Source organism: Humulus lupulus, chromosome 6 (assembly GCF_963169125.1).
Source record: "Humulus lupulus chromosome 6, drHumLupu1.1, whole genome shotgun sequence".
Taxonomy (NCBI): domain Eukaryota; kingdom Viridiplantae; phylum Streptophyta; class Magnoliopsida; order Rosales; family Cannabaceae; genus Humulus; species Humulus lupulus.
Genome location: NC_084798.1, coordinates 107,917,670 through 108,061,848, shown reverse-complemented (window position 1 = coordinate 108,061,848; position 144,179 = coordinate 107,917,670). Strand labels below are relative to the sequence as shown.

Here is a 144,179-nt window from a genome sequence, read left to right as displayed (position 1 = left end):
AGGAATTTTGCAATTTTAGGCTTTTTCTCCGGGGGTTCGAGGGATGCTTCCGATGTATTGTTTTAGGAATTTGGGGATTCCGAGAGTGTGGGATTGGTCCCGGGAAGTGGTTTTGGATTGGTTAGTATTAAATGATTTTTTATATGTGTTGTGACTAGGTCTTCGGAGAGGCTCGAGATAGAGGACCGTGCTTGAGGCTTTGGTGCATTGTGAAGCTCGGGATACAGGTAAGAAAATTGTAACACCCGTGGATCAGGGCATGGGCCCATAGCGTTGTTGCAGGGCACGGCCCTAGATTACATTACTGTTAGGATGTAGTTTTGTTTGAGTTATTATATGCCTGAATGTTGTTTAAGTATGCTATATGTGTGGATATAGTAGCGTGAACGACGAAGGATCCGAGAACGGCGAGGGGCCGAGAACGGCGAAGGCCGAGAACGGCAGTGGGGCCGGGAATATCACTTAGCACGTGGAGTGCTTATGGTTAGGGTGAGACCCCAGTGGGTACATGGGATATCCTTACGGTGTGGACCGAGAACCCAGGCTTCGGTAACGCTTCTGGGATGGCATGGCCGTATATGTGTTTAAATCTTATGATTATCTGATTAACTGTGAGTTGTCTGCTATAGTGATTGTATGACATGCATATGTTATATGTTGTATGAGTTTTCTTGCTGGGCTTCGGCTCACGGGTGCTCTGTGTTGCAGGTAAGGGCAAAGAGAAAGTCAACCAGCCATGAGTACGGAGAGCGTAGGGGCGGCGCGTACATGTTTGGCCTGGCCGACTGCTTTGGTTGGGGGCATTTTGAGAAATGGCTATATTAAACTATGTTTTTTATAATTAGTCATCTGTAAACCTATTTTGAATTGTAAATATTTTGCAAACCTCATTTTGGGATCCCGAATGTTAAACTTTTAAACTTTTAACGAGTTAGAGTACTTTTAAAGATTACAGCCTATATTCCTATTTAGTCACACTTTTATTATTAAAACCTCGTCAGAGTGAGCTATTTGCACATTTTAAACTCACTTAGTAACGGCTCTAAGGTAGTAGGGCGTTACCGCCGGTCTAAAATTGTGAAAATGTCCAAAAAAAAGGTCCAATAATTAAAGCTAAATAAAGTGCATATCGTCTGTAACGGCCCAAAATCACGTTAAAAGTCTTGTGATCAGGTTGTCTGAAATTTTAAGCTAGGTTTCTGTTGGAATATGTTGCTAGAATCATGTTAAAAGTCTTGTGATCAATGGGTTTTGGAATTAGGGTGGTTTTGAGCAAGGTTAGGATGTTAGGAATGGTGGATTTTCTGGGCACGAAGGGCTGGGCCGCGGCTCTGTTCTAGAGTGTCGCGGCCCTGCGAAGCAAGGAAGAGCCAAGGAGGCTTTGCAGTGGGGAAGCGCCACGGCGCCACAGGGCAAGGTCGCAGTGTGTGTCTATCTTCAGAGAGGCCTAGCCTTTGTTTCAAGGGCGGGCCGCGGCTGGGTTTCAAGGGCCGCAACCTTTTAGGGTATTTTTGATCTTTTGGAGGTTTAAAGCACAGGAACCTAACCTAGGGTGCTTGGGATCGAATCCACCACCGTGTTTGGTGGAATTCGATGTCCCGGAAGCTAGAATTCCATCCGAAAATATTAACGCGATTATTAATGGTACTCCCCATCTTGGTTGTGACTAGGTATTAAGCTAGGGCTCGGGAAGCAGATCGTGCTCGAGAGGCGTCGCTCGTAATCAGTAAACTTGGGAATTAAAGGTAAGAAAACTGCACCCGGTTGTGGATTTATAATGGGACTAAGGGTTCCCTATATTGTATGCCTTGTAAAGGATGGCACTATGCCATGTAAACAACAAACCAATGGCCTAAGAGTGCCAAAGTTTACACTAGTGCATAGGGCGTGACTCGGCCACTGGTAGCTGAGGACAGCTTATTATGCACTGAGCTCGGTTTAAGCGGGCCAGAGTCAGTGGGGTAAAGAGAGGGTGTGACCTAAGGTGTCGACCCTGATTATTATGTGATTTGCTTGTTAATATTGATTGGTGGATTGTTGTGCTATTTAGCTGGGTGATGATTAGTTGAGTTTTTGGTTGAATCTTCATGCTTTGTGATTATTGTGGTATGTTGGGTGTATGAACATGCTTAAAGGGTTATCCAAATGTTATTATTGCTTGTTATGTAATATGATATGTTTTCTTGCTGGGCCTTGGCTCATGGGTGCTTCGTGGTGTAGGTAAAGACAAGGGCAAGTTTGATCATCCCTGATTTGGAGAGCTTTGAGAGCAGAATGTACATGATCAACTGCTCAGCCACCACGGTTGAGGGGAGACAGGGACAGGAAAACCATAAACTTCTGTTTTGCCTTTAGAAAGGCTGGTGGTTGTCTGTACACTGGAAATTTTGTAAACAGGCTTTTAAACGCTATTTCTTTTGGGATCCCATGTGTAAAATGTTTAATTATATGGAAAGTATCTTTTGAGACCAAAACCTTTTAACCCTAGCACATTAATGACTTTAGCAATCACGTTTGCAACTGATTGGCTTGATTAGCAAGTCTTGCACCTTTATAAATACACAGTGTAGCGGTCTTGGCTATCCAGGGCGTTGCATCGTCATTATTGGATTATAATTAATATTTTTCAAATAAAATTTTGTTTACCAACCATCACTTGATGATTAAAAGATTGAGTGGTGGATATCCTAGTAAAACTACTAGGGAAGGTCATGATATAATTTCAACCTTCCAAAGTAGTAGGTTTGACTCTTTTTGGATTATTTTGAAGCATCGAAATCACATATATACAAAATAATATTGCATTGAATCGTAGAGCATTAGATGAAAAATACAAATCTCTACTTTGGGACATTCATTGCATAATTTGCATTAATTTTAGAATACATGTGCACTTATGTGCACTTAACCAGGGAAAGAAATGTTTTTCAGTAATGAAATTGGATATAAGTAAGACATATGACCGAGTTGAATGGTCTTTCTTAGAGATGGTCATGGTCAAACTTGTTTTTGCCACACCATGGGTTAATTTGTTGATGAGTTGTGTTCGTTTTGTTCCCTATTCATTTAATATTAATGGCGAGGTCAAGCATGTGTGCTTTCATCTTCAACTCTTTCTTATCTACAAAATATTAACTAACACAAAAAAACGTCTTCAACAATACTTGTTGTATTTCAGCTTGGTGTACTACTAACATGACTTGTTTTATTACAATGATCATCATGGCATACATGAGGAAGTGGACCATGGTTTTCTTCAACAGTGTGAGGTGCAAAACTAGAATCAGGAACATTACATATGTATGCACTATCAAAGTAATCATTAAAAGTTCTATTTTCATGACATGGGACATTCAAATATACCTCAACAAGACCTTCATAAATATTGTTTCTTTCCCCCTCTTCAACATCACCGTATTTGTCATCATCTTCATCATCATCTAAACCAACATCACTTGTATTTGAGCTTGGTGTACTACTAACATGACTTGTTTCATTACAATGATCATCATGGCATTCATGAGGAAGTGGACCATGGTTTTCTTCAACGGTGTGAGGTGCAGAACTAGAATCAGGAACATTACATATGTATGCACCATCAAAGTAATCATCAAAAGTTCTATTTTCATGACATCAGACATTCAAATTTACCTCAACAAGACCAACATCAATATTGTTTCTTTCCCCCTCTTCAACATCACCGTATTTGTCATCATCATCATCATCATCATCTAAACCAACATCGTTATCATCGTTTAAACCAGCATCATCAAAATTATCATCACTAGAAAGGTCTGCAATAGAATCAACATTTTCAATAGAATCAATATTAGTAACAAGTTTATCCTTAGTGAGTGCATTTTTCTTTATCAAACTCACACATAATGGATTCAGATCAAGCTCTTTCCATGTCAAGAAACTAACAATGTCTCCACTATTCTTTATTGCAATCAGTTCAATTTCCACCATCTTTGTTGCCTTGTTAGTTAATTATATATCGAAGAGGTTGCGATCGATTTCTATAACTTCATAAATATGTTCAACTAAGTCTTCAAAAGTGAGGTTAGTTTGTACAAAACTTTATCTTGATCTTGAGCCATTTGAAATCCATTTTGTTGACGCGGTTCTTCGGCAACAGATAATTAAGAGAAGAAGAGAAAGAGATTAGTACTTAAAAGTAGAACCGTCACAGATATGAAATCTTTGTGAAAAGAACTAGGTGACTCCAGACACGTTTTTAAGTGGTTCGAAGGTTAAAATCCTTCTACTCCACTAGTCAATATTATTGATATTCTCTGGGTAATTGGCTTACAAAGTATATAGTTCTTAAAAGACTATTTTTCCAACCCCTATCAACTCCCAGGGTCTCCATATTTATAGGAGAAGGCACCTGGAAGTTGGTAGGGAGGTCATCCCGTGACCATACCATTTGTCATATCAAATCTGTGATATTCATGATTAATTCCTAAACCTGACACACAAGTGTGGTCTAATCAGTATGGAAGGAGATAATGGGCCGCACGGCCCAACTCGTCCGTGGGTGTCTGAATACGCACGTTCCTGCTGCGTGTCCGAGAAGTCAGGGGGATATCGGACACGTGATGGCAGGACTATGCACGTTTATCTTGCGTGTTGACTTCCCATAGGGTCAGAGCTTCCTGAGAAGCTCGCAACTGGGGCAATTCATAACCCGAGTTCATCCGTCCGTGGTCGCCGGATGTTATTCCCAACTCCTGGTGCAACAAGTACGAGCTAGAAAGGGCCCGTCCTGGAAATAGAGCCTCTGGCCTGTGGGAGCCTCGGACTAAATCATGTTTAGTCCGAAGCTCGTCCTGCTAAACAGCCCGTGGGAAAACCAGGGCGTACATCTGCCCCCCAAGCTCCTGCTCGTGGTCCATGACGTCAGATATGGGAGACCACAGTAGGGGCTTTTAGACTTCTCCCACAACCCTTCGCATTCCATGCTTTTCGCAGGCGTCTGATACGTGGAATGCCGTGGGTGGCGACGGTACACTCTACGAGAACCGCATTAAATGGCCTAGCCTACTGTCCAGCCGTCGTTTCATATTTCGAGTGGAGGGTCTCCCAAGGGCCTTTTACACGTGATCCTTCCCGTGTATAAAAAGGGGTGGTCATCCCACGCACGGGCCATCTTACCATTCAAAACCTCTCAAATTTCCTTCTTTTCTCTGACCTTCCGAAGAAAAAAACCCTCATTTCCATTGCTTTCATCTTCTTCGTTCACGAAGCTTAAGCGTACGAGTTCCTTCAAAACCTTGGAGACCACTGTGCCAACGAAGCTCCTACCAGCGCAGCAACCTCGCTCACCATCTAACCATATACTGTAAGTCTTCTGTCCCTGTTTATTTTTTAAAGCATGCCATTGTAGCTTAGGTAAAAAAATTTACTGTAGCCACATGCAGAGGTTTTCTGCGTCGCGCGGATATGGAGGGTGACAGCCCTTCTTAGATTAGGGCACACTTGCCATGGGACATCGTCTTAGAATATGGGTTCCATGGTTCTTCCTTAGGAACAATTTCTGGGTAGGATCCTTAGGAATTTTGGGTGCAAAAACCGGGTAGCTCAGGGAATACGCCTTAAAAGCGGTTTTGCCATGCCTTGCCTGTTGAAACTTTCCCCCCAAGGAAATTTTTTACTCTGAATCCTCTGACACACGAATTCCGAGTAATCTGGGATCTGTTGAGGGCATAGGCGCGTGTTCCTTGGAACGCGTGGCACCACTCTCCACGGGCTGGGCTTACCCCAGCTCGTGTACATAATACTTGCTTCACTCTCCTGCTTGGGTCGCCTTTTCTAAAGTGTTTTCTTTTGTTCGATAGGCGACCAGATGGCTCCAAAGAGAAATCTGCCACAGAAGAATGTGGGAAGTTCGTCCTCCCAGCAGGATAAAGGAAAGGCGGTGGCGACCAGCTCGCCAATTCCTCACTTTGGGCCGGCGGTGGAGAAGCAAGCCGAGGTGGCCCCTGATGCGTTTTTCGAGGCGGAGAGAATCGTCTCGAAGATAACCAGCCAGGCAAAGATCACCAAAATCTTCCTCAACCACAACATTTCTCTGGGGATGACCTCCGTGATCGCCCGACCTGCTGCGGATGGGGAGCGGAGCTGCACGCCGCTCGACGAGTCGTTCGCGGCCTGGAGCGGTGAACACTTCAAGGCAGGGGCCTTCCTCCCCCTGGATCAGTATTTTGCTGATTTTCTGAACTATGTGGGGTTGGCCCCATTTCAGCTCCCCCCCAACTCATACCGTCTGTTGGCGGGATTGAGGTATTTGTTCCAAAAGCATGAGTGGGAGGTCCCCACTCCTGCTGATATTCTATATTTCTTTTGCCTGAAAGCCAGCTCGGACCAGCGGGGGCGAGGCGACGGGTTCTATTACTTAACCCGCTTCCCTAACACAGCAGCAGTGATCGAGCTGCCGAGCCATCCAAACGACTTCAAAGACCAGTTTTTTATGTCAACTGGGTTCCGAAACTGTGATCATCACTATTTCAACCGTCCTCGTAAGTGATCCTTGATTTAGCTCGCCTTTTAACGGTTATCTTATTTTAGCTCGTCCCTTATTCCACTTCTGATTTCAACAAACCTTGCAGCCATCTACACGAGGACCAAAAATTCTGTGACCCTCGGGGGTCAATACGATACACTGGCGAACTTGCCCCCCAATGAGAAAGACTACCGCGCGCTCGTAACGGACGAGACGATGGTATTCTGCAAGCTGATTTTCCCAAATCAGACTTTGAATTTGAAAAGGCCCCGGGGGCCTCCCCCAGCTCGCGACAACAGACCGATCGTCGCGAAGGAGGTCGCAGACGACGAAGGCGAGGAAGAAGGTGAGGAAGTTCCTCTGGTGATGAACAGGAAGAGGACCTTGGAGGTCGCCCAGGGGATGAGCGAGGAGAGGGCCCAATCCGGAGCAGCCGCGGGTCCTTCCGGTCAAGGTAACTCTTACTTATTTAAGAACGTAGATAGGGCCACTGCAGACCCCCGGCTGGTTAGGTTCAACCCTAGGCAGCTCGTCCATCGTCACTCAAGGAATCCGGACCTGGACACGCTCTTGCTCCATTGCGTTGACCAGCTCGTGCTGGACAACCAAGAGAGTCGGCCTAAGGGTACCGTAGTAGTAGATAATACCCTAGCCTTTAGGTCGGTCATTTTTTAGGAGTACGGGACCAACTTACGCACGTGGCCTGCGCTCCAGAGGGGCATCTATGCTCCGGGGATTAGGCAGTACGTAGAAGAGTCCAGCCCCGAGTCAGAACCGGACCTAGAACCTTCGCCAGTTCGCGAGATAATCGTCCTAGGCTCTTCCAGCTCGGGGGGTAGGGCTCCCTTAGTATTTGCTTTCTTATTGCCTTTGGACCTTTTGTCTTTATTTCTGCATGATTGCTACCTTGTAATAACCATGTTTTTTGTTCTTGGCAGAAGAGATGTCTCAGCCCGGGAATAGTCTGCGGGGCGTTGTGTTCGGTGGGAATCCCCTAGCAGGGCCGAGGTTAAAGAGGCTTCGCGAGTCCAAGAGCTTGGCTGGGGCCTCCACCAAATCCCCGGCTAAGGAGAAGGAGAAAGCCCCGCCATCCCAGGTCGCGGGGGCGAACCTCCCTGTCGCCAGGACAGGGCTCATGCACCCGCCACCCCAACGATCTCCACTAGCCGCCCAGGACTGGGTAATGGAGGTCGGGAATCTGGCCGCGGCAGCCCCGAACGTGCGTATCCCGGTCGACCCCCGGGCTCTGGAGAAGATGCCTGAAGCATTCCGGGGTACGGTGTATGAGTCGGCTAGCTACGCCGTCAGCCATTTCTACAATATCAGGGAGAAGGAGCTCCGGGCCATCGAAACAACGAGCCCAGTCCGAGTTATAGAGTCTGCGATGGACATGACCTTAACGGTAAAGTGCCCCCTTCTTTTAAGGCTTTAACACTCACACGCCGCCTTTTTCCTTCCAGTTTGTTAATTTATCATTCTTTTCTTGCAGGGCATTGCTGCCGCCTACAGAGGCATTGTTAGGACCAAGGCCCAGCTCGAGGGTTTGGAAGCTGATCGCCAGACCGCCCTCCAGGAGTCTCAGGAGGCGAGAGACGCTCTGGCGGCCTCTAAAGCCGAGCTAGAGAAGATCCGCTCCGAGAACCAAGAGCTTAAAAACTCGCTGGCCGCATCCGAGCTAGAGAAGATCCGCTCCGAGAACCAAGAGCTTAAAAACTCCCTGGCCGCCTCGTGGACAGATCTTGAGGCGGCGAAGGCCGAAGCCCAGGCCGCCCTGAAAGACGAGCGGGTCGTATCGGAGCAGTCCTTACAAGACCTATTCTATCACTACTGGTCCCACAATCCGGACGCGGACTTTTCTTTCATGCCGCCGGACCTCTGGGCATTCTTGTTGCCGCAGCTTCAATCCCGCCTGAATAAGGAGGTTCCTCCATCGGAGACTGGAGAGGCCTCTGCCGCGGCGGAGCAGGATGAGACCGCGACCTCCAAAGGGCCAACTGATGGGGCTTAGGACACTTCTCGTTTAAGTATTTTGAACTCTTTCTATTGTAATTCTCTTTTTTATGTGAGGCGTTTCCGCCTCGAGACAATTTGCTCAGCCAGTTTTACATATATATTTTTATGCATTTGGTCACAATTCATCTCTTTATTTTTATGAACTTAGTTCGAGTTAACTTTATCCGTATCCCGGGCTCTTTAAAGAAGATCCGCGTTCAACAAATTTTAGTTCACTTCTAAGTTTTGTGACCTGGTTAAGACCAGGAACTTATTTTGAAAAAACTTAGTTCGCGTCAACTTTTATCCGTATCCCGGGCTCTTTAAAGAAGAACCACGGTCAACAAATTTTAGTTAACTTCTAAGTTTTCTGACCTGGTTAAGACCAGGAACTTATTTTGAAAAAACTTAGTTCGCGTCAACTTTTATCCGTATCCCGGGCTCTTTAAAGAAGAACCACGGTCAACAAATTTTAGTTAACTTCTAAGTTTTGTGACCTGGTTGAGACCAGGAACTTATTTTGAAAAAACTTAGTTCGCGTCAACTTTTATCCGTATCCCGGACTCTTTAAAGAAGAACCACGGTCAACAAATTTTAGTTAACTTCTAAGTTTTCTGACCTGGTTAAGACCAGGAACTTATTTTGAAAAAACTTAGTTCGCGTCAACTTTTATCCGTATCTCGGGCTCTTTAAAGAAGAACCACGGTCAACAAATTTTAGTTAACTTCTAAGTTTTCTGACCTGGTTAAGACCAGGAACTTATTTTGAAAAAACTTAGTTCGCGTCAACTTTTATCCGTATCCCGGGCTCTTTAAAGAAGAACCACGGTCAACAAATTTTAGTTAACTTCTAAGTTTTGTGACCTGGTTGAGACCAGGAACTTATTTTGAAAAAACTTAGTTCGCGTCAACTTTTATCCGTATCCCGGGCTCTTTAAAGAAGAAGCACGGTCAAAAAATTTTAGTTAACTTCTAAGTTTTCTGACCTGGTTAAGACCAGGATAGGACTTAGTTTGTGATAACTCTTATCCGTAGATAAAAATTAACACCTAAGTCGTTAAGGAGACCTGGATATATCCAGGTACCATATGCCCCCCATGTAACTGGGAAAGGGTCTTTCGTTGTTACTTTAAAATTACACTTGCAAATAACGAGAAACATTTGATTTTTATTTATACATGGAAGGTGACCTTCTAGGCCTTACAAATGGCTCATTGATAATATTTCTTTAGGTGGATAGCATTCCAAGTCCGCGGGACCGCCCCTCCACCAAGTCGAGCTAACTTATAAGTTCCCTCTTTGATGACTTCGATGACCTGGTATGGTCCTTCCCAGCTTGGTCCCAAAACCCCCTCTTTGGGATCTTTCCCGGCCAGGAAAACTCTCCTCAAGACCAAATCACCGACGCTAAAGGCACGTCTTTTGACCTTAGGGTTGAAGTAGCGAGTGATTTTCTGTTGATAACAGGCGAGCTGGAGTTGTGAATCCTCTCACCTTTCATCCACTAAGTCTAAGGAGTGGCATAGGAGCTCGTGGTTCCCGTCTTGGTCGAAGGACCGGACCCTGTGCGACAGGACCTTCACCTCCACGGGGAGGACTGCTTCACTTCCAAAGGTTAGGGAGAAAGGAGTGTGACCCGTGGGAGTCCGATGTGAGGTCCTATAGGCCCACAGAACTTGGGGGAGCTGTTCTGGCCAGATCCCCTTTGCCTCATCTAGCCTCTTCTTGAGGCTTGCCTTCAGAGTTTTATTGACAGCCTCGACCTGGCCGTTCGCCTGGGGATAGGCCACGGACGAGAAGCTTTTCACAATTCCGTGCCTTTCGCAAAATTCGGTGAACAGGTCGCTGTCAAATTGAGTGCCATTGTCGGAGACGATCTTTTTGGGTAGGCCAAATCGACATATGATGCTTTTAACCACGAAGTCTAGCACCTTTTTCGATGTTATTGTCGCCAACGACTCTGCTTCGGCCCACTTGGTGAAGTAGTCAATGGCTACCACGGCGTAACGGACCCCGCCTTTTCCGGTGGGCAGGGCGCCTATTAGATCTATCCCCCAAATGGCGAAGGGCCAGGGAGACGAAATCATTTTTAGCTCGGTCGGAGGAGCTCATGCAACCACGGCGAACCGCTGACACTTGTCGCACTTTTTTACATATGAGATCGAGTCTTTGGACAGAGTCGGCCAGTAATAACCCTGCCGAAGGATCTTCAAGGCCAGGCTTTGCCCCCCAGTGTGATCTCCGCAGAATCCGTCATGAACTTCTTGCAGGATGGCCTTCGCTTCACTTGGAAGAACGCACCGGAGGAGAGGTAAGGAATGCCCACGTCGGTACAACACCCCCTCGACTAGCGTATACCTCGGAGCTTGATAAAGGACTCGTCGTGCGTCGTTGCGCCCTTCGGGTAACTTGCCCTCGACGAGGTACTCAATAATGGGAGTCATCCAGGTCGGCCTGATGTCAATCATTTCAATATCTGCTCGATCTCCGTCTATGCTGGGTTTCTCCAAGAACTCAACTGGCACCAACCCCAGGGTTTCTATCTCTCCCGAGGTGGCGAGCTTGGCGAGAGCATCTGTGTTGGCGTTCTGCTCCCGAGGTATCTGTTCGATCGACCCTTTCCCAAACGTAGACAGTTCAGATTTTACCTTAGCCAAATAGGAGGCCATCTTGGGACCCCGCGCCTGATACTCGCCTAGAACCTGATTCACCACGAGCTGGGAGTCGCTGAAGCATTGGACAGAGCTTGCCTTTAGCTCGCTAGCTATCCTAAGTCCAGCTAACAAGGCCTCGTACTCTGCCTCGTTGTTAGACGCCTTGAACCCGAACCTCAGCGCCGAGTGGAATCTATGCCCCTCTGGGGATATCAGAATGATTCCGGCCCCGGAGCCGTTCTCGTTAGATGAGCCATCAACGAAGATCTTCCACGATGAACTTGAGGAGGCGACCTGAGGTGAGTCTTCTGATGGGATCTCATGGAATCCCGCGCATTCTGCCACGAAGTCGGCCAAGGCTTGACTTTTTATGGTAGTACGGGGAGTATAGAAAATCTCGAACTGACTGAGTTCGACCGCCCACTTTAGCAAGCGTCCCGAGGCTTCAGGCTTTTGCAAAACCTGCCTTAGAGGCTGATCGGTCATGACGTGTACAGAGTGGGACTGGAAGTATGGCCTGAGTTTTCGCGAGGCCGTGATTAGCCAGAACGCCAGTTTTTCCATCAATGGGTACCTTGACTCAGCTCCGAGGAGTCTCTTGCTGATGTAATAAACCGGTTTCTGAGCCTGGTCCTCTTCTCGCACCAGAACAGCACTAGCTGCGTCCTCAGTGACGGCCATGTAGAGGAAAAGAGGTTCTCCTACCTTGGGCTTTGACAGCACAGGTGGCTCAGCCAGGTGCATTTTTAGGTCGAGGAATGCGCTTTCACACTCTACTGTCCATTCGAACTTCTTGTTTCCCTGGAGCAGGTTGTAGAAGGGTAAACACTTGTCGGTCGATTTGGAAATGAACCGGTTCAGTGCTGCCACCCTTCCTGTGAGGCCTTGGACATCTTTCCGCGACCTGGGGGAAGGAAGCTCGAGCAGTGACCTGATCTTGTCGGGGTTTGCCTCGATTCCTCGGGTATTGACTATGAAACCCAAGAATTTCCCCGATGCGACACCGAAAGTGCACTTCTGAGGATTGAGCCTCATGCCATATTCTCGCAGTATGTTAAAGCATTCTTCCAGATCGGTGACGTGGTTGCTGGCAATCTTTGACTTGACAAGCATATCATCGACGTACACTTCCATGTTTTTCCCGATCTGATCCGCGAACATTCTATTTACCAGCCTTTGGTAGGTAGCCCCGACATTCTTAAGACCGAACGGCATGACCTTATAGCAATAGACATTAGTCGGGGTCATGAAGCTGGTATGATCCTGGTCTGCTGGATTCATCGCGATCTGATTGTAGCCCGAGTACGCGTCCATGAAAGACATGAGCTCGTGCCCCGCCGTGGCATCCACCAGTTGATCGATCCTTGGCAATGGAAAGCAATCCTTGGGGCAGGCTTTATTCAGGTCGGAAAAGTCGATACAGGTCCGCCACTTCCCATTGGGCTTTGGAACTAACACGGGATTGGCAACCCAAATGGGAAATCTGGCTTCGCGGATAAAACCACATTTTTTGAGCCGGGCCACTTCTTCTTCAAGGGCTTCGGCTCGGGTTGTCCCTAAACGCCTCTGCTTTTGAGACTTGGCAGGGACGCTTTTGTCTAGGTGGAGCGTGTGCATGATTACGCTCGGACTGATCCCTATCATGTCCTCGTGCGACCATGCGAATACGTCCAGGTTCTTTTTCAGAAACGCAGTCAGTTCCGCCTTTCTTCTATCGCAGAGGTTCTTTCCGAGCTTAACCGTCCGTGATGGGTTTTGTTCATCGATGCCTACCTCCTCGAGATCTTCAATAGCTTGGAGCTCGGACCTGTCCTCGCCTACTCGGGGGTCAATGTCCTCGCTTAGGGCGAGCTTTTCGTCTTCGGAAATCTGAGGTTTTTCAATCTCAGGAGCCGCCTTGGGTCCCTGTGATTCCTCTTCATCCTGAATGGCCATCGTCACCTGCCCGGGTTTAGATTTTCCCTTCATGGAAATGCTGTAGCATTCCCTGGCAGCGAGCTGATCGCCCTTGATAGTGTAGACCCCTGTTGAAGTAGGGAACTTCATGGCGAGGTGCCGGACGGACGTGATAGCTTCGAAAGCAACAAGCGTAGGTCGGCCCAAAATTGCATTGTAGGCAGCGGAGCAGTCAATGACTACGAATTCGAGTAGTTTGGACACTGTTCGGGACTCGTCTCCTAGGGTGATCACCAGCTCAATCGTTCCTATCGCTGCTAACCCTTCTCCTGAAAAACCATATAGCATCATCGAGGTTGCCTTCAGCTCGGAGACGGTCAGACCCATTTTTTCTAAGGTGGAACGGAATAGGAGGTTCACCGAGCTCCCATTGTCCACTAACACTCTCCTTACTCTCCGGTTGGCGAGCTGGACTGCTACGACCAAGGGATCGTTATGAAGGAATTGGACATGGCTCGCGTTTTCCTCCGTGAAAGTGATCGGTTGTTTCTCTAATCTTTGTTGTTTTGATTGACGCGGTTCCGGGACGAACTCCACTCCATTGTGGGCCTTCAACTCATTCACATACCTCTTCTGGGCGCCTTTGCTCGTGCCAGCCATGTGTGGTCCTCCAGAGATGGTGGAAATCTCTCCCTCGACCACGGGGGGTAGGACGTCCTGATCTACCCGAGGTCCAGGTTGACTGGCTGGGATCTCCGGAGCGGGTCGACTTGTCGGGACCCTGTTCCGCGAGTATTGCGCCAACGGACCTGTTCGGATGAGAGTCTCGATTTCATCTTTGAGGTGCCTGCAGTCGTCGGTATTGTGCCCGACGTCGTTATGAAAACGGCAGAATTTGGAAGCGTCTCTCTTTCCCTTAGGGTGCTTTATTGGCTCCGGTCTTTTCCAGGGGACTCGCGTAGCGTTGGCCAGGAAAATATTCTCTCTGGTTTGGGTGAGCTCGGTATACGTTGTGAACACGGGCTTGAATATATCCACGGACTTATTCTTCTTTTGACCGTGCTGGCTGTTTTCACCATTCCCTTTTCTTTTGCCGCCACCGGGCTGGTTACTCTGCGTGACGTCGGGATTCGCTACTACGATCTCTGTTCCCATCCCAGCGGGCTTCTCGAGGACCTGGCTGGTCCCCGCGGCTGAAGCTTCAGCTTCTTCCAAGTTTATCCACTCTTGGGCTCTGTTAAGGAATTCACTAACTGAGCTGACCCCCCTCCTTTGAATATCCTTCCACAGATCTCCGCCTACTAGGATCCCGGTCCTCATAGCCATGAGTTTGGAGCTGTCGTCGGCGTCTCTGGCTCGAGCAGCGATATTTGCAAATCTGCTCAAGTAGGCTTTTAGCGTCTCTCCAGGTTGCTGTCTCACGTTAGCTAGGGAGTCGGCCTGGACCTTGGCGGCCTGAGAGGCGCGGAATGCCCTCTTGAAGTCAGCCGAAAAGGTCTTCCAGGAGCTAATTGACTGCCTTTTACTTTGTTTGAACCACTGCCTGGCAGGTCCAGTTAGGGTGGAAGGAAAGATCAAGCAACGAAGCTCTGGCCCGATGTTATGAGCCATCATTAGGGTGTTGAACATCCCTAAGTGGTCAGATGGGTCTCCATCCCCGTTGAACTTTGACAAGTGAGGCATACGAAAGCCAGAAGGGTATGCCGTTGCTGCTATGTTGGGGGCGAAGAGTTCCATCTCATCCCCTGAATCATATTCGTCTTTTTCTTTCTCCGACAGGAGCTTCTTCATCAGCTCCTCCATTTGAGTTAAGCGCTCTAGGGTTTTGTCCTGAGATCCTGGGTTATTCCGGGGCTGTTCAACAGCTCCGGACCCGTTGTACATATTAGGCGGGTTGTTGCCCCTCCTATCTTGAGATAGGTCATTTGGGGCATTCCCGCCATTACGTACTTCGGATCGGACCCCAACTGAGCGGCCCTGGCTACCATCCCTAACTCGATCCTCTCTGTGAGAGTTGAGGCGATCTCGAAGGTCGCCTCCCTGGGTAGTATGGTGACTTTGTGCTGAACTTAGTCGTTGTCGCAGGTCTCCTCCCGAAAGATCACTCCGTGCAATACCGGTCCAGTGACTCCTGCTGGACAGGCTCGAGGTGCGTCTTCGGCGGCTCCGACCTGATCCTTCCCCCGGCACCCTGCTGCGCCGGGAAGGCCCGGCCGATGGCGGGTCTCTCCTACTATTTCCGTAGGTCGGGATGTCTCGGACGGGCTGAGGAGACGGGTATCTGATGGGAGAAGGAGGATGCCTGACCGACGAGGCGATCCTAGTGCCGTCCGGACGGACTAAATTTGGTGGGGGCCTCACGGCCCTGCCAGCTTGCTGGTTTCGCGCTGGGCGAGCTGGACGAGGAACTGGACGTTCTTCGGGGACGGGCTGACGTCTCCGGATCCCCTCGGCCCTCCTTTGGGAACTTCCTCGATCTCTTCTGGGCGTCCTTGAGGAAGGCTGAGAGCTAGGGGTTGACGTCCTAACCGAACGGCTGTACTGCTGCTGTTCGGTCTGAGGCATTTCCCTGAAGTTCGCCTCTTGATGGTGCGGTGAAGGGGTGGAGTTGGCTGCAGGGAGTCTACCCGAACGGCTATGCCTGGATCGATTACTCCGGCGAGACTTAGGAGCCTCGCCTTGCCTCTCTCCAACGTTACCGTTGGTTGTGAGAGGGGGTAGTCGACTCAGAATATCCTGGATTTGCTGAGCAGCTGCTGCTAGCTGGCTCCTCAGCTGAGCATTCTCCATCTCCACCGCAGTGTAATAACATGGATTCGGATTAGGCGGTCGGGGCGCCGAACTACCAGTGTCGTCTTGGCCGGCCGGCTGCTTTCCTGGCCTCTGCTGGACTTCAGGAACTTGCTCATCAGGGAGGGCAACATGGCGGGCCTCCTGCCCATCATGCTGTTCTGTCTCGTTGCCATGTTTGGATCGAGTGGTCACCATAGTTGTATGTTTGTGGTGGTACTAATCGGACTTGCTCTCAATGAAAGCACCAAACTGTTGACGCGGTTCTTCGGCAACAGATAATTAAGAGAAGAAGAGAAAGAGATTAGTACTTAAAAGTAGAACCGTCACAGATATGAAATCTTTGTGAAAAGAACTAGGTGACTCCAGACACGTTTTTAAGTGGTTCGAAGGTTAAAATCCTTCTACTCCACTAGTCAATATTATTGATATTCTCTGGGTAATTGGTTTACAAAGTATATAGTTCTTAAAAGACTATTTTTCCAACCCCTATCAACTCCCAGGGTCTCCATATTTATAGGAGAAGGCACCTGGAAGTTGGTAGGGAGGTCATCCCGTGACCATACCATTTGTCATATCAAATCTGTGATATTCATGATTAATTCCTAAACCTGACACACAAGTGTGGTCTAATCAGTATGGAAGGAGATAATGGGCCGCACGGCCCAACTCGTCCGTGGGTGTCTGAATACGCACGTTCCTGCTGCGTGTCCGAGAAGTTAGGGGGATATCGGACACGTGATGGCAGGACTATGCACGTTTATCTTGCGTGTTGACTTCCCATAGGGTCAGAGCTTCCTGAGAAGCTCGCTACTGGAGCAATTCATAACCCGAGCTCATCCGTCCGTGGTCGCCGGATGTTATTCCCAGCTCCTGGTGCAACAAGTACGAGCTAGAAAGGGCCCATCCTGGAAATAGAGCCTCTGGCCTGTGGGAGCCTTGGACTAAATCATGTTTAGTCCGAGGCTCGTCCTGCTAAACAGCCCGTGGGAAAACCAGGGCGTACACATTTCCATGAGTCTTCATTCTTTTTCCATAATCCATCACATAATATTACAATATTTTCGACGACATCTGAATAAAAAATACGACAAACAAACAAATATAAATTATTGGTATTACTTAAATTAAAATATTATATAAGAAAATTAAAATCTGAAAAATTCGACGCCCTATCTGAAAATTCGACAGTTTGTCTAAAAATCTGATAAGTGGTTGAAATAAATGACATGCTGTCTGAAAATTTGACATGTGGTCTAGAATTTAGACGGGTGGTCGAAAATATACTACGACTAGTCTGAAATTTAGACAGCTAGTCTAAAATAACAGACAACCTGTCGAAAAATTAGACAAGTTATCGAAAAATTCTGAGTTTCTCTATCCCCGAAAAAAGGCCGAAACCACCATTAAAATTTTCAAATTTTGAAGCTTTAAGATCCATAAAACTCCAAAAATAAACCCAATTCCTTACTAATACTTTCAATCTACTAAAAAAATAATTTTACACTTTTAATCTACAAAAACAACATCAAATCTTATTTTTAATAAAAACTCATATAAACTAACATTGTTGGCCGGATTTGTGGAGAGGTGTGGTGGTGACTGTGAAGGGCAGTGGTCCCCGACGACGATCCCAGGTGGTGGTGGTGGTGGCGGCAGCAAGATGGGGAGGGTGGTTGTGGGTGGGTGGGTGAGAAGAGTGAGGAAGAAGAAGATAGTTTTTTTTGTTTTAATTTAATATTATATTATTCTAAAGATAAAAAAATGTAATAACAAAATTTCATTAATAAAAAAAGTCATTTAACTAAAAATTATATAAAATAGGTCACAGTACAAAATGCTTTGTAAAGCAATTTCTACCAATTTCTCCTTTTTTTTTAATATAAGTATATTTTCTTTTTTGGAATCCTAATCTATTGTTTTTGTTGTTTGATTGTTTCACTATTCACGGCTTTTCAACACCACCAAACCTCTGTTACAAGAAAAGGCCAAAATTTACACCAGTACTATTTTTCTCTGCGCATGCACATTAACGGCCGAGAAAGAAAAAGGCCAAAACATAGAGGTATGCTTTTTAGACTTGTATTGTGCATTAGATTTTTAGTGTCGGCTCCACAGTACTATAGGACCCCACAATGGCCGCCACTCCAATGTTTTATTGTATAGCAAAAACATTGTCTACAATTTACAGATTCCTTTGCTCATTTGCTGGATTCCTTTTCTTGTATTCTAAGTTATCTTAAAATGTGCATAGTTTTCAAACGCTGTCAATTCTTGAAGCTTTGTTTTTTTTTTTTGGTCTTTTAACGTTGGCAATTTGGTAGTCAAGTTCTTTGAATGACGGCTTCTTCAATTTGCATGGTTGGACAATAAGAAGTTCCAATAAATATTTCGTTTTCAATCAACAAGTTGGTCTTAAAATCGTACAAAAAAGTAAAATGATTTGTTGTATTTAATCAATTTTGTCACCATTTTTACATCCAGGAACAATGAATCTTCCACAAATGCATCAAAATTATCTTTTCTTCTATAGATAATTTTTTACTTTTTCTTTCTTGTAATAAATTTGCATGATTACTTTCTTTTTGCTTTTGATTTGAAACCCTGAATAGTTGAAAAAAAAAACAGAAGAAAAATAAAGATTCCCTTTTGAACTTTTAGTACATTGTTTTAATTTAAACTTTGGTCATTTTTTGCATATTAAAAAATTGAGTGCTACTATTATTAGGCGTCAGATATCGATGAAATTTTTTAATTTTGATAAACCAAAAGTTAGCCCAAAAGTTAGCCCAACATAACTAATGTTGCTCCCATGATTTTTTCAGTACTAATACCAATTTTTGTTGCTTCTTCTCTCTTTCCTGTTTAGTTATTTTTTTTCAAGTCTATAATTAAAGCATATATTTACTCAAATTACGCATGTCCAAGGCTGGTACAAGTGGTTAAGCGAACGTCAGCCTAGTCTAACAAGAAAACTAATAAGTAAAGAAGTCCACTTATATCTCTTCTAGAGCTCTAAATGTGGGCCGCCCGGCCCGGCCCGGCCCACATTTTTCGTGTCTCCAATAAATTCGGGTCGGGTTGGACCCGACCCATATTCAATTCGTGCTGTGCTCGTGCCGGCCCATTTTTGAAAGAGTAGGCCCATGTCGTGCCGTGTCGGGCCCAAGTCGGGCCGGCCCACTTTCCATATTTGGGCCCAAATTTGGGCCTATTTTTTTTTTGCTAAAAAATGTGAGGATGGAGAATTGAACCCTCCACCTCCTCTTTAACCATCAATGGACTTACCACCAAACCAAATACATTTCTTTGTTTAAATTATAATTTTAGATATTTTTATATACTTTTTAACAATATTTTACACAAAATTATATCAAAGATAATTATTAGAATTTTAATACCTACTAATAAATGCTAAAAATTTAATTAACAAATCTTAAAATAAATTAATATAATTATAAAAATATAAACACTGAAAAAAATAAGACATATATTATCATTTTAATTTATTAATTATTGACAAATAAAAATTTATTATGATTATTAATGTCAAAATATCGGGTTTTTTATCGTGTCATGCTTTCGGGCTAGTTTGTTCGTGCCTTCGGGCTTGTCGTGCCGTGTCGTGCTCGTGCCTCCCGGGCTCGTGCCGGTTTCGTGTCGTGCTCAAAAGTCCGGCCCGTATTTACAGCTCTAATCTCTTCTATGTAAAAATTGTAGATTAAGAAAATTCTTGTTTTTTATTTTTTTCTATAAACTTTAATACAATATTTTTATATTTAATAGAATATTTTATATTTAATGTTAAATTGTAAACATAATTTAAATTTAAATAAATAAATAATTAAATAAATTAAAATAAAATATTTTTGAGATATTTTAAAATGATAATTATTTAAAAATTATAAAACTATATATTTTATAACTTAAATAAAATTTAATTAAACTTAAACTTAATATTATATTAAACATATAATATATAATATTTTTTTGTCACTATTATATTAAAAAATTAGAGCAAACATAAACTTAAAAAAAATATGATATCTTTAAGATATTTGATGATAATTTAAATAATTAAATCATATTTATATAAAAATAATAAAGAAATACATATTATTTTTTATCTTATAAATTTGTGTGGTAATTTATTTTTTATCAAGTGATTGAAACTCTTTTTATTTATCGAATTCACCAAAAGACATTGCGAAATACATTAGAAACTAAAAATAATTTATGTATGTATACTAGTATTTACACTATGACTTCTTTTATTTTTATTTTATTTATATTATTAATTGCTTTTTAAATATTATTATATTTTATATATATGTCATGTAGCTATGTAAATATATATCTATCTCCATGTTGGGTTGGGTTTAGATGTCATATATGTAAATATTATTGATATAAATATTTATATATATAAATATTACAGACCTATAATTTGTTCTATTATATATATATATATATATAAAAATAGTGAATCAATTTTTATTAAAATTATAGGCAATATTTACAATTTTGAAACTAAGCAAACATGTATTGTATATTGCTTCTACCTAATACTATATAATATATAGTTTTATCATTATTCCTAAACTCCATTCTCAAATCCTATTAAGTTAATGAAAAATATCTTCTACTTAGAATCTATCATTCTTCATCTCTAGTTGGTTGTTCTCATCTTTTAAACCTTTTTAGTAACTTTTTTTTGTTTTCAGCTAAGGAAAAATATAATATAGTTATAATTAATGTATCATCATAGAAAGGTTTCTTTTGCTCACTGTAATTTTTGTTCAGTACCCCTCATTATCTTTCTTTGTCAAAGTCAGACTTGAAGGGACCAAAAGTAAAATACTCGAGCACCTATCACTTACTGGGAGAATCTGTATTGTACTTGCCCTTTTGCACTATTCTTTGGTTCCTATAGAGTTTGGCTTCTTCATATATTCCAATATCTCTAAGAAGTTTCAACCATCTCTTGGTAAGCTTAGAATTTCAGTATATAAAGATCTTGATTATAATAAATTATACTCCATTCTCTATCTGTTTTTGTAAAATTCTTCTGATGAAAAAGAAAAGAAAGATTGTTTGCTAAACTAAATTTTGATTCCCTTTGTTTGTAGATATCTATATATTTAGAATCTGGGAGAGTTGTGGCGTGGTAGTCCCAAGTCAAGGAAAAAAGTAAAAATTCTTGCTTCCCTAAACAAACCAGGTCCCTATTTTTCTAGACTTCTCTCTCTTGATTCCCTGTATAAATGTTTTTCTTTTATTGCTCTTTTGAATAAAAACAGCTATTTTTGCTACATGGCTCCATGTATAGGCAGCAATCATGGAAAATAGGTATGGTTTGTTCAGGCAGAGCAGTGGGGTATGGAGAGCTTTGAGGGATGGAGATTTTGAAGAAGAAGATGTTTGGTCTGTTCTCAAAGAAAGAACAGATTCTAGTTCCAAGACCAACAACAGATCTAGCAGGGAGTCTGCTTTGTCTGTTCCAAGGCATGTTCCAACTGCTGCAAGAATGATTCCCAAAGCTATCAGAGGAGGATTTGAAAGTAGCAGCAGTAGTATTAACTCCTCTCATGAAGGTAGAATAATGCAACAATCAGCACCTGTCAGCATTCCCAATTGGCCAAATAGTTACAGGCACAAGTCAAAGAAGGCCTCCAGGAATGCTTCATGGTATGATGATGATGATCATCATGATGGTGGCGACGACGATGAACTTGTTAACGGCAAAAGGGATGGTGAAGATCATGAAGAAGAAGATGATTACAACGATGACGACGAAAATGATTACGTTGGTGATTATGATTGCAAGGTACCTCCACATGAATTCATTTCCAGGAGGCTTGCAAGAAGTCAAATATCTTCTTTTTCTGTATTTGAAGGAGTTGGTAGGACCTTAAAAGGGAGAGACCTTAGCAAAGTAAGGAATGCTGTGCTAATAAAGACCGGCTTCATTGAATGATTACTTGTAAAGAATTCCCAAATAATGGTGGCAAGTGTTTCTCTGAACGTCAAATTGTCATGTACAGAGGCTTGTGGTGTTAGGCAATTAGCTTAGAAATTTGGTCTCATAATTTTTTGTTTCTAGTTCTTGTTTAGGATGTGAGGATCTAAAAAAAATCAAATTTCGTTTTGTCTAAAAAAAATAATGTAAAGGCCAAAGATTGGATCTATTGAGCTATTGTTTTGAGAGGCCTGACCGCCCTCAATGATAAGCATCTGAGAAATTTAGCAGTTAATGAAGGTCCCAATAAGCAATATATATAAATATATATATTTATTTTTTCAGAACATATGTTATTTATTATTACTATCTTTAACGTATATACTGCTAAAAAAATAAAAATTCAATAACTTGTTTCATCTGTTTCAAAGATCAACAATTTCAGGAGAATGATACTCATATCAGCTTCTTCAGTTCATTAAAGTCACAACTCACAAGTACACTGAACAACACACCATGAGCCCCCTGCGTATGGGTTAAGATCTTTTTTATATTACTATTTTGACTGTTTTTTCAGGCTGTTACACCAGTCAAAATAATCTCTTCAGGACAAGTATATTTAGTCTACTTAATTGGATAATCATTAAGTTTTGATGGTGTGGTGATAAAATTGTTTAGAAATTGAATAAATTAATATGATACTTATTGACATAAATATGTTATAGAAATATAGAAAAACTTGTTACAAGAGCTGAAAATATCTTGTTTGGCTTATTTAATGATTATGGCTGGGGGCATCTTCGTCTCCAGCGCAATAAAATGTATTGTCTGTGTATACAAGTCGATCTGAGAGGGGAATATATATATATATATATATTCCCCTCTCAGGGTTAATTGTTTGATTTTGAGGGGTAAAAAATTACCTGGAGAAAGATCACATTATTCAGAGCATGTGAAAAACAAATAATACCCTCGTAAGATTGTTTAGCCCGATTAAGATATTTACTTCAATGATGAAGAATAAAGTAATAACAAATGTCAAATTTGTATTCTAACCATTACATAAACAAACTTTGGTGTATATATATTTATATAATTTTTGGTAAAAAAAATGGAGAACGTTCAAGCACAATTCACATGAATTTATTCTGAATTTTTCTCAAAAGGAGATAATATCCCAGGTATCTTCTTGGGCTACAGACCTTGGTTAGCCTGAGTAGTAAACTAAATAATTTATGTCAAAAAATACTAACATTTGATTGGACCACAATGGAGAGAAACCTCTCTATGTAGCATACGAGATAAATTTTGAGAGAAGTAATAATACTAAAATAAAATTGAAAAAGACATGTCACCAACTCAATTATAATATCAATACACCTTACTTATAAAACGTTGTAGAAATTCTATTTGAGTTCTCGGTGTTCCCCACAAGAAATTATTAGTTTTTGTCTATCTGACTAGATTAGCAAGAAAAAAGACAAAGTTTCCTTTATTTTTCTTTACAGTCTTTTATGCTTTTTACTGTGTTAATCAATGTATACCATTATTGACTTTTTATCCCGCTATCAAGAAGAGCCGGCTATGTTTTATCTTTTCTCGAAAACATTAGAAGAAGAAAAGAATCATAATCAGTGAGAGTACATAGTAGAGGAAGAGTTCAAATTACTAAGTGTTTTTATTTGAAATTCCGTTTTATTAATGATTATGAAGTGATTAAATTAAACAATTTACTTAAATGTGTAATATTGATTAAGTTATTAAGATAGATTGTAGGTTTGGTATGAAAACTCTAATAATTGACAGATTATTATAAAAATAAAAACGAGTATAAAAATCAACACCAAATATGTTTAAGTGGTTTAGAAAACCTAGTCCACGGGGCGAGATTTAGAGATGAAATTGATTAGTAAGGTATCACAAAGTATAAAATCACAATTAATTTATAGATAGACTCTCTCTATACTTATATGACAAGCTTTTGTACATCCTTCAACAAATGCAATTTTTTGAAGGACACCAACATTCTTAAACTCCCTTCACAATGTTGATTGTAAAATCCTATTTTTGCTAACCTTTTTAATAAATATATTTTATTATTTAATTGATATTTTTCGAAATGATATATTGGGTAAGTAAGTGGATTGTGTCTCATTTTGGTAAGAATAAATTCTTTATTAAGTGCATTTTATATATAGTCAACTTTTCTTAATTATTTATGGCAGTTTTGTCTATAATGAGTATGTGATTTAAAGAATTATTCTCTATATATTTTTCCTTGATTTTATCTGGTTTAAAATGAAGAAACTGAATGATGCTTGTGCCAAAAGGAAGCAAATTTCGAAATGAATCTGGTTGGGTTTTAAGACTAAGTTCGTCCATTTCCTGATGCTACAGAACATTTGTCTATCACATCTGGAAATTCCTGCAGTTAATAAAATGAGAAGTTATTTTCAGTAACTTCCCGATTTGGTATGATTTGGACCATAAACAAGATTGGTTGGCTTATGTGTTTCTAAACTCTATAAATACCAGACCTAAGCAGCAGTCATTCTTATCTCTTCACCCTTCTAACGTTTCATGCTTTGAAATGATCTTTTTTATGTAAAGAGTAGTCTTCATTCAACTATCTCTTTGTTTGTTTCTTTTTCTTTGTGTCGTTTATTCTTAAACACATCATAAAACTTGTGAACATGACATACAATCTTCACAAGAAGATTTCCATAAGTCTCACTTCGGAAGGAAGCGAGCACTCCTCAACATCATAAGGGATTTTGTGTTCTTGGTGTTTATCAAAATCAGATTATTAAAGTGGAGTACTTCAAGGTTGTGACAAGGATTTAGAGGGAGTCTAAACTTGTATAAGTCAATTGCTTATTGTATTCATGAGACTTTACTAATTGATTTTATCTCTGGATGTGGCCCCGTGGACTAGGTTTTCTGAACCACGTAAAAATCTTCTTTTGTCATGTTACTTTTAGTTTATTTACTTTCTGTTCGTATATTTTGATTCATCAGCCATCTGTTCTGATTCATCAAAATATCTATATAATCAAACAATTTTTTAACTATTCTGCAATAATTAAATTGTTTTTTAAATTCAGTTGGTAATCTTAAAAAACAGAATTTCAATTGGTATTAGAGCGGTTCACTAAACTCTTAGTGAGATCTTGTGTTTTTCTTTCCGTTTGCAACATGTCCTTTTTTGCAGAAGGGAGTTCTATAACTCGTCCACCTTTGCTTAATGATTCAAAATATCCTTACTGGAAGATTAGAATGAAATCCTTCATCAAACCTCAAGATGAGAAGGCGTGGAGATCTGTCTTGACAGGTTGACCAACATCGATTGAGGTTGACGCAAAAATTGGTGAAACAATGGTAAAATCTGAGTTAACTTGGTCAACTTCTGATGATTTATTGTCCAGTTACAATAACAAGGCCTTACATGCTTTGTTCAATGGTATTGGTGAAGGGTATATTAAACTTATATCCTCTTGTGATTCAGCCAAAGAAGCTTGGAAAATCCTTCAAACTCAATTTGAAGGAACTCCTGATGTCAAGCGTTCTAGGTCCATTATGTTACAAACAAAATTTGAGGATCTTAGAATGTCTGAAATTGAAACTCTTAATGATTTTTATGAGAGATTTTTGATGTTGCTAATGAATTTTTTTGCCTTAGGTGAAAATTTAGATGAATCTGTTTTAGTTCGAAAAATTGTTCGTGTTTTACCTGACAGGTTTAACACCATGCTAACAGCCATGGAGGAGGCCAAAGATCTTAATTCCATGAAAGTGGAAGAAATAATGGGTTCTCAACGAACCTTTGAACTGACTCAACTGATCAGACAAAAAGAAAACCAAACAAGGTAAAAGTAAAAGAAAAATCTATTGCTTTGAAAAGTTCTGAAAATGTAAGTTCACATGATGAAGGTGATAATGAGTTGGCCATATTGACTAGAAACTTTAAAAAATATATGAAAAAATTGGGCAATAAAAAGAATTTTTCTAAATTCTCAAAAGGGAACACATCTTCTTAACCTTTTGTTCCTAACAATAAAAAGGGAGTTCAATGTAGGGAATGTGATGGTTTTGGTCATATTCAATCAGAATGTGCGAATACCTTGAAAAGAAATAAAAAAAATGTATGAAAGCTAGTTGGAGTGATAATGACTCTGAAAGTAGTGATGAAGATGGTGAAAATGTTGCTTTAACATATGTGTTCTCTAGTCTTCCTTGTTTTTTGTAGGAAAATTAAAAACTTGTTCGTCTAAACAATATTGTTTAGGTAAATAAAGTTGCTGATAATACAACAGGTACTTATGATGTTGTTGACACTAATTCTGATGAATCAGAAGTCAATGAAGATTCGTTGGAGAATTTTACAAAAAATGTATGATGAATGGATTAAACTATGTGTTGTAAATCGGTCAAATGCAAAAATGATCAAATCTCTTACTTGCAGAAATGATGAACTTGTATCAAATGCTAAAGTTTTTTAAATTGAGATTTTTTATAAAAATGTTGAAATTAACCATCTGAAAATAGGGCTTGATCTTATTAAGAAAATGTTAAGATGCTTAATCTATGATCTACAATTTTTGAGGAGGTCTAGAATGCATGTCAACGAAACAATGCTAGATTGGGATAATAAAAGGGAAAAATTGTGTTAATTCAAGCTCGTTCATTACCTTTTTTTCTTTTTCTGATCTAACATTGCAGGTTTACGATTCATCAACATCTCAAAATATCTCATCAACAAAGAGACAGATAGGTAAGAATCTTACGTCCTATGAAAGGGCTAAGAAATTCATTCCCACTTGCCATTTTTGTGGGGTCAAGGATCACATTCGACTAAAGTATTTTACACTGATAAATTTTTTCAATTGAAAATATTTTCATCATGCAAAGTTAAAAAAGGTGCAAAAGAAACATCCCGCGCCTAAACAAAAATTGGTCAAAAAGGATAAGAATAATTGTCTTGCTGCATATACTGGTCATAGAACTTATACATCTAATTATTGGTACTTTGATAGTGGATGTTCTAGACATATGACAGGTGACAAAAACATTCTCGTCAATTTCAAAACTGTAAATTATGGTATAGTCACTTTTGGTGATGGTGTAGCAGGTAAAGTTCTTGGAAAGGTAGCCCTAAATTTGGAAGGGTTACCTAAACTGAAAAATATTATGTTGGTTGATGGGTTGAAAGATAATCTAATTAGCATAAGTCAAATTTGTGATCATCGATACATTGTTAACTTTTCTTGTGATGATTTTAGTGTGATTGATCAAAATGAAAATTGTGTTCTAAAAGGGTTCATATCAGTTGATAATTGCTATACTCACTCTCAAAATATGTCATGTCACTCGGCCACAAGCAACTCTACTGATCTGTGGCATGAAAAACTCGGTCACATTAATTTCAAAAACTTGAAAAAATTGTCAAATGCAGGTATTGTTTGTGGTTTACCCAAACTGGGTAGAGAATCTACCGGTAAGTGTGAATCTTGCTAACTTGGTAAGTAATTAAAGATCACTGACAAAGGTATCACAAATGTGAATGCCACCATGGTCTTAGAATTTCTTCACATGGATCTAATAAGTCCAATATAGGTTGAAAGCTTAAATGGAAAAAAAGATACATTTTTGTGTGTGTAGATGATTTCTCTTGTGTTTACATGGGTTGATTTTTTAAGAGAAAAATCTGACACTTTTGAAGCTTTCAAAACTCTTTGTTTAAAATTAAAAGTTGAAAAAGATTGTGTTGACGGCGAGAACTCGTCAACTAAGTTAAGTTGGAAAGAATTGCAAGATAAAGATTATCAATAAAAAAGCCTTAGAAATTTAAGTGTAAACTCCAAGAACAATTGCAGAAGAACAATGGTGAAAATCAAGTTGTATTAAAAAATGGTGCACTTGCTACAGTAAATTTTCCAACCCCCAACCATGGGGAATTGGGGTTCATTATATAGTGGGCTCTAATGGCCTCAGATACACTGTGGTCCAGGTAGTACATAAGTACATTGTCAGGAGAGTGGTTCTAGGGGTAGTGGTGTCAGCTCTGGCACATGGTCAGAGTATGTGGGAGGACCTCAACCTTTGTACCCGGTCATGACTCCACTACTTGTCTTGTACGAATGTCAGAGGCGTGGTACCAGGCGTAGTGGCGCTGGTGAGGACCACAACAGGTACCTCATTTGTGCGACCACTACCCGTCTAGTACGAACATCCTGTTCGTACTCTGATTCCTCCCGACTTTGCATGAATTGCTATGATGCTTCCCCCACTTCGTTCGTAAGGGTGCGTTGCAGAGGCCCTTGATCCTTCCTCATGCTATACCCACAATAAGAGTGGTGTCCTGTCATCAACGCCAATCTCAAGGGGAGAGATTAGGCTTCTCCAAAGAGGCCCACTGTGTAACGCCCTGCTACCTTAGAGCCGTTACTAAGTGAGTTTAAAACACAATTGTGCAACTAACTGACTCTACAAGGTTTTCAAAGACCAAAAGTGTGACTAACCGGAAGTTAAGGCTGTAATCTTTGAAAATACTTAGTTTCATTGAAAACTTTAAGTATCAACATCTGGGATCCCAAAAATAAGGTTTACAAAATATTTACAACTCAAAAATAGATTTACACTTGATTGACTATCAAAAGAACAAGTTAATACAGCCATATTCAAAATGCCCCCAACCAAAGCAGTCGGGCAGGCCGAACATGTACGCGCCGCCCCCACGCTCTCCATACTCATGGCTGGTTGACTGACCCTTTGCTTTTACCTGCCACACAGAGCACCCGTGAGCCGAAGCCCAGCAAGAAAACTCATACAGTAAATAACATATGCATATAATATAGTTAACATATAATCCACTGATAAACAGGAAAACCATCAGACTGAACAAACACAGCCATGCCGCCCCAGAGGCCTTACCAAAGCCTGGGGTCTCGGTCCTTACCGTAAGGATAACTCATGTATCCATTGGGTCCCACCCTGACTATAAGCACCCCATGTGCTAGGTGTTACTTCCAGACCCACGGCCGTTCTCAGCCTTCGCCGCTCTTGGCCTTAGCCGTTCATTTCATTATAATTACACATATAGTACATCTCGAAATAATCATTCAATCATATAATAATTCATTTAAGGTTATACATTAGCACGTAATACGATCTAGGTGTTGGTTTTTATTGATAAAATCAGAGATTATGCGCAGCGGAACAACAATCAAATTTTCAGATTAATCCCATAAGATTTCTAGATCTACTTCTTCACACTCATATATATATTGAATCAAGGACAAGAATAGAAACATTACCTCAGGTCCTTCCTTGCTGCTATCTTTTCGTATGGCTGAATCCTTGAGATCTCACAGCAAGATCTTCCAAAATGTTCTCAGTCACCCAAAGAACGAGTGTGGGCTCGCTATACAAATAATAGGCAATAATTATTTATCAGATATTCTTAACACATGAGATCTGATAAAGTTTGGACCTAGGTTTTGTGAAGAACAATGACCTTTGTTTTGTCACTGATATTTTTCTCTGAGAGAATCCTAGATATTTTTCTATCCTTGAAAACTTACGTTCTATGAAAACTGATCTCAAATATTTAATAATATCCAATATATTAAAATATTTGTTATTTTAAACAAATTCAAAATAACTGATCAGTTCTCAGATTTTTGTTTAAATAATAATATTTAAATCAAATCAAAATATCTCATTATTTATTTAATATTTAAATAACTAAAATTGTGGAATCAAGAGACCAAGTCTATCTCTTATGCGTGTAGCACAGTGCCTGTGCACTGTGCCTGTGCACTGTGTCGAACGTGTACCACATGCATGTGCAGGCATGTGATTTTTCCCAATTTTATTATTATTTAAATACCAAAAATCCCAAAAATAAATTAATTCAAAATTAATTATATTTTTGTTAAATCAAATAATTAATTAATTCGTAATTAATTAATTACACATAATTAAACAATAATTATGTTTGATACATAGAAAAATATTTTACTTATTACATAAGTCATTTTTTGCCCATTTTTGTATTTGCCTTTGACTGTGATTGTTTGAGCCATTTTGGGGACCATGGACCTATAACATTAAGTTCCAATAAATTGAAACTAAATAATTAAACTCTTTAATTATAATAGTTAATTTATTAATTATGATATTACTCCACTATAAATTCAGAATTGCACTCTTTATGTTATAGATATACTTTTACAGATATCTTTTTCTTAAGTCGTCCATTGATATAACCATCTTACAATAGTTCAACCCTCTAATTAATTAGTTCATAAATTAGAATGGAATAATTACCATTTAACCTTTCTAATTTACTTCTTATTCCTTAAGTACCATTAATTCACTAGTGAATAATTAATCTATAATCTAATTATAGATTTGAGCTCAAAATCATTCAGTTCCAGAATTAACCCTTAAGGGAACTAATATACGATCCGTTAGGAAAGATTAGATTCTGTATTGTTGATACATGTTCCCAGCCATCCATGATATTAAATCTCCAAAACAAAAGTCATTAGCCTTATTCTTTGAAGAGACCTTAACGAGTGAATCAAAAGATTTAATAAATATGAATGGGAGTTCATGAACACTCAGGATTTAGGTTGATCTATAAATGATCATCAGTTCTGATATGAATTACAAGTCTTTATTGTTAAATGGTTTTTGGATAAAGACTTTAATTCATATCGGTCCATGTCATATATAATCATATTATATAAAGCACCTTTACTGAGATGTCTTTCCACATCTATAATCCGAATCTAGATTATTTGTATCATTATGATACTCAGTAAACCGTACTTACAACTCCAATTAAAGAATTCCATAACTTTAATTTGTTGTTGTTGACTATTTTTATTCATTCATGTGATCTTAATTCTCTCGTACTAATACAAGATCACATCCTCAATAATGAATATGGAATTTTTATGATATTTACAAAATTATTCAAACAATAATTTGACAATCTAAATATGACAATAATAATAAACCACTGTATTTATTTATTCACAGAAAAAACAAATGTCTTTTCATGCTTTTATGACACACTCCTAACACTAGGGCCATGCCCTGCAATAACACTATGGGCCCATGCCTTGTTCTCGGGTGCTACAGTTTTCTTACCTGTATCCCGAGCTTTCCGATTAACCAAGGTCACAAGCACGGTCCTCTAGCACGAGCCTCTCTGAAATCCTAGTCACAACACACATAAAACAGTTTTAATACTAACCAAACCCAAAACCACTTCCCGGGACCAATCCCGTACTCTCGGGACCAATCCCGTACTCTCGGGACCTTTAATTCCTTAAAACAATACATTGGAACCAACCCCCGTGTCCCCGGGAAAAAGCCCCAAAAACCCAAATTTTTGGCTGCCAAAATGGCCTAGGGCTGCGGCACTCCCCTCAAGGGCCACGTCACCCAGCGGCTAAGCCATTTCCTGAAGCAACCTCGCGCCGCGGCGCCCAAGAACAGGGCCGCGGCGCTCCTTTGCGAACCCAGATTTCTGGGTTTTCTCTTGCGTTTTTCCGAAGCTACAACCTCTCCAAATCATCCCAAACAAATACCTAAACCCCAAGATCAATTTAAAACTTCAAATGAACTATCTAACAACCCATAAACACTAGTATCAAGATCAAAAGACAATCACACCCAAAAATCCACCATTTGATTTCTAATTTCAGCAAACTCAAACCAAAACTTAAAAACTTAACTCATGCTTTAAATTTCTCAAATCAAAACAGAAACAAGCCTGAAATTTGCAATAAATTCTTACCTCAAGTGAGGAATTCACCCCTAAGCTCCCTTGATTCTCCTCCTAAACTCCCACTTCAGCCCCTTCTACTCTTCTTCTTCTTCTTCTTCTTGCCCTAGCTTTTCTCTCTAGCTTTTCTTCTCTTAATTTTTAACAAAACCCATAATATGACTAAGTGTATAAACCGAGTACCCCTATATCCCAGCTGAAATTTGTCTAAACCCCCTGCCAAATGACCATTCTACCCCTTTTAATAATCCTTTCTTAACTAAACCTCCAAGGGTACTCAAGTCTTTTCACTTCTATTTCAATTCTACCATTTTCCATCTAAAACTTGTTACTCAAAGCAGTTACAAACGGTTACACAGGTTACTCAATCACAAATAACTATAACCATTAGTTCTCAATTCAACTTACGAAATTCCTAAAGTACCCCTAGGCTCCTTCCGAGCTGGGTACAAAATCCCGTTGTGACTTTTAGACTAATTAGCTCACTAGGACCGTCTCGACGCGTGCATCACAATAAAAACACCTCACTCACATGGTACAAATCACATAATAAAATTATCACATTTATGCCCTCAACGGGCTAAAATTACAAGTTTACCCCTAAATTACAAACGGGGCCCACATGCATCTATATACCACCTAAACATGCATTACTAATCACATATTCATTAAAATTCATATATTATCATGTAAATTCATTTATTGCCCTCCAGGAACGCTAAACAAGGTCTTAAACCTTATTAGCAACTTGGGGTGTTACAATTATCCCCTCCTTACAAGAATTTCGTCCTTGAAATTACCTGAACAACTCGGGATGCCACTCCCGCATATCAGACTCAAGCTCCCATGTCGCCTCTTCAGTCTTGCTGTTCCTCCACAACACTTTAACCAAGGAGATGGTCTTGCTCCGCAAGACTTTGTCCTTTCTATCAAGGATCTGAACTGGCTTCTCCTCATATGATAAATCCTGGTCCAACTCCAAGTTCTCATAGCTCAACACATGAGTAGTATCCGATACATACTTCCGGAGCATGGATACATGAAACACGTCATGAACCCCTGATAGAGCTGGAGGCATTGCTAACCTGTAAGCCACCTCTCCAACTCGTTCCAGAACCTCGAAGGGGCCAACAAACCTGGGACTCAGCTTGCCCCGAACCCTGAATCGCTTCACTCCTCTCAGGGGTGAAACCCTGAGGAATACATGATCACCAACCTGAAATTCCACGCTCCTGCGTCTCAGATCTGAATAACTCTTCTGGCGACTCTGGGAGGCGAGCATACGAGCTCTAATCTTCTCAATTGCCTCATTGGTCCTCTGAACCATCTCAGGACCTAAATATCTTCTCTCACCTGTCTCATCCCAGTGTATCGGTGACCTGCACTTTCTCCCATACAACATCTCATACGGAGCCACTCCGATAGTCGCCTGATAGCTATTATTGTACGAGAACTCAATCAGAGGGAGATACCTACTCCAAGATCCCCCAAAATCCAACACACAAGCTCATAACATATCCTCCAGTATCTGAATCATCCTCTCAGACTGTCCATCTGTCTGAGGATGATAAGCGGTACTAAACCGTAGCTGTGTGCCCATTGCCTTCTGTAGGCTCTCCCAAAACTTGGAGGTGAAGGTGGGGTCTCTGTCGGATACTATCAACCTCGGAGCCCCATGAAGTCGAACAATTTCCTTCACATATAGCTCAGCATACTGCTCCACCGTATAAGTTGTCCTCACAGGTAAGAAGTGGGCGGACTTAGTATACCTGTCCACAATCACCCACACCGAGTCATGCTGACCCACGGTCTTCGGCAATCCAACCACAAAGTCCATGGCAATATCCTCCCATTTCCACTCGGGAATCCCTAGAGGCTGTAATAACCCTGTTGGGCTCTGATGTTCAGCCTTAATCTGTTGACAGGTCAAGCATCTGGCCACATAGTCCACCACATCCCTCTTCATGCCTGACCACCAATACAAAACTTTCAAGTCTTGGTACATCTTCGTAGTACCTGGGTGCAAAGAGTAGGGAGTGGTATGAGACTCATCCAGAATCTCTCGCCGAATATCTAGATCAATCGGAACACAAATCCGTCCTTTATACTTCAATAAACCCATCTCAGAGATAGAGAAGTCCTTAATTGCTCCAGTTAGGACATTTCCTCTACGTTCAACTAACTGGGGATCCATTCCCTGTGCTTCCTTAATCCTCTCAAGGAGCGTTGACTGAAGAGTAATGTTGGCTAACCTAACAACCACTAACTCTATACCTGCTTTGCTCATCTCTTCAGCTAATCTGTCAGATATCTGCCTCGAACTATACAACTGTCCTGGGCCCCTCCGACTCAATGCATCAGCCACTACATTAGCCTTCCCAGGATGGTATAGGATATCACAATCGTAATCCTTTACCAACTCTAGCCACCGCCTCTGGCGCATATTCAAGTCCCTCTGGGTAAAGAAACACTTTAAACTTTTGTGATCAGTGTATATCTCGCATCTTTCACCATACAGATAATGTCTCCAAACCTTAAGTGCGAATACCACTGCAGCTAACTCCAGATCATGCGTGGGATATCTCTGCTCATACTCCTTTAATTGCCTTGATGCATAAGCTATCACTTTCCCAGCCTGCATCAACACACAACCCAGACCCTGTCTAGAAGCGTCACAGTAGACCACAAACTTCTCATCATCTGTCGGTAGGCTCAGCACTGGTGCAGTAATCAATCACTGCTTCAACTCTTTAAAGCTATTCTCACATCGATCTGTCCACACATACTTGGTCTTCTTTCTTGTCAATTCTGTCAATGGAGTAGCAATTCTGGAGAACCCCTCTACAAACCGCCGGTAGTAACCTGCTAGTCCAAGGAAACTTCTAACTTCAGGAACACTGTTTGGTCTAGGCCAATCTCTTACTGCTTCTATCTTACTTGGGTCGACCAGTAACCCATCCTTACTGATAATATGGCCCAGAAATGAAACTTGCGATAACCAGAACTCGCACTTGCTAAACTTAGCATATAGCTTATGCTCTCTCAACCGCTGCAACACCAGGCGCAGATGATGCTCATGCTCTGTCTCTGACTGGGAGTACACTAAGATATCATCAATAAATACAACCACAAACTTATCCAGATAATCTTTGAAAATTCTGTTCATCAAATCCATAAAAGTTGCTGGGGCATTGGTTAATCCAAAGGACATAACCAGAAATTCATAATGCCCATACCGTATCCGAAGAGTAGTCTTTGGTACGTCCTCTTCTTTGATCCTCAACTGATAATAACCTGATCGGAGATCAATCTTTGAAAACACTGTACTCCCCTGAAGCTGATCAAATAAATCATCAATCTTAGGCAATGGATACTTGTTCTTGATGGTCATCTTATTCAACTCCCTGTAGTCAATGCACATCCTGAGCGATCCATCCTTTTTCTTAACAAATAACACTGGAGCACCCCATGGCGAGAAACTTGGTCTAATAAACCCCAAATCCAGTAGCTCCTGCAACTGAATCTTCAATTCCTTTAATTCTACCGAAGCCATTTTGTAAGGTGCCTTGAACACTGGCTCTGCTCCCGGAACCAACTCTATGACGAACTCAATCTCTCGCTGTGGCGGCAATCCTGGCAGATCTGCTGGAAACAAGTCTGGAAACTCACAGACCACTCTGGTTTCATTCGGTCCCACTTCTGCCACCTTAGAGGAATCTACAGCACTCACTAGGAATCCTATGCAACCCTCCTGCATCAGGTCTCTAGCCTTTAGTCCTGAGATCATAGGCACCCGCGGTCCACTCACCATCCCCACAACACACAAAGGGTACCTCGCCTTCTAGTTCAAAAGTCACCATTCGTCGCTTACATTCAATTGTTGCTCCATACCGCGTTAAACAATCCATTCCTAGTATTATATCAAAATCGTCCATATCTAGTTCAACCAGGTCAACAAACAATTCCCTACCATCTATTACTACTGGTAATGCTCTAACCCATCTCCTAGAGACTACCAGTTCTCCTGTTGGCAATAACGTCTGAAAACCCTTAGCATACAAAATACTAGGTCTACAAAGCTAATCAATCACTCTAGCAGATACAAATGAGTGAGTAGCACCAGAATCAATCAATGCAGTATACAAAGAACTAGCGCTAAAAATCTGACCTGTCACAACTGAGGGACTGGCCTCCGCGTCAGTCTGAGTCAAAGTGAATACCCTAGCAGGAGCGAGGCTGTCTCCCTGCTTTGGCTCCTCTTTCTTAGCTTGTGGGCAGTCTTTCTTCAAATGATTGTTGCTCCCACAAATAAAACATGCCCTGGTCCGGCACTCGCCCTGATGTTGTCGCCTGCATCGAGGACACATCGGAAAGCTCCTCCAGTTGTCATTTCCGCCCTGACGGCCACCAATAGAACCGCGAACCCTCCTATCAGAACCATAAGGAACAAATGAATCTGGTACTCTTCTTTTCTGCTCACTGGGACCACTGTCCCGACTAGGCCCGGAAGAAGGAGGCACCGTCCTCCTGGTATCGCGCCTAGCAGCGCTATCCTTCCAGATCTGATCCTCAGCCCTCTTTGCAGTAAGGGCTTTATCCACTTCCTGAGCATAAGTAGTCTCTGGAACCAATGTAATACTCACATCACGGGCGATCATCACATTCAATCCCCGTATAAACCTATCTCTCCTGGCCGTATCAGTCGGCACTAACTCTGGCGCAAACTTCGCCAATCTGTCAAATCTTAGGGCGTACTCAGTGACTGATAACCTGCTCTGAGTCAGCTTGATAAACTCATCAGCCTTCGCAGCTCGAACTGCTACACTGTAGTATTTCTCTTTAAAAATGCTCTTAAATTCATCCCAAGTCATAGTTGCAGTATCCCTTCATTGCCTTACTACATCCCACCATATTCGTACATCATCTCTAAGCATATAGCTGACACAATCAACCCTTTCCTTTCCTTCAACCCTCATGAAATCCAAGATTACAGAAATCATATTCATCCATTGCTCATCCCACAGTGGGTCTGTTCCACCCTCAAAGGTAGGAGGTTGCTGCTTTCTGAATCTTTCATACAGAGGTTCCAACCTGTTCTCAACCACAGGCTGAACCAGAGCTGGTGCTACACTCTGCTGTAGTGGTAACCCGGGGACTTGTGGAGGAGCCTGCTGCCTCAACTGACTAAGCTCATCTTCAGTTTTCTTCAATCTAGCCTCCATTTTGGCTAATATCTGCTGCCTGTTCTGAGGAGCAGGTGGAGGGTCTTGACCCTGATTGTCATCCTCGACCCGAATGCCGCAGAGTCTAGATGATTGCCGAGGCATTACAACTAAATGCCTGCAATCAGTGACACCGCTCATCAGGCATGATAACAAGATCCAATTCCACCTCTCAATCTCAACAACAACCAAGATCAACAATCCAAATAATATACAGATAGCATACAGCACACAACGGGCCTTGCCCTGGCATCATGCATATGTTATCTCACTCATCATGCCCATTATAATCTAAGCAGGAAAACAAGGCATTCAAACACATATTCAAGTACATTAATCAACCATACCAATCAACCCTGAGTCGAGCTTTTCAATGGCAGCGTGCGTACATGTTCGGTCAATCTCCAGAACCAATAAACCTTGGCTCGCTTTGATACCAAGTTGTAACGCCCTACTACCTTAGAGCCATTACTAAGTGAGTTTAAAACACAACTGTGCAAATAACTGACTCTACGAGGTTTTCAAAGACCAAAAGTGTGACTAACCGGAAGTTAAGGTTGTAATCTTTGAAAATACTTAGTTTCATTGAAAACTTTAAGTATCAACATCTGGGATCCCAAAAATAAGGTTTACAAAATATTTACAACTCAAAAATAGATTTACACTTGATTAACTATCAAAAGAACAAGTTAATACAGCCATATTCAAAATGCCCCCAACCAAAGCAGTCGGGCAGGCCGAACATGTACGCGCCGCCCCCACGCTCTCCATACTCATGGCTGGTTGACTGACCCTTTACTTTTACCTGCCACACAGAGCACCCGTGAGCTGAAGCCCAGCAATAAAACTCATACAGTAAATAACATATGCATATAATATAGTTAACATATAATCCACTGATAAACAGGAAAACCATCAGACTGAACAAACACGGCCATGCCGCCCTAGAGGCGTTACCAAAGCCTGGGGTCTCGGTCCTTACCGTAAGGATAACTCATGTATCCATTGGGTCCCACCCTGACTATAAGCACCCCATGTGCTAGGTGTTACTTCCGGCCCCACGGCCGTTCTCAGCCTTCGCCGCTCTCGGCCTTAGCCGTTCATTTCATTATAATCACACATATAGTACATCTCGAAATAATCATTCAATCATATAATAATTCATTTAAGGTTATACATTAGCACGTAATACGATCTAGGGCCATGCCCTGCAATAACACTATGGGCCCATGCCCTGTTCTCGGGTGCTACAGTTTTCTTACCTGTATCCCGAGCTTTCCGATGCACCAAGGTCACAAGCACGGTCCTCTAGCACGAGCCTCTCCGAAATCCTAGTCACAACACACATAAAACAATTTTAATACTAACCAAACCCAAAACCACTTCCCGGGACCAATCCCGTACTCTCGGGACCTCTAATTCCTTAAAACAATACATTGGAACCAACCCCCGTGTCCCCGGGAAAAAGCCCTAAAAACCCAAATTTTTGGTTGCCAAAATGGCCTAGGGCCGCGGCACTCCCCTCAAGGGCCGTGGCGCCCAGAGGCTAGGCCATTTCCTGAAGCAACCTCACGCCGCGGCGCCCAAGAACAGGGCCGCGACGCTCCTTTGCGAACCCAGATTTTTGGGTTTTCTTTTGCGTTTTTCCCGAGCTACAACCTCTCCAAATCATCCCAAACAAATACCTAAACCCCAAGATCAATTTAAAACTTCAAATGAACTATCTAACAACCCATAAACACTAGTATCAAGATCAAAACACAATCACCCCCAAAAATCCACCCTTTGATTTCTAATTTCAGCAAACTCAAACCAAAACTTAAAAACTTAACTCATGCTTTAAATTTCTCAAATCAAAACAGAAACAAGCCTGAAATTTGCAATAAATTCCTCTTTCAGGAGGTAAGAGGTTGAATTCCCCACACCCTCATTTTTGCCATAGTTTTCCTTATTTTATTTTTTCATTTCATTCATTTTTTTTTTACAAATGAGCTAATTTGTTGGTATGTCTATTTGGAGGCTGACACATCCTTTTGGTCTATTTTTGTAGACGCGTATATTCGACCATTAGGTGCATTTGGCCCTTGACCTCCTTTGCACCTCGACAACACTCCATCTTATCTGCTTGAGGTATATTTTCTTTTTCCCTGGTTTTCATTGGGTCTAAGTTAGCATTACTAGGGATGGGGTACCTTGGTTTGAGCTTGTAGTGAGTTTGACCATTTGCACACCCCTCTTTTTTATACTCTATAGTTAGTCATTTAGGGCGTTTGCATCTAGAGGTATTAAGCCTATTCCTTTGTGTTTTGTATCCATCCCCTCGTTTATACGTGAACCCCTTTTTGCTTTTGGGACGAGGTCTCATGGCCAGTGACGACCCGTCCGACATACCTCCGGGGGTTGAATTTATTGACCTGTCCTCAGACTCAGTGTCCCCTGACGAAAACCCCTACCAGGACTATGACTCCTTAAGGCAGGCTCGTATCCGCCATCTTGAGTACATGGCTGAACTTAGGCGTAAAATTTTTGTGGTGGAGAGCGAAATTGACTCGGTGTCGGGAGTAGACGGAGAACCTTTCTCCTCAGACCTTAGTGGCCATGTAGCGATCCTTAGGGTGACCCTTTTAGAGTTGCAGAGGGTGTTGGAGTTTATGGAGGGACACCTTCCGCCCGAGCCTTCCAGCCCATCCTCGCCTGATGACTATCATGGGGCTGCCTCCGCTTCTCCTCAGCCCCTAGTCTCGGTTTTTCCTAGCTCAGCGCTTCCGCAGTCGTTCCTCGATGAAGACTCTTGCTAGGAAGAAAAAATGGAGGGTCAAGTGTTCTGTCTCTTCCTCACATTTTTCTTTTGATTTTGCAGATATGCCGAGGGCACGACAACAGGCATCTATCCAGGAACTGGACAACGCTCCTTTACTGGCGTCCGAGCTGGTGTCGCATGTGTCCAAGAATAAATTGAAAGAAATTGTGAAGCACTATCGTGTTCCCCCAAAATACGCCTTATACGCTCCTCTGGAGACATACCTGGCTGACCGCCCTAGGACCAGCCTTGTGGCTTTGATCGAGCACATTTTGAAGGCGGGTGGCACTATCCCCTTGAACCCATTTTTCGTAGCGGTCCTTAACTATTTCGACCTGGTCCCCCTTCAGCTGTCACCCAACAGTTGGTTGACCTTGAGCTGCCTTTTTGTGGTGTTCAAGGAACTGGCTAAACGTCCTCCTATGGCGCAAGAGGTGCACTTCCTGTACAACCTCATGGCTTCTCCCAAGTCCAAGGGCTTCTACTATTTGCAAAAGGCCAATAACGAGCTCCCCTTGATAGAGGGCTCAGTGTCTAATACGGGGTCTTGGAAACATGAATTTTTCTTCGTAGAGGGCCCTCTCTCTGTCCGTGAACACTTCCGCGCCACCTCCAGTAAGTATCCTGGTCCTCATTTTCTTTTTGTTAGAACTTACGGTTTTGTACTTATGTTTGCATTAACAATGGCGTGGATCATGCAGAGCAATTTCCTATTCCCGCGGTTGTTGGGTCGGAGGCAGACGCCGTGAAGGACCTCATTAATGCTGACCCCGCCATGAAGAAGGCAGCATTCTTATTCACCATGGAAAATCTCAACCTCCACCAGTTGTCCCTGGTTTCAGACTCCAAGTTCCTGTGGTCGATTTCTGGGTCAAAGAAGACAATGGCTGCGTCGGCTGAGCCTTTCCCAGACGAAGGTGAGGCTGAGGAGGAGCCGGGGGAAGCCCCCCTTGAACGCGGGGGACCTCACTAGCGATCCTTGTCCCCCGGGGGATGCCCCCCTTATGACTCCTATGACCAGGACATGGCCGTCCAATCTCGAGACCAGCATGTCGCACCGGGGTGTTATGTTTGCCCTGACCCTGAGGGCTACGACGCCTTCCCTCAGGCTCCTCTCGTCCCTGGACCATTGGGGACTTACTACGCCGACCTTCCGGAGGCTCCCTCTGATCTACCAGAGCCTCAGTTTTCCACTTTCACCGCGCCCCCTCCCGTTTCGGCGAGCGGGTCGTCTGTCCTCATCCAGTCAGCCGCCCCTGGTGCAGATGGGGAACCCTGGGGGACTCGGATGGCAACGTCTTACGGGCAGCGATACATCCAACTTGCCTCGAGCCTCCCCGTGTCTGACTGGAATGGCCTTGGGAATGTGGCTCAGTCGGACCATGGGGAAAACCTAAGGCGCGTCATGACTTGGCTGAGTTTCCGCACCTCGAGTTGGCCCCATTATGTATAGGTGTTTATGCATTTTTTTTTTGTTTTTGTCACTTATTGTTATTTTTGTTAACTTTGTTGTGTAGGCCTATACTGTGGCTCTGCGGTTTGCTAACTCGGCTGGCAATCTTTCCACGTCGTGCACCGAGAGGGACCGTCTTGCAGCACGGGCTCAGGAGCTTGAGAGAGAGCTTAATGAAACCAAGGCTAAGTTGTCAAGGGTTCGGACCAAATTTTCCAACTCGTTACTAAAGAGGAAGAAAGTGGTTGCCAAGGCCAAGGAGCTACAGGGTCAAGTTACCAACTTGGAGAGCGAACTCTAGGGGGCCAAGATCATCGCGGCCGCATCGCAGCAGAGAGTTACTTAGTTGGAGGCCGAAGTCGAGGCTACCAGGGCCAAACTCCAGGCTGCTAGGGCCGATGTCGCCACGTTGCAGGAGAGAAATGCTTCATTGGAGGCGGAGAAGACTGCCATTGAGCACAGGTCCATAGACCGTGCCCTTTACAGCGTGTGGAGGCAGGATCCCAATTTTGATTTCTCTTCTTTTGGTGAGCACAACGTCGCTCGAGCGGCCATGTGGAGTGCCTGCGGTAGGAGGCCCTGAAGTATTTATTTCATAACTTTTGTCAGCTAGCCCACCATGGGTGTACGCTCTTTTTTTTTTTTTTGTATTTTGAGCCTTTGTAATATGATTGCCATTACTACTTTTCTTTTGTAACTCTTATACTGTCTTCAAAACTTTCTTTTTCAATGTATGTATATATGTGTTGCTATTTATCTCTTATTCTACTGCATTTGAGGTTCTTTTGAGCCTGTATGATGGGGTTTGGTTGGTTCCCCTCTTTTATTTACCAGGCTGGAGGTCCTTTGGAACCCATGTGAAAGGGTTCACTGGGACCTCTTTTGGTGCCTCTTGATTACTTTTATAAGGATATTTTGACCCCTTGGGTTCTAGCTATCCTTTTATATATTCTTGCCCGCGCTTATTATTTTTTTGTGAGAAGCGTCCTTCTCGTCGTTATTCATAGTACTATTTTTCCAAGGGTCTCTTTTAGGACCCTTTTTGGCTAGATGGCTTGGTGGCCGCTCTAGACTTATTATTGTCGTTACCATATATATATTTTTTGTAAGTCCCTATGGCCTCCTTGATGTTCACAAGGGTAGCTAATCCTTGTGATCCAAGGGGATGCCTTGTAAGGACTTCACTTAAGGTCCTGATATAAGGGGTCCCTCTGTCCCCTATATCAGGACCTTAAGCGTCCATTTTAGGGTCATGGTCCCTTTTGGGTCCTCCTGATGGAGGTTTCTTCTTGGGATTCTCCCCTTTCTTTTATGCTTTATCTTCATGGGCATGGTCCCTTTTGGGTCCTCCTGATGGAGGTTCCTTCTTGGGATTCTCCCCTTTGTTGTGTTCTTTATCTTCATGGGCATGGTCCCTTTTGGGTCCTCCTGATGGAGGTTCCTTCTTGGGATTCTCCCCTTTGTTGTGTGCTTTATCTTCACGGGCCACTATTGTCCCCCCAAGTGTCTGGTGAGGTTTACTTCGGCATGCACTTTGATTGATGCTTACGTAAAGTAAAGAAAAAATGGAGTGCAAAGGTGAAACTAGTTTCATTCATAGAATTTCGGCTACAGCGATACATATATGATTCTCATAGGAAATAAAAAAAAAAAACTTACACCTACTCAGGAGGTTATCTAAGTAACCTCTTTGATTTTTCTCTACCATACTAAGATAACATGCAACACTTTTGAGAACCTATCCTTTTAGCACTGGGCGTGGGCGCCTTACTGGTAGTACTTCCTAAGGTGCTCCGCGTTCCATGCTTGAGGTATGATGGTGTCGTCCATGCGCGCCAGCTTATAAGTGTTTGGGGGTATGCACTGAGCAACCTGGTAGGGCCCCTCCTAGTTCGCCCCAAGTACTCCTGCCCCTGGGTCTTGCGTGTTGGGGAGTACCTTCCTTAGCACCAGGTCACCAACTCTGAAAGTTCTCTTGCACCCTCGAGATGTAGTACCTTGCTGCGCGCTGTTGGTATACTGCCACCCTCATTTGTGCTTTTTCCCTTCTCTCTTCTAGCATGTCCAAGCTCTCAGCCAGAGCTATGCGGTTGGCCTCGTCTCCATACGCTTGTACCCTAAAGGAACTCATCTGCATCTCCACTAGGAGGACAGCCTCGCACCCATATGCTAAGGAGAATGGAGACTCTCTAGTGGTCGTGCGAGGGGTGGTTCTGTATGCCCATAGCACATTCGGTAGCTCTTCCACCCAGGCTCCTGTCATCTTTTCTAACTTGGTTTTCAGGTTCTTTTTAAGAACCCTGTTAATGGCCTCCACTTGCCCATTGGCTTGTGGGTGTACTACTGCTGAAAAACTTCTCTTTATCCCCCTTTCCCTACAATATTCCTCAAAGCCCCCCCCCCCCCCCTCAAACTGGGTGCCGTTGTCAGAAATGATTTTGTAGGGCACTCTGTATCTGCAGACAATGAATTTGTTGATGAATGAGGTGATGTGCTTGGCAGTTATCTTCACGAGTGGCTCCGCTTCAACCCACTTGGTGAAATAGTGCACAGCTACCACTACGTACTTCACCCCTCCCTTACCCGCAGGAAGGGCGCCGATCAAGTCTATCCCCCAGATAGCGAAGGGCCAGGGGCTGGTCAGGCTAATTAACTCATTTGGGGGCCTCCGAGTGTAGTTAGCGTGTTTCTGGCATTTGTCACATTTCTTGGCAAAGTCGCTTGCATCTTTTTCCATTGAAGGCTAGTAGCACCCTTGTCTTATGACCTTCCTAGCCGTTGACGGTCCGCTCTCATGGTTACCACACTCTCCTTCATGTATGTCATGTAGTACCTTTAACGCCTCCTCCTTCTCTACACATCGCAGAAGTGGCATTGAGAACCCTCTCTTATATAGAACCCCATCTATCAAGGTGTATCTAGCTGCCTTATACACCAACCTTCAGGCCTCTTTCTTGTCCACAGGCAAGGTTCCTTCCTCCAAGTATCTTTTAATCGGCTCCGCCCACGACTCCTTTGGGATACTAATCATATATATGTCCGCGCTTACGATGCTGGGTTTCGGTAAGTACTCCACGGGTATCAACTCCAGGATATCCCCATCCTTGGTGGAAGCCAGCTTCGCAAGTGCATCAACATGGGAATTCCTTTCTCTGGGGATCTGCTCTATGCTATAAGCTGCTAACCGTCCCAGATAGCCTTTCACCCTCTCCAAGTAGGCTGCCATCTTGGGTCCTCTCGCTTGATATTCCCCCTTCACTTGGTACACCACCAACTGAGAGTCGCTAAAAATATGAAGGCGCGTCACTTTTAGCTCCTGGGCTAAACGCAAGCCAGCCAGGAGCGCCTCGTACTCCGCCTCTTTATTAGAGGCCTCGAACCCGAATCGGATAGTACAATACATCTTGTGTCCCTCGGGTCCTGTCATCATGATACCTGCTCCAGATCCTCCTTCATTGGACGCCCTGTCCACATGCAGACTCCATTCCTCGAGATCGCCTCGTTCTTCCTCTATGTCAGGCTGCTCCCCTTCCTCACTTCTTCCTCCATTCGGCTGATGGGTGAACTCCACTATAAAGTCTGCCAGAACCTGTCCATTGATGGAAGCTCTTGGGGTATACACGATATTGAATTGACTCAACTCGATCGACCATTTCATCAGCCTCCCCGAGGTCTCAGGTTTATGCAGGACCTGCCTTAAAGGACTATCCGTGAGAACTTCAATTGCGTGCGCATGGAAGTAGGGCCTCAACTTCCTCAAGGCCACAACCAATGCATAGGCCAACTTTTCAATCTCTGGGTACCGGTTCTCCGTGTCCACCAAATGCTTGCTGATATAGTACACGGGCTGTTGCTGTTTCTTCTCCCCTTTAACCAAGGTTGCGCTTATGGCATGTTCAGACACTGCCAAGTATAGGTATAGCTTCTCGCCTCTCTCAGGTTTCGCCAATAGGGGTGGCTTCCCTAAGTGCTCCTTCAGCTTGATAAATGCCTCTTCACATTCCTCATCCCAAGCGAACTTTTTGCTTCCTTTGAGGATGTTAAAGAAGGGGAGGCACTTATCGGTTGACCTCGAAATAAATCTATTAAGGGCCGCCACCCTTCCCATTAAGCATTGCACTTCCTTCTTGTCATTAGGAGGGCTCATCTCTATCAGGGCCTTTATCTTGTCAGGATTGGCCTCTATGCCTCTGGAGTTGACCATGAAGCCCAAGAATTTTCCTGAGGATACACCGAAGGTGCACTTGACGGGATTCAACTTCATTCGGTACTTCCTAAGTGTGTCAAACATCTCACCAAGGTCCTTGTTGAGCTCTGTTGCATTCTTGGTCTTTACTAACATATCATCAACATACACCTCCATGTTCCTTCCTATCTAGTTAGCGAACATCTTATTGACCAACCTTTGATAGGTGGCACCCGCATTCTTCAACCTGAAGGGCATCACCTTGTAACAGTAGAGCCCTTTATCTGTGATGAATGATGTATGCTCTTCATCTGCTGGGTTCATTGGAATCTGGTTGTACCCCGAGTAGGCATCCATGAAGCTCAGTAATTCATGTCCTCTGTCGCATCTACTAACTGATCTATCCTTAGGAGCGGGAAGCTGTCCTTAGGACAAGCTTTATTCAGGTTTGAGAAATTGACGCAGGTCCTCCATTTCCCATTTGGTTTTGGGACTAGCACTGGATTCGACACCCACACAGGGTAGAAAGACTCACGGATAAACCCACTGGCCTTCAGCTTGTCGACCTCTTCCTTTAAGGCCGCGTACCTTTCTGGGTCCAGCGTCCGCCTATTCTGCCTAACGGGCCTCGCTTCATGGGAGATATTCAAATGGTGGCACATAACACTGGGGTCTATACCTGCCATATCTTCATGACTCCATGCGAATACATCCAGATTATCCTTCAAAAACCTTATCAACTCCTTCTTCACATCACTCTGCAGGCTTCTTCCTACCTTCAGTTTTCTCAACGGTTCTTCCATTATTATATCCTCCTCTACTTCCTCCACTGGTTCTGCTCTTGACTCCTCCACGACCCGAGGGTCCAGCTCCTGCGGACCCCCCGCGGGCACACGTAGCGCCTCATGTATCAACATGGCCATTGGTTCTCGCGGTTTCACAGGCGCACGGAGTGAGGTGTTGTAGCGCTCCCTTGCTTTTTTCTGTTCTCCCTTCATACTAGCGACCCCTCCTGGAGTTGGGAACTTGACAACCAGGTGATATATAGAAGTTATGCTTTCAATTCTCTTAGGGATGGTCTCCCCAATACCGCATTGAAAGCTGACGCACAATCCACTACGACAAAGTTAGCCATGACTGTAGTCTGCCGGGGTTGCTCCCCCATGGTGAGTGCCAATTCGATCATCCCTAGGGGTTGCACTGAGTCCCCTGTGAATCCGTATAGGGAAGATTGGTAGGGCTTTAGATGACGAATGCCCAGTCCCATCTTTTCCAAGGCAGGGTGATACAGGATGTCCATCGAGCTCCCATTATCCACTAGGACCCGATGCACACACATATTTGCCAACTGAACTGTCAACACCAGCGGGTCGTTGTGGGGAAAATGTACCCCCCGCGCATCCTCCTCAGTGAATGTGATCGAGTCATTTTCCCCTTTGAAGCTTTTTGGGGGTCGTTGTTCCAAACTCATGACGCAGGGTGGTGGACTTCGTCGGGCCTCTCTTGCATATCTATCTTTCCCCTTCCGAGAGTCCCCCCCAATTCCTGGACCTTTGAAAATATTTCGGACCTCTCCCTGTATTTTTGGGGCTCGCCCTTGCGTCTGGGGTATCGTAGGCTCGTCCTCTGGCTTCGGCCTTTCTCTCCTGACATAACGGCCTAGATGCCCCCTGCGGATGAGCTCCTCAATTTCCTCCTTCAAGTGGATACACTCCGCTGTGGTGTGCCCGATATCCTTGTGGTATTGGCAGTTCTACTGGGATCCCTTTTGGACTGGCCCTTTCTCATTGGTGGGGGCTTCTTGAAGGGAACTCGGTCTTCATTGGTGAGGTAAATATGCTCCCTGGTATCTGTAAGGTTCGTATAGAAAGTGTAAGCCGCTTGCCTATGATCACTCCCTCGTTTGGTCTTTCTCTGCTGATCATCTCTTGACCCATCATACGCCCTTTTCTTCTTTGTTACATTTGACCCGTCGTTAGCAGGGGGCTTCGCGCTGGACCCCTCCTTGCCTGCCTTTAGGTTTGCGTGGCCATCCTCCACACGAATGTATTTCTGTGCTCTCTCGTAGAAGTCATCTAAGTTGGTAACTTCCCACTTCAGCATGCTATCCCACAACTTGCTTCCTGGGCGCACCCCGGCTGTAATGGCCATTTTTAACTCTCGGCGGGTTAGGCTCCCCACTTTCGCGGCCTCCATATTGAACCTGTGAATGTAGCTCTTCAGGCTCTCATTTTCCCCTTGCTTCACATTGGCCAGGCTGGTGCCTGGCATCGTGTAGTCCCGCAGGGCGTGGTGCTGTTGGAGGATTTCATCAGAAAACTGCTGCCAAGACCTGATGGACCTCGGCCTTAATCTTTTGAACCATTTGTAGGCGGGTCCTTTCAATGTGACGGCAAAGCAGTGGCATCTGGCTCCACTACCAATTCCTCTCAGTTTCATCAGGTCGTTGAATGCGTCCAGGTGGTACTTTGGAGCCGTGCTTCCTTCGTAGGGGGTCATATTGGTTTCCTTAAAATTGGCAGGGAGTCGGATGGCCTGAATCTCCCTCACGAAGGGCGACTCATGGTCGAACTCTTCCTTAAAAGCCCGACTGCCTGAGGCGGTGACGATCTTGCTTCGCAGGCTCCTCATTTCTGTTTCCAGGTCCTGCCTCTTCTTGCTTAGAGAGTCCCTCAAAGCGGACAGGTTAAGATCCGCCTTTCCCTTGCCCTCTCGAGGCGCCATAGGGGGCGTGGTCCCTTTACCCGCCCTCTTTTTATTGAGCTCCTCCCGTAAATCCGATGGTGCTCTTTTAGAAGTGACCTCATCCTTGTTGCGAAGGGCAGCGTTGGTCCTTGGTTCTGGTTTCTGGGCCTGCTTCGGTGGTTCAGGATGTTTGTGTTGCTTCGCTTGGGGGGTGTTACTGGTGGAGTGTCGGGTCCTCCCATCATCTACCGGTACAGTGGTCTCCACCCCCTTCTGACCTTTCTCTTTTCTCTTGGGCAAAGTCACGCTCGACTTACCCTGCAATAGGCCATTTAGCACCTCTTGCATGTTCTCTAGGGTGGTCTCCAACCGTTGGTTCTTACGGTGGAGCTCACGTATTTCTTCTTCATAGAAACGAGATTTCGAACTCGAGCTCACGAAATGGACCCGGGGATGCTTATCATGCCTACGTGTCGAGGGGTCCGGGTTTTGCCGGCCGGAGTTCGGTACTTGTGGTGGTTTAGGGAGCGGGAATTCGTTGGAATTCCCTGGTGGTGCCCTTGGAGGACTCCCTCCGGGCGGGGCAGCCGGTGACGAGGCCTCTCTATCACCCTCGTGAACCTCAGGGTCCCTTGGGGGCTCCACCTCTCTGGGTGGAGGGGGATCCTTCATGGAGGCCTTCAGCTGGACTCCATTAAGGTGGACCTCCACCTCTCGTGGATGCCTGAGTCGCTTTGAACGTCTTGGAATTTCTCCTTGCTGGAAGTAATAGTAGAACAGTAGCTTGGAACTTAAGTTCCCACAGACGGCGCCAAACTGTTGACGGCGAGAACTCATCAACTAAGTTAAGTTGGAAAGAATTGCAAGATAAAGATTATCAATAGAAAAGCCTTAGAAATTTAAGTGTAAACTCCAAGAACAATTGTAGAAGAACAATGGTGAAAATCAAGTTGTATTAAAAAATGGTGCACTTGCTATAGTAAATTTTCCAACCCCTAACCATGGGGAATTGGGGTTCATTATATAGTGGGCTCTAATGACCTCAGATACACTGTGGTCCAGGGGACCAGGTAGTACATAAGTACACTATCAGGAGAGTGGTTCCAGGGGTAGTGGTGTCGGCTCTGGCACATGGTCAGAGTATGTGGGAGGACCTCAACCTTTGTACCCGGTCATGACTCCACTACTTGTCTTGTACGAATGTCAGAGGCGTGGTACCAGGCTTAGCGGCATTGGTGAGGACCACTACCCGTCTAGTAAGAACATCCTGTCCGTACTCTGATTCCTCCCGACTTTGCATGAATTGTTATGATGCTTCCCCCACTTCGTTTGTAAGGGTGCGTTGCAGAGTCCCTTGATCCTTCCTCATGCTATACCCACAATAAGAGTGGTGTCCTGTCATCAACGCCAATCTCAAGAGGAGAGATTAGGCTTCTCCAACGAGGCCCACTGTGTAGGTAATTCTTAGAGGCACGGGCACGACGTGCTGAGGTGGGGGTACCCCTCGCGACCCTCTGGCACAGTTGGTGTGTACACGAGGCATTGGCCTCGCGTGGGGGACCCGAGCGCGCGTGGCATGAGGCGAGGCAGGGCCTCGCGTGGGCACTCGAGTGCACACAGTGTCACGTGAGGCAGAGCCTCGCGTGGGCAGTCGGGGTGTGTGCGGCGTGGCGCGAGGCAGGGCCTCACGTGGGCACTCGGGTGCGTCCAGCGTGACGCGAGGCGGGGCCTCGCGTGGGGAGTCGGTCGCGCCCAGCGTGATGCGAGGCGGTGCCTCGTGTGGGGAGTTGGGGTGCGCGCAGCGTGACGCGAGACGGGCCTCGCACTTGGGCACAGGCTGCACTTGTGAGACGTTGGGACGCTGGGCCTCGGGTGGCGGAGGCTGTGCGCGAGACGGGCCTCGCACCTGGGCACGGGCCGCACTTGTGAGACGTTGGGACACTGGGCCTCGCGTGGCCGAGGCTATGCGCGAGACGGGCCTCACACCTGGGCATAGGCGAGGACTCCGCATGGCCTCGTGTGGCCGAGGCGTGACGCCGAGTTGGTGACTATGCTGACATGGCCTTGCGTGGGCGTGCTGGGAGCGAAGCGGGGCCTCGCGCCTAGGCACGTCTTGGATCTTTTATGGGCGCGGAATATTGAGCATCCACAGATTGTAATATTGACAAGATTGTTAGGATTCGTAGTGATCATGGAAAAGAATTTGAGAATGTTGTGTATGATGAATTATGTAAATCTTGTGGAATATCTCATGAATTTCCAGCTCCCAAAACTCTTGAGCAAAATGGAGTTGTTGAGAGAAAGAATCGCACTCTTCAGGAAATGGCAAGAGTAATGTGGAATAGCAAGAAACTATCCAAAAGATTGTGGGCAGAAGTTATTAATACTTCTTGCTACACATTAAATAGAGTGTTTCTATGTCCAAGTACTGCCAAAACTCCTTCTGAGAACTGGAAAGGAACTGAAACTGAATCATCAATCAACACATCTGATACATCCTCATCTGAATAGACAGAGACGCAAATGCCTAAAATTATCAGTGATCCAATTCAGAGAAAACCTTCAGCCAGGGTTAAAAAGAATCATCCAGCTGATCTCATGTTGGGAGATTTAGAAGAAAGCATGGTCACAAGGAAAAGGTATTTAAATATCGTCCAATATTTGTGTTTTGCCTCTTCACTAGAACCAAAAAATGTGAAAGTAGCCTTAACTGATGAGTCTTGGATTAAAGCTATGCAAGAAGAGGATTACAGGACAAATGGAGGATGTTTCTATCTGGGAAACAACTTGTTGTTGTGGCACATCAAAAAGAAAAATTCCATTTTATTATATACTATTGAGGCCAAGTACATTGCTGTTGGCAGTTGTTGTACTCAAATGTTGTGGATGAAACAAATGATTACTGACTATGGGTTTGAATTGGATAGTTTAACTATTTTTTTGTGATAACACCAGTGCAATAAATATTTCTAAAAATTGATACGAACTACACCAACTTTGTGATGAAACCCGACACCAAATATGGAACAGCCACCAAGAACACACGAGATTGGAATGGAACCGCGACCCAATGCTTAGCCAAGCACGAACCTTGGTATGAGGAAGACGCCACAAACGGGGATGGAATCCGTTTGATAAGTCAGGATGAACGCCACAAGGAATCTCCTTGATAAGTTCAAAAGTTTCTTCAAGAACTCAAGAAGAAATAAACTCACAATTTCATTCAACATAATCTGATTTTTTCCAAATGTTTTGGCAGTCCTTATAAGGACGAAAATTACATGAAAACAAGACCCTTGGTCTTCCTAATGAAACCGAAAAATTAAGGACAGCCCCTTTGTCTTCCTAATGAAAACTGAAATTAAAGACAAGCCTTTTGTCTTCCTCATGAAAACCGAAAATTAAAGACAAAAGGACTATTGGACTCACACAAGTCAAATGTTTGACTTATCACAAAAATAAAGAAAGACCAAATAACAACAATAACGTAAATAAATTAAAATGACAAATACAATAAGACTCATGAAGCTCCTAAACTCAGTCAACTTTGATGAGTAAGACAAGTCTTTGTTCTCCTTCAATGTTGACCACGGTCTCCTCTTGTTTTAGGACTTTGTGGACTAGGCTGTTAAGTTCTTCCTTGAATCTCTTGGCTCGTGCCCTTGTCACTGGACCAACTGGAACTTGGCTTGATACTTGGGTCTTGGTGTCCTCATCATTCTTGTTCAACATTCACGCACAAAGCATATTGATATTAGGCACCATTTCATTAGACAGCTTGATGAGAATAAAACACTACTTTTGTAATACATTGAGACTGACAAGCAAGTTGCTGATATTTTCACCTAGTCCCTTGATTCAATTCGGTTTGATTCCCTCAGGAAATCCTTGGGGGTTTTTAGTATGTAATAATTTATTTTCTTATGACCATCTCAGCTGTTTATCTTTTATGTGTTTTATTGTTTAACGATTCTAAAAAAATTTCACAAAATTTTGTTAGTACTTTCTGTTAGATTAATTATTTTTGATATATGACATGCTAAGTTTATTTGTTTCAAAATAAAAAATTTATTCACAATTCATTTTTGGGAAAATGCCTACTAAGAGGGCATTGAGCTTAATTAACAAATCTTCTTCAGTTTCAGGTTCCTCTGTGAGAATAGAGCTACTTGTGCTAGTGTGTGAAAGCCAACTTTGAGTTAGTTGAGACTATGTAATTAGATCTATGTAGAGGACACACTACCATTAAAAATGTTCTACCACTTGTGTAGTGTGACGTCTCATTTGGGTACTACAGAAAAAGGCCAAAATTGCAAACATGGGCAGTGAGCCTATTATTTACACTTCACACACAAATACATGTTCTGTATGAAGAAAAAGTAAAAAATTGTAAGTCTCATCCTCTATGGTAATGTTTTTCCTAAAAATACTTTGTGCTGTAGAATTTTTTTTCCAACACTCTCAAGCATGTTATATAGATCAAATAATTTTTCTAACATTATCAATACTCACTTAATTTTTGTATTGGTTGGTTATTATTTTTCAGGTTTCACATTTTTTGATAACAGCAGAAGGAAATGTTTTGGTGATTTATTAAATAAAATATATATAAGAAAAATGAAATATCGAAAAAAAATTGAAGAGTAACCCAATTGAATCTCGTTGGGTATATTGAATTTCTTTGCTTGTTCATTTTTTTTGGTCCAATATGATTTTGTGTTATTTTTTTCATCTTTCTCTCTAAAGTTAAGGTTGTCTAATTATTAATTGTGTTATGTGTGAATAAAAAGGACAGTTTGAAAATTTCCATAAATATATATATATATATATATTTGTTGCCTTTTTGGTTTGGTCACAATTAAGACAAAAGTTGCATTTTTCTCTCATAGTAAAAAATGGGTAACTACCCATTTTGTTCTGCCTATATCCCATGTTGGCACCTCACTCCCACGATCACTCTATCACTCTCCCATTTAGTCACTCTATCATTTCTATTAGTTATTTCTTCTTGGTTCTTCTCTGTTGTTTTACTTTCTTGTGCTTCCTAGTGTGCAGGAATCAATGTGTAACGCCATGGATAACCAAGACCGATACACTGTGTGTTTAAAATGGTGCAAGACTTGCTAATCAAGTCATTTAAACAAAATGTGAATCCAACGTCATCAACGGATTAGGAATAAAAGATTTTGGTCACAAACAGGCTATTTTCATTAAAAATGACAGTTTAATACATGGAAACTCAAAACAGGGTTTAGATGACTTAGTTACAGCAAATTCCAAAAGTTATAAAAAATTCAAGCCACTCTAATGGCAAAATACAAATTTTAGGTTTCCGTCCCTGTACAATTCCTCGACCGTGGTGGCCGAGCAGCTGACAATGTACACCTCGCCCCCAGAGCTCTCCAACTCATGGTTGACTTAGCAAACCCTTGCCTTTACCTGCACCACGTAGCACCCATGAGCCGAGGCCCAGCAAGAAAGCATGATATCATAGCAAGATCAACATCAATAACCAAATATTCCACAACGCATAACCAGGAATTCGGCAATTCATAAAATTTATCCACTCAGCGATAACACTCAACAAGTGAACAATTTGTCATCTAGACAATCAACAAATCATATCCATAACACAATATTCACATTCATAATCAACAGTTTATCACATCCATCAAATAATATTCAGGGTCGGCGCCCTTAGGTCGCACCCTCTATTTAGCCCACTGTCTTTGACTCACTTAGGCCGCCCCAATGTTATACCCATTGACTCCGGCCAGCTTAACCGAGCTCAGTGATAAATAAGCTGCCTCAGCTACCAGTGGTTGAGTCGCGCCCTGTGCGCAAATATTGATTCCGACACCCTTAGGCCGGTTATCACATGTCCCATGGCATAATACCATCTCATGACATGATATACAAATATAGGGAGCTCTTAGTCCCAACATGTTCACATGGTTAATCACATTCACATAACAATGCATACAAACATAGGGAACACTTAGTCCCAACCTAACCACATAATCAGGTGCAGCTTTCTTACCTTTAGATTTCGCTAGCTCGTTCAATTGATCCTCAAGCATGATCCCGTCTGAACCTTAGCATGCACCTAATCACAGCCATAGATCAGAATCACCACCAAACTTCAAATCCAAAACATAGCCTCGGGACCAATCTCGAGCCCCCGGTAAGCCCTAATTCCACCAAACGGGGTGGTGGAATCAAACCCCGAGCCCCCGGGCAAAAACCCTAAGGAAAAACTCAAAAACCCCTTTCTGGAAATAGGGTAGCAATACAGCGCTCTAAGGAGGGCTCTATAGCGCTACAAACAGAGCCAAAACACCTAGAAAGCCTAAGCCTAGCGCTGTAGTGCCCAAAGGCTAGCGCTACAGCGCTAGTCACAGACCAGCAACACTCTGTTTTCCCTTCTTCGATTTTCCTCGATCCAAAACCCCTTGGAACCCTTCCAACCCTCAACTACACACCAAATTGAGTCTACCATCACCTATATCTCACCCCATACAACTCAATAACACAAGACTTAACCACATGCATCACCAAACTAGAAAAACAAACATTGAACCCAAGAACTGAAAGATTCAACCAGAAACTCAGAAACTTAGAACATCAAAGCCAGAACTTGTTACCTTCTATTGAGGATTTCGACCATAAGTTATCCCTAGCATCCAACCAGACTCAAGCCCTTCAACTCCTCAAGTTCATATCCCTTTATTCCATCCAAAACTCAAGCTTAGAAACAATCTCATTAAAACTCAGAAAAACACATCAGGAAACCTTGAAACTTACCTCAATTGACTGGCTAAACCCTTCTAGTTCTTCTAGCTTCACCAAGGTCTTTAGCCCTAAGCTCCATCCTGAGCTTACTCTGGAATTCCAGCTCCAAAACTCACAAAGAATGGTGAAGAGATGACCCAACCGAAAGAGAGAGAGTAATAGCTCTAAGTGTTCTGTTTTTCTCTCCTTCCTTCTTCTTTTCTTTTCCTTAAGCTTCTGAGTCTATCGACAACTTCCACTAAAATTATAAAGCATAATATAACCTATCCTTTAGTAAGCCAAATGAGCACCTTGCCCTCCCAATAATAACTAAACCCTTAAATCACTCTAGGGGCATTTTGGTCATTACTCCCAATTCCCGCTAATTCCTTTAGTGTCTTTAATATTTATCACTTACTTTCCGATACCCAACTAATCACCAATTATATTTCTCAATATCAAATCATCTCCAATATATTCTCCAAATTCCCAGGTACATCCCCAAGCTCACCCCGAGCCAGGTATAAATCCTCACTGTGACTTTCCTGCTAAACCGCTTGTTAGGATCGCCTCGAGTCACAAGCTGCAAACATATCCACATAATAATGTGGTCTCTAAATTAGCCTACCAATATACACACAAGTATGCAATTACGCTCTCAATGAGCCAACTTACCAAAATACCGTCACAACAGAGTATATAACCCCATGCATGCCTTTATCATCATATAATAATATGACCCACATAATCATGCATATAATCATATAAGAGCACAATAAATCAATTATGGCCCTCCCGACCTCCTAATCAAGGTCCTAAACCTTATTACGAAATTTAGGTCGTTACACAATGGCTCGAACCATGACTGTTGGCTCTCCCCCAGCCCTCTGCCGGTGCTTCCAGTTCCTCTGATACATCTAGTGTTATTCCTGAGACATTAGACATTCTCACTGTCAAAGTTGATCTGGTATTGGTTAATAATCACCTTGGAACCATGAATGTAACGTCCCAAAAATGCTAATAAGGTTCAATGCATTGATTAGCGTGCCGGGAGGGCATAATTTGATGTATGTGTGATTAATTGGTTAAATGTGTGACTACGTAGCATACATGATCTATATGATAATATGGATTAAATGCATGTTTATCTGTATTAAATATGCATGTGGGCCCATTCTTGATAATAAGGTCATATTTGTAATATTGGCCCGTAGCGGGCATAAATGTTATTATATGTGTGTAAATGATTGAGACCACATTATCATGTGGATATATATTGCAGTATATGGCTCGAGGCGATCCTAGAGAGCAGATTAGCGGAATAGTCACAGCGAGGTTTAATACTTGGCTCAGGGTGAGCTTAGGGGTATTTTAGGATGTTTAATGTATATTTGGGATTTATCGAGGAATGGGTAAGTATTTGGTAGTTAGTTGGGCATGATGAGATTAATTGGGAACTTGTAGGATTACTCGAGGAATTAGCGGGAAATGGGGAAAATGACCACTTTGCCCTTATGGGCAACAAAAGGGACTGATTTATTATAGGGGCATTTTAGTCTTTGTGGTATAGGATATGGATGGATTAAACCTCTAGAGTATGTTGGAATATATCAGAAGTCCCTCTCCCTCTCTCTCACGCTCTTGTCTCTCTCTCCATCTTTGGGTGACTTGAAGGCTTAGGGGAATTGTTGAGGAAAAGACTGAGGAATTGAAGCATGGGGACTGGAGAATTGAAGCTAGGATAACTGAAGGATTAACTCAGGGGCTTAGTCTACAGTAGGGGTAAGTGAATTTCTATGTTCTTGACTAAATTCTAAGCTTGGTTTTGGTGTTTTTAAGTTCTAATTCTAGGTATGGATTTTGGGTTGTGATGGAGTTTTGCCTTAGCTATTTGTATGGTTATATTGTTTATGGTGTTTGGAAATGTTTAAGAGGCTTAATTCTAGTTTTTGGTTAGGTCTAGGATAAATTTTGGAGGGTTTAGCTCGGAGAAAATGCAGAAAGAAGTTGGGTTTTCTGGGTTTGCGGGAGTGAGTCGCGACCTTGTTCATGGGCGCCGCGACCCACATGGCCCCTGGAGCCTGGGGGGCTTTCTGTCTCATAGGCGTGTCATGACCCTCAGCGCCAGGTGGAGGCCCGCATGCCTATAGGGGTTGGGGGTTGGCGCCTCTATCTTGGGGGCACGTCGCGACCCATAAGGCCAGGTCATGGCCCGCCTAGGTACCTTTAGCCAAATTAGGCTTTTGGGCTCGGGGATCTAAATCTAAGCGCTCTGTACAATTTCTACTACCTAGTTTAGTAGAAATCGAGGTCTCAGAGGCTCGTATATTATTCCAAAGCTTTTAATTGGTTTAGGATTTTAATGGTTAGCCACTATCTCATTGTGACTAGGTTATACCGCAAGGGCTCAAGATTAGGGATCGTGCTCAAGGCTATCGTCCGCTAGCTGCTGGGGGCTTGAGGTAAGAAAACGGCACTCGAGTTGTGAATGGGGCTTAAACCCCTATTAATTAATATGTTATAAATATGAATATATTTGTATCTGAGAATATAAGGATGGGTATGCTTGTATACATTGCCATTGATTACGTGCTATGCAATGTGTACTTGTGATTATATATGTTTCCAGACTGGCCTAAGGGTGTCGGAGACCGATAGCAAGCGTGCAGAATGCAGCCTGGCCTAAGGTTGATGGGGTCGACTAAGAGACCAGGGGACTCAGCCTAAGGGTGTCGAGCCTGGATATTATACCATAAATAGAAGTGTGGTTCACACTTAATCATTTATATTGGTTGATGAGTTTGTTTTACGTATTTGACTAGGTTGAATATTACTGTTGAGCAGTTACTTATATCTTATTGTTAATTGAATCTGATTGTTTATGTTTACTGATGTTATAATGTTTCCTAGTGACGTATGTTGGTATAAGTTTTCTTGTTGAGCCTTGGCTCACGGGTGCTATGTGGTGCAGGTAAAGGATAAAGGATAGTTAGACCAGCCATGAGTTGGAGAGCTTCAGGGGTGGTGTGTACATATGCAACTTGCTCGATCGCCACGGTCGAGATAGCTTGGGAGGAACTAGGGTTAAACCCTGTTTTGCTACTTAGGACTGCTAAGCTATATTCAATTTTTCTTTTACAAGTCTGTAAACTGTTTTTGGGATCCCATGTATAAACATAATATTTTAATGAAAATAACCATTTTGTTGACCAAATCTTTTAATACTTGACCATGACTTAGTATTTAATTACACATTTAAGTTCAAACGACTTTCTTAGCAAGTTAAATACTATTTTAAACACACAGTGTAACGGTCTTGGTTATCTAGGGTGTTACAACTTGGTATTAGAGCGGTCTAGGTTTAGGGGTTCCTGAAGACTGGTTGGGTGTGTACACTCACCGCTAAAGATAAGCTCGAGTCATGGTTAGGTACCTAATGACATGAATATGTGGTTAATTGTTTAAATTTAACCCATGTGCCTTATCTGCATGCTAGTATAGAGAGCATGATGTGCATGAGTGTATTTGGTTGAAATGGGATTTGATCATTGATGAATGAACAATGTTGACTTGTGTTTTGATATGTATATTGTGTGTGTTGTTGTTGTGAATGTTTGGACCTGCCCATGGGATAATTCTAGATAAGAATATCATGAGTGAGGGGTTAAGTCATTGACTGCGAACTGATTAAAAAATTAAGTATTCAAGATAGTCAACTGGATCTGGTATTGTTAGTATAGGAGTTGCAGATGATAGTTAGGGTCAGAACCCTCCATCTGCCCCTGGAATTCATCGCAGATGTTTACTGGTATGCAAGTAAGACTGCTAGATCAGGATGAGGAGATTAGATGGTTGAGACAGCGGGTTCCATCGGGGGAAATGCTGCTTCGTATATTTTGACAGTAATGGCACTAGTGTTGGTTCAACCTGAGGGTGGAAACAAATAAGAGTTATCATATGAAAGACTTCAAAAGCATTGTCCTTCAGTTTGTAAGGGAGGTTTCTGTTTGTTCAGAACTGCGCAGTAGATGGGCATGATTAGCTCCATCCACGACTATATGGGAGTGGTAGGCCATGATAGCGCGGTTGTGACATGCGTATGCGGTAGGAGGATGCCCGCATGTGATCGAAAGTAGTACCCCAGACCTGGTATGTTGTTATGATGGGTTGGCCAAATCCTCTTTTGATTTGGTACCAATGGTTGTGGCCCAAAAGAACGATTCATTTGAGGACTGATGTAATGCCCTACTGCTTTAGAGTCGTTACTAAGTGAGTTTAAAACGTGCAATTAACTCACTAATCGAGGTTTTAAGACAAAAGTATAATTAAATCATAAACAGAGTTATAAACTTTGAAAATATATCCAATCACTAAAAAACATAAAGCGTTTAACATTTGTGATCCCAAAAATACTGTTTAGAAATATTTACAACTAAAAAATATAACTAAAGTCGACTAAACGACAAAATCTAGATTTAGTACAACCATCTCCCAAAATACCCCGGGCCGTGGCAGCCAGGCAGGCCAAACATGTACGCATCGCTTCACGATCTCCGTACTCATGGTTGATCGACTTTTCCCTTGCCCTTACCTGCACCACAAAGCACCCGTGAGCCGAAGCCCAGCAAGAAAACCCTCACAAGCAAGTAACATATGCATATCAACACTTAGCATATAAACAAGTCATTAACAGGCTATACACATACGGCCATGCCATCCCAGGCGCTTTACCAGGCCCTGGGTTTGCGGTCCACACCGTAAGGATATTCCAGGTATCCTTTAGGGTCTCGCCCTGGAAACTCGTACTCCGCGTGCTAAACACTGCTCCTGGCCCCCTGCCGCACTCGGCGTTGCACTCAATGTGCTTAACGCCGTTCTCGGCCCCCCGCCCCTCCCGGCCTTTGTCGTTCCTAGCCCTCGCCGTTCCTGGCTCTTGCTGTTCAGTCACATATATGCACACATAGCATAACAAAGCAAATACTTAACACAAATAAACTCAATCAAAGGGCTACACCCTGCAACACAATCATATCAACTCGTGCCCTGCGCACAAGCTATACGGGTACAACAATTTTCTTACCTGTGTCCCGAGCTTTCCAAGCACCAGTGTCCCGAGAACAGTCCCCTAGTCTGAGCCTTGCTGAAACCCTAGTCACAACGCATAAACAATATCCATCCACCAAGTTCTAATCCATTAAATAACTTTGGGTCATAATTCTAGTCTCTGAGACCTTGAATTCTATCAATCCGGGTGATAAAATCCACCCCGAGTCTAACCTTCGAGTTTCCAAGCCTAAACACACTTTAAAGCCCAAAAATGCACTAAGAGCCGCGACCCTATGAGGCCATGCCGCTGCCCGCCCCCAAACCAGAGAGCAGCCCTAAAATAGGGTAGGCGCACCGCGACCCTAGCTAGGGCATGCCGCGGCCCGCCCCTCTTCCAGGCCACCATTATGCTTCAGAGGGCTGCGGCTCGGCAAGAAAAATGCCGCGGCCCGACCCTTTGAACCCCCAAAAATCCTCCATTTTTTCCACGAAAACCAATCCAATTAACCCCAAAATCAACCCAACAACTCAAGCAAATCATCACAAAGGTTATACCATGGATTCAACAACAAAACCTAACAAATTTCAAACTCAAAACCTCATCAAACTCAAAGATGACTCTTCACCCAACACGCATGCAAACTCTAAGAAAAACCAGCAGCTACTCAATACAATTCACTGAGATTAAAGCTTACCTTAACCTGAATTAAATCCCTGGACTAGTTCCCTAAGCTCCAAGCCTCTAGCTCCCAAAATCCCAGCTCAAATTCCTTAGTCTTTGATTAGATTCACCAAGGTTTCCCAAAGCTTCCAAAGGAGAGAAGACTACTTCAAGAAAGAGAGAAGGAAAAAAGTCAGTTTAGATAATTCTGAGTGATTCCTAAATTTTGTATTATTTAACTTAGTCTCTAAGGTTACCTCAAGGCTCAGGGTGCCAAAAATGTCCCCGAGGGCAAAATGGTAAATTTCCCCAATTTTCCCTCCTAGAAATTCTAACCTCAAATATATCTCCAAATATTTATTTCCATAACCCGATAACCCCATAAAACATTTAATACCTGAAATACCCCTCGACTCGTCCCGAGTCAGATATTCAACCCCGTTGTGACTTTCTGGCTAACCGCTCCCTAGGACTATCTCGGATTGTGCAACACAGATATTTAACAAATATATCACAATTATTCACATTTATGCTCTCCGTGAGCAAAAATTACAATCATGCCCCTAATAACCAGATGGGGCCCACATGCATATTTAATTCACCCAAACATGCATCTCTAATCACATTCTCATGAAAATTCACATATAATAATAATAAATCACTTATTGCCCTCCAGGCACACTAATCAAGGCCCTAAGCCTTATTAGCAAATTTGGGTCGTTACAACTATCCCCTCCTTACAGAAATTTCGTCCTTGAAATTACCTGAACAACTCGGGATACCGCTCCCGCATCACTGATTCCAGTTCCCACGTCGCCTCCTCAACCTTGCTTTTCCTCCATAGCACTTTCACCAAGGCGATGGTCTTGCTCCGCAAGACTTTATCCTTCCAGTCAAGAATCTGAACCAGCTTCTCCTCATAAGACAAATCCTGGTCCAGTTCCAAATTTTCATAACTCAGAACATGCGTCGAATCAGGCACATACTTCCAGAGCATGGACACGTGAAACACATCATGAACCCTTGATAAGGCTGGAGGCATCGCCAATCTATAAGCTACCTCTCCAACCCATCCCAGAATCTCGAATGGGCCAACAAATCTAGGGTTCAGCTTGCCCTGAACACCAAAAAGTTTCACTCCCGTCAAAGGTGAAACTCTAAGGAACACATGGTCACTAACCTGAAATTCCCCGCTCCTGCGTTTCAAGTCTGAGTATCTCTTCCGGCGACTCTGGGAGGCGAGCATTCGAGCTCTAATCTTCTCAACCGCCTCATTGGTCCTCTGAACCATCTCAAGACCTAAGTACCTCCTCTCACCCGTCTTATCCCAATGAATAGGTGATCTGCACTTTCTCCCATAAAGCATCTCATACGGAGACACTCCGATAGTCGCCTGATAACTTTTGTTGTACGAGAACTCAATCAAAGGGAGATACTTACTCCAAGATCCCCCAAAATCTAGCACACAGGATCGTAGCATGTCCTCCAATATCTTAATCGTTCTCTCAGACTATCCATCTGTCTGAGGATGATAAGCAGTACTAAACCACAACTGCGTGCCCATAGCCTTCTGCAGACTCTCCCAAAACATGGAGGTGAAGGTGGGGTCCTTGTCAGATACTATCGACCTCGGAGCCCATGAAGTCGAACGATTTCCTTCACATATAACTCAGCATACTGCTCCACATTATGAGTCGTCCTGACAGGTAAAAAGTGGGCGGACTTGGTATATCTATCCACAATCACCCACACCGAATCATGTTGTCCCACGGTCTTCAGAAAACCAACCACGAAGTCCATGGTAATTTCTTCCCACTTCCACTCTGGAATCTTTAGAGGCTGCAGCAACCCTGTTGGCCTCTGATGTTCAACCATGACCTGCTGACAAGTTAAGCACTTAGCCACATAATCCACCACATCCCTCTTCGTTCCCGGCCACCAATACAAAGTTCTCAGATCCTGGTACATCTTCGTCGTACCTGGATGTAAGGAATAGGGAGTGGTATGCAGTTAATCTAAGATCTCCCGCCGGAAATCAGAATCCATCAGAACACAAATCTGACCCTTGCATTTCAATAACCATATCTCCGAGATAGAAAAGTCCTTAGCCGCTCTCACTAAGACGTTCTCTCTGTAACCCCTCAATTGGGAATCCTTCCCCTGCACCTCCTTGATTCGTTCAAGGAGCGTAGAATGAAGAGTGATGTTGGCTAACCAGGCAACCACCAACTCTATACCTGCTCTAGTCATCTCCTCAGCTAACGTATCAGATATCTGTCTCAAACTGAACAACAGTCCTGGGCCTTTCCGACTCAATGCATCAGCCACTACATTAGCCTTCCCAGGATGGTATAGGATGTCACAATCATAATCCTTGACCAACTCCAGCCACCGTTAGTGGCGCATATTCAGATTCTTCTGAGTAAAGAAGTATTTCAAACTCTTATGGTCGATGTATATCTCGCACTTCTCACCGTACAGATAATGTCTCCAAATCTTAAGTGCGAATACCACCGCCGCCAATTCTAGATCATGCATGGGATATCTCTGTTCATACTCCTTTAACTGTCTTGATGCGTAGGCTATCACCTTCCTAGCTTGCATTAGCACACACCCTAAACCCTGTCTGGAAGCATCACGATAAACCACAAACTTTTCATTATCTGTCGGCAAACTCAACACTGGCGCGGTAATCAGTCACCGCTCCAGTTCCTTGAAACTATTCTCACATCTGTCTGTCCATACATACCTTATCTTCTTCTTTGTAAACTCCGTCAGTGGCGTAGCTATCCTGGAAAACCCCTGAACAAACTACCGATAATACCCTGCCAATCCCAGAAAACTCCTCACTTCAAGAACACTGCTCGGTTTAGGCCAATCTCTCACTGCCTCAATCTTACTTGGGTCAACCAAAATCCCCTCCTTACTGACGATATGGCCCAGAAATGTAACTTGCGGTAACCAGAACTAACACTTGCTGAATTTAGCATATAACCTATGATCCCTTAACCGCTGCAATACCAAACGTAGATGCTTCTCATGCTTTATCTCTGACTGAGAATACACCAGAATATCATCGATGAACACAATCACAAATTTGTCTAAGTAGTCCTTGAAAACCATATTCATCATATCCATAAAAGTTGTTGGGGCATTGGTAAATTCAAAGGACATAACCAGAAATTCATAGTGTCCATACCTCGTTCAGAAAGCGATCTTTGGTATGTCCTCCTCTTTAATCCTTAACTGATGGTAACTTGACTGGAGATCTATCTTAGAAAACACTGTCTTTCCCTATAGCTGGTCAAACAAATCATCAATCCTAGGCAATGGATACTTATTCTTAATGGTCAACTTATTCAGCTCCCTGTAGTCAATACACATCCTAAGGGATCCATCCTTCTTCTTGACAAACAACACTGGAGCACCCCATGGCGAGAATCTCGGTCTGATGAACCCCAAATCTACTAACTCCTGTAACTAAATCTTCAACTCCTTCAACTTCGCCGGAGCCATTCTATATGGTGTCCTAGATACTGGCTCTGCCCCTAGTACCAACTCTATAACAAAATCAATCTCCTGCTGCGGTGACAGCCCTGGTAGATCTACTAGAAATAAATATAGAAACTCACATACCAATCTGGTCTCCCCCGGTCCAACCGAAACAACCCTAGAGGTATCCACAACATTCGCTAGGAATCCTATGCAACTTCCCTGCATCAGGTCTCTAGCCTTCAGTGCTAAAATCATAGGTACTCGCAGTCCACTAGCTGTCCCCACAAATACAAAGGGTACCTCTTCTTCTGGTTCAAAAGTCACCATCCTACGCTTGCAGTCAATTGTCACCCCATACATTGATAGCCAATCCATCCCTAGGATCATATTGAAGTCATCCATCACAAGCTCAAATAGATCAGCAAACAACTCCCTACCATCTACCTCTACTGGTAAAGTTCTTATCCATCGCCTAGAGATTACTAGTTCCCCAGTCGGCAACAAAGTCTGAAAACCCCTAGCATACAACACACTAGGTCTACACAGTTGATCTATCACTCTAGCAGACACAAACGAATGAGTAGCTCCCAAATCAAACAATGTAGTATAAGAAGAACCAGCACTAGAAATCTGACCTGTTACAACCGAGGGGCTAGCCTCCGCCTCAGTCTAAGTCAAAGTAAACACTATGGCAGGAGCGAGACTATCACCCTGCTTCGACTCCTCTTTCCTGGCTTGTGGGTAGTCCTTCTTCAGATGATTGACACTCCCACAGATAAAGCAGGCCCTAATCCTGCTCTCACCCTGGTGTCGTCATCTACACCGTGGACAAACTAAAGCTCCTCCAGTTGTCACCTTCGCCCTGACGGCCACCAAAAGCACCTCGTGCCCTCCTATCTGAGCTAGGAGGAACAAAAGAATCTGGGGCCTTCCTCTTCTGCTCACTAGAGCCACTACCCCAACTGGATCCAATAAAAGGAGGCACCATCCTCCTGGCCTCACGCCTAACAATGCTCTCTCTCCAAATCTAGTCCTCGGCCCCCTCAGCTGTAAGGGCCTTGTCTAGAACCTGAGCATAGGTAGTAGTCTCTAGATCCAAAGTGATCTTCACATCACGGACGATCATAACATTCAATCCTTGTACAAATATGTTCCTTCTTGCCTCATCTGTCGGCACTAAATCTGGCATAAACTTTGCCAATCGATCAAATCTCAAAGCATACTCAGTAACTGACAACCAGTTCTGAGTCAGGTTGATGAACTCGTCAACCTTTGCAGCTCGGACTGCAACAATGTAATACTTCTCGTTGAATATGTTTTTGATCTCTTCCCAAGTCATAACAGTCACATTCCTCCTTTGAACCACTACATCCCACCAGATGCGGGCATCCTCTCTGAACATGTAGCTAGCACAAGCTACCCTCTCGTTCCCCTCAACCATCATAAAATCCAGAATTGAGGAAATCATATTCATCCACTGCTCTGCCCGCAGTGGGTCAGGTCCAACCTCAAAGATGGGAGGATGCTGCTTTCTAAAACTCTCATATAAGGTTTCCCACCTGTTCTCCACAACAGGTTGAACTGGCACTGGTGCCACAACCTACTATATTGGCAACCCAGTGACCTGTGGAGGGGCCTGCTGCCTTAACTATTGAAGCTCTTCCTTTCTTTGTTGCAATCTTGCTTCCATTTCGGAAAACATCTATTGCCAATTCTATGGGGCAGGTGGAGGGTCCTGACCCTAGTTATCATCCTCGGCCCTAGTGCCGCAGAGTCTCGATGATTGTCGAGGCATCTCAACAAATATTCCTGCAATCAACGACGTCGCTCATCAGGCATGATAACAACATCCAAAACCACCTCCCAAATCAAGCCAGTCAACCACAAACAATAGTCCACATAACATATAGATAACATATAACACAGAATGGGCCATGCCCCTCCATCATGCATATGTTAACTCATTCATCATGCTCTATATGTAATAAGCAGGCAAACATGGAATTTAAGCACATATTCAAGCATATAAGTCAATCATACCAACCAACCCTGAGTCGAGGTTGTCATTGACAGCGAGCGTACATGTTCGGTCAATCTCCAGAAACCATAAACCTTAGCTCGCTCTGATACCAAGTTTGTAACGACCCAGATTCGCTAATAAGGCTTAAGGGCCTTGATTAGTGTGTCGGGAGGGCATAAATGGGATTTGAGTGAATAGTACTTATTTGAATGTGATATTATGTGATTAATAGTGCTTAAATGACATTATATGATAATTGGTGATATTATGTGATAATATGAAATAGACATGTTGTATATGTGAGAACCACATTATTATGTGGATAACTCTGCAGCCGGCGACTCGAGGCGATCCTAGGGCTAAATAGCGGGAAAAGTAACAACGGGGCATTATAATTGACTTTGGACAAGTCAGGGAGTATTTTAGGTATCGGGTAGTGATTCAGACTATCGGGTGATGAAAATAAATAATTGGAGATATATTTGAGGTTAGGATGTCTAGGCGGGATTATTGGGGGATTTTACCGTTTTGCCCTCGGGGACGTTTCCGGCACCCCGAGCTTTGGGAGTAGTTTAATCATCTAAGGATATACTTGGAAGACTTAGAAAATACTAGACAAAAAGTGTAAACCGACCCTATCTCTCCTTCTCTCTCTTCTCTCTCTTAGCAAAGGAAAAACTACTGAAACTTGAGAGGGAACTGCTGGAATTAAGCTGTGTCTTTAAGAATTGAAGGGAATAATCTGGAGGATTAGCTCAAGAACTGATCAAGGTCTGAGATAGAGCCAAGGTAAGCTTTGAATTTTCGTTTATGAGGTTAGGAATTTAGAGAAATGGCTGAGTTTTAAATATCTGTGGTTTTGGCATTTAAGGTTGAAATTGAGGCTTGAAGCTTTGAAGATAGGTCAGGGGACTCTTGGAGAAACGATTCTACAGCTGAGGTAAGGTTTAATTAAAAGTTTGATGGTTGAATTTGAGAGTTTTCATGGCTGGTTTTGAGTTCTGTGGGTTTGAAATCTCATAAATTGGAATTGGGATTTTGGTGAGTGTTAGGCTGGATTTTTGGTGGAGTTGTGTTGTTTAAATCATTATAATGTTGTTATTATTAATTGGTTTTGAGTTGGGGGCTTTAAGATGGCTTAAGGTGAGGTTTAGAGATTGAAAATGGTGGATTTTTCTGGGTTCGAAGGGTCGGGCCGCGGCCCTTCGAGGCTGTTGCATGCTGAGGAAGGAGGGCGGGCCGCGGCATGGTCCAAGCAATGCCGCGGCCCTTACCTGTTTTTGTACCTTAGATGGTTCTGTTTGGGGGCCATGCCGCGACATGGGTGGCCTATGCCGGGGCACTTAAGGGATTTTGGGATTTTGAGATTTTAGGCTTGGGAATTTAACCTAGGGTGCTCGGGATTGAATCTTTTACCATATTTGATGAAGTTCAATGATCCGGGGACTAGAATTTGGTTTGGAAACTCATTTAAGATTGTTAATGGTATCTTTCATCATGGTTGAGACTAGGTGCTAAGCTAGGGCTCGAGGATCGGATCGCGCTCAAGGAGTATCGCCCGTAGCTATTTCATCTAGAAGCTAAAGGTAAGAAAACTACACCAGGTTGAATATTTGAATGGGACTAAGGGCTCCCTGATATATATGATTGAAATAATGGCATTATGCCATGTAAGTTATAAACCAATGGCCTAAGCGTGCCACGGTTAACTTGTACAATTGGCACGGCTCGGACACTGGTAACCGTGGACAGCCTATTATGCACTGAGCTCGGTTTAAGCGGGCCGGAGTCAGTGGGTTAAACAGAGGGTTCGACCTAAGATGTCGACCCTAGTATTTGTGTTAATTGATTATTACATTTGGCAATGAATGTGATTAATGAGATTGTTGAATAATCTGAGTATAGATGAGGTTACTTATACCTTGAAGTGTGCCTATATGTTGTGGATTGAATATCTAAACATGCTTATTGGGATATCTGTTTGATAATATTGTTTATGCTGTTTATGTTGTTTTCTTGTTGGGCCTTGGCTCACGGGTACTGCGTGGTGCAGGTAAAGGCAAGGGCAAGATCGATCAACCTTGATTGGAGAGCTCTCAGGGTGAATGTACATGTCAGGCCGTTCAACCGCCACGGTTGAGGAGATTACAGGGACGAGAGGACCAGAACCTTGTATTTTGCGTTAGTATGGCTAATGTTTACTCTTAACTGTTGAATTTTGTAAACCAACTTTTAAACATTGTCGAGTTTTGGGGATCCCTTCTGTAAGCTGTTTATAACTTATACAATGTATCTTTTGAGGCCAAAATGTCTTTTAGCCCTAGAACACTTTAGTTAATGACACGTTTTGGTTAAACGACTTGATTAGCAAGTCTCACATCTTTATAAATACACAGTGTAGCGGTCTTTGCTATCCACGGCGTTAGAAAGTTGTAACGCCTTACTGCCTTAGGGTCATTACTAAGTGAGTTTAAAACGTGTAATTAACTTGCTAATGAAGGTTTTAAGACAAAAGTGTAATTAAATCATAAACAGAGTCATAAACTTTGAAAATATCTCCAATCACTCAAAAACATAAAGCGTTTAACATTTAGGATCCCAAAAATATTGTTCAGAAATATTTACAACTCAAAAATATAACTAAAGTCGACTAAATGACAAAATCTCGATTTAGTACAACCATCTCCCAAAATACCCCTGGCCGTGACAGCCAGGTAGGCCAAACATGTACGCGCCACTTCACGCTCTCCGTACTCATGGTTGATCGACTTTTCCCTTGCCCTTACCTGCACCATAGAGCACCCGTGAACCGAAGCCCAGCAAGAAAACCCTCATAAGCAGATAACATATGCATATCAACACTTAGCATATAAACAAGTCATGAACAGGCTATACACATACGGTCATGCTGTCTCAGGTGCTTTACCAGGCCCTGGGTTCGCGGTACACACAGTAAGGATATCCCAGGTATCCTTTAGGGTCTCACCCTGGCAACTCGCACTCTGCATGCTAAACGCTGCTCCCGACCCCTTGCCACACTCGGCCTTACACTCCATGTGTTTAACGCCATTCTCGGCCCCTCACTGCTCCCGGCCTTGCCGCTCTCAGCCTTTGCCGTTCCTGGCCCTCGTCATTCCTGACTCTTGCCATTGATTAACATATATGCACACATAGCATATTAAAGAAAATACTTAACACGAATAAACTCAATCAAAGGGCTACGCCCAAAAACACAATCATATCGGGTCGTGCCCTGCACACAAGCTCTACGGGTACAACAGTTTTCTTACCTGTGTCCCGAGCTTTCCAAGAACCGATGTCCCGAGCACAGTCCCCTAGTCTGAGCCTCGCTGAAACCCTAGTCACAACACATCAACAATATCCATCCATCAAGTTCTAATCCATTAAATAACTTTGGTCATAATTCTGGTATCCGGGACCTTGAATTCTATCAATCCAGGTGATAAAATCCATCCCGAGCCTTGTCCTTCAAGTTCCCAAGCCTAGACACACTTTAAAGCCCAAAAATGCACTAAGAGCCGCGGCCCGCCCCCAAACCCGAGAGCAGCCCTAAAACAGGGTAGGAGCACCGCGGCCCTAGCTAGGGCATGCAATGGCCTACCCTTCTTCCAGGCCACCATTCTGCTTCAGAGGGCTGCGGCTCAGTAAGAACAATGCCGTGGCCAGACCCTTCGAACCTAGAAAAATCCTCCATTTTTGCCACGAAAACCAATCCAATTAACCCCAAAATCAACCCAACAACTCAAGCTAATCAGCACAAAGGTTATACCACGGACTCAGCAACAAAACCTAACAAGATTTCAAATTCAAAACCTCATCAAACTCAAAGATGGTTCTTCTCCCAACACACATGAAAACTCTAAGAAAAACCAACAGCTACTCAATACAATTCACTGAGATTAAAGCTTACCTTAAGCTGAATTAAATCTCTGGACTAGTTCCCTATGCTCCAAGCATCTAGCTCCCAAAATCTCAGCTGAAATTCCTTAGTCTTTTATTAGATTCACCAAGGTTTCCCAAAGCTTCCAAAGGAGAGAAGACTACTTCAAGAGAAAGAGAAGGAAATAGTTAGTTTAGAGAATTCTGAGTGATTCCTATATTTTGTTTTATTTAACTTAGTCTCTAAGGTTACCTCAAGGCTGGGGGTACCAAAAATGTCCCCGAGGGAAAAATGGTAAATTTCCCCAATTTTCCCTCCTATACATTCTAACCTCGAATATATCTCCAAACATTTATTTCCATAAGCCGATAACCCTATAAAACATCTAATACTCGAAATACCCCTCGACTCGTCCCGAGCCAGATATTCAACCCCGCTGTGACTTTCTAGCTAACCGCTCCTTAGGACTGTCTCGGATTGTGCAACACAGATATTTCACAAATATATCACAATTATTCACATTTATGCTCTCCGCGAGCTAAAATTACAATCATGCCCCTAATAACCAGATGAGGCCCCCATGCATATTTAATTCACCCAAACATGCATCTCTAATCACATACTCATGAAAATTCACATATAATAATAATAAATCACTTATTGCCCTCAGGAACATTAATCAAGGGCCTAAGCCTTATTAGCAAATTTGGGTCATTACAACTGAACTGTGGGATGTCCCAGAGCGTTAGGGTCCCTCCAATGCATGAGATTTCCATCTATGCTCAGGTAATAGGGAGGGCCCCATTATAGAAGACACAAGAGATGAAATATGGAGTGAGAGTGTCATAGGGCAGGAAGCTCGGGCAATGGTATTCCCATTTACGGGATCAGGTATAGGCAGATTTCCAGTAACCGGAAAAGAAAGACCCTTGATAGCTCTACTACTCCTGGACATGACAGGAGGGGTTATGGTTTACAGGATTGCTGTCAGGGTAGCAATGAGGCCTAGTTTAGTTATCTAGTATGGGCAAGGTGTGAGAGACGCCATCTGTGAGGATGCCGAGTGAAGACATGTCTTCCATATGGAACGATTGGGCATGTTAGGAAGGATTGGACAAAATTGGAGTTGGAAAAATCAAGGAGAATAGATTACTTGACCCTAGCTCGAGGGTTCACCTTGATACAGTCAGAGCCTGAGGCTAGTCCCTCAAAGGCGACCGATTGGCTTTCTAGTTCCTGTTCCTTGTTATATATGGAGCTGAGTGAGTTTGATGCTACGAATATCCTATGAGAGACATAGATATGGGGCACATGCTTCATGGTAGCTATGCCATGGGGCTTGAGATTTTAGTGCTTGCTGGAAAATTGGTAACTTCCCAGAAAAGGGTTAGAGTACTATTAGTAAAAGTTTAACAGTGGAGTTGTTTGAGCTCGTCATATGAGCATTATGATATGATCCTGAGTAAGGATTAATCTGTTAAATAAGGGATACCATGGATTGAAAGAGATGGTGGTAACGTCTAGATTTGAAAGGGAAGGACTCGGTTGCGTCTATGGGATGCCTAGATTTTGTGGTAGGTACCACTTGGAATATATCAGTTAGACCAGATGGAGACTTGATAGGCCAGTAAGGTTTAAAATGGGTGCCAAATAATCGTTGAGTACGCTTTGGGATTGAGGAACATATAGAATCGGTATCAAGGACATCGTGAAGTATGACATTAGCTCAGCAGAAAGAATTAATGATTTAATTTAAGAGGTATATGATTTGAGAATTGATAAGACAGAGCATCTCATCATGGGCACAGGTCGACACTGCTTGTTAAAAATGAAGGGTTCAATTGCCCGGTTGCAAGATAGGACAATGTTCTCGGGAATTAACCTTCGAACAGGTTATTATCAGATGAGGATCAAGGAAAGAGACATTTTAGGAATAACTTCTTGCACCAAGTAGGATGTGATAGATTGCCAGTGAAGGATCTTAACTGACTAACGCCCCAACAACATAGTTAAGTTCAACAAGCAGAGAGAGTATAGGAATGACATGGAACAACCATATTCAGATTGGTTAGGGATGTTTCTGTGCACTCCCAGTTAGAAGCTGTTAAGGTTTTATGCCTAAATTAAAACCCAATTTCTTTGTAATCTCATTTTATTATCAATAAAAGAATAGAAATCATTTTTTGACTTGGTCAATCACTTTACTCACATGTTTTATTTTCATGATTATTTGTTTAATATAAACTTCTATTAAATCTCGAGCATATAGCTAATCGTATTTATAGTGACGTAATCACAGTGGAATATAAGTATGATTATATGTTCAAAATAAGTTAGTCCTAAGATTATTCAGTGCATAGGATTTACACTGACTTCCCAATCTACAATATGATCTACTTACACATTGTGGTGTTATGTTCTTCCCAGAACATAAGCAAAGTAGATAAGATTGGATGTATTTATTACATCGGACAAGACCAATATTGACAGTTTATAGGATAAGTAAACATACCATTATTATCTATTCTAGTCATATCATATAGTTGACCATAGGTCTATTCAATCTCAATTATGAGTGGTTAGTATTCTAGCTGATTATATTATTTGAGTTATTTGACTTGTTCGTTACCAGCTTACCCTACGGACTAGCCCATACTTACATCTTGGGAACTCAGTAGTATAATTGAGTGAGATTGTTAATCATAGATATGAACCTCTATAGCTTCTGATGAAGAAGTGAAACGATGGTTTCCTTTTAGTTTGGTTCAAGGTGTTAAATGATAGAGATCTCATTTCAATAATTAAATTTGTTTACTAAAATATCGTTTACAAGGTACTAAGTGTTTTAAGGATAAAATACAATGAGGGGTAATACGGTATTTTAGTCCCATCTCATTGTAGACCGTCTATAGAGGATTGAGTGACAATTATGGTTGTAATAATGGATAATTAATAGCGTATCTATTTTTGTTATAGAGCGTTCTATGAATTCAAGAGTGCAATTCCGAGTCTTTAGTGGAGTCACAAAGAATTAATAAGTTAGTAAATTTATTTGTTAGATTTAAGATAACTTATTGGAGCTTGATTTCATAGGCCCATGGTCCCCATTGTACCTTGGATAAAATCATCTAGATAGTCTCAATTAATTCATTTAATTATCAATTGGAATTATCATGGTTGACCAGGTCAATTTTGGATAGTTTCACAGAGTTATGTAATTTTGAGAAGAAAAGAGAAATTAGGGCAGATTTATTAATTAAGATAAATTGGTATCTAAATTAATAAATAAGTTTAAATCAAGGTTCAAATTATAAATAAATAAATAATTAATTAAATCAATAGAAAATAATACTTGCCTTGATTTTAAGTCCAATGGGCCTATAATCAAATGGAAAATTTCACGGGCCTAAAGCCCATGATAATTTCGACCTAGGGCTGTTAATTGGCTATTATTTTATTGATTTTTTAATTAAATTAAATGGCCTAATTTATTTTATCAAAGGAGTGCTAAGTGAGAGAAGAAAACATAAGTCACAAGTCAGATTTTCTGATAGTTTTTAGATTCGTCATTTTCTCTTCTTCTCTCTGTATCTATCTCATTTGTTGAGAATTGCCCACTCTAGTCTAGGTGATTCTAAGGACACTTTGGAAGATTGTGAAGATTATAGAAGATTGGTTCAGTTTCTTGGTAATACTCTGCGACAGAAAGGATACAAGGGTTAGAGAAACTGAAGGAATGACTCATTCATTTCGCTGCATATACTGTAAGTATTCTTATCATTGTTTCTCTTTGAATTCAATTTTAGAAACATGTTCTAGGTTATCTAATCTTTATTTGTTTAATATTAGATCTACATGAAAAAAAATAAAGATCCTATATAAATTTCCCAACAGAAGGATAATGCAAATGATCACTTCATCGATAGTACCAAGACTAAGGAAGCAGGGCCACAGGTAAGGTTCCAAAAGGGGGTAAGGTCTGATTTCTCCAAGGATATTTAATGTCACGTTATAGGAAGTGATGGGATCATGTATGAAGTAATTCAGTTAGAAACCATAAGGGAATTGCTAAAGGGACACTTGAGCATTGAGAGGTACAGTGAGACCGGTAAAACATATCAGCTACTACTTGAAGCATCTTCAAAGACAACAACACCCAAGATTGAGGTAACACAAGATCCTAAAGATTGTCTAAATGGATAATTTCGTACTAGATTTCCAGAAGATAGTATAAGGATTGGTTAGCACACTATGGTATTAGACTGTGTATGCGATGGACTGATACATGAGAACATCATGATGGATAAAGTCTTTTCTTAAGACATGAAACTATAGGGAGGTGTGTCGAAGACTAATGTGCGCCTATGTACAGTTTGAAAGGAATGATTGTTCGTACTTCACGGTAGATGAAGGGATAAGAACACAAATGTTTTACACGGGACATTAGGTTCATGATAATGCAAGATAGCCATGGTTAGGGTGTGGTGACGACAAATATAGAATAGTAGTGTGTGCAGTAGTGTAAACAGTTATAGCGTTTCGTCACCCATAGAGGAATAACCTTTAGACAAAGGCCTTAGCGGAAACTAATGAGTGATTCACATGTGGAAATCCTTGGTAGTATAGAGAAAACTTAACATGGAAGCTGACATCTTGAGTTGGAAAGGTATGTGCTAGTTTAATAAGCTGCCACATATTACAGTAAAGTCAGACGAGGTAACAACAAATATTAGTCTAGTATCTGCAGTTGATAGTTGGCAGGCCAATCTCTATGAACAATGAAATTCATAGTGAAGATCTTGTAGGAATGCTTCAGAATCCTAGTATTTTAGTATGAATGGGTTAAGAAATGAAAATCGAATGAGTGATCCGATGGAACCTGGTGTGGAGGTGGAGAATCTAGATGAGGATTGTATTACCTCCTTATGAATATTGTATCCAAGAATTTGAAAGGATGTTAAGAGAGAAAAAAAATTGTGTATTGGAAGGCAAAAGGGTATAGTGGTGGACCGTAAGGGTGGACTACTTTAGACTGCAAGTAAGATAATTGGATATAAAAAGTTGCGACTCAAAAGATTGAGTAAACACAACTTGGTTCGTGTAAACAGATATCACAATAATGAGTATGGGAAAAGGAAGACCGTATGTCTCCGTGAGACACAAAAGTCGATGGTGTCAGACTGAGATCCTTTACTTCCCCGGTTTTGGAAAAAAGTTGTCAAGGGAAATAGTATAAGATTGAGAATTTGAATTATTAGTTACATTCAGATAGACTGACAATCTGAAGGAATGATTCGGACTTTAAGAATTGTACAGCGAATGTACAAGTGTTTGGGGCATTGATATAAGTACATTCTGTTAATTGAATAGTCACGGTGGGGAATGTCAATCAACGGCTATGGTGACTCTCAATAAGATACAGTGAGATAGGGAGCAAAAAACACTTGTTCCAAGTAATGAAATAAGGATTGGTTAGCACACTATGTTATTAGACTGTGTGTGCGATGGACTGATACAGGAGAACATTGTGGATACCAAAAATCCACATTTAAAATAAATAAATAAATAAAATTCATACACGATCCCGCATTGAGATGAGTAAGGGTTTGCGAACATGAAGAAATTGACCCAACGAGCAACACAAGCTAAGTTATAGAGATCGGGCAAGCCTAGTACCTAAGGCCTAAATGCTCACATGAGGATAGGCCACGTTGCGCAAAATGACCTTTGTGGAAGCTAAAAGAAAACAAACCCAAGGTAGTCCCAAGAGGCCCCGAGTCAAATGATGGAACCTTCGATCCCTATAATATTGGCTACATCCTAGGCATGCCCATCTCGTGCAAATGCACCACGGCTCGCGAAGCCGTCCATGGACCTACTGGCCTCGAGCGGGTGCCATCTCACGTAGGCGCACCTACGGCCTCGCGCCCCACGCAACTACGGCCCCTGCCTCGCCCAGGCACCGTCTCGCGCGCCTAGGGGCCTCGCGTGGGTGACGTCTCGCACAGGTGCTCCAATAGGCCTCGTGCCCCACACAGCCGCGGCCTCTGCCTCGCCCGGGCGCCGTCTCGCACGCCTAGGGGCCTCACGTGGATAACGCCTCGTGCAGGCGCTCCAGCAGGCCTCACGCCTCACACAGCCACGGCCCCTGCCTTGCCCAGGTGCCGCTTCGCGCACCAACCACGACAAGGGCCTTGTGGCCTCGCCTCGCGCACCTGCCAAGACAAGGACCTCGTGGCCTCGCCTCGCGCACCAGCCATGCTAAGGGCCTAGTGGCCTTGCCTCGCGCACCGACCACGCCAAGAGCCTCGTGGCCTCGCCTCACGCACCATCCATGCTAAGGGCCTAGTGGCCTCACCTCGCGCACCAGCCACGCCAAGAGGCTTGAGGTTTCGCCTCTCACACCAGCCACATCCTTAAGAGCCTCGCAAGAAATAGCCTCCACTAAACACCCCTCGGCCACATACCAAGGGCCTCGCGATGTGGGGGCTGCAAAGTGATGGTCTCGCAAGATGAGATCCTAATCTCATTCATAGGCGTCATGTCTCATCACACACGCAGCAGGCCTTACCTCTCTTCCTGAGGTAAGTGCCACCAACGGGGCACCACTCCCCCTATGAGTCACATGAGATGAGGAGTCAAGGGTCCCTCGGACATGCAGTCGAGGAAGGTTAGTAGAGGTCTCACAATGGTTTGACATGAAGTCAGGAGAGATACAAAATGAGCCAACAGATCAAGAAGAGTTAGAGTACGGATACAGTGTTCACGCCAGATGGGCAGTGGCAGTACAAGAATGGTACATGGTTAGGACTCCCTCAGCACGCTTATGAGGTCAGTACCCATCAAGTAGTGGAGGCATAATATGGTACCAAGACAAGAGCACTTTTGCAGGCCCCTGACACGTACTAGAGCAGACCACCACTCTTCCAACACCACTACCACCTGAACTGCTATCCTGACAGTGTACTCATGTACTATTTTGTCCTGAGGGACCACTATGTACAAAGGAGCCATTAGAGCTCCAATATAAATAGATGATCACCCCTCCAGAAAAGGGGTTGGAAAATTCATTGTATGCAGAGGCTATTAAGCAATATACATTTTTTACTCCATTGTTGATCTGTGTTTATCCTTCCATAAGTTCATTCTAAGTTCTTATCTAAACATCACCACATTTACCTTTGAAATTTCCGATCTAATATCGTTGACGAGATTTCACCGTCAACAAACATCATGATGGATAAAGTCTTTGCTTAAGACATGAAACTATAGGGAGGTGCGTCGAAGACTAAAGTGCGCCTATGTACAGACTGAAAGGAATGATTGTTCGTACTAAAGTGCGACTCAGAACCTTTGGTAATCTTTGATTTCTTGCATGAACATGTTAAAAATTGGATTATTTGTTTTGTTTGAATAATTGGATGGCTTTTCATGTTTATATGAAGCATATTGATTTAATGTGATTATTAGCAATTTTAGGTTGTTTTGTTGCGTTTACAATTCTATTAATTTTTATATGTGCTTTATTTTTTGTAAAACATGATAAAAATTATTTAGAAAATGGTTTTGGTTTGAAAAATTGCACACAAAAAAATTTCATAAACTTTTTTGGCCTGGCTTCTCATGCGCTTGCGCACCCGCACGCACGCGCGCACCAGCCACCCACGGGCGCGATGAACAATACCGGGTACTGTTCATCCAATTTTTTTCTAATCTTTTTTTTTTTAAATTAAAGAAATTAACATTGTGAAAATTAATTATTTATAATCAAAACCAAAAATATCATTTTTTTTTTGTAATTAAAAATTGTTTTTTAAAATAAGATATTTTTGTTAGTTGAGATTTAAATAATTAGGTATTTTCTACAAAGATTCAAATTCAAATTTAAAAATAGACTAACAACTTAATTTTAAATATTTTAATATATTAAAATATTAGAATTAAGATATCAGATATTTAAGATATTTTCTTTTAAATTCTTGATATTTTATTAAATATTTATTTGAAAATATAAATATCTATTTATTTTATAGTTTTTAATATTTAAATTATTTGAAATTTGAAATTCGTTAGTTAGATATTTTCATGGATATTTGAATTCATTTTACTGTTTTAAGATATTTTAGGGTTTTTATAAATATTAATATTTTATTTATTTTAAAAATGGTTAAAATATTTGCTTATAGTTGTAACAACACAACATATTTTTGAAAAAATAGTTATAATATTGATTTTAAAATTTAAAATTGGTTAAATTTTGAAAAATATCATTTTTTTCAACCAATTAATAAAATATTTTTTTTAATAAATGAGATTTAAATTAACTTTGGTTAATTGTTGATAAATCATAATTAAATTAAATTAATATTTTTATCAAATTAAACTAAAACCAAGTTGATTGTTGACAAATGAAATTTAAATTAACTATTCTTAATTGTTGATAAATTTAATTTAAATTGACTTATTTTTGTAAAAATTTAAATAATTCAAATTTTTGATAAATTCTAGAAAATTAATTGTGGTATTTTTGCAAATGAAATCAATTGTGGTATTTTCGCATAAATTCATAAAATTGCTCATATAGTAACATGATTAGGCTCATCCAATTATAACATGTCTGTTTGCACTATATGTGGTATTTGTGCAATTGGGCTTAGATGCATATAGTGGCACATATGTTTGTTAGTGTTGACCCTTGTTTTGGTCAACGACACGAAGTCAAGAAAACAACAGAAAAATAGTATAAATCTTGAGAAAACAATCTAATGGGAAATAAAGAACACAAAGAATTATAGTGGTTCGGCCCCAGTGATTGGTAATGACCTACGTCCACTTAATACTATTATTAATATTGAGCTTCAAAGGTGTGATCAAAGAACGAGGGTTCCTGAGTTTCACAGACCTTAGTAGGAGAAAACAATACAAACAATGGATAATATTAGTGTAATTCGGAAAAAAGGTCCAAAGATCCCTCCTTGAGTTATTTCTTGTATATTTATAAGCTCAAGGAGGGTTACATGAGTCAAGTAATAATATATTTCCTTAATAAATAGATCTTCAGGTCATAATGAAGAGAGATTCTCGGATATCATTACAACTGTACAGATTTATTCATAAATAAACGGAGTATACGACTAGGCTGGTCGTATATAAAACTTGAACTTCTCACACGGAAATATCTCTGGTCGATAGGCGAGCAGCATCTCTACCACGTGTCAAAAATTCCTGCCACGTCATCAACATCTGTTTTTTGGATAAACATTTGCCCCCCAAGTTTATTTATTACGAGCAGCAATAAAGTAAACTTAAGAAACTAACCTTTCGTATGCCCCACGAATTCTGTCAGAGCCCCTCATGCGTTCTCAAAAACTGTGACCTAATCACGTCTAATCACACCTTTTCAGTTTCCAAATAATTCCTATAACAGCTATTACACTCCCCCATGCCTTGAAAAAGGTAATCCATGATTACCCCTTTTTTAACATATCTCAGCCTTTATAAATAATCCTCACATTTACCATTTAACTTTTTACTCGCCATTTTCTTGCCAATAGCCCTCAAGAACTCCATCTCAGAGCTCAAAACTTCGAAGGTCTTCAGCCGCTATTCTACGGATCCTTTGTTCGCACGCCCAAAGTCGTTCCATTTCAGAACCTCCAACCTTCATCCAGGTAAATTTCTTCAACTTTTAAGCCCTTTGACATGCCATGCATACTGCTACACGACTGTTCTGAGTTCTGAAACTTTTTTGTGTTCTTGGGTAGAAATGCATGAGGTTTGTGGGAATGTTGATTGATGCTTGATAGGGTAATTTAGTTTTGCTCTATAGGAGTTAGGAGCCAGTTTGATAGTCAAGATCGTAAGTTTAGGGCGTAAAATCGAAGTAAAAATTTGATTTTTAGGCTAGCTGAAAAACTGGGTTTTTCCCGCCCCTTCGGAGTCGAAAAAGATTTTTTCAAAAAACTTTTTATTTTCACTTTTTGATATGTTTTTCAAATTGCTCGCATAGAACTTAGTGTTTCCGTTAGAATGCTGCTAGTCGTAGACGCGAGCAACATTATTCCAACTTTCAACATAAGCTCCCATGTTGCGAGTCTTATCTCCCCCTTTCTCTGTTTGCAGTTTACATGCAAGATCCATGGGGAGGAGAAAGACCTATAGACGATGATCTATTGGCTCAACTACTCGAGGGCGAAGAACAATCATCGTCACTGATTCCCAAAATTCCATTTTCTCGTGCCAATCCAAACACTTCACTTGTCTCTGCTCAAAATATGGCTCGCACCAAAACCAAAGCCCAGAAAAGGAGAACCTCCAATCCTTCTCATCAACCTGCTCCTAGGGCTGATGCTCCCTCGACCAGTGGTCGAGATGAAAATGCTCCTGACCCCATCATCCAAAGACACACTCGACCCCGACATGCCGCTCAGCCAGATGTTGAGTGGCATTTAGTTCCTGAGAGCAGAGTGACGATTAGAATGATCGCCAATAATATAAGGAAGTACGGTCTCATGGGGTTGACCCTAGTCAAACCTAACCAAGACCAAAGGGAGAACCTGCCCGGAGGCACCTTCAGCGCCTGGTCGAGGTTTCATATCGAGGCAGGGGCTACCTTGCCTCTTCACTCATTTTTTCCAACGGGTGGCCAACTATTTCAGAGTTTCCCCTTTTCAAATAACCCGAAACGGATATAGGATGCTCGATGCACTCTTTAACCTGTACAGCCACAAGAAATGGCTGGTGCCAATGCCTCATGAGGTTAACTATCTGTTCGACCTCAAATCTAACCCCAACCAAGAAGGCACGGGGTTTCTTCACTTCTGTCATCACAAAACCGAGCGCACCATCCTGAGTGTCACCACCCACATATCAAATGTGGGGAGGTACTATCAGGAGTACTTCCTCATAACTGACATGATCGCACACAACCTGGCCTTCGCGCAAGGAGGTAAAAATTTCGTATCACTGGCTGTTACTTCTTCACTTAGTGTTCCCCTCAATATTTTCTTAAACTGTTGATGCCTTCCAGGCCCATGGCTGCGACCAGACCCAACTTCGGACATGGAGTTGAGGTCGACGCTCCTAACCAGCATGACTAATGTAGAAAATAGCGTCAAGCATCTGGTTACTGAGGCTAACCTTAGGTTGGTTGGCCTCCTATCCCCTCATCAGGACACGAGGGAGTCAGCTGCAGGGACTGCCATAGGTGAGGAGGAATCCGAGCAGCAACCTCCAGCATCGCCTCCATGAAGGAGACCGACTGGGGTCATGATCAGGGAACCTGTTGGCACTCCTCCAGCAGAGAGGCCCTCGCCCCCCTTGGGGAAGGGAAAGAAGAAGGCCACCAAGCTGGTCGAACACTCGAACGAGTCTTCAGATGATAATGGTATAGTTATTTCACTTTTAGATAACTTGCCAATTCCCTGTCACCTATTCGATGGGGACGACAATTTTAAACATGCTCCAAATTTAGGTCCAGACTTCTTCATGTCAGAGAGTGAGTATAAGACTAGTAGAGTCTATAGTATAGCGACCAATAATAATAGCTCAGGTATTTGACTTTGCAATCTTTCTTTCCTTATTTTTCTGATGTTATATGCTTGGTCATTTATGCTATCTCACTATTCAATGTTGTTCTTCTTTTTCAGATATGGAATCCGTCAATGTGTTCGATATCTACAGCACTCCTGAGGCTGCCACAGCTCCCCCGAGCAAGAAGAAGACCAGCAAGAGACACCACGGGGAGAGTAGCAAAGCGCCTCAGGCGAAGAAGGCCCGAAATGCAGGCCCTTCGGAGGATAGGCCCTCTGCCACCACAACACCATCCTCTCCCCACGAGCAGCAAATTCCTCCTACTCCAACCGGATCAACTCCACCTCCTGCGGCCACGACCGACCGAACTCAGCAGGCCAATCCTGCCTCACCCAGGGGCGACATGACTGGTCGCACCTTTAAATTGATCAAGGAGAGGGTTGTGAAGATTGTGAACCACGACCGTTGATGAGAGGCAATGGCTACGACGGAGGCAATGGATATTGACCTGATCCTGAACCGCGCGCTGAACGAGTTCACCAGTGTAAGTCATCTTTTTCTGTGGAAACATGTCTTCTTTATTTTATAGTTAGTCTAACTTCTACTTCGACTGCAGGCCATGCTGACCCTCACTGCCGGCCGTATCCGCTCGGGTGTTGTCACCGAGCAGGCTAGAACTTTGGAGCAGTGGCACCAAGATGAACTTAAAGCTGCCGAGGCAAAATACGCCAAACAGCTGGCAGTGGTGGTTGAGGAAAATGCCAAACTGGCTAAGGAGTTGGAGGAGAAGCAGAGGTCCCTTGAGAAAGTTCGACTACCTTCCCGAGAATGCGAGAGACACCGAGCTTGCTCGCTGCGCTGCCCAGCTGGCCGAGGAAGAAAGGTCAAAGGTTCCTGCTTCCCCTGAAATCTCGCTAGCCGCTGGGATGGACGGGGCAGACGAGGGTGCAGGCGTCGTCAACCAAAACCTTCCCCAAGATCCTCCGGCTCCTCAAAATCCTTGAGATCCTTAGTATTTTTTGTTTATATTCCATCTTTTTAACTACACGACCTACGGGTCGTGATGTAAAGACAATATAATTTTTGTTGCTGCATGGGCAGCTTTTACTTTTACTTGAACAATGACATCCGAGCAGTGACTGCTCGCGGTGTAAAAGGATTAATTTTGATATTATAATATATTTGCATATTATTATAACATCTGTTCGCATGACCGAACTTAGCATAGCACTTTGGTTTGATTTAACAAAATATCAAAATTTTGAAAAATACTCTAAGTGCCCCAGCATGCTTTCACTTATTTTGCTCATGTGTTTCATACCTTTTAACGATATGCTTTGCTTACTTGTACCTTATATGCCCCCTAAGTGATCAGGGAGCTTTAGGTCCTTGGTCACTTGCCTTGACTAGAACCTGCTCGAACAAAACTGCTCATAGCAATATGATTAGCATTTTGATACAGCAAAACAACACACGTAATGAGCAAATACTTGTAATAAATACAATAGTTGGCAAGAAATGACTGGTTGAGCACTGTCCCTTTTATTTCTCGTAATAAATGGACTAAACATATCTGTACGAGTGATCAATAAGATCTTACACTTTTTCAAAACTTGTGAAAAATAAAATTTATACAAGCCAATTCTTTAAGAAGAATTGTTCATTGGTAATACTTGCGCAAGTGTTCTCCATTCCAATAGCGAGGAATGAGATCTCCATTTAAGCGTGCAAGTTTATAAGTGCCTGGGTGAAGGAACTCATCAATTTGGTAAGGCCCTTCCCAATTTGGCCCGAGTACTCCAGCAGCTTGGTCGTGGGTGTTAAGGAAAACTCTTCTAAGTACGAGGTCTCCAACACTGAATTTTCTTTCTCGCACTTTAGAGTTTAAATACCGGGCGACCTTTTGCTGGTGCGCAGCTACTCGGAGCTGAGCTTGTTCATGCCTTTCATCAATCGAGTCTAGGGATTCCATCAGTAGCTAGCTGTTAGAGTCCTAGTCATATGTTAATCTGCAGTGCGAGGGTGGATCTATCTCGACAGGCAACATAGCTTCATACCCGTATGCCAAGGAATACAGGGTATGACCTATTGCAATTCGGTGGGAAGTTCTGTACGACCAAAGAACTTCAGGCAACTGCTCTGGCCATGCTCCCTTAGCTTCTTCAAGTCTTTTCTTCAGGGTATCCTTCAGCATTTTGTTAACTGCTTCGACTTTCCCATTCGCTTGGGGATGAGCGACTGAAGAAAAGCTTTTGATAATATCATGCCGTTTGAAGAAGTCCGTGAATGGATCACTATCAAACTGGGTGTCGTTGTCCGAGACTATCTTCCTTGGTAATCCATAGCAACAAATGATGTTCTTGACCACGAAGTCAAGTACTTTCTTGGTCATTATGGTTGCGAGTGGCTCAGCCTCGGCCCATTTGGAAAAGTAGTCACCAGCAACCACTACATACTTTACACCACCTTTTCTGGTAGGCAAAGATCAGATTAGATCTATTCCCCAGACTGCGAAGGGCCATGGACTCTCCATCTTCTTTAACTCGTTAGGAGTTGCTCGTGGGATTTTAGAAAATCTATGACACTTGTCACATTTCCGCACGAACTCCATTGAGTCCTCATTCATGGTTGGCCAGAAATAGCCATGCCTTAGGATCTTTTTTGACAGACTTTGCCCCCTAGCGTGGTCCCCACAAAAGCCTTCGTGCACCTCTTTCATTAACTCTTTGACTTTCTCCTTTGTAATACATCTGAGGAGTGGCATGGAGTATCCCCTTCGGTACAGGATCCCATCGACCAGGACATACTTAGCAGCTAGACGCTGAAAGGTCCTGACTTTGTTTCTGTCTGTCAGTAGTACGCCGCTTGACAGATACTCTAGATAGGGTGCCATCCATGTATCCGCCATCTGGATGACCAGAGTGGTTTCTGCTGCTTGGATGCTTGGTACTGATAGCCGCTCGACTGGTACTATGTTCAGAGTATCAGCATCCTTTGCACTTGCCAACTTTGCCAAAGCGTCCGCGTTGGAATTCTGATCGCGAGGCACTTGCTGGAGCGTGTATCTATTGAACTGGGCTAACAAATCCTTTGCTTTGTTCAGATAGGCGACCATCTTCAAACCTCACGCCTGGTACTCTCCCAATACTTGATTCACCACCAACTGAGAATCACTATAGATGTCAAGCATTTTTATGTTCATATCCTTGGCTAACCGTAGTCCAGGGAGTAACGCTTCATATTCATCCTCATTGTTAGAAGCAGTGAAGTCAAATCTAATTGCATAGTGAAATCGATGCCCTTCCGGCATTATCAATATCACTCCTACTCCTGCGTGGGATTCGTTGGATGAACTGTCTGTAAACAATATCCATGAGGGTGCTTGAATTTGACTCTCAGGCTCGCTGGGCTCTTCAGTCTGCTTACCACCCGCGAGCTCTGTGAATTCGGCGATGAAGTTAGCTACTACTTTTCCTTTTATCGCTGCTCGCAGCAAGTAAGATATGTCAAACTACCCGAGTTTGACTGCCCACTTTAGTAATCTTCTTGCGGCCTCTGGCTTTTTCAGGACTTGCCAAAGAGGCTGGTCGGTCAATACCGTAATTGGATGAGCTTGGAAGTAAGGCCGCAGCTTCCTAGAGGCCAAAACTAAACAATAGGCTAACCTTTCGATGGGGGGATACCTCAACTCTGCTCCGATAAACCTTTTGCTTACATAATAGACAGCCTTCTGCACACCTTCTTCTTCTTTTACTAGAACAGTACTAGCAGCGTAGTCCGTGATTGCCAGGTAGATGAACAAAGTCACTTTATCGACTGGCTTTGACAGGATGGGTGGTTGCGCCATATGCACTTTTAGTGCTTGAAAGGCCTATTCGCACTCATCTGTCCATTTAAATTTCTTATTGCCTCTGAGTAGATTGAAAAATGGGACGCACTTGTCTGTTGATTTCGAAATGAATCTACTGAGAGCAGCAATCCTCCCGATTAGGCTTTGGACATCCTTAATCTTTACTGGCGACTTCATCTCGATCAGGGCTTTTATTTTCTCAGGATTAGCTTCAATTCCTCTTGAGTTAACTATAAATCCCCAGAACTTCCCTGATCCTATTCCGAAGGAGTATTTAAGGGGATTTAGCTTCACCCGATATTTATTTAGGACGTTGAATCATTCCTACAAATCCCTTACATGCTCTTCTGCTTTCTTCGACTTAACCAGCATGTCGTTGACGTAAACCTTCATGTTTGTGCCGATCAGCTCCTTAAACATGTGGTTGGCGAGTCTCTGGTAAGTCGCACCAGCGTTTTTCAAACCAAAGGGCATCACCTTGTAACAGTGGAGCCCTGTATCCATTGGAAAGCTAGTGTGATCCTCATCAGGGGGATGCATACTGATTTGATTATACCCAGAGTATGCATCCATGAATGAGAGGATCTCATGCCCTGCAGTGGCATCGACAAGCTAGTCGATCCTAGGTAGTGGGAAACAGTCTTTGGGGCAGGCTTTATTAAGGTCTGTAAAATCCATGCACGTATGCCACTTGCCATTCGCCTTGGGCACGAGTATGGGATTAGAGACCCACGATGGATAAAACGCCACCCTGATGAATCCATTCTCCTTCAGCTTCTCGACTTCCTCTTTCAAGGCCTTTGATCTATTTTTGTCTAGCAGCCTTCTTTTTTGTTGCACTGGTGGTAAGCTTTTGTCGTTGTTCAAGACATGGCTAATGACTGCAGGATCTATTCCGACCATGTCTTTATGCAACCAGGCAAAAACATCCTGGTTCCTCCTTAAGAACTCCACCAGTGCTTGTTTTGTTGTTGTCTTTAAGTTTTTACCGAATTTCACAACCCTGGTTGGATTTTCTTCATCGAGTTAGACCTCTTCAAGGTCCTCGATGGGTCCCACTTCTTCTTCAAAATCCCCAAAGCGAGGATCTAAGTCTCTATCCTCACTTTGGGCAACGCCCTATTTGGTGAGATTATCACCTGAGCGGACTTGAATATCAGTTGCCATTTGCAACTCCTTTCCGGTTGCATCTCTCAATACACCTTTCTTTGCCTTGGTGATCAAGGCGTTGTAACACTCCCTCGCTTTCCTCTGGTTTCCCAACACGCATCCTATCGACGCGTCCATTGGGAATTTCATGGTGAGGTGCCATATAGAAGTGATGGCTCGCAGGTCGACCAGAATTGGTAACCCTATCACAGCGTTGTACGCTGAAGGACAATTAACTAATATAAAAGTAGTGAGTAATGTCCTGTTAGCAGGCGCAGTGCCTGCTGTGACTGGGAGTCTAATCGACCCTACTGGGGTGAGCCCTTCTCTGGAAAAACCATAAATGGTTTGGTTGCACGGCTCCAGGTCCTTCACGGACAACTTCATCCTTTCCAGCGAGGACTAATAGAGGATGTTGATCGAACTTCCTGTATCGACCAACACCCTTTTCACCATCATGTTCGCAATCTGTACATCCACGACCAGCGGATAGGAGTGTGGGAATTGCATGTGCTGGGCGTCGTCGTCAGAGAAGGTGATCAGTTCCTCCTCTGTTCGAGCCTTTTTTTAAGTGCAATCCTCGACACTCATCATCTCGATGTCCTGGTCATGGCACAGGGTTCGAACATATCGTTCCATCGCTTTCCCACTATCTCCTGCAAGATGTGGGCCTCCGTAGATGGTGAGTAAAGTACCTGCCACGGGAGCTGGCTATAAAGGTGGCGAGCATTGGCGTGCAGGCGCTGACTCGTTGCCACCTTGAGCCTCTCACTGAGAACCTCCTGCGGCTTGTACATACCTTCTTAATTGTCCCTATCTTATCAGGAACTCAATTTCGTCATTCAGCTGGTTACACTCATTAATGTCGTGCCCGTAGTCGTAATGAAAATGACACAACTTTGTTGAATCTCTCTTGGAAATATCTTTCCTTATTGGCGTGGGTCGTTTGTAGGGCACGCTCGAGCTGGTCGCCTGGTAAACCTCGGCTCGACTTTCAACAAGGGCAGTGTAGTTGGTGAATTTTGGTTCATACCGATTACCTTTGGGGCGCTTACTCTTGGAGGTCGAGAGTTTGTTGTTCGCCCGCTTTCCACCATTCTTACTATTTCCATTCTCGTTGCCTTTGCCGTTGCCATTGGGCTAAGACCCATTGGCAGCTTTGGCGGGTTCTTCCTTGTGCCCCTTGTCTTTTGCTGGCGATTTACCGTCATTGGCAATCGTGTCCTCGAGCTTGATGTACCAATCAGCTCGATCCAAAAACTCATGGGTACTTTTAACCACATGCTTTCTGAGGCTACTCCAGAAGGGAGAATGGCGCCTAACCCCAGCAGTTAGGGCCATCATTTTTCCTTCATCGCCCACAGTCTTGGCTCCAGCCACGGCTGGAATGAAGCACTAAACGTATTCCTTTAGGGGCTCTCCCTCTTTCTGGTGTATCTCAACCAGTTGGTTCGCCTCTGTGGGGTGCACACGACTCGCATAGAACTGTCCGTAAAACTCCTTTACGAACATCTCCCAGGATACTATACTTGCAGGAGGGAACTTAAAGAACAACTCCTGGGCAGCATCAGAAAGTGTCGCTGGGAAGATCCTGCAGCGAGCATCTTCAGAGTCTTTTTGAATGTCCATTTGTATCTCGAACTTGTTGACATGAGATACTGGGTCTCCATACCCATCGAAATTTGGCAGAGTTGGCATCTTGAACTTACTAGGGGTTTTTGCCACAGCAATCCTCTGTACGAAAGGGGTACCTCTCCTCCGATCGTACTCAATATGTGATGTCCTCCCCTCGACCAGCTGCTGGACAGCCTGGTTCAGGGCATCGATTTGAGCCTGAACGACTTCTGGGATTACTTGGGCCTCTGGTGCCGGGGGAATGTACTCATTGTGCCTTTCTCGGTGGTTGTTGAGTACATCCCTCAAGTCATCATCTCTTCGTCGCTGCTCACTGGCTCAGAGCTGACTAAAGACGTTATTCTGCCTGGGCTGCCCCCCATCGTTACGACCAGCTGGTCAGTCTTCTCTAGGTGGGGGGCTCCTGCCTCCGCCTCTGTCTTCATCCCTCCGACCAGCATTTCCTCTAATAGAGTCGACTTCATTGTAGGTGAGACCGACTATTCCCTTTGTTGCCTCCTTGGGCTGGCATTTCCCGAGCATTAGGAGGAGTGCTGTGTTGGTCGGTGGGTCCCCGTGCATTGTCATGCCGTGGGGGGCCCCTGACCGCAGAGCCTGTCTCTGAGTTCCTCCTTTGGGCAGAAGGACGCTACCCCCTGCTCGGTGGATGCCGATCTTCACACCCTGGGCGTCTAGGGCTGCGGGGTTGTTGCCTGGCCCTATTCTGCCTCTGGCACGAGGGATTGCCTCAACCAGCCTGAGACGGAGGCTGCGTCTCAGGATCCCTAGGTGGGACATCACCCTAAGGCATAGGTGGCTGCTCCGACCTCTGAGGGCTTATTGGCTGGAGCGGAGGACTAGGATTAAATCCCCTTTGAGGTGGCTCGTTTGGTGGCTGATCTGGCTGGGAGGCTGGCGCAGCCTGATTCCTAGCCAGCTAGATGGCCGCTTCAAGGGCTGCCATGGCATCCCTCTGTCGACGGTCCATCTCCGCCTGCCGCTTGCTCAGCTCCTAGCGTTGGCGCTCTATCTCCCTTTGCTATGATGCCAATATCTCGGCAGCATTCTCTTGGTTGGCCCTCAGATTGGCCAACTCATCTTGCAACACCCCCAGTGTTGTCTTTAGGGTCTCAAAATCTAACTCCTCCTCATCAAACTCCAAATGAGGTTTGTCTTTAGCCACATGTGGGGGAGGGGTCTGGGATGGTGCAGCGGCAGCCTGTCCAGTCTTCTTGGTAGTTTTCGCCATTAGATCTTCTTGAGTTCAACTCTCAATGAAAGCACCAGAATGTTGACCCTCGTTTTGGTCAATGACACGGAGTCAAGAAAACGACAGAAAAATAGTATAAAGCTTGAGAAAAAAATCTAATGGGAAATAAAGAACACAAAGAATTATAGTGGTTCGGCCCGAGTGATTGGTAATGACCTACATCCACTTGATACTATTTTTAATATTGAGCTTCAAAGGTGTGATCAAAGAATGAGGGTTCCTGAGTTTCACACACCGTAGAAGGAGAAAACAATACAAACAAGGGATAATAGTAGTATAATTCGGAAAAAGGGTCCAAAGATCTCTCCTTGAGTTATTTCTTTTATATTTATAAGCTCAAGGAGGGTTACATGAGTCAAGTAATAATATCTTTCCTTAATAAACGAATCTTCAAGTCATAATTAAGATATATTCTCGGATATCATTACAACTGTACAGATTTATTCATAAATAAACAAAGTATACGGACAGGGTGGTCGTATATAAAACTTGAACTTCTCACACGGAAATATCTATGGTCAATAGGCGAGTAGCATCTCTGCCACGTGTCGAAAATTCTTGCCACGTCATCAATAGCAGTTTTTAGGATAAACAGTTAGATATATGGTTTTTGCCAGATAAAATATTCATAAAATGATAGGTTTTATTTGGGCCCATTAGAAAATGTAAAGTTTAAATTCCTCTCTTGTGGGTGATTCCACTTGTGAATGCCTATTTGCTTTGCATGACTATAGTTGGCCTAATATATTAATATCAATTAATAAAACGGAGGTTTAAATTCCTGTCTTTTAGACCTTGTATGGAAGATTGGAGGCCTTTGTAGTGGAAACGACATACTGAACCCAGCCCTCCTCCATACAAGCCCAATTGTTAAGGCACATTTACCTGAGTTGGACTTAATTGTATAGGGTTATTATATTAGTTAAACCTAAATATTGATTAGCAACAAATTAATTCTAAATTAATTGAGTTCGTTTCAGTGTGACACTTTAGTATTAATAGGAAATTATAGAACTTTGGTTTTAAAAATTTAATCTTTCAATTTTTTGGAGAACCATAGTCATTAATTTTGTAAAAATAAATACTAAAAATACTATTTTTAATTTTATAATGAGCTTATTTTAAGTATTTTTATTCGATCTCCATCGTTGGTTTAACATAGTCAATAACTTAATGGGGCCTTGAAGCGCTTTGATTCATCCCCCTACGAAAGGTGTTCATTAGCTATTTTGACAAGTTAGATTTCGAAATATAGATAATTATAGGTCAAATTCTACTAGACTCACCCCTACGGTGACTACTAGGACTGAATCTATGATTATCGAAATTGTGGGTCTAGCTCATAAAATAAATGATTTTGTTTTCTTATTTTGATCGAATAGTAGGTTGTTAAGAATGTTGTCAATTATTAAATAATTTTACAACTTTATTTAACTAGTGGTATTTTTTATTCTCGCCAACCGGGACAAAGATATCATAGATTAGTTAAAAGCCTAAAGAAATAGAGATATGATATTTTGGTATTTTTTTCTCATATCTTACATATTTTTGGTATATGTTGTGCAATTTCTTGAAATTTGTGTGAATAGAAGTTTTATTGAGCAAATTTGATTGATTTATATTTTATTGATAATTTGTAGTTTTAAGTTAAGTAGTGCCTGTGTCTACTCCCATCCTTTCTCAGCTTTCGATTGAGAAACTAACTGGAGAAAACTTCCTAAATTGGAAGCAGAATATCAATTAGTTTTAAGTTAAATAATGCTCGTGATGGCACCATAAATGTTTGGATAGCACCATCTTCGCACATACGTGATGACACCGTGAATACTCGAATGGTACCGTGTCTGCACGTTCGTGATCAACTCAACTATGGGCTAACGCAGCTCATGAACAAGCTTCAGATTTCGGAGCCTATCATGGGTGGACCTAGTAAGGGAGGAGAAAATAAGACTACTGCTCTTGCTACTGATCTAGATAATGCTGAAGCTGGAAACAAGAGGATAGATTGACAAAACAACAACCCCAAGCCTACAAAGGCTGCAAAGGCAAGTGCGCAACAAAGTGCATAGACGCCTAAGGGGATAAACAAGAAAAACAAGAAAGGTAAAGATAAGTGCTTTCACTGCAAAGAGAAGGGGCATTGGAAACGAGATTGCCCCAAGTTTCTAGCAGTGAAAAACAAAGGTAATGATTATAGTTCATTTATCTTAGAAACATGTGTTTAGAGAATGATAAATCTGTTTGGATTATTGATTCTAGATCTACCAACCATGTTTGCAACTCTTTACAGGTTCTTGAATCATGGGAGGAAGTGAACGAAGGTGACTTAAAGCTTAGAGTTGGGAACAGAGCATTCGTTGCGGTCCAAGCTAGAGGAAGAGCTCGTCTGAATTTTGGAAATAAATACTTAAATTTAAAAGATGTATTTTTTATTCTTGATTTTAGTAGAAATTTAATTACAATTTTAATGTTGCAATTAGAACAATTTCTTATGACTTTCACAATTTCTAATATATCTATTTCTTTCAATTGATCACAATTGTGTATTGCATGTTTGGAATATTCTGTGACCTAACAAACCCCTCACTCTTTACAATGATTTATTCAAAGTAGCTAAACCTAGGACCAATAAACGTCAAAAGACCGATAACGATAATATGACGTATTTATGGCACTTGAGACTAGGTCACATTGACTATGATAGGATTCAAGGACTTACAAAGGATGGACCTTTGAGGGAACTCACCTTAAGGTGAATTACCTATCTGTGAATCTTGTCTAGAAGGAAACTGACCAAACGTCCATTCTCTGCAAAGGGTGATAGGGCCAAAGAACCACTTGGACTTGTTCATTCAGATGTTTGTGGTCCTTTGAATGTACAAGCCAGGGGTGGTTTTGAGTATTTCGTCACTTTCATTGACGATTACTCTAGATACTCATGTCTTTACCTAATGCATAGGAAATGAGAAACATTTTCAAAGTTAAAGATCTTGCGATCTGATAGGGGAAGAGAATATTTGGATATGCAGTTCCAAGATCATTTAATTGAGCTTGCGATTTATCACAACTTACTGCCCTAGGTAATCCACAACAAAATGGTTTAGCGGAACACAGGAATAGAACTTTATTGGAAATGGTTAGATGCATGCTTAGTTACTCAACTCTACCAACTTCGTACTGGGGACATGTAATTGAAACCGTGAATGATATTCTCAATGTCATGCCGTCTAAATCAATCCCCAAAACACCTTGAGAACGCTTGAAAGGTCGTGAACCTAGTTTACGACATTATAGAATCTGGGGGTGTCCCGCCCACGTCTTGAGGAAAAAGGAGGGAAAGCTAGAACCACGAACTGAAGTTTGCATGTTTGTTGGCTATCCTAAAGGTACTCGAGCTAGAATTTTCTATAGTCATTTACAAAATAAAGTGTTTACTTCTACGAATGCTACTTTTATAGAAAATGACTATGTCCAAAACTTCAAACCACGCAGGAAAGTAGTTTTAGAGGAGACGGTTAAAGAATTGACTCCAACCAATGTTCCATCGTCATCAATGTGAGTTGATGATGAAATTCCCACTCTTCATGTCCAACCGACGCAAGTCGATTTAAATGAAGAAAGTACCACTGTTCCTAAGAAAACAGTCACAGAGCCTCGTCGTAGTGGGAGGGTTTCTAGGAACCCAATTTGCTATGGTTTGGATGGTGAAACCAATATGGTTTTTGGTGACACTAGTGATGATGATCCATTGTCTTTCAAATAGGCAATGGCTAGCCATGAAAAGGAACTATGGCTCGAAGCCATGAAACAGGAAATGGAGTCCATGTACTCAAATTCCATCCAGGATCTTGTGGAAGCACCTACTGACTTTAGGGCCATTGGGTGCAAGTGGATCTACCAGAAGAAATGAGGTATTAATGGAAATATCGTGACTTATAAAGCTTGATTAGTGGCAAAGGGTTATACTCAAAGAGAAGGCGTGGACTATGAGGAAACTTTTAGTACGGTAGCCATGCTCAAGTCCATTCGCATCCTCTTATCCATAGCAGTCGCTCTCAACTATGAGATCTAGCAAGTGGATGTCTAGATAACTTTTCTTAATGAAAAAGCTTGACGAAGTCATTTATATGGATCTACCAGAAGGATTTAAAGTAGCTGGACAAGAAAACTTTGCAAGTTGAATAGGTCCATTTATGGACTTAAGAAAGCTTCTCTTTCCTGGAATCTTAGATTTGATGAAATAATCAAAACCAATGGCTTTGAACAAAATATTGATGAGCCCTGTGTTTTCCAACTGAAGGCAAATCAAATAGTGGTATTCCCGGTTCTTTATGTAGATGATATCTTACTCATTAGAAACAATGTTAAGAAATTATCAGATGTGAAGAATTGGCTGAGCACTCAATTGCAAATGAAGGATTGAAGCAAGTTATGTTCTAGGTATCTAGATCATTAGGGAGAGAAAGAACAAACTTTTAGCTCTATCTGAAGCAGCTTACATAGATATAGGTCTTGAACGTTCCTCAATGACAAATTCCAAGAAAGGACGTTTACCATCCCGCCATGGAATTCATCTTTCAAAGAAGCAGTCTCCCCAAACTCCTAAAGAGGAAGATGCAATGAGAAAAGTTCCTTACGTATCTGTAGTTGGAAGTCTAATGTATGTCATACTAGACCAGATATCTACTATGCAGTGGGAGTAGTGAGCAGGTATCAGTCAAACCCAGGACCGAAACATTGGATAACGGTTAAGCATATCCTGAAGTATTTAAGGTGGACTAGGGATTATATGTTTTTCTACAAGGGTGTTGTTCTGAACCGTATAGGCTACACTGATTCAGATTTTCAGACTGATGTCAATGACAGGAAGTCTACTTCTGGAATGGTGTTTACACTTGGGGGTGGAGCTGTGATATGGAGAAGTGTAATGTAGTCTGCAATCTCAGATTCCACCATGGAGGCTGAGTACATAGCTATGTCAGAAGAAACTAAGGAAATAGTCTAGCTAAAGAAGTTCTATTTGGATCTTGGTGTTAATCCAGAAATGGATAAATCACTTGTGTTGTTTTGTGACAACACAAGAGCGATAGCTAACTTGAAAGCACCTCGAAGTCACAAGAGGAGTAAGCATATAGAAAGGAAGTATCACATTATTCGAGAATATGTGGCCAGGGGAGATGTGAAGGTTATGAAGATTGCAACTGAAGACAATCTTGTAGATCCGTTTACAAAGACACTACCAGAAGCTACATTTGATAAGCATATCAAGGAAATGGGATTAGTATAATTAAGGCATTAGTTTCAATTAGTGCAAGTGGGATTTTGTTTGGGTTTTATGCCCTAATTAAAACCTAATTTCTTTGTAATCTCATTTTATCATCAATAAAAGAATAGAAATCATTTTTTTGACTTGGTCAATCACTTTGCTCACATGTTTTATTTTCATGATTTTTGTTTAAAATAAACTTCTATTAAATCTCGAGCATATAGCTAATCGTATTTATAGTGACGTAATCACAGTGGAATATAAATATGAGTATATGTTCAAAATAAGTTAATCCTAAGATTAGTCAGTGCACATGATTTACACTGACTTGCCAACCTATAATATGATCTACTTACACATTATGGTGTTATGTTCTTTCCAGAACATTAGCAAAGTAGATAGGATTGGATGTATTTGTTACATCGGATAGGACCGATATTGACAGTTGATAGGATAAGTAAACATACTGTTATTATCTATTCTAGTCATATCATATAGTTGACCATAGGTCTATTCAATCTCAATTCTAAGTGGTTAGTATTCTAACTGATTGTATTATTTGAGTTATTGGACTTGTTCATTACCAGCTTACCCTACGGATTATCCCATACTAACATCTTGGGAACTCAGTAGTATAATTGAGTGGGATTGTTAATCATAGATATGAAAATCTATAGCTTCTGATGAAGAAGTGATACGATGGTTTCCTTTTAGTTTGGTTCAAGGTGTTAAATGATAGAGATCTCATTTCAGTAATTAAATTAGTTTACTGAAATATCATTTACAAGGAACTAAGTGTTTTAAGGATAAAATACAATGAGGGGTAAAACAGTATTTTAGTCCCATCTCATTGTAGACCGTCTATAGAGGATTGAGTGAAAATTATGGTTGTAACAATGGATAATTAATAGCGTATCTATATTTGTTATAGAGCGTTCTATGAATTCAAGAGTGCAATTCCGAGTCTTTAATGGAGTCACGTGGAATTAATAAGTTAGTAAATTTATTTGTTAGATTTATGATAACTTATTGGAGCTTGATTTCATAGGCCCATGGTCCCCATTTTACCTTGGATAAAATCATCTAGATAGTCTCAATTAATTGATTTAATTATCAATTAGAATTATCAAAGTTGACCAGGTCAACTTTGGATAGTTTCACAGAGTTATGTAATTTTGAGAATAAAAGAGAAATTATGGCAGATTTATTAATTAAGATAAATTGGTATCTAAATTAATAAATAAGTTTAAATCAAGGTTCAAATTTTAAATAAATAATTAATTAAATCAATAGAAAATTATACATGCCTTGATTTTAAGTCCAATGGGCCTATAATCAAATGGAAAATTTCACGGGCCTAAAGCCCATGATAAGTTTTACCTAGGGCTGTAAATTGGCTATTATTTTATTAATTTTTTAATTAAATTAAATGGCCTAATTTATTTTATCAAAGGAGTGCTAAGTGAGAGAAGAAAACATAAGTCACAAGTCAGATTTTCTGATAGTTTTTAGATTCTCTCTAAACACAAGTCATTTTCTAAGCCTCTTAGTCATTTTCTCTTCGTCTCTCTGTGTCTATCTCATGTGTTGAGAATTGCCCACTCTAGTCTAGGTGATTCTAAGGATACTTTGGAAGATTGTGAAGATTATAGAAGATCGGTTCAGTTTCTTGGTAATACTCTGCGACAGAAAGGATACAAGGGTTAGAGAAACTGAAGGAATGACTCATTCATTTCGCTGCATATACTGTAAGTATTCTTATCATTGTTTCTCTTTGAATTCAATTTTAGAAACATGTTCTAGATTATCTCATATTAATTTGTTCAATATTAGATCTACATGAAACTAAATAAAGATCCTATATAAATTTCCCAACAGAAGGATAATGCAAATGATCACTTCATCGATAGTACCAAGACTAAGGAAGCAGGGTCACAGGTAAGGTTCCAAAAGGGGGTAAGCTCTGATTTCTCCAAGGATATTTAATGTCATGTCGTAGGAAGTGCTGGGATCATGGATGAAGTAATTCGGTTAGAAACCATAAGGGATTTGCTAAAGGGACACTTGAGCGGTGAGAGGTACAGTGAGACCGGTAAAACATATCAGCTACTACTTGAAGCATCTTCAAAGACAACCACACCCAAGATTGAGGTAACACAAGAACCTAAAGATTGTCTAAGTGGATAATTTCGTACCAGATTTCCAGAAGATAGTATAAGGATTGGTTAGCACACTATGGTATTACACTGTGTATGCGATGGAATGATACAAGAGAACATCATGATGGATAAAGTCTTTGCTTAAGACATGAAACTATAGGGGGGTGCGTCGAAGACTAAAGTGCGCCTATGTACAGACTGAAAGGAATGATTGTTCGTACTTCACGGTAGATGAAGGGATAAGAACACAAATGTTTTACACGGGACATTAGGTTCATGGTAATGTGAGATAGCCATGGTTAAGGTGTGGTGACGACACATATAGAATAGTAGCGTGTGCACTAGTATAAACAGTTACAGCATTTGGTCACCCATAGAGGAATAACCTTTAGACAAAGGCCTTAGCGGGAACTAATGGGTGATTCACATGGGGAAATCCTTGGTTGTATAGAGAAAAATTAACATGGAAGCTGACATCTTCAGTTGGAAAGGTCTGTGCTAGTTTAATAAGACACCACAGATTACAGTAAAGTCAGACGAGGTAACAACAAATATTAGTATAGTATCTGCAGTTGAAAGTTGGCAGGTAAATCTCTATGAACAATGAAATTCATAGTGAAGATCTTGTAGGAATGGTTCAGAATCCTAGTATTTTAGTATGAATGGGTTAAGAAATGAAAATCGAATGAGTGATCTGATGGAACCTGGTGTGGAGGTGGAGAATCTAGATGAGCATTGTATTACCTCCTTATGAATATTGTATCCAAGAATTTGAATGGATGTCAAGAGCAAAAAAAAATTTGTGTATTGGAAGGCAAAAGGGTATAGTGGTGGACTGTAAGGGTGGACTACTTTAGACTGCAAGTAAGATAATTGGATATAAAAAGTTGTGACTCAACAGATTGAGTTAACACACCTTGGTTCGTGTGAACAGATATCACAATAATGAGTATGGGCAAAGGAAGACCGTATGTCTCCGGGAGACACAAAAGTCGATGGTGTCAGACTGAGACCCTCTACTTCCCCAGTTTTGGAAAAAAGTTGTAGAGGGCAAAAGTATAAGATTGAGATTTTGAATTATTAGTTACCTTCCGATAGACTGACAATTTGAAGGAATGATTTAAACTTTAAGAATTGTACAGCGAATGTACAAGTGTTTGTGGCATTGAGATAAGTGCATTCCGTTAATTGAATAGTCACGGTGGGGAATGTCAATCAACGGCTAGGGTGACTCTCAATAAGATACAGTGAGATAGTGAGAAAAAAACACTTGTTCCATGTAATGAAATGAGAAACAGAGAAAATTGTGATTCATAATTGGGTTGGGGAAACCAATGAAGTTATTAGGATTGTTAGGGTAGAAGTGTTTGCCTATATAAAAAGACATAAGAATTCGCAAACTTCAAGCATGGGAACATGGAGTTCCAGGATGGGAGACTTTGTATTTCTCCGAGTAATTTGAACTACAAAGGATAGGATATTTTGGGAAAGGAAGAGGGGTTTTGACTCCCAATTTAATGAGACTTTTGAGATCTTACCAAGGACTAGGCAAGGGGCCTACCAACTAGCCTTACCTTAGTATGGGTGGTGGCTCATAAGGTGTTACTGGTGCCAACATCAAGGAAAGAAGTGTAAAATACTACCTCTGATAGGGCGAGGAGACCCTAGAATTTCAGTGGGAGTTATTGCGCAAGGAAAAGCTAACGAAGTTATGATAAATAAGATAAGGTCTTATAGAATAAGACTGTCACTCTAGTGAGGTAAAGGACAAGACGTTGATGTTATAGTCAGATTTACGGGATTTGTATCCTAAGGTGTTTGAATAAATTTCGAGGATGAAATTTCAATAAAGAAGGGATAGTTGTAACATCCCAAAAATGCTAATAAGGTTTAGTGCCTTCATTAGCGTGCCGGTAGGGCATAATTGGATGTATGTGTAATTAATTGGTTAAATGTGTGACTATGTGGCATACATAATCTATATGATAATATGGATTAAATGCATGTTTATCCGTATTGAATATGCATGTGGGCCCATTCTTTATAATAAGGTCATATTTGTAATATTGGTCCATAGTGGGCATAAATGTTATTATATGTGTGTAAATGATTGAGACCACATTATCATGTGGATATATATTATTATATACAGCTCGAGGCGATCCTACTGAGCGAATTAGCAGAATAATCACAGCAGGGTTTAATACCCAGCTCGGGGTGAGCTTAGGGGTATTTTAGGACGTTTAATGTATATTTGGGATTTAACGTGGAATGGGTAAGTATTTGGTAGTTAGTTAGGCATGATGAGATTAATTGGGAATTTGCAGGATGACTCGAGGAATTAGCAGGAAATGGGGAAAATGACCACTTTGCCTTTAGGGCAACAAAAGGGACTGATTTATTATATGGGCATTTTTGTCTTTGTTGTATAGGATATAGATGTATTGAACCTCTAGAGTATGTTGGAATATATCAAAAGTCCCTCTCCCTCTTTCTCACGTTCTTGTCTCTCTCTCCATCTTTGGGTGACTTGAAGGCTTAGGAGAATTGTTGAGGAAAAGGCTGAGGAATTAAAGCATGGGGACTGAAGAATTGAAGCTACGATCACTGAAGGATTAACTTAGGGGCATAGTATGCAATAGGGTAAGTGAATTTCTTTGTTCTTGACTGAATTCTAAGCTTGGTTTTGGTGTTTTTAAGTTCTTATTCTAGGTTTGGATTTTGGGTTGTAATGTAGTTTTGCCTTAGCTCTTAGTGTGGTTATGATGTTTATGGTGTTCGGGAATGTTTGAGAGACTTAATCCTAGTTTTAGGTTAGGTCTAGGATGAATTTTAGAGGGTTTAGCTCGGAGAAAATGCAGAAAGAAGTTGGGTTTTCTGGGTTCGCGGGGGCGCGCCGCAACCCTGTTCATGGACGTCGTCGCCCACGTGGCCCCAGAAGCCTGGGGCCTTTTTGTCTCATAGGCGTGCTGCGACCCATAGGGCCAGGTCGCAGCCCGCCTAGGCACCGTTAGCCAAATTAGGCTTTCTGGCATGGGGATCTAAACCTAAGCGCTCGAGACAATTTTTACCATCCGGTTTAGTAGAAATCGAGGTCCCGGAAGCTCATATTTTACTCCAAAGCTTTTAATTTGTTTAGGATTTTAATGGTTATCCACTATTTCATTGTGACTAGGTTATACCGCAAGGGCTCAGGATTAGGGATTGTGCTTGGGATTGTTGTACGCTAGCTGCTCGAGACTTGTGGTAAGAAACTGCACCCAGGTTGTGAATGAGGCTTAAACCCCTATTAATGAATATGTTATAAATATGAAAATATCTATATCTGAGAATATATGGGTGGGCATGCTTGTATACACTACCATTTATTACGTGCTATGCAATGTGTACTTGTGATTATATATGTTTGTAGGCCGGCCTTAGGGTGTCGGGGGACGATAGCAAGCGTGTGGAACGCAGCCTGGCCTAAGGGTGTCGGGGTCGGCTAAGAGACCAGGGGACTTGGCCTAAGGGCGCCGGGCCTGGATATTATACCATAAATATAAGTGTGGATCACACTTAATCATTTCTATTGGTTGATGAGTTTGGTTTACGTATTTGACTGGGTTGAATATTACTGTTGATCGGTTGCTTATATCTTATTGTTAATGGAATCTGATGATTTATGTTTACTGATGTTATACTGTTGCCTAGTTATGTATGCTGGTATAAGTTTTCTTGCTGAGCCTTGGCTCATGGGTTCTATGTGGTGCAGGTAAGAGAAAAGAATAGCTAGACCAACCATTAGTTGTTGAGCTTCAGGGGCGGTGTGTACATATATAGCCTGCTCGATCGCCACGGTCAGGATAGCTTGGGAGGAACTAGGGTTAAACCCTGTTTTGCTACTTAGGACGGCTAAGCTGTATTCTATTTGTCTTTTACAAGTCTGTAAATTGTTTTTGGGATCCTAGGTATAATCTTAATATTTTCATGAAAAATAACTATTTTGTTGACCAAATCTTTTAATACTTGACCATGACTTAGTCTTTAATTACACATTTAAGTTCAAATGACTTGCTTAGCAAGTTAAACACTATTTTGAACACACAGTGTAACAGTTTTGGTTATCCAGGGCGTTACAATGAAGGCCACCCAACAAGCAATCCTTACTCAGCTGTTTGCCATAACCAAGGGTCTTTCGTTTCCTTTCTTGCTTAATTTTCTATCTTGTTCATCTTTTTTGTGTCCAAAGAACAAGGTCTCTTGTCTTTTGTGTTTTATTTTTGTTACTTTGGCTCCTTGATAGACAAAAAGGGGGAGTAGTGGTATTTTGTAATTGTTTTGTTTACAACTTTGGACCCTATTTTTAGGGGGAGTTGTGTGTTCATGTCTTGTTAAAAGTTTTCCAAAAAGTTGACATGTCATATCTTTGTTAGCATGCTTGTTTGCAGGGGGTGTTCTTTGGAACGTAATCGTTTTTCTAACAAAGTGTTTGTTGTAGGTTTTGAGCTCATATTGCTAAAAATATAATTTGTCTAAAATGTTGCGAGAAGGGGAGATTGTAAAATCCTATTTTGGCTAACCTTTTTATAAATATATTTTATTATTTAATTGGTATTTTTTGAAATTATATATTGGGTAAGTAAGTGGATTGTGTCTCATTTTGGTAAGAATCAATTCTTTATTAAGTGCATTTTATGTATTGTCAAGTTTCCTTAATTATTTGTGGCAACCTTGTCTATAATGAGTATGTGTAATAAACAATTATTATCTGTATATTTTTCCTTGATTTTATCTGGTTTAAAATGAAGAAACTAAATGATGCTTGTGCCAAAAGGAAGGAAATTTTGAAATGAACCTGGTTGGGTTTTAAGACTAGGTTCATCCATTTCCTGATGCTACAGAATGTTTGTCTGTCACATCTGGAAATTCATGCAGTTAATAAAATGAGAAGTTATTTTGAGGAACTTTCCGATTTTGTCTGATTTGGACCATAAACAACATTTGGCTTGCTTAGGTGTTTCTAAACTCTAGAAATACCAGACCTAAGCAGGAGCCATTCTTATCTCTTCAACCTTCTAACGTTTCATGCTTTGAAGAGATCTTTTTTATGTAAAAAGTAGTCTTTGCTCAACTATCTCTTTGTTTGTTTGTTTTAATTTGTGTTATTTATTCTTAAACATGTCATAAAGTTTGTGAATGTAACATACAATCTTCGGGAGAAGATTTCCTTAAGTCTCACTTCGGGAGGAAGCGAGCACTTATCAAGATCATAAGGGATTTTGTGTTCTTGGTGTTTATCAAAATCATATTATTAAAGTGGAGTACTTCAAGGTTGCGACAGGATTTAGATGGAGTCTAAACTTGTATAATTCATGATACTTTACTAATTGATTTTATCTTTGGGCGTTGTCCCGTGGACTAAGTTTTTTGAACCATGTAAAAAACTTCTTGTGTCACGTTACTTTTAGTTTATTTACTTTTTGTTTGTATATTCTGATTCATCAGCCATCTGTTCTGATTCATCAAAATATCTATCTGATCTAACAATTGTTTAACTATTCCGCATTAATTAAATATTTTGTGAAATTCAGTTGGTAATCTTAAAAAACAGAATTTCATTGATAAATATTTTCTTACTTCCAAAGAAAGTCTTTGCGAAATCTTCTCGCGATAATTGTTGAACTCGTTATCAATGGATGACACCTGCTTCTATATGGAATAGATGAATACAAAAGGACGCTACATAACTCCTAGTTACTAGATTAAGGTATCCACTCTTAATGTCACAAAAATAACTCTCACAAAAATACAAATGATATGAAAAAATAAGATGTGAAAAAGCTAATGATTTTTGGCTACATGGACTCTTATATATAGCTGAGATGGTCTCTCAAAATTTAGAATATTCTGTCTGTTTGTCAAATTCTATCATGACAAACAGTGTATCTAGGAAAAGTGACAGTCTAGATTCATTAAAACAAATTTTTTTACCAATTGAATTTCCAATAATTTCCTGTTTAATCATAGAATCGGCAATAAACTATCATATAATCACATAATAAATAATTTAAATAAAGTATATTTTATTTGCACCAAAATCTTCATTTCTAAAATTGTAAAAGATAAATTAATTAAAGAAAAAAATTTATTTGATTAAAATATTTTTGTAACGCCCTACTAATTCAGGACTGTTACACTATGTATTAAAAATCGTGCTTAACTTGTTAAGCGAGCGATTTGGACATTAAACGTGTAATTAAAGTTAAGTAATTGTTTAGGTATTAAAATTTTGGTCAAAAGAGTTAAACTTGTCATTAAAGAGTTTAAACATATACAGGGGATCCCAAAAAGAGTTTATAAACAAAATATAACATGTTTGGGGTGACAACAATGGTCGACCTAAGCGACAAAAACTGAACTCAACCCTAGTCCCTCAAAATACTCCCAGCCGTGGCGGTCGAGCAGACTAAGTATGTACATGCCGCCCCGAGGGCTCTCCAACTCATGGTTGGTCCAGTTTTCCATTGCCCTTACATGCACCACATAGCACCTGTGAGCCAAGGACCAGCAAGAAAACCCAAATAAACAGAAACAGATAACCAATAGAATGTAAAACATAAATAGTATGCTTCGCAGTTATAAACAATGCAAGCAAGCATATAACTCATTTATGCGGCCCTTATGCCAAATGAGCGCGTACCACACTCCCATAGAGTCCTAGCCTTTGAGGCCTCGAGTTCCACTAAACCGGGTAGTGGAGTTGATTCCAAGCCCTAAGGAAAAGGTTCCCATTTTATAAAGCTTTCCAAGGCCAAAATTGCCCAGGCGGGCCGCGTCCTGGCCTTGAGGGTTGCAGCACGCCCCTCCTATCCGAGAGCCTTCCCCCCTCTGTCAAAGGATACGGGTCACGACTTCCCTTGTAAGTCGTGGTGCACCTCCCAGACAGAGACCTCCAAAGGCCTGGGTAAGCTGAGTCGCGGCCCCTCAAGAACAAGGTCACGACTTTGCCCCACGAACCCAGATTTCTAACACTTTCCAGCAGCCAAAATCAATCCAAACTAACCAAATTTCACCCCAAAATCATAATCCAATCCCCACAATAGTTCCAACATCTTTCCAGCAACAAAACCCAACAAAATACAACCTTAAAACTCATCAAACACTAAGCAAATTTTCAAGCTTAAAGGTTCAAAAACACTCTCTAAAATAGCCAAGAAAACACAGAATTTTAATGACAAAATCATGATCTAGAGCTTACCACAACTGATGATTAATCTCACAAGCTGCAATAGAACTAATTCCCCAAGTTTTAGGCTTCAATTCCCTAATTTCTATCCAAAATCCTCCTTAGTTCTTCAATAGTTAGCTCAAAGAAGCTTAGAGAAGGAGAGAGTGAGGTGAGAGAGAGGGAGTCGGTTAGTGTTTAGGTGTTTCTTGTGTTTTTGTCTTTAGTTTCCTAAGGTCAAATGACTTAAGCTAATCCCGAGGATCGGGGTACCAAAAATGTCCCCGAGGGAAAAAAGGTCAAATTCCCCAATATTCCCTCCTAAACTCACTAACTTCAAATATATCTCCAATTATTCATTTCCATTACCCGATAACCCAATCAAATGCCAAATACCCAAAATACCCCTCGACTCACCCCGAGTCGAGTATTGGGTCTCGTTGTGACTTTCCTGCTAACTTGTTCCCTAGGATCACCTCGTCTGAGTAACTCAAATAAACCCACATAATAATGTGCTCCCACACATATATTACATATATGCTCATAAATATACAACTATGCCCGCAACGGGCCAAATTATCAAGACTGTCCTTCTAATAAGAAACGGGCCCACATGCATATTTAATACCCCTAAACATGCACAACTAATCATATTATCACATGATTCACATAATTACAATGAAATATAACAAATAAGCATATAACTCCATATATTTCCATTCTGGCCCCCTAATCAAAGCCTTAAGCCTTATTAGGTAATTTTTGGACATTACAAAAAATACATTTCAATAGCGTTTCTAAAATGCTTTCAATAAAAGTAGATAGCATTAAATCTAATGCTATGTTAGCCCATATTATTAAAAGTCCTGACTATTTCATAACGTTTTCAGCATGTGATGCGTCACTGTTATAAAAATAAATACTATAACTTTTTATAAATATAATTTTATGTTCTTATAACATTTTGTGTATGTTTCCACTACTTGAGTACAAATCACAAATGCTTAATTAAAATAGCATTTTCAATTGTCATCTTTATTGCTTTTTGTAGCATTTCTTAAACGCAATGTGAACAATTTTACATCACATTTTATTTATTATATAAATTGGTAATATAACATTTACATAGCATTTTCTATTAGTGATGATGGCATTTGTATAAAGTAATGATAATTGTTCAACAACACAATTTGCAAGCTGCATGTAAAGGATTATTTGACAACATTTACAAAGCCACATTATTTTGACTTGTAATGAAATTTTCTAATAATATTATTTATTCATTAACATTGTTTATTAGAATAATTTGTAATCTTTCATAACATAAAGTTTGCACTTAACATCATGGATTCTTCTACTAGGGGGCTCTACATTTTCAATCATAAAAATAAAACATTTAGTTATTCTTAAAGTGTACTAGCACAAGTGGATTCAGAGTTGAAAATACAACAACTTAGCTTGTTGCATCACATCACAGCCAAAGCCATCATTGCTAAAGCCACCAGAAGAAACCATTGAGCTACAACCCATCACACCAGTGAGACCTTCCTTACACCTTAGCCTGTACATAACCCAATTTTAAATAGTAAAACCCTTGCAGTAGAAGACAAAAGGAAACAACAAATACTTAACATTTCCTATTAAAATATATATTCAAAAAATTTAATCAAAACCTGAAAAATATACAATGCAGTCCATAATGAAGAATAATATAGTAAAAAATATTAGTTGCTACAACTCTTCTATTAACATCTTCAAGTCAAATTCATTCAATAATTACAAAGCTCTACAAAAAATAAAATCCATCTTTCTTAATTCATTCTACACCAAAACTGGAGTGACTACCAAGTACCAACAAGGATGAGGCATTCAAAAAGAGTAAGCCTAGTTGAAGAACTTTTAAAGAAAACACAGATAACCGATCTTTTAAAATACATGTCATGAAGAAATATGCGTGTGACACGCAGAATAAAAATATCAATCAACATGTAAATATAAAAAATGAGTGAACTGGATTTGTAGTGTGCTAATTCAGAATGCACACACAGCCAATCAGGGAAGCAAGGTCATTGGATAAGTAAAAACATCTACTTCAAACACTAACCAAACCACAAAACAACTTCAAAGAAGCTAATTGGCTACCTTAAAGACATTATTGATGAAATTTCCTTACATGGGTCTTTTGACAGTTCATCAACCATGACAAACTACTATAAAATCATATTATATATGGCATATTTACACGCATTATCATTATTTACAAGACAGCCATAACAATTAAGAAAATAGGGAGTTGCTGAAAGACTTAAAAATTGAATCAAAGTTTCAAAATGATCGTCGTAATTGGGTAAAAATAATTGTCTAGAGATGATGAGCACATGAAAGTATAAGAAATAAACCAAATAATTTAGTTTTGAATGGAAAAGATCCATGACATAAGATGCATGACAAATGCAGATAGATGCAAGAGCGTGATTTTACATGTAAAGACCAAATCTCTAAGCAATAATAAATTAGTCTAAGCTTGTGTTTACCGCTTTCACTTTAAAAAGATCAGCAACAACACAAGAGCGCAAGTTCTTTAAAAACAGGAGACATTGAAATGATAGAGACAACAAAACAAGAGGACTACTCTTTTAAAATTGTAGGAGTAGTCACATAACATAGAGCAGAATAAACAAGAAAAAAGAAAAAATAATGATGCACAAAGTGCTTCATAATGTACAAGACCCGGAGCATTAAACTGTAAATAGAGACTTAAATTATTTAAATGAATTGTTTACACTTTAGCTCTAATGGAAACAATTATACAGGGATTTACCACTACTAGATCTCATATGATCTAATCTAGAGCCAATCAATGAGATCTATATCTCAAGAATAATTTAAACCAGTAACAAAATAAAAAATAAATTCAATTGAGTATAAACAAGGAAGACATACCACAAAGCAGTGAAGTGAAAATGTTTGCAGTAGTGACCATGGAAGCAATTTAACCAGCTGCAAAACAAGAATCTCATAATCGATTATATAACAAAATCAATTAAAAAATGGAATCATGTAACATATTCCAATATCTTCTCAAATATAACAATAAAAATAAAGAAAATAGATGTTTCTAAAACTTACTCAGTAGTTGGTTTTTAGAATGTCAATGAACTTTCTTGAGATACGCCAAAAGTAACACAAGGGTAGGTATGTTAAGACATTGAAAAAAAGGCATTATATTTCACAACCAACTATACAAAAGTTCCTATAATTAGAGATAAAGAAAACTAAAAAAATTGAAGTATTATCTTCCTTTAAAATTTACAAGCTATGAAAAAAAAAGCAAGCAGTCTAAATGGTCATTGCTGCCTTTCTTCCTTTAAATGCTTAATTATGTTTCATGGATATCTAAAATACTCATTTGGAAGTTTATTTTTCGAATGGCCAAGGTTATAGTTGCACACTACTATTGTGGATTGTACCATATGAGTGTGATTCATATAAACTCTATAAAAAAGCTAGAAGGAATAAATATTTAAATAAATTCATAATGCATTAGATCTCTTTGGAAATATCTAGTAACTTAATGCAATTTTAAAGTAAATTCCTTCGTAGTTTTCCTTAAGACAATTATTTGTGAGGATTTTAGGCAATAAATATAATACAACCAAATAACTACACATCAATTTAGTAGACAATGCATAAAGTAAAGAAAATAATGATAAGTTTATGTCAATATCATAGTATATAATAAAATATAATTTTGTCATATAGGCATTAAGCATACACAAGAAAAATACTCTACTATCACAGAAAAAGTAAAATACAGCTTCAAGAATCATGGCAAACATAGACATATATGGATTGTGCTTCAAATATTGAATGAAATATGTAAAACAAACAAATAAAGAAACAAAAATATAGAAAAATAATATATATAACAACACATTCAATTAGAGCAGAGTTAGGACAAGCTTACGAAAGTTTAATAGGTGGAATGATCTTTTTGAGCTTTCCTAAAGGCGGAGAGCGAAATCTGAACCATTTGACTACATCAAAAATCATCTTAATTCCAAGTACAACTCATTTGATTAAATGGCATAAACTAAGTATATCATAAGAGAGAAAGAATCGAAATAAGGCTTATTGCATAGGACTTGCCACCTTAGCTTATGACACCACTTAATAGAAAAAAATATATAAATCATTAGTATAGAGCACAATCCTTGATATATGGTTAGTTCGTGTCACAGATTACACAGATTGCTATTTTCAACTCCAAAAGTTATTTTCAAGAAAAATATGCACAGAGGACTATGATAGGAAGTTTTTGGGAATGATAAACTCAGAGATAGTAACAATAGAGAAACTATATATGAAATTGGATGATATTATTGAATTAACAGGATTTAGAGAGCCTATATCTCTCCAATTAGAAATTTACTCACACATTCCACTCCTCTCATCTCTCTAGACTTCACAATTAATATCCTAAGGAAATCCATCCAGTATTCCCTGTACCCCAATACAGAATACCCCAGCCCATATAACTAACTCCTTCACTAATCACATCCCTGCTAATTCTTTATTTCCTACAGCTGACTGAGTAGCCACCTCACCACTCGTCCTCTTATGGGCATACACATATGTCAAAGGAGGCCTATCAATACCCCCTGCCCAAAGTCTCACCTTGTCCTCAATGTAGAATTGGGGAAACTGTTGCTTAATAGCTGGAAAGTCCTCCCACGTTGCTTCAAAGTCCAGTAGATTAGTCCATTTAATCAATGTTTGTGGTCGGGTTTTGTGAGTGCCTGGATGCACGTCTAGGAGCTTTTCAGGGGTTAGGATCCATTCCAACTCTGCTGTGAGCACAGAAGGTAGCTGAGAAGCTTGTTGTTGGGGCCCTAATGCCGGACGCAACAACGAAACATGGAAAATAGGATGAATAACCGAGTCTAGTGGGAGTTGAAGGCGATAAGCTGCTGTACCAATGTGAGCAAGGACAGGGAATGGGCCAAAGAAACACAGAGCCAACTTTTCATTTCTGCGTTGTGCCAAGGTCTTTTGATGGTATGGGAAGAGCTTAACATAAACCAAGTCCCCCGCTAAAAATTGCACATCTCAACGTTTCCGATTAGCTTGGTGCTTCATCCTTTGTTGTGTGCGATGGAGGTTAAGTTTAAGGAGCGCCAATACATCGTCTCGAGCTTTGAGAGTGTCCTCTATAGCTGACACTTTGGTGCGGCCATACTCACAACGAATCACGGGAGGTGGGTCTCGGTGGTAAACAACAAGGAAATGAGTCATTCCTGATAAGGTGTGATAGGATGTATTATACCAAAATTCGACCCATGGTAACCACGTGACCCACTGTTTAGGCTTTGTAATTTCAAAACATCTCATATATGTTTCTAGACACCTGTTAACGACTTCTGTTTGCCCATCAGTTTGGGGATGATAAGAGGTACTATGATTAAGAGTTGTACCCTATAAGCGAAACAACTCCTTCCAAAATTAGCTCAAAAATACCTTGTCATGATCCGCTACAATTGAGCCAGGAAGTCCATGTAATCTAACCATTTCCTTAACGAAATTGGCAGCCACCGTAGCTGCTGAAAAAGGATGACGAAGTGGAATAAAATGGCCATATTTGCTTAGGCGATCCACTACTACCAAAATAGTATCAAATCCATTTTAAATGGGTAACCCCTCTATGAAATCCATGGAGATGTCATCCCAAATCTACTCAGGAATAGGAAGTAGTTGTAGCAAACCAGCTGGAGATTGAGCCAAATACTTACTTTGCTGGCAAGTAGTGCATTTCGTAAAATTTTGAACATCCTTCCTCAAATCTGACCAATAAAGGTCTCTTGCCAACCACTGGAAGGTTTTAAAAAACCCCAAGTGGCCCCCCATGTTGCTGCCATGGTACTCTTGGAGCAAAAAAGGAATAAAGGGTGAAGAGGAAGGAATGACCAACCTACCTTTGAACTTAAGGCACCCCTAAACCAACGAATAACCTTCGCTGTCACGGCCCAATTTCAGTTCCTAAATTATCTTGGACAAGATCGGGTTTGTAGCCACATGATCTTGCAAATCCGGAATAGAAATGAGGGTGGGGGCTGATATGGCAGCTAGAGAAACATCCTGGTGCACTCGGGAAAGAGCATCCGCTGCTTTGTTTGCTAGCCCAGGTCGGTATACAATATCAAAGTCATAAACCAGTCTTTAGGAACCCTTAAACCTAGGACGCTTTGATACCAAGTTGTAACACCCTGGATAACCAAGGTCGTTACACAATGTTATTATAAAGGTGTAAAACTTGCTAATCAAGTCATATAGTTGAAAACGTGACCCTAAAGTCGTAATTAGGTTAGGATTAAAAGATTTTGGTCATAAATAGAAAATTTTTTATTAAAATAAACGTTTAATTCATGGGATCCCAAAATAGGTTTTAAAGGACAATTTGCAAAATTTCAAAGTTTTTGTACAACCACAAGCCACTTTAATGGAAAAATAGGCAGTTTAGGTTCTTCTGTCCCTATACCATCCCTCGGCCGTGGCGACCGATCAGTTGACTATGTACATTCTGCCCCCAGAGCTTTCCAAATCAGGGTTGGTCCAGCTTACCCTTGCCTTTACCTGCACCACGTAGCACCCGTGAGCCAAGGCCCAGCAAGAAAACCATATTACAGAGCATAATCAATAATAAATAGTCAGATAATTCACAAATCATCAATCAGATACTCAGCAGACCACATTGTTCACATAATCAGTGTTATCAATCTGCAAACCAATAATCAATCATCCAGGTAATAAACATGCCATAATCATCAGATTAATAACAATAAACATAACACACAATATCCAGGGTCGACGCCCTTAGGCTGCACCCTCTATTTATCCCATTGACTCTGGCTCGCTTAGGCCGAGCTCAGTGATTATGTACTTAACCTAATCTACTAGTGGCCGAGCCGCGTCCTTCTGTACCAATATTAATTCTGGCTCTCTTAGGTTATTTATTTCATGTTCCCATGGAATAATCCTATTATACAACATTACATGCAATAATAGGGAACTCTTAGTCCCAACATAACCACATAACCAGGTGCAGTTTTCTTACCTTTGATTCTAAGCCCTTTGGCTAATTGAGATGACCCTCGAGCACGATCTCATTCGAGCCCTTGCGTATGCCTAGTCACAACCGTAAATAGAACCCTCATGAACATTAAAATTCTGTAACCCAACTTCAGAACCAATCCCAAGCTCTCGGGAAGCCCAATTCCACTAAACGGGGGTGGTGGAATCGACCCCCGAGCCCCTAAGGAAAAACCCTAAAAGAAATCCCAAAAACAAAGTTCTAGAGGTAGGGTAGTGCTACAATGCCACAAGAGGGGGGCTACAGCACTACAGTCAGAAAGCCAGCCCCCCCCCCCCCCCCCAAGAAAATGAAGCATAGCGTTGTAGCGCTCCTATCCTAGCGCTACAACTAGAACATGCAAAATTTATGGGTTTTTCCTTCGAACTTTCCCGAGCCAAAGCTCCAAAAACCCATTCCAAACATCAACTAAACTCAAAATTGACCTTATAACTCACTATACCTCAGCTTAAACAACCTAACAACATCAAAGACTTGGCTATAAGCATCATCAAACACAGAAACTAAACTTGAGCTCAGAAGCTCAAGAACACCATCTAAACATGAAAACCCAGATAAACAAAGTCAGAAATTGATACCTCAGCTGAGTGAATTCGACCCTAGGTTGCCTTCAATGCCCTTCCACACTTTAGTTCCTCCAATCCCCAAGCTTAGGTCCTTAAATTTCCATACAAAATCCAAATTCCGCAATCAACCTCAACAAACCCAGAAAAATCCAAACAAAACCTTTAAACCTTACCTTAATTGGTAGCTAATTCCAGATGAACCTCTTAGCTACAACAAGAATAAAAGTCCCAAGACCTAGCCTAAACTTTCTCTGAGTTCTCAGCTTCAAAATCCAGAAGAAAGGTTGAGAGAGAGAGAGAGCAAATCATGTGGGAGAGAGAGAGAGAGGTAAGTTGAGTGCTCTGTTTTTCCTTCTTTTTCTTTCCTTCACAGCTTCTAACCCTTCTACAATTTTCCACTAAAGTCTAAATGAGCAGAATATATCATTTATCCCCTTTTAAAAATAAAAAAACCCTTTTGCCCTCCCAATTAAATCCAAGTCTTTTAATCACCCTAAGGACATTTTGGTCATTTGCTCCCAATTCCTGCTAATTCCTCAAATGACCCTAATATTCACCACTTAAATCCCGTCATCTAAAAATCTCCAATATATTTCCCAAATTCTCAGAAATACCCACAGGCTCCCCCGAGCCTGGTATAAATCCCCGCTGTGACTATTTCGCTAAACTGATCACTAGGATTGCCTCGAGCCATATGCTGCAATTACATCCACATAGTAATGTGTTCTTAACAATTTTCCACAAATAATCGCATTTATGCCCTCAACGGGCCAAAATTACAAATATGCCCTTATAAGCAAAACAGGGCCCACATGCTATTAATACTCATAAACATGCATTTCACATACCCATATATTCATATAAGCATGCTTATCACATAATCATACATTAATTCATTTAAATCACATATAAATCAATTATGCCCTCCCGGCACACTAATCAAGGCCTTAAGCCTTATTAGTAATTTTGGGTCGTTACAGTTCTCGACTATGAGATCTGGCAAATGGACGTCAAGACAAATTTTCTTAATGGAAAGCTTGACGAAGTCATTTATATGGATTGAAAAGAAGGTTTTAAAGTAGCTGGACAAGAAGGAAAAGTTTGCAAGTTGAATAGGTCCATTTACGGACTTAAGCAAGCTTCTCGTTCCTAGAATCTTAGGTTTGATGAAATAATCAAAACCTATGGATTTGAATAAAATATTGATGAGCCTTGTGTTTACCAACTGAAGGCAAATCAAATAGTGGTATTCCTAGTTCTTTATGTAGATGATATCTTACTCATTGGAAACAATGTTAAGAAATTGTCAGATGTGAAGAATTGGCTGAGCACTCAATTCCAGATGAAGGATTTGGGTGAAGCAAGTTATGTTCTAGGTATCCAAATCATTAGGGATAGAAAGAATAGACTCTTCGTTCTATCTCAAGCAGCTTACATAGATAACAATTCTCTATGAAAAATTCCATGAAAGGACATTTACCGTCCCGCCATGGAATTCATCTTTCCAAGAAGCAGTCTCCCCAAACTCCTGAAGAGGAAGATGCAATAAGAAAAGTTCATTACACATCTACAGTTGGAAGTCTGATGTATATCATGTTGTGTATTAGACCAGATATCTACTATGCAGTGGGAGTAGTGAGCAGGTATCAGTCAAACCCAAGACCCGAACATTGGATAACAGTTAAGCATATCCTGAAGTATTTAAGGCAGACTAGGGATTATATGTTAGTCTACAAGGGTGGTGTTTTGAACCCTGTAGGCTACACCGATTCAGATTTTCAGACTGATGTCAATGATAGGAAGTCTGCTTCTGGAATGGTGTTTACTCTTGGGGGTTGAGCTGTGATATGGAGAAGCGTAATGCAGTCTGCAATTGCAGATTTCACCATGAAGGCTAAGTACAAAGTCGCGTCAGAAGAAACTAAGGAAATAGTCTGGCTAAAGAATTTCTATTCGAATCTTGGTGTTATTCTCGAAATGGATAAACTGATTGTGTTGTTTTGTGACCATACCTAAGCGATAGCCAATTCTAAAGAACCTCGTAGTCACAAGTGGAGTAAGCATATAGAAAGGAAGTATCACATTATTCGAGAATATGTGGCTAGGGGAGATGTGAAGGTTATGAAGATTGCAACTGAAGACAATCTTGCAAATTCGTTTACAGAGACACTACCAGAAGCTACATTTGATAAGCATATCAAGGTAATGGGATTAGTAGAATTAAGGCATTAGTTTCAATTAGTGCAAGTGGGAGTTTATTAGGGTTTTATGCCCTAATTAAAACCCTATTTCTTTATAATCTCATTTATTATCAATAAAATAATAGAAATCATTTTTTGACTTGGTCAATCACTTTGCTCACATGTTTTATTTTCATGATTATTTTTTTAATATAAACTTCTATTAAATCCCGAGCATATAGCTAATCGTATTTATAACGACGTAATCACAGTGGAATATAAATATGATTATATGTTCAAAATAAGTTAGTCCTAAGATTAGTCAGTGACTTGCCAAACTACGATATGATCTACTTAGACATTGCAGTGTTATGTTATTTCATGAACATTAGAAAAGTAGATAAGATTGGATGTATTTGTTACATCGGACATGACCGATATAGACAATCGATGGGATAAGTAAACATACCATTATTTTCTATTCTAGTCATATCATATAGTTTACCATAGGTCGCTTCAATCTTAATTCTGAGTGGTTAGTATTCTAACTGATTGTATTATTTGAGTTTTTTGACTTGTTCGTTACCAGCTTACCCTACGAACTAGCCCATACTTACATCTTGGGAACTCGGTAGTATAATTGAGTGGGAGTGTTAAGCATAGATATGAACATCTATAGCTTCTCATGAAGAAGTGAAATGATGGTTTCATTTTAGTTTGGTTCAAGGTGCTAAATGATAGAGATCTCATTTCAGTAATTAATATTAGTTTACAAAAATATCATTTACAATGAACTAAGTGTTTTAAGGATATAATACAATGAGGGGTAAAACGATATTTTAGTCCCATCTCATTGTAGACTGTCAATAGAGGATTGAGTGACAATTATGGTTGTAAAAATGAATAATAAATAGCATATCTATATTTTTTTATAGAGCGTTCTATGATTCAAGAGTGTAATTTTGAGTCTTTAGTGGATTCATAAGGAATTAATAAGTTAGAAAATTTATTTGTTAGATTTATGATAACTTATTGGAGCTTGATTTCATAGGCCCATGGTCCCCAGTGTACCTTGGATAAAATCATCTAGATAGTCTCAATTAATTGATTTAATTATCAATTGGAATTATCAAAGTTTACCAGGTCAATTTTGGTTAGTTTCACAGAGTTATGTAATTTTGAGAAGAAAAAAGAAATTAGGACAGATTTATTAATTAAGATAAATTGGTATCTAAATTAATAAATAGGTTAAAATCAAGGTTAAAATTATAAATAATTAATTTAATAAAGGATTTAAATATTTATTTAATTAATTAAATCAATAGAAAATAATACAAGTCTTGATTTTAAGTCCAATGGGCTTATAATCAAACGAGAAATTTCACGGGCCTAAAGCCCATGATAATTTTGACCTAGGGCTGTTAATTAACTATTATTTTATTGATTTTTTAATTAAATAAATGACCTAATTGACTCTATAAAAGTAATGCTAAGAGAGAGTTGAAAATAAAAGTTCAGATAGATGACAAACACTAGTTTTCTTATATGTTTTAGATTCTCTCTAAACATAACTCCTTTTCTAAGCCTTATTGTTATTTTCTCTTCTTCTCTCTGTATCTATCTCATGTGTTGAGAATTGCCCACTCTAGTCTAGGTGATTCTAAGGATACTTTGGAAGACTGTGAAAAAAATTGAAGATCAGTTTAGTTTCTTGGTAATACTTTGCGACAGAAGGGAAACAAGGGTTAGAGAAACTGGAGGAAGGAATCGTTCTTTCTGCTGCGTATAATATAAGTATTCTTATCATTATTTCTCTTTGTATTCAATTTTAGAAACATCATCTCAGCTATCTCATATTAATTTGTCTAGTATTAGATCTACACAAAAATAAATAAATATCCTGTATAAGTTTCCAAACAGATGGGTCATCGAATCAAAACGGGGCCAGAGCAGGTCTCCTTTTAGTATCCCCGAAGGGCACAGGGTGCACAACACCCTAAGATTTGGGTTTGACGCCTCTATCAATGAAGCTGAGTATAAGGTGTTCATTGCTTGGCTCTGAGTTGCGCTTGAGCTTAAAGCTGAGGGGCTCGAGGTTTTCAGTGACTCATACCTTGTAGTTAATAAAGTACTTGGGGAGTACCAGGCCCGAGGAACGAAAATTGACGCTTACCTAGAAAAGACCCAAGAGATGCTACATGGCTTCAGAAAATTCACAATTTGACAAGTGCCATGAGAACATAACTCGAACACTGACGCCCTGGCCAAACTCGCAACCACCAAGTACACTGAACTGATCAATGTAGTCCCCATCGACTACTTGTCTTCTTCGAGCTTCTCAGCGCACGAGGAAGTGGAGGCAATCCAGCCCCAGGACAGGTGGATGGAACCCATAATTTAATATCTCATATTAGGGGAGTTTGCTGGACGGTAATAAAGTAGCTCGGAAGCTACTTTACCAGGTGCTTCGGTATACTATCATGGACAACAAGTTGCACAGGCAGGGATATTCGTTGCCTCTATTACGGTGTGTATCCAAGCAAGAAGCCAACATGATACTCTAGGAAGTGCATGAGGGTTTTTGCAGGGACCACACTGGTGGGCAAAGCTTTGCCAAGAAAATATTCAAGTAGGGATACTTCTGGCCCACCATGAACGGATATTTGATGGACTATGTTAAGAAATGTGACAGGTGCCAGAGTTTTGCAAACATACCTCGAACTCCTCCGGATGAGTTTACTCAGATGATGAGTCCTTGGCCCTTCGCAGTCTAGGGCACTGAACTTATTGGGTCACTGCCCACGAGAAAAGGAAGAGTGAAGTATGTGATAGTGGCGGTCAACTACTTCACGAAGTGGGTCGAGGTCGTGCCACTTGCTACTATCACTTCCAAGAAGGCTTTAGATTTCGTCATCAAGAACATTGTTTGCCGCTATGGGCTCCTGAGAAAGATAATCTTCGACAACAGTCTACAGTTCGAGAGTGAGGTGTTCACAAATTTCTATCAGAGACACGGAGTTGTAAAAAGCTTTTCTTCCGTCACCCACCCAAAGGCAAATGAACAGGTGGAAGCAGTCAACAAGACATTCAAAGCCACCTTAAAGAAAAGGCTTGAGCAGGCGAAAGACACTTGGCCTGAGGAGCTGCCTATGGCATTGTGGTGCTACCGCACCATTGCCAGGAGCTCCACCGACCACACGCCATTCTCAATGGCCTATGGGTATGAAGCCATGCTCTCAGTAGAAGCAGAAACCTCCATGCACCGACGGGATACAAATGATCCGACCACGAACCATGCTTTACTGGCAAAATCCCTGTACCTTGTAGAGAAGCTCCATGAAGCTTCTCAGCTTCGAGTAGCATCCAACCAAAAGAAGGTAGCCAAATATTTCAACTCTAAAGTGAAGGATACAAAGTTTGGGGTAGGAGTTTTGGTGTTGCGAAGAGTCTTCTTAGCCACTCGTGCCCCCGGTGGAGGAGTGTTGGGACCTAATTGGGGAGTCCCATACCAAGTCGGGAGTTGTATGTCTTGGGACATACAAATTGGCCTAACTAAGTGGGGAATTGATACCCCACGCCTGGAATACCGAGCATCTTTGTTGGTATTACAAGTAATATGAGTAGTGAACCTTGTTAATTTTTGTAATCTCCCTTATTGCATTCGAGCACATTTAAGGAAACCGTGTACATAAAATGCGGTAAAATAAAAATTTGTTTGTCTGCTCATATTTTTTGGTTTCCTTTATTCTATTAATGCTATGTATAAGAGCACCGACTCGTTGGCCTGGACAAGCGAACGCATTCTAGTCGCTGATCACTTGGGGGGCATGGAGTTGAGGTAGCATCATGCCTTGAGGGGAATGCCCTAGGACACTAAACTTGTCAAATGCGGAGTAAGCCTAGTGTCGCCAGCCCGAGAATAGAAGAACCTAGGAAACTAGTTGACTCTTGCCTAAGAGACTAAGCTTGTTACAAGTAAAGTAGGGCTTAGCATCTAAAGACTAGACAAAGAATCTTAGTAGTGTGAGAACGGACCTGCATCACCTCCCGTGGACATTGCGCCCGAGGAGCTATGACCAAGTCCTTCAATCTTAAGATGTGAATGGAAGACCCAGTACCCTGTACTTGGTCCCGGGGCAGACTTGGGACACCTCCCATGGACCCAGCGCTTGTGGAGTTACGCCTAATTCCTCCACATGCCTCTAACATATAGCGTCGGGAAGTCCATGACATGGGGAGCTTGGCTAGTCGACAAGTGAAACACCTCTAGTATCACGAGATCCCATGGCTGAATGGACTAACAGATGCAATGCCGAAAAGATCCAAGTAACACGAGATTGGATTTAGAATGTTCTCCCGAGGATGGTGCGTGCCTAGGGAGTTGTAAACAAATCCCAATCCTCGAGATGTGAACGGAAGCCCGAATCATCGGTACTCAGGCATAATGTTTTGTGGGATACTGACCCTAAGTGTAAATAAAACCTAAGTAGTGCAAGTATGGACTGATGTTACCTCCCAAGGACACGACACCCGAGGAGAAGTGACTCGGTCCTATGATCTTGAGGTGCGAACGGAGGCACGAGTCATTGAAACTTGGGGCTAGACCTCGAGCGCTTAAAATCAAGTGTCTTGATATAACTAGTCAAAGGGTGTGAACTCAGCCTCCTAGGCCTGGGATAGTGAGTCAAGACTTCCAAATGAATAAGTCTCGAGGTGTGTACTCGAGGGGCAAATAAAAAATCACAAGTTGCCCTGCTGGTGACCACATTCCCGGGGGATACTATCATAGTGTGAGTGACCCCCTAAAAGCCCCGAGTCATCGGGACTCGAGGACACGGGATGTAACGTTCTAAAATTGCTATTAGGGTTCAGAGCCTTAATTAGCCTACTGAGAGGGCATAATTGAATATATATGTGTGATCTATTGATTAAATGCGTGACTATGTGGCATGCATGGCTTATATGATAATATGAATATATTTATATGCATGTTCCCGGTCTTGTTTATAAGGGCATTTTGTAATATTGGCCCGTTAAGGGCATAAATGTGATTATATGTATTTAATAATTGAGACCACATTATTATGTGGATATATTTGCAGTATACGACTCGAGGTGATCCTAGTGAGCAGATTAGCGGGATAGTCACAGCGGGGTTTAATACACGGCTTGGGGTGAGCCTAGGGGTATTTTGGGAAATTAGAGAATATTTCAGGGTTTATTGAGTAATGAGTAAGTGTTTGGTGATTAGTTGGGAATGTCAGAAATAATTGGGAATTTGTAGGACAACTTGAGGAATTAGCGGGAAACAGGGCAGATGGCTGTTTTACACTTAGGAGCAATTAGAGGGCTGGGTTAGTATCAGATGCAATTTGGTCTTTTTGTTAAGGGATATGGTCAATTAAACTCTAGGGAATAACCAGAACATAGTGGAATAACCCTCAGCTCTCTTTCTCTCTCTCTCTCTCTCTCTCTCTCTCTCTCTTATGCTTGAAAGCTTTGAAGTGCTGAAGGAGAAGTCTGGGAATTTAGAGCTTGATGATTGAAAGATTGAAGCTAGAAGTAGGAAAGGAACAGTTGAGGATTAAGCCAATACTGAGCTAAGATTTTAAGCCCTATTATGTTGAATTATGGTTGGGTTTGGATGTGTTTAGTGATGCTTGGGTTAGCTTCTGAATTTGGAATTTTGGGAAAATTAAACTAGTGATGTAGGCTATGTGTGTTGTTTTTGAAGTGATACTGAGAATTCTAGACCGGGTTTTGGCTTGGGAGTTGAGTTAGGTTGAATATTTAGGATGTAGTTGGGGGAAAGATGCTGAGAAACCTAGTGATTTTAGGGTTAACAGGGGCATGTTGCAACCCAGTTCACAAGCGCTGCGGCCTGCGTGCCCCAAAAGGCCCTGGGAGGGTTGCTGATTTATGGACGCACCGCGGCTCGCCTGTCCCCTGATCAAGAGGCTGGAGCCTCTCACTTGAGACGCATCACGAACATTAGGACCAAGTCGTGGCATGCCTAGACAGCCATAACCTAGGTTGGTTTTTAGGCTCGAGGAGGCTGAGGGACTTAAACCTAAGAGCTCAGAACGAATTCTACTACCTAGTTTAGTAGAATTCGAGCTCCCGGAGGTTAGTATTTGATTCCAAAGCATTTAATTGGATTAGATTTTGATAGATATCTATTGTCGCTAGTGTCTAGGGTTACCGTCAAGGCTCAGGATTGAGGATTGTGCTCGGGACCACTTTACATCCTGTGCTCAGGACTCGAGGTAAGAAAACTACACCCAAGTTGTTAATGGGACTGAGATTCCCTGTGAATTAACATACATGTTCTGTAACTTGCGTATCTATTTTGTGTGATGTGAATTTATGACCTAAGAGAGCCAGGGTTGTGTTGAACGTACTGAACGCAGCTCGAGCCAGGATCAACCAAATAACTAGAGGGCTCGACCTAAGGGATCAACTGGCTGCAAGTGTATTTATTGTTTTTGAGGATTGTAACCGCTATGTAAACACTATTTTTTTGGGATACCATGTATCAACTCCTATTTTAATGGAAATAAACCACTTTATGATCAAAATCTTTGAACCCTAGCTCGTCAATTTACTTTAGAGGCATATTTATGTTCAAACGACCTGATTAGTAGGTCTTGTACTATTTTAAACACACAGTGTAACTATCTTGGTTATCTAGGGCGTTACACGGGATGACATTAAAGTTACTTTCAAGGACATTGATCCTGGAAGCCAACACTAAACGTCTTAAGTGTCGAGCACTAAGGAAGAACCCTACGGTACAGGACCTCCTAAAGCCCGAGTCATTGGAACTCAGGGGTATAGGATAGTCGAGTAAGTGCCCTCACTTCACCGCGTCAAAGTTACTCTTATGACCTCGAGCCTAAGATGAAACACTAGATGCACAAGTACCAGAGGCAGGCCCCATCCTGAGTCATTGGAACTCGGGGACATACGGCTGTGCCGAGTAATCACTTAACCTAGCGCTAAAGTTAATCTCGAGGACCCCGAGCCTACAGAGCAACAATAAATGCATACAAATTGTCTGAGACTTGAGTGCAAGACCCAATTCAACGTCTTGGGACTCTCATGAGTATAGTAAGCTGAGTTAGCCAATTCCATGCTGCATATTTGTTATAGGTTAAATTCGGCAATGATAATGCAATCATGGCAGTAAGGTAGTGCAGGCTGTGTTGACCTGTGAAATTGGCCAACGGTTGTATGTACAGTATACGACACCTTTTGAATGAAATAAATTGAATAATGACAAAGTACGATTATCTTAAGTAAAGACACAGGAATTTTATAGTGGTTAAGCCATGTTCTAATGAACAGTAATAACCTAATCCACTTAGTCTTTCGTATTGAATTACTCGATTAACAATTACAAGTATGAACTGATGAGTTCTCTCGTTAAAAAGATTTTTCTATCAAAATTCCAGAAAAAGAGATCCTCTGAAATGAAGCTCTAGGCCCTTTAGTTATAGTACCCAGGGACTGTTACATGACCAGTAGTACTGGGATCGTGGTTTGGTACACGATTATCAGGTAGTGGAGATATGTGTCCACCTCCCCAAATTTATGAGAACGTGGGTCTTCTCATTTTTTCACTATATTGTGGTGGATAATGCACGGTAGAGACCTCTAAGGAAGATGTTAATTCCTTGTTGGTATGTGAGACTTAGGTGCTAGGTTTGATGACTCAAGCTTGGGTGCTAGGCCTGTGACCTTCTACGTGCTGGACCTGTTGATCCTCTAGGTGCTAGGCCTGTGACCTTTCGGGTGCTAGGCCTGATGATCTCAGTTTGAACGAGAGTGAGTATTTCTCAGTGAAGTGTACTTGGAGGTTTGAGCCGACCACCCAGGTCGTTCTTGAGCATGTCAGGCCGACCACCCTAGGGGTCAGGGTCAGATCGACGACCCCTAAGGATCCTTGGGCATACTGGGCTGACACCCCCTGGGGTAGGGATCAGGTTGACCACTATCTTGGATGCACTAGGGCTGACCACCCCTGGGGTAGAGATCAGGCCGACCACCCCTAGGGCTATTGGGCCTGCTTAGGCCGACCACACTTAGGGGTAGGGGTCAGGCTGACCACCCCTAGGGGGTTTCAACTTGGTCGACTTCCCCATAGGCCTTGGACCTATCTTTTTTGCCCGTCGGTCTTTTCTCAATACTTTATCGTTTTTCCCTGATTTGTGATATCACGTGTCGCATTCTCATTTGCCACGTCATCCTCATATTTTTTTAGGGATAACCGGCTGCATAAGTTTAAATGGAAAATAGTTATAAAAGTGCTCGGGGGCTCGAGTGTTGATTGTCTATACCCCAATAAACTATGGCACGCAGACCTACTTAGCTAAAAAAATAATACAGGACAAAATTACTGAGGCCCTTAGCCTGAGGTCACCTTCAACACCATCTCGATCAAAAGGTCAGCTTTAGGAATGAGACTCGCTGCCAAGGCCTACTTCTTCTGGGCTGCCCTGGCCTCTTCCACCTCAAGACGCACCTCCAGCTTTGTATTCATGTTGGGATCCTCAGTGAATGAGAGATCCATGTCTCTATTGCTTTGCCACACAATATAGAGTGTATTGTCGCCCATTACATCATGGTCCTTCTCCAGTCCTTCGGCTCCATGATGTAGGTCTTCAGCAACCTTCCTGGTTTTCTCCAGCTCCTCGACACGAGCTAGAGACTCCACCTGACTCAACTGGAGATCTTCGCGGGCTTTGGTCAGCTCCTCCTCTAGGGCTCGGGTGCAGCCTGCAGCATCTTCCAGCAACTTAGAGGAAGTTTCCTCCAAAGTGGACAGCTTCGATCACTCGGTGGCCAGTAGGTACTCCACCTCATGGACATGGTCCATCGTGTCCTCCACTTCTTTTTGGAGCTGCAAGTGTTCATCCAAGGGGACCGCAATCTCCTGGAGCTGAGCCAATTCTTCCTTAGCCCGGACTAGCTCCTCCCGAGCCTTTTTCAGCTCAAAGAACCTTATCAGCACGATCTCTCCAAGTCGTTGGTTGAGGGTCGCAGTCTGTCAAATAGAGTATCAAATCTGCCAAAAAGAATGAAAAATAAACACTGAATTGAATTTAAAATTAGGAGCCTTACCCTCAAGGAAAAATAGCAGATGATGGCTATTAGCGAAACCTCGTTATTTCTACCACAATGAGTGAAGCTGCTAGCGGGCATCTCACAGAGGCACCCCCGTTAACCATTGAAGAAGCTCCACACCAAGTGACACAACCCTATCTCCTATTCTTCCTGCGAGGAGAGGCTTCATCTCCACGTGGCAAGGAGGAACAACGGGATCCTTCGGCTAGCCCTCACATAGAGACTCAGAAAGAAGTTTAAAGTCCTCGTTGCCCTCATCAATGTAGGCATTGTAATATTCAATGATCTACTTGTGCGTCTCCAAGTCTTCCCCGTCATAGTGTTCCGAAAGACTATCAGCCAAGGTACCCTAACTGGAGGAGACCCAGGCACGTTAGAAGGGATTTCCTTACCCTTCCCAGAGAATCCCCCGTCTTGAAGGGGGAAACCTAAAGGTCAATGACCCCGCCAAGAGCTGTCATGCTCAAGGAGAGGACTGGTGGAGCAGCCGTAGAGGATGCTTGGGTGGCCGGGGCTGGAGCTACAACAACTGGGGGTGTGGGTACCATGGTTTATTCCATTGGGGAGATCTACCTGAGAAGGTCTTAACACCCTTTGACGCTTTGACCAGACCAGTTCAGACAGACCCATGCCTTCTGGACAAAGGAAACGAATTGATTAGTCCCTTAGAAGGGAGGGAAAACAAAAAAACAAGTAAAATGCTTGTGAGACTAAGTATAAATCTCTTCGGGAGCCCCACTGCGATTACGCTCCTCAAAGTGGAGGACAGAATGGGAAAATTCGCGGATGAGCCGACCCATCTCACGTGTCAGAATGGTCTCGTAATGACAAAATGACATGGCATGCATGATTGTCATCTCGCCAAGAGGCACGAAACCTTGGGGATGCCTCTTCCTCCTCGGATTGCGGAGGAACACGTCGATGAGGTCCGGATAGTCTTGATACTCTTCCTCAGAAAAATGATGGCCCGAGACATGGCTGCACTCGAGAAGCGAGGGAGAAATGACCAATGGTCAGGACTAGTTCCCTTCCCCACATGCTTAACACAATGAAGGAAAATTGGGGATTTACCTTGAGGCTTGGAAGACGACTCAATCCCCGCCTCGACCTCTTCGTCTTTCTTTGCCTCTGCGGATGCCTTGATGGAGAGGACGTTCTCCGCGTGCTACTCATGAAGGCGTTGCGTATATTAAAACTACGCCTTGGCCATCACATAGTTCGTGTGGAGCCTTGCCTCCTGCTGAGATTGCTTTGAGTCTCAGAATTTTGAAAGGACCACCAGGATTATGCTCTTCCCCACCTTCAATAGCCCATACTGTCATAGATGGGCATTGCTGTCGTGGAATGGGATTTCCAACTCCTCATCACGAAGGGTGTTCATCATCCTGAGCCTTTCTTCGAAGGATTCAACGAAAGGTGTGCGGCAATAAGGACATGAAAAGGGACCTTTTTAAGATCAAGGATCAGTTACGAGCCAAAGACTATTAAATGAAACTATGCAAAGACAAGGTTGCTTACCAACTCTAGCAAAGTCTAAGAGAAGGGTGGGACTGGTCCTCGCCAAGAACCCATTCGCCCAGAATAATTGGTCCTTGTAATTTCGAGCATGATTCTCATTGCCGCTCGGAGCCTATAGCATTATACCCCTTTTTCGGGCACTGCCTAAAGTTGTAGAGGAACAATATTTCAGTAGGGGACAGTGTGGGCCAGTTCTGTCTCTTGTACAACACATAAAGGATGGTCAATTCCTGATATCCATTCGGGGACAACTGGAAGGGAGCTATGCCGATGAACTTGAGGAAGTCGACATATTATTGGTGCAATGGCAGAGTTGCACTGGCCCAGAGATGAGAAGCACTCCAAGGCCCGAGCCCGTGAATTCTCTCGTGCACCCTCTCGTCCTCCTGAGACAAGCACAATAGCATCTCACGGGCTTCTACCCCGTAGTGGTCGAGAATCTTCCCCAGGGAGCCTTGGTGATGTAGCTTGCTGAGGATGTCCTCTGTCTCAAACCCCAAGGCAGTGTAGATGTTGTCCGACGGCACCGGGTCTTGTCACCACCAGGTCGGAGCCCTCCTGTACTATGAGGGCTTAACTGCTACCATCCACTTGTTTCCCCTTCTTGGGGTGTTGCCCTGCTTCTTGCGCCATTTGGAGGATCTTGGAGTCAAAGGCGTAAAATACTTATTTATGTAATTGGTGAAGCTCCTCGAAAATCTGATACAACAAACAAAGCAGTTAGCACCTTGTCTCGAAGAAAGATGGATGAAAGCGAGAATCCCTAAGACTACTACTTGGGGAGGAGAAGAAAGAATTTCTAAAGGCTTGGGATGTCCTTGGTGCTGAAGAATTAGCACTAGAGAACACCAACGGAAGTTATGAACACTGCCGGAATCAAGGAATTTTCCAGATTCCGGTCGAGTGTCCAGAAAGGCAAAAGTTACCCAAGATGGGCAATAGGCCATTTTGGCCACTCCTAACACCGAAATGTGCCCAAGAAGACTCGTAAAAGGTCAAAGCTTCCCCTCAAAATACAACAAAAATCCCATTTCTAAGCATGCATCTAAACTCCCAAATTAAACCCAATGCAATCAAGAAACCAGTAAATACTTACTTGAAATGTAGTGCCGGTAAGTGCTGAAACGAGTTCAGACGCTAAAGAATTGCTTGTTGATTTCCAGAAGTAAGACGACTCTCGCCAGTTGTCAAGACTTAAAGAAGAGTCTCCGAAATGGTTGAACGATTAGGAAGTTTTGAGGAAGAAGAGAGTGTCAGAGGTTTTGAATTTCGAATTGTAAGAGTATTTTTTTAGAGGCGGTTATTGAGCTTTATACTCCAAATGTGGAAAGGAGGCAATCGCACCCAGCTGTAACGCCCTGGTTACCCCAGAACAGTTACGGTGAACCAGAAATTTGACCCGCTACCCGAGTCCTTTGGTTAAAATCGTGCTCTAAGTGTGATTAACAGGCTAAGGTAGAAAACCAATAAAAAGGAAAGGATATATTTTATTATAAACTGCTCATGAGCTATTCAAAACATTTACAAGTTGTTTAAAGTACAAAAAGGTCATTCTTGTTTCAAATTTACAATCCCGCCGACCTAAGCGGCAAAATGGGGTAAACCCCCTAGTTCCTCTGAGAACTCCTTGGCCGTGGTGGTCAAGCGGCCGCATATGTACACATCACCACCTAAGCTCTCCACTCAAGGCTGGGTGAGCTTTTCTTTTCCTTTACCTGCACCACATAGCACCCATGAGCCAAGGCCCAGCAAGAAAACACAATATAACATGATATAATATCAACAATGATCATAATAATCATTCAGGACTATCAATCCAAACAGATAGGTGACAATCGCAAAAGTCACAAAAGTGGGTACAACCCCCTCTAGCCATGTGACGATAGGGTCACCAGAGCTTAACAGATAAGTGAACCTTTCATAAGTTTGAACAGGATAGGTATATGGTGACTAGTCACCAACATAACCTTCCTCATGACCATAGAGTCATAACCCTGGAACATCGTTCCCTAGCCATGTGACAACAGTCACCGGGGCCTTATGCCCTAGCTCTAAGTAACTAGTCTTAGACTAGCCAAGCGCTTATAAGTTTCATCGACTTTAGGGTCGGTCCAGCATTAATGCCATAGAGCCATTCAATGCTAATATCGATTAGATCTAATCTTCATTTGGCTCGACGTTCATGACGCTATGCCATTTCTGACTCTTAGGTCAGTGTCCCTAACTAGTGAGTACATATACAACATTTGCTAGCATTTAATAAGCAATCCATGTCCACATTTATCAACCAACATGCCTCAATAACAATCACGCATGTCATATACATATACAGGGTGCAGTTGTATTCTTACACTGTTTTCTTACCTCAGATTCGAGCTAGAATGATTAAAAGAACGACCCTTGAGAACGATCAACCTTTAATCCTTTAGTGGTCACCTAATCATAACCAAACACGGGACATCATTAATAATAATGATCAACATAGGTTTCCAAACCAATATCTAGCCTCCGGGACACCAATCCAAACTAATCCAAGTAGTAGGAACACTCCCGAGGCCTATAACTAAGTTCCCAGGGTCAAAACATGCAATCGGGGTGAAAACTGGGCAAGGGCTGCGGCCCTAGCACCTTGGGCCGCGGCCCCCAGAACTTCCTGAAGCATGGGTTACGGCGCCCTTCATCAAGGGCCGCGGTGCCCAGCAGGCACAAAGAGCCCCACTTGCTTCTTCAAGACAGGGCCGCGGCACCCCAAGAACAGGGCCGCGACCCCCAACTCTGGGCCATTCCAAAACACGTTTTAACACTCCAAAGCGTCCAAAATCATACCTAAACATTCCCCAATCATCAAATCAAAATTCCCAAGCTTCCCAAAGCTCCAAAACCCTCAAAACCCAAGGTTCAAACCAACCAAAAACTCAACAATTTACAAAATCTAATTCAAAGCTTAAAAACTCAAAACTTAAACTTAGATTACCTTTGATTGGGTTGTTTTCTGTCAAATCCTTCAGTTAAGAAGCTTCTAATCTTTCCTAGGATCGCTATGCCTCGATCCTTGCTTGATTCCGACTCCTAAAACTCGAGATTTCTTCGAAAAGGCTCAAACAGTAAAACGAACTGACGAAAGGGAGAACGAGAGGTTTTCTAACGTATGTTCTATCTGATAAGCTACTTCAAGCTTAAGTAACCTCAAATAAAACCTAGTGCTCGGGGTCCCAAAAATACCCCCAGGGACATTATAGTAAAACTTCCAGAATTCCATCCTGATCTCAGATACTCCCAATTTATCGTCAAATAAACATTCCTATTACCCCATAATTGACCCCGTTATGACAAAACCGCTAATCCATTATATAGGACCGTCTCATGCCGAATAGCTCGAATATATCTCCATAATAATGGGATCTCATTCACAAGTCACATTATGCACCCCAATACACATATTCACCCTTAATGGGCCAAATTACCAAAATAGCATAATATTCAAATGTGGACCCACATGCACGCATATAACATCATATCATAATATAATTCACATATACATGCATATTATCAATTAATGGCATAATTAAAAAAGTATGGCCCTCCCGGCCTACTAATCCCACCATTAAACCATATCGGAGAATTCGGGGCATTACACCGGCCGTCAGATTACATATGACGTGAGCACTCGAGAGTAATCCAACGGTCATATTCTAAAAGCCACAGATTGTGATCATTGGCCTTCGGAAATGACATCTTTTGTATGGAGTGATAAGAGGCCTAGGTACGGAGTAGAGGTTTTGAGTAGCAGAATGGACTTCTCATTAATTGCATGGATTGATGGGCCCAGCAATAGGGACTACACATGGCATAAAATTTTCAGAGAAGTCAGAGGAAGCCCAAACGTCACCTCCTGAAGACCTTTTTGAATTACTCCTCAATTCAAGTCTCCATAGTCCAATGGCGAGTAAAGACTTGGGGGGGAAATTTTGTCCATGGTTTGATCATCAGACACGTGGAAGTTGGGAGTAATTAACGATAGGCCATGGAGTCTTCGGGATGCGAGTTCCTTGATGTAGTCCAATATGGCCGAGTTGAGGATGTCTCCAGGGGAGGCTATGCCCCGAGGTCTTCTCTCAGACGAGGGTATCTTCCAGTGTGACCACATTTAAAGCTAGTCTCCAAAGCATGAATACCCACAGGTGAGGCCATGACCCGAGGTCTTCCCTCGGGGAGAGGATGTCTCCAAGTGAGGTCACGCCCCGAGGGATCCTTCTAACTAGGCCATTCTCCAAGCCCAGGACTCCAGTCCTCGGGCCTAGGAGTAATGTTAGGTGTCAATCACTACATGTGTGGGCCTCAAAAGGATCATTTGACAACTTTTGGTGATCCATGATTAGTGGTGTCGAGTTCATACACTCGACAATCAACATGGGCAAATGTGCACCACACCGTGAGAGTCACAGATATGTTCCCCATAAAGTTGGTGTGTGACCTTCTACAACGGGCTTCATAGAGTTCGCGTGGGCCATAATGTTTATTATACCACAACCCTTTGCATATTAACTTAACATTAATACCCTGATATTTATGAGAGATAAATAATATTAATGACCCCAGCCTCTATAAATAGGGCTGGGGTATCTCCTTGTAAGGTCTTTAGTTTTTTAGAGAGAGAAACTATGTACTCAGTGAAATATATATGCTGCCTGAGAATCACCATTGAAGCTTGCTACCACAAGCTTCAAGCTCACTAAATAATAGTGACTCATGGACTAGGGTTCTTTTATAACCTGAACCACATGAAACCTTGTGTCTTTCCTTATTTATCCTTTATTCTCTCAGATTTAGTTGGCAGCAAAAAAGGCAGTCAACAAGTATACTCATGCTTCCTATTCTAGCCACCATATAAAGCATATAATCCACTAAAGAAGTTAACCACATATGTAACACATTAGTTACCAAACTGTGAGTCGAGCTTATCTTTAACAGCGAGCGTACACACTTAGCCTATCTTTAGGAACCATTAAGCTTGGTAGCTCTGATACCAACTTGTAACACCCTACTAATTCACGATCATTACATTGTGTATTAAAAAATGTGCTTAACTTGTTAGGCTAGCCATTTGGACTTTAAACGTGTAATTAAAGTAAAGAAATAGTTTAGGTATTAAATTTTTTTGTTGAAAGAGTTAAACTTGTCATTAAATAGTTAAAACATATACAGGGGAACCAGAAAAGAGTTTATAAACAAAATATAACATGTTTGGGGTTACGACAATTGCTGGCCTAAGCAGCAAAATCTGAACTCAACCCTAGTCACTCAAAATAATCCCGGCTGTGGCGGTCGAGCAGACTGAGTATGTACACACCGCCCCAAAGCTCTCCAACTCATGCTGATCCAATTTATACTTGCCCTTACCTGCACTACATAGCACCCGTGAACCAAGGCCTAGCAATAAAACCCAAATAAACAGAATCAGATAACCAATAGAATGAAAAATAATAAATAGCATGCTTCGCAGTTATAAACAATTCAAGCAAGCATAAAACTCATTTATGTGGCCCTTATGCCGAATGAGCGCGTACCGCACTCCCATAGTGGCCCTGCCATAATGTCCTACATTACACATGATTATCGCTGATTACATGAGGAATATGAAGGCAGAAGTCCGAGAAGCAATAGCAGGCTTTCTCTGGGTAAATCAGGGCATTTTTACCTGGTTTCATTCGGACATGACTAGCATTGACCCGAATATCATTTGTCATGCCTTGAATGTCAAAACGAAGAACATTTGACCATACTAGAGCGGAAGCCTTAAAGGCAGAGGTGGACAAGCTAATCGCAAACAAATTCATTCAGGATGCCTAATATCCCAAGTGGGTATCCATTCCGGTCATCGTGCCCAAGAAAAATGACACGTGGAGGACCTGCATAGACTTCTTCGACCTTAACAAGGCTTGCCCTAAAGACTATTTCCCACTACAAAAAATAGATCAGATGGTCATCACCACCTCCATGTACGAGCTCTTATCCTTTATGGACACGTACTCGTGCTATAACTAGTTTTCCATACATCTCGCGGATCAAGAGCACACTAGCTTCCGAAATGAGAAGGGAACATACTGCTATAAAGTGATGCCCTTCGAGCTAAAGAATGTTGGTGCACCTACCAAAGGCTCATAAAAGTATGTTCAAGGAACATTTGGGATGGAACATGGAGATTTATGTAGATGACATGCTGGTTAAGTCTAGAACAACCCTCGATCACGTAAAGGATCTAGCGAAAGTATTTTTAGTACATCACAGGTTTGGGATGAAACTGAATCCCCAGAAGTGCACTTTTGGAGTTGCCTCCCTGAAGTTCTTGGGATTCTTTATCAGTGCTCGAGGGATAAAGGAAAACCCTGAGAAGATCAAAGCCCAAGTCGATATTCCATCCCCACGAAAGCATAAGAATGTTCAGAGCCTCACCGGGAAGATAGCTGCCCTGAGTCACTTTGTTTCCAAGGCAACTGACAAGTGCATCCCATTCTTCAACATACTCCAAGGAGGTCAAAGGTTTGAATGGATGGAGGAGTGTTAGCAGGTGTTCTAATAGTTGAAGGTGCACATGGAAAACCCACCTATCCTGTCAAAACCAGTAGACGGAGAGCCCCTCTTGCTCTACATGGTTGTCTTAGAGAGTGCCATTAGTGCCGCCTTAGTGGGCGAAGAAGGCTGTGTCTAGCACCTCATGCACTATGTAAGCAAAAGACTCCCCGGAGCGGAGTCCAGACACTCATGGAGAAGCTAACCTTTTTCCTAATGTTAGCTTCTCGAAAGCTAAAGATCTATTTGTAGGTGCATCCCATCAAGGTCCTCACAAACCACCCCTTACGGAAAGTCCTCCAAAAGTCGAAGTCATCCGAGAGACTCTTGAAATGGTTGGTCAAACTTAGACTGTTTGACAACACTTATCACCCCAGGACTGGCATAAAGGGACAGGCACTAGAATATTTCATTGGCGAGTACACTGGAAACACAAAGGGACCTGGGGACACACCGGTGGTTGGGCCCACATGGAAGCTATAGATAGATGGATCGTAAAATGAAAATTGTGTCAGAACAAGCCTCATTTTTGTATCCCCTGAGGGGTACAAGGTTCACAATGCCCTCAGATTTGGGTTTGATGCTTCAAATAATGAAGCAGAGTATGAGGCGCTTATTGCTAGGATCCGAGTAGCACTTGAGCTCAAGACTGAGAGCCTCAAGATTTTTAGTGACTCATAGCTTGTAGTTAATCAGGTGCTCGGGGAGTACCAGGCCCGGGGGACAAAAATGGTTGCTGCACAGCTTCACAGCTTCAAAAAACCATTCGATAAGTGCCATGGGAACAAAACTCTAACGTTGATGGCCTAGCCAAGCTCGCAATCACCAAGGATGTTGAACTGATCAATGTAGTCCCCATTGACTACTTGGCTGCTTTTAGCATCTTAACCTCCGAGGAAGTCAAAGCAGCCCAACCCCAGAACGGTCAAATAGAGCTCATAGTGAAGTATCTTGTCTCTGGTGAGTTACCACAGGACAAGAAAACAACTTGAGAGATTGTTTACCAAGCGCCTTTGAATTTTATCATGGACAGTAGATTGTACAAGTAAGGATATTCATTTCCCTTGGTCCGATGTGTGTCCAACCAAGAAGCCGATCTGATACTCTGGGAAGTGCATGAGGGCTTTTGCGGGGACCATGCTGGGGCCAAAGCTACGCCAAGAAGATCTTGAGAAAAGGATACTTTTGGCCAACCATGAATGGAGACGCGATCGACTATGTCAAGAAGTGTGACAAATGCCAATGCTTTGCCAATATACCTCGAGCTCTTCCAAATGAGCTCACCTAGATGATCAGTCGTTGGATTTTTGTGGTCTTAGGAATTGAACTTATCAGGTCATTGCCAAAGGGAAAAGGATTAGGGAAGAATGCAATCAATTCTAAGAAGGACTGGACTTCGTCATCGATAATATCGTTTGCCGCTATGGCTTCCCGAGGAAGATAGTCTTCGACAACGACCTGCAGTTTGACAATGAGGTGTTCACGGACTTCTGTTAGTGGCATAGAGTTATGAAGAGCTTTTCCTCAGTGGCCCACCGATAGAAAAACAAGCAGGTGGAAGAAGTCAACAAGACGCTCAAAGCCACCTTGAAGAAAAAGCTTGAACAGGCAAACGGCGGTTGGCCCGAAGACCTGCCTAAGGAATTGTGGAGTTACCGTACCATTTCTAGGACCTCCACTAGCCACTCGTCATTCTCTATGGCCTATGGATATGAGGCCATGCTCCTGATTGAGGTAGCAATCTTCACGCATCGACAGGATACGTATAATCCAACCACAAACCACGCTTTACTCCAAGAGTCCTTGTACCTTGTGGAGGAGCTTCATGAAGCTTCTCACCTTCGAGTAGTGTCCTAAAAGTAGAAAATAGCCAGATATTTCAACTCTAAAGTAAAGAATAGAAAGTATGGGGTCGAAAAACTAATGTTGCGAAGAGTCTTCTTAGCCACATGAAGCCGGGACCTAATTGGGAGGGCCCATACCAAGTTGAGAACGTTGTATGTCCGGGGACATAAAAATTAGCCCGAATGAATGGGGAATCTATACCCCACACCTGGAATGCCGAGCATTTTCGCTGGTATTACCATTGATATGAACAGTAAATTTATTAATTTTTGTAATCTCCCTGTAGCCTCTAAGCACAGTTAATGGAAACCATGTAGATGAAATACGGTAAATTTTTTTGAGATTCTGCTTATATTTGTTACTTTCCTTTATTCTATATGTACTACTCATAGAGCATCCGCTTTCTGGCCCAGACAAATGAACGAAGACTAGTCTCCAATCACTTGGGGGGCATGGAGTTGGGGTAGCCTTGCAAGTGTACCATTTCTCGTGGAGGATGCCCTAGGAAACTAAGCTTGTCAAAAGAGAGGAGTAAGCCTAGTGTCAATACCCTGAGAATAGAAAAACCTAGGAAACTAAGAAGTCTTGAGTTCGTAACCTAAAAGACCAATCTTGTTCAGAGCGTAGGCTTAACCCTAGTAGCACGAGATCAATCTTAGGTCACCTCCCGCACTCTTAATCTCGATATGGGAACGAGAGACCAAGTGTTATCTACTCTGTCCTGAGACATGGACTTGGGTTACCTCCCGTGGATACTAGGCCCATGGAGCACTGACCAAGTCCCTAGTTAGCCGCAAGAAAAAATAGCTTTGGGAAGTCAATGACCTAGGGAGCTAAGCTAGTTGATGAGTGAAGCATCCCTAATATCATAAGACCCCATAGCTAAGTGGTCTGGGAAAAACCCAGTGCTGAAGAGATCCAAGTAATGTGAGATTGGATTTAGCCATTCTCCCTAGGACAGCACGCGCCCGAGGAGTGATAACAAAATCCCAATCCTCAAGAAGTGAACGGAAGCCTGAGTCGTCTGGACTCAGGCGTTAGCCTAAATAGCCTAAGACTTAAAAATCTAAGTAGCATGAGCACGGACTGAGGTAGCCTCTTAAGGACACCGTGCCAGGGGAGTAATGACCTAGTCTTATTATCTTGAGATGCGAACAAAAGTCTAAGTCATTGAAACTCAGAGCTAAACCACGAGTGCTAAAACTTCAGTATCGCAAAAAATCTGGTCTAAGGGTGGGGAACTCAATTACCTAAACCTAGAATGATGAGTTCATGACTTCGACATGATTAGGACCCGAGTTATGTACTCAGGGGGGAAAATTAAATGGCCCGAGCTGACCCGCTGGTGACCACGTACCCAGGGGCCAGATAGCTTAGTGCAAATGACCTCCTAAAGGCCTGAGTCATTGGGACTCAAGGATGCAGGACGACACTAAATGTCCTATGCGCCGAGCACTAATGCCAAACCAAAATTCCTACAGTGCAACAGACCTCCTAAAATCCCGAGTCGTTGAAACTCGAAAGCGTAAGATAGCCAAAAGCCCTCACTTGAAAGCGCATCAAAGTTACTATTAGGACCATGAGCGTAAGAAGAAACACTAAATGCATAGGAATCTAAACACTAGTAGGAAGATCCTCAAGCTCTAAATACTTCAGGCTGGCCCTGTCCTGAGTTGTAGGAACTCAGGGATGTAGGGCCGCGTCAAGTGTATCACTTGACCTTGAGTTAAAGTTATTCTCGAGGGCTGCGAGCCTACAGAGCAACACTAAATTCCTAATAATTGTCTAAGTACTAAGAGAAGTTGATAAAGACTCAAGTTCAAGACTTGAGCACAAGATCTGAGTCAATGACTTGGGACTATCGTGAGATACATTACGATGAGTTGAATTAAAAATATCCAAGTTGACTATTTACTAATTGTCAATTCTATGATGGAAATAATGTAGTGCAATCTGCATAAGTTTAAATGGAAAATACTTACAATAGTGCTTGGGGGCTTAAGCATTGATTGTCTATACCCAAATAAACTATGGCACAATGTCTTGCTTAGCTAGAAATGTATTATATAGGAAAAAATTACTGGGGCCCTTAGCCTGGAGGAACCTCTGCCATAAGCTCGATCATAGTATTGACCACAGAGATGCAACCCCCCGTTCCAGCTTCCCTCTCCCTGGACAACCTGGCCTCCTCCACCTCGAGGCGTGCCTCAAGCATTGTCCTCATGTTGGGTTCCTCGGTAAATGGGAGATCCATATCCCTATTGCTCTTCCACACAAAAAAAGTGTATCAATGGCTATCACATTGAGGTCTCTTTCCAATTCCTCTACTCGGAGACGAAGGTCTTTTACCTCCTTGTTGGCAGCATCAACACGAGTGGCTGCCCATGCAACATTCTCCCTAGAATTGGTCAGTTCCTCAATGCAAGCATAGTCTCCATCACACGGACATGGGCTCTCGTGTCCTCCGCCTCCTTCTGGAGTCACCAGTACTCCTCTAGCAGGACCGCAGTTTCCTAGAGTCGTGCCACATCTTCTCGAGCCTGCACCATCTCTTCCCAAGCCTGCTTCAGCTCAAAGGACTGCATCATTACGATGTCTCTGAGCCGTTGGTTGAACGCCCCAGTCTGTACCAAGTTAGAGTATCTTATAAGTAAAAAGAAGTTGCTGAAATAAATAATGAATTGAGATAAACACTCGAAGACTTACCCTTATGAAGGAGTGGTGATTGACAACTATTAGTGAAACCTCATTATCGTTGCCACTATGAGCAAAGCTATGAGTAGGCATCTCACACAAGGACCCCGCTATCCCTTGGAGGAGCTCTGCGGTAAACGGAGTAGTCTTCCCTCCTACTCTCCCCATGAGGAGAGGCTCTAGCTCCTCGTGACTGGAAGGAACAACAGGTTCCTACGGTCGTTCCTCATGTAGGAACTCAACAAGGAGTCTAAAGTCCTTGCTGCCCTCGTCAATACGAGCATTGTAGTACTCAACAACCCATTTATGCTTCTTGAAGTCTTCCCCATCATAGTGCTCCGGGAAGACTACCAATAGTGGTTCCTTGACCGAAGGAGAATCAAGCACCTTTGAAGGGATTTCCTTGCCCTTCCTAGAGGATCCCCCATCTTGAGGGGAGGGGAAAACCTCGAGGTCAATGAATTCACCAGGAGCCATTGTCCTCGGGGTGAGGACTAGTGGAGCAGCTGTAAGAGCTACTAGTACCACTGGGGCTAGAGGTGCAACAGCCGGGGGGTGGACGACGTGGTTTACACTGCCGGGAGGTCTTTCTGAGAGGGTCCTGACACCCTCTGAAGCTTTGACCTGACCAATTTGGACAGGCACATGATTTCTGCACACAGAAAACAAATTTATTAAGTCCTCGGAAGGAAAGGAAAGTAGTAAATACAAGCAAAAAATTGATGCAAGACCAAATAAAAATCTCCTGAGGAACCCCACCACGATTAGACTCCTCTGGGTGAAAGATGGAATGGGCCAACTCACGAATGAGTCAACCCATCTCCTATGCCAGGTTGGTCTCGTACTGCCAAAACCAGATGGGGGGATAGACATCACCTCAACCAGAGGAGCGAGACATTATGGATGTCTCCTCCTCCTTAGGTTATGAAGGAATACGTCGATGAGGTCTTGATAGTCTTGGTACTCCTCCTTGGACCAACGACATCCTGATATTTTCCCACACTCGAGGAGTGAGGGAAAAAATAAAGAATGGTTGGAACTAGTTCCTTCCCCTACATGTTTGGAATAACGAAGAATGATTAGGTATTTACCTTGAGGCATGGAGGATGATTCGATCTTCACCTAGAGCTCTACCTCAAGCTCTTCATCTTCCTTCGCCTCTATGGCAGCCATGATGGCGAGGATGCTCTCCGCTTGCTCCTTGTTAAGGCGTTATACTCGAATTGTACCTTAGTTTCCACATATTCTATGTGGAGCCTCGCTTCGTGGCGTGATTTCTTCGAGTCCCGAGAGCTGGTGAGGACCACCGGGATTATACTCTGCCCCTCTTGCAGTAGTCCAAACTGTTGGAGGTGGGCATTAGTGAGGAGGAAGGTAAGATCCAGCTCCTTTTCGTAGAGGGTGTTCATCATCTCAAACCTTCCATCGAAGGAATAAATGAAAGGTGTGTAGCAGAAGGGACCTGAAATGAGACGTTTCAAGACAAAGGATCAATTATGGGCGAGATACTATTAAATGAAACAACTCGAGCACAGAAGCACTTACCAACCCTAGCGATGTCCAGGAGCATGGTGGGATTAGTCGTCATCGGGAAACCACTTGCCCAGAAGAAGTGGTCATTGTAGTCCCGAGAGCTTTGTATTTCACCCCTAGGAAAATATGCTTCATCAAGGTGTATTACCCATCCTCGTCCCCTTCCTCGGACACTACCGAAAGCTGTAGACGTACATTATCTCGACTGAGGAAGGTGCAGGATAGATCTATCTCTTGTACAAAACGTAGAGCCCGACCAGCACCTGATATCCATTCGGGGACAGCTGGAATGAAGCTATGCCAATGAACTTGAGGAAGTCAACATAGTATTGGTGTAGAGGTAGGGTTGCACTAGCCTGTAGACGAGAGGCACTCCAGGGCCCAAGCTCGTGAATGCTATCATGCGCTCTCTCGAGACAAGCGCATAAACATCTCATGGGTGTCCACCCCGTAGTGGGTAAGGATCTTCTCAAAGGCCCCCCGGTGTCGGAGCTTGCTGGGGCTCGCCTCGGCCTTGAATCTCGTGGTAGTGTAGGGTTTCTCCGGTTGCATTAGACCTTCATTGACTTCTTCCTTTGAGATGCCAACTCGAAGGGTTTTGTCGCCGCTGGGGCGGGGTCCTCTCATACCACGAGGGCTTGACTGCTGTTAGCCACTTGCTTCCCCTTCTTTGGCTGTTTCCCAGCTTCTTGAGCCATCTGTAAAATCTCAGTGTTGAAGGCATAGAACCCTTGTTTATGTAGATGGTGGAGGTCCAAAGACATCTCAAACAACAAACCAAGCAGTTCGCGCCTTGGCCCGAAGAAAGATAGGTCAAAGCGAGAATCCCTAAGACTACTGCTCAGGGAGAAAAGAGGAAAGAATTTCTAACAACGTGGGGTATCCTCGGGGCCAAAGAGTTGACATCAGAGAACACCACCGGAATCTGGGAATTTTTCAAATTTTTGTCGAAAGCACAGAAAGTCAAAAGTTGCCTGTAGGCCATTTTGACCAATTTTAACGTCAAAATGTGCATAAAAAGGCCTATAAAAGGTCAAAAGGGCCCCTCAAGTGCCACAAAATGCACGTTCCTAAGCATGCACCTAAACTCTCAAATGAAACTCAACGCAAATGTGAAGCCAAACACAAAACAAGTCAATACTTACTCATCATATAGTGTCGATAGGTGCTAAAACGAGACTGACCTCTGAAGAATTGCTTTCCACTCACCCAGAAATAAGATGATTCTCACCAACCATCCATAATTGTAGAGGAAACTCAAAAATGGTTGAAGGTCTAGGAAGCTTGAGAAAGAAGAAAGAGCTTTTGAGATTTTGAATTTTGTATGGTTAAAGTGCATATTGAGAGGCAGTTCTTGAGTTTTTATACTCATTAAACTTGAATTTTGTATGGTATTTTAGAAATAAAAGAACATTCAGTAAGTTCTCTCTCCCTCTAAGTTCCATTTCCGTCTCCCGGTTGCATTTTCGAAGGGAACTTGAGTTCTAGGACTCAGATTCAAGCGAGGATTGAGGCATAGCGATCCTAAGGAAGATTAGAAGCTTATTAGATGGAGGATTTAGTTTGGAAATAACTCAATCAGAGGTACCAAGTTTTAAATTCTAAGTTTTCAAAGTTTTAAGCTTGAATTGGACTTTGTGTTTTGATGAGTTTTTGAATGAATTGAAGCTTGGGTCTTATGGGATTTGGATCATGGGGATGTTTGGGAACTTTGAGTTTTTAGTTTGGAGATGTTTGGATAGGTTTTTGGAAGGTTTTAAAATGGTAAAATCGGGGAAAATGACTGGTTCGAGGTTGTGCCGCGACCTTGTTCTTGGGCACCGCAGCCCAGGCGCGATGAAGCAGGTGAAGGTTGCTGAAGGGGTCTGGGGGTCGCAGCGCTTGATGTTGATGCCTGATGTTGGCACCTCTGTTTTGGCTGGAGATCACGGCTCAGTGAGTTGGGGTCGCGGTGCTTGAGTGCATTTGTGGTCGAAGTGATGTTCTGAGCATGGGAACTCAAACCTTAGGCCTCAGGATCATTCCTACTACCCGGTTTAGTGGGAATCGATGTCCCAGAGGCTAGGTCTTGGTTCCATGATTGGTTTTTAGAACTTGAACTCATTGGATCACCGTTTATGGTTATGACTAGGTATCACTAGAGGGCTGGAAGTAGGATCGTGCTTGTGACTCGTTTATTGGTAACCTGTGCTTGGACCAAAGGTAAGAAAACCTGCACCCCATATGTGACATGCATGGTTATTCTTGATGCATGTTGGATGTTTAAATGTGATGCATGTGATGCAGGAGAAACATGTAATTAGGGCATGCCATGAATATTGGATATGAGATTGATCAGAGCTTGAGTCTGTTTGTTTATGCATGATCCTAATTATGCTAGGAATTGTTAAGTAAGCATCCTGAATGCCCTGTATTTGGATATTTGACATATGATATATGCTTGGTAGCATTGCTTACTTGAGCGTGGCCCTAACTATTCAGGATTGGTATTGGTCGCGTGTTACTACCTAAGAGCCAGAAATGACATAAGTGTCATGAACGCAGAGTTGATAAAAGATTAGATCTAATCGATATCAGCATTGAATGACTCAAATGAGCATTAATGCTGGACCGACCTTAATTTTGATGAAAATTATAAGCGCTTGACTAGTCTATGACTAGTTACTCAGTGCCAAGGCCAAAGGCCTAGGTGACTGTTTTGTCACATGGCTAAGGGAACGGAATCCCATGGTTGTGACTCTATGGTCACTCGGTAGGTTTATGTTGGTGACTATTTCATAAAATACCTACCTTTGTTAAGCTAGTGAAATGATCACTTATTTGTAAAGCCCAGGTGACCCTATCGTCACATGGCTAATGGGGACGGAACCTACCTTAGTTACTTTTACAACTGTCACTCTTCTATTTAGGGATAAAAGCCTTGGATGATTATTATGATCATCAGTTGATGTGTTATACTCAACATTACATGAACTCATTGCCTGCTTGATTAGGGTTATATCTGCTAGGCGTGTGCCTTATGATTTGATGACATGTTATTATTGTTCATGAGCATATTGAGTTTTCTTGTTAGGCTTCGGTTCACGGGTGCTACGTGGTGCAGGTAAAGGCAAAAGAATGCTGGACCATCCTTGAGTTGGAGAGCTTAGGTGATGATATGTACATATGCAGCTGCTCGACCGCCACGGCCGAGGGTTGGAAGAGGAACTAGGGTTAAACCCTGTTTTGCCGCTTAGATCGGCTGGTTGTAAATATTTTATTGTAATAGACCTTTAAATTATATTTTTGGGATCCCAATGTATACAGTAAACGTTCTAATGAAACGTTATATCTTAACCAAAATTTAAAATCCCTAAACCGCTAATCATACTTAGTTACACGATTATGGCCAAATGACTCGATTAGCGAGTTTATCACTGTTTAAATGTGCATCGTAATGGTCCCTAGAGTTTAGGGCATTACAATTTGGTATCAAAGCCTACCAAGGTTTATGGGTTCCTGAAGACAAGCTGGGCATGTACACTCGTCACTGAAGACAGCTTCACTCAGGGAATGGTAACTATTTCTGTGGTTATGTGTTTAACTGCTTAAATATAATGTAAATGCTTCACCTGCACATTGTATTAGGGAGCATAATATTTTGATAGAGCCTGACTCTTGATTATATGATTATATGCTCTGTGAATATATATATATATATATATATGAATGTGATCATATGATTACCTGCTCCATGAATATATAATTGTGATATTTGCATGTTGTAGTTGGAGGCATGGTGTGAATGTTGGAAGAGCAGGGATTATGATTGATGTATTAATGTCATGGACATGTTTTTAGCACTGTAGTGGTTTGTGAATGTGGTGTGGTAGGATTGTTTTCGTGAGGAAAGCTCTTGATATGCTCATCATGTTTAATGGGTCAAGTTATTGACTGTAGATTCAATCAGCAAGTTTATATCCAAGGCAGATAATGAGGTCTAGTGGTGATTACACAGAGGTTGGGAGTTACAGCTAGGGTTTTAGTTCTTCATCTGCTCCTATGAATTTTTTAGCTGATGCTCCCAGATTTGCAATCAAGATTGCAAAGGCATGAGGAAGAGATCAGATGTGTGAAGCAACAGCGGAATCTGTCGAGAAACAGCTCTTCCTTTGTTTTGCCAAGAGTGGCATCAACTTAGGATCAGCCAGGGTTGAAAGCAGGTGGGAATTTCTCTGTGGAAGATTCCAGGAGTATTACCCTCCAGTCTTTGAGGGAGGCCTAGATCCATTCAGAGCTGAGCAATGGATGGGCATGATTAGCTCCATTCTGGATAGTATGGGGCTGGTAGGTCACGATAGGGTGATTTGTGCGAAGTAGTATCTCAGACACAAGACACAACTGTGATGGACTGGAAGGAGTTTAGACAGCTGTTCAATGAAAGATATTATTGTGATGCAGCCAAGACTGCTAAGATGAATGAGTTTCTGAATCTCGTTCAGGGAAAGGCATCAATAACCGAGTATGTTAACATATTTGATGGGTTGGCCAAGTTCACTTTTGATATGGTACCCAAAGATGTAGCTCGGAAAGAAAGGTTTATCCAAGGATTGAATCCTCGGATAGCTCAGGGCATTAGAGCTGCCCCAGTGCATGAAACCTCCACCTATGCTCAGGTGGTTGGAAAGGCTCTTGTTGTTGAGAGCATAAGAAATGAGAAGAAGAGTGCTAGGGAGAACAGAGCTCAGGTGGTGGTACCTCCACTTATTGGTGCAAGCAAGAAGGAAAGCTGGAAGACTTATCTAGTGTGTGCTCGATGCAAGAAGCGTCATCTGGAAGAATGCCGAGCAAAGGCATGTTTCTTATGGGACATGGTTGGGCATATCAAGAAGGATTGCCCAAGGCTAAGAGAGGATGAGCAAAAGGGGATGGACAGCTCGACTCCAGCTTGAGTGTTTGTTCTAATGCAGTCAAAATTTGAGACTGAGACTAGTTCTTCAGGGGTGGCAAGTCAGTTTTCTAGTTCTGATTTTTGAGTTATGCTGATTGGTTTTAGTACCATGTTGTTCTTTGCTTGTTGCATCTAGAGAAAACATGGAGTTATTATACAAATTGCGTGGTTATGTTATGATGGGAAAGTGCTACTGTACTGGTGATTTAAGAGATGAGGTGAATTATTGTGGAAAGGACTCATCAATTGATATGATAAGATTTGTTATGATTGATTCTGAGATGATCCTAGATTTCGATTGGTTAGCAAAGTGTGGGGCAATGCTAAATTGTAAGGAAAGGATAGTAATTCTTAGGCTTGAGAGTGGGAAGCCTTGGGACAGTTGGCACGGTGTATGGATTCTGTATGCTTATGACATCTGTCTTGAGAGCTAGAGTTTTATGGCAGGGAGATGCATGGAACTCTTAGCTAGTGTGGTGGATACCACTTATATTGTGCCAGCAGGATTAGGACAGACTGGAGTAGTCTGTGAATTTCTGGATGTGCTTCCAGGGGATCTATCAGGGCTGTGTTTACAAAAAGGATTGAATGGTGATTGGTTTGGTGCCAGGGATGGAATCAGATTTAGGGCACTGTATTGAATTGTTTAGCAGGGTTGTAAGAACTTAAGGCTCAGTTATTGAGTAAAATGGTATTCTCCAGGGTGGATCTTTGATCTGGTTAGTACCAGCTGAAGATCAAGAAGAAGAATAAAGAGAAGATAGCTTTTTTAGCAGATAAGGGCACTGGGAGTGCTGAGTTATGATTTGAGAGTTTGATTACTGGTGAGTGTCTTGAAGAATCAGATGGACAGAGCATTCAAAGGTTTATTTGAATGGGATTTGTGATCGTCTTGGACGATGGTATTGTGATGTATTTCTGCGGAGATTCGCCAAGGTCATGGAACGTCTTTCTAGGAAAGAGTTTCCTTAGATGGGCAAGATATTACATGTATCTTGGGATAGGTTATGAGTCTTCTTGCAGATCAGAATCAGTTAGTAGGTGGTTATGACACCTCAGTGATAGAGAAAATTGATTCTTATGCAACATGTTGGTTAAAGAATCTGACCAGAACTAGAGTAGAGTTTCTGGTGGGCCAAGTGGCCAGTTGTATGCTTGAGATTACTATCTCAGAGAAGATCAAAAAGAAAGAAGATTAAGTAAACCACATATAGGACAGATTGAGTGGAAAGTCTTAGCTGGATTAGCTAAGGGTTTTGCAGTTTCAAGTATGGGTTTATTGTGGTATAGATATCGGACTTGGGATCTAATGGACACTGGGATTAAATGGAAGATTCTAGATGAATCCCATGCTACTCTCTTATTCTCTTCATCCAAGTATCATGGAAAATGTACCAGAGTTTGAAATCCTTATATTGATGGCTTGGGATGGAGAGGGACATAATGGAATACGTGGTAGAGTTCTTAACTTGTTAGCAGGTCAAGACAGAGTATCAGAAATCAGTAAGGCCATTGTAGCCTTTGAGTATTTTATAATGGAAATAAGAAAGCATCGCGATGGGTTTCGCGGTGGGATTGCCCAGGTTAATGGGTCAGCATGATTTGGATTGGGTCATCATCGACCAGTATTCCAAGTGAGTTCATTTCTATCAGTGAGAACAAGTAATTCAGCTGATCAGTTTTCATATCTCTATGTGAGAAAGATAGAGCGCTTTAATGGAATTAAAGGTCTATCTTATCAGATGAAGACTCTATTATTACTTCCAGGTCATGGAAAGGGTTAAAGAAGGCGATAAGTATATAGATGGAATTCAGTACAGTTCATTATTGTCAGACTGGTGATAATCAGAGAGAGAGATATCCAATATTGGAAAGGCACCCTATGAGATGAGGTATGTTTGAGAATGTTTATCACCTGTTCATTGGAATGAGATTGGTGAGATGTTGATTCTGGATCCTGAGGTGGTTCAGGGGACCATTGAGATTATTATAGGTTAGAGCTTGGATGCTCACTTCTCAGAGTAAATGGAAAAGTTTTACTGAAATTAAAAGTAGGAACATGGAGTTCCAAGTACAGGATTGTATCTTTCTTCAAGTATCACCATGGAAAGGAGTGAGGAGATAAAGGCAAGCTGGGCCCTAGATTATTTTGACAGATGAGTCCTGGATAGGATTGGTCAGGTTGACTT

The 144,179-nt window shown here is 41.9% G+C and overlaps 1 protein-coding gene across 4 annotated transcripts; it reads left to right on the top strand.

The window, feature by feature from the left end:
- Positions 1-20,689: 20,689 nt before the first annotated feature.
- On the top strand, positions 20,690-22,142 carry LOC133782427 (protein S40-7-like). 4 transcript variants are annotated; one of them, XM_062221732.1, is made up of 3 exons: positions 20,690-20,823; positions 20,966-21,026; positions 21,166-22,142. In XM_062221732.1, the coding sequence occupies exon 3, from the start codon at positions 21,175-21,177 to the stop codon at positions 21,811-21,813; it is 639 nt and encodes a 212-aa protein (XP_062077716.1). In that variant the 5' UTR covers positions 20,690-20,823; positions 20,966-21,026; positions 21,166-21,174; the 3' UTR covers positions 21,814-22,142. The 4 variants fall into 4 exon arrangements, with proteins under 4 accessions (XP_062077716.1, XP_062077715.1, XP_062077713.1 ...); XM_062221731.1 differs by having other exon boundaries at positions 21,137-22,142; XM_062221729.1 differs by having other exon boundaries at positions 20,966-21,057.
- Positions 22,143-144,179: the final 122,037 nt, after the last annotated feature.

Excerpts from the sequence above, each read along its gene's own strand:
- LOC133782427 (XM_062221732.1), top strand. The coding sequence starts at position 21,175 with ATGGAAAATAGGTATGGTTTGTTCAGGCAGAGCAGTGGGGTATGGAGA.